This window comes from Excalfactoria chinensis, chromosome 21 (assembly GCF_039878825.1).
Source record: "Excalfactoria chinensis isolate bCotChi1 chromosome 21, bCotChi1.hap2, whole genome shotgun sequence".
In the NCBI taxonomy this organism is placed as follows: Eukaryota; Metazoa; Chordata; class Aves; order Galliformes; family Phasianidae; genus Excalfactoria; species Excalfactoria chinensis.
The window spans coordinates 4,948,198-5,052,409 of record NC_092845.1 but is presented as its reverse complement, the minus strand read 5'-3'; the positions used below and the strand labels follow the sequence as shown (position 1 = coordinate 5,052,409).

General features: G+C 44.7%; 2 protein-coding genes across 5 annotated transcripts; one reads left to right on the top strand and one right to left on the bottom strand.

Moving 5' to 3' along the window:
- The first annotated feature begins 15,802 nt into the window (after positions 1–15,802).
- On the top strand, positions 15,803–90,491 carry FLI1 (Fli-1 proto-oncogene, ETS transcription factor). 3 transcript variants are annotated; one of them, XM_072354840.1, is made up of 9 exons: positions 15,803–16,149; positions 17,833–17,914; positions 58,013–58,224; positions 65,725–65,879; positions 68,544–68,747; positions 74,090–74,158; positions 85,744–85,806; positions 87,075–87,122; positions 87,880–90,491. In XM_072354840.1, the coding sequence occupies exons 2-9, from the start codon at positions 17,876–17,878 to the stop codon at positions 88,407–88,409; spliced, it is 1,320 nt and encodes a 439-aa protein (XP_072210941.1). In that variant the 5' UTR covers positions 15,803–16,149; positions 17,833–17,875; the 3' UTR covers positions 88,410–90,491. The 3 variants fall into 3 exon arrangements, with proteins under 3 accessions (XP_072210941.1, XP_072210944.1, XP_072210942.1); XM_072354843.1 differs by lacking the exons at positions 15,803–16,149; positions 17,833–17,914 and adding an exon at positions 26,391–26,424; XM_072354841.1 differs by lacking the exons at positions 15,803–16,149; positions 17,833–17,914 and adding an exon at positions 27,856–28,105.
- A 5,006-nt stretch (positions 90,492–95,497) lies between these two features.
- On the bottom strand, positions 95,498–103,380 carry KCNJ1 (potassium inwardly rectifying channel subfamily J member 1). Of its 2 annotated transcripts, none has more exons than XM_072354995.1 (2): positions 103,224–103,380; positions 95,498–96,632 (listed from the first exon to the last, which is right to left on the bottom strand). In XM_072354995.1, exon 2 carries the CDS (start codon positions 96,611–96,613, stop codon positions 95,498–95,500), a length of 1,116 nt encoding a protein of 371 aa, XP_072211096.1. In that variant the 5' UTR covers positions 96,614–96,632; positions 103,224–103,380. The 2 variants fall into 2 exon arrangements, 1 of the variants encoding a protein (XP_072211096.1); XR_011905715.1 differs by lacking the exon at positions 95,498–96,632 and adding an exon at positions 102,131–102,218.
- Between the last annotated feature and the right edge of the window lie 832 nt (positions 103,381–104,212).

Below are 104,212 nucleotides of genomic sequence, written 5' to 3'. Positions count from 1 at the left end.
ATCCATTTTCTAGCTCTAAATTTCTCCCCCGGTGCCATCAGACTGTGCAGGAGTGTGCAAAACCAGATGTCTTTGTAAACCCTTTTACTGAGTTATGTGGAGCATCTCAGGCAGCATCGCAGCATGGGGAAAAGTGGTGCTGGGAGAGCAGCAGAGGAGCAGGAGGGAGGGAGGGAACTGCTCTGCAGCTCTTGACAATTTAATGCACTGAGATAAAACCTTATGCTTCTATAGGAGGGCTGTGAAGCCGCTTAGTGAAGAGATTTGGCACCCACTGAGCATCCGTATGAATCAACCTTAAACTGCACCAGTGGGAACTCGCTTGTTCTTACGGCTGAAATAACCCTTCCTTTGCCAGACTACGTTTCCCAGTGTCGCAATTGAGCTCAGCTGGTGCTCCACGTGGCAAAAAGAGTTCAAGCAGACCTGAGCCAAACCCACAGATATTTTACTCACACAATTTATCTGTGCTATACCTGCTGGCTAGTGTGGACAGAGCTGTCATCAAATCCCAGGCCTTCGATCTTCCAGAGTCACATGAGAGAGATCCCTGGGATGAGGGGAAACATCTCATATCACAGAATCACATAAATGTCCACAGATGAGCCCAATTTCTCTCTCTTCTTATCAGAATTTCCTCTCCAACCGCCGGACCTGGAGGAGTAGAGAATTGTCGGCACAGAGAGGCTGTGCTATTTCCCAGGCAGCCAGCAGGTGCCAGCAGCTCAGAGCGTTACAGCCGCGCTGTGGGCGCACCGTAGGGGCTGAGTGTCCAACAAGGAGTTGTGTGATGGAGGGGGAGGACGGGGAGGGAGGAAGAACGCAACTTCGTGGGGAGAGAGAGATCGCTGCTGCTTTCTGAGGTTTCTCCTCCAGCTTTGGAGCAGCTTTCAGTGATGAATCCGCTGATAGCGAGCGCTGGTGTGCATTGGTGCAAGAGGGGCACCTGCTCCCTCCAGCAGCTCCAGCTGGACAGACGATGCCCATTTTTGCCCTTAAAGAAGACACCATTTTTCTCCAGGGCCATGCAAACGCTGCTGCTGGAGCTCTTCATCAGCACCTGCAGCACCGTGCAGGAGGAGATTTCCTTCTCACTTCCCCAAAATGGCAGAGAGAAAGACAGAGGCACTTCTCCATTTTCTGTATCAGTTAGCAGGGGACGTTCCTCAGCCAGCCCTGGGGAGCTCACAGCCCTTTCAGTTCTGTTGGTGCCCATGTGAGCACTGCCTTCATTCCAGCACCAGGAAAACAACTGTTGGGACCCAAACCCACCTGGACCATGCAGGGAAGATGGCTGTACCACAAAGAAGGAGCAGCTCTTGGGGCTTCTCCAGCTCAGCTGTGTTTTTCCCTCTCTTGAAAAGACAGACAAGAAATACAGCTTCTCCATCATGCTGATAACCTTCTGACCCCTTGCTAGCTCACCAGCAAGCTTTTGGTAATTCCCTAATCCCCGGTACATCCCGACCTCCAGGTAGGCACTAGCATTGCCTGTCCTATGGGCTGGCACTCCCAGGACATGGGACCCGGCAGCCAACGATTCAGACCTTCTTCCCTATGCTGAGAGGTGAAGATCATTTATGTTGATGGGTAATATGGTAAAAACACAAAACCCCTTTTGAAGCCGGGTAGGACAAGGTGGCCAGTGCTTTGGATCTTTATCATTAAGACCAAAACACATGAGAATTTGCCTCTGCAGTCACAAAATTCCTCACCTCACTGCTGCAAATCTGTGTTGATGTCAGCAGAGCAACCCCAATTTTCACCAAGCAAAGCCCAGGCCAAAGACTTCTGTACCTTGAAATAACGTTTTACACTCTCAGGTCTCCCAGCACGTTGCTCTCTGCGGCTCCACAGAGGTGTTGGACAAATTTCCTGTCTCACTTGTAGAGCAATGAGCCACAGCTTTATCAGCAAGTGCTCCTCGAGACAGACCCCACTCCCAGACAATGCTGTCTCCATAAAAAGAGAGCTGTGAAAACGACGCTATAGAGTAATTACTTTCCTGCTCACCGCAGGCCGGCAGTTCAAAACCACAGCTGGAGAGCTGACAGACGGGGGATGCTCATAAATGCAGCTTGTCCAGAATGCATGCAAGGCTTTTCTCCCCCCACACACATATCAAATGAGCTTCTCTGTTAAATGTTTCTTCTTAGGACCGCAGTATTATATTTTCTTTGGTAAAAAAAAAAAAGTATCTTTTCTTGAAATGACCAAAAAGTATTGATTTTCCTACTAGTATTTCTGTTCTATAGTTGAGGAAAGCCCGTGAACTTTTCACTTAGAAGATGAAATAGTGTTTTATCATTAACTTTCCTCAAGGAAAACTCGCAGCCAGAGCATCCCCATGACGTGTTACCTGGCACCTGAAGCATGTTAGAAAGGCACTTTCCCCAGGCCATAAAGCAAAGCCAGACCTCAGACCCAGCCCTGCAGGTTGTTCATCTCCTCCTGGAGCACACCTTGACATTGGGTTTCCTGACACTGGGAAGTGCTGGAAGTTGCCCGTTTTATCTGGGAACACAGGAGGAGAGCCAGGGGACAGCACACAGCCAGCAGTGCTCCAGCACAGGGTGCCACTGGGACCAGCAGCAAAGACATTGAAACCTCTGAGCTGTGCAGCAAAAAGATGTGACAGAGACATCCCCGCTCCTTTTGTTGCTGCTTTGTCACTAACATGTTGCAGAAGAGCCAAGAAAAGAAACATGCTGCCACCAGATGTTTAGAACATCTGGTCAGACCAATAAAGCAAAAATAACAACAAAAAATAACTGTGGGGGGAAAAAAAAGAAAGAAAAGGGAAAGGAGTTGCATCCATGGAGCCCGAAGGATACAGCTTTCTTTTTGATATGACAAGGTGGAACTTAGCATGATGTGAGCAGCATCTCCAAGGAGAGCACTCACATCCCTTCTCACCAAGAATGTGGGATTTGGATCCCCACCTCCCATAGGCAGCCCCATGCAGATCTGTTGCCGTCCTGCTGTCTGGGTGTCTCGAATGGACGTTTATGGCCTGTTTCATCTGCACATGACATAATCTGTATTGTATTTATAGCATCCCTGGGTGGTAAGGAAGTGTTCTCATCCCCATTCTGCGTACTCATCCCAAAGTGCAAACAAGCAGCGCAGCGAGCTGTGGTCGGGATCCATGGAGGTGAAATTAGGGAAGTGCCAGCAGAAGCAGAAGTGTGCTGGGTTACAGCAGGGCCCTGGGCTGGTGCAATCCTGCATGGGGACATCCTCCCCTCAGCTCGGAGCCATTTGCTTTCTGCTCCTGTTGACCCTGAAGCTGGGCTTACAGGCAGTGCCCCTGTCCAACTGCAGCACTGCTGCCACATCTCTGCTTTAAACTCAAACATCAGCTCCCCATCAGTTCAAAAACCTCCAAGCCTTCCTCTGCCTGACTTTGCAACTTGATGCAAGGAGACCAGAGCCCAACCTGACTGGTGCACAGGTGCTCACTGCAGCACTGGCCACCCAAAGGGCCCAACAGTGTTCACAGATTTCATGCCAATGGACACAGCTGCTTAAATAAAGTCCAGTGATCACAGCCTGAAGGTGGTGACTGGGTCTGGATTGTTTTGTGTGACATCTGTACCTCGGTTGAGCTTCCAGATCTTCTCATCTGCACACAGAGCTGTGATGCTGGGGTAGTACGGCTGCATTGCTGTGAGCTTTGGTTCTCACCTGATAATCCTGCTCAGATCATCTGGCCTTGCTCTGTCCCAACAAGCATATGATGTCGGTCTCAGTCCCAGTGAGGGACAGGGATCCCTGCGAGCAGGGGACAGTGTGCCACCAGAGGGCACCTCCTCCTCCCAGACACTCTGCGGTAGGTTGCACATCTATAAATACATACATGTATGTATATATATATGTTTTTATATATAATGTCTGAAGGCAGGAAGAATGAATCACTTGGCAGAGGTGGAGCTCTGCATTGGTGACAGGCGCTGACTTGCGAGCAGCTCTCCTGGTGAGTCCAGGAACTGGCTGTGCAAAGGCAAACACTGCTGGCGGTGGCTGGCTGGTGGATGGATGAAGCCACGGGCTGAGTGCTGACCTCAGTAGGCAACAGAAAGGCAAAGCAGTGTGGCTTCCAAACTAAATAAAGAGAGAGATTCCACTCTGCCTTCAAACACCCTCTGCTTATGCTCATTTCTCCGCAGCCATTTATAAAAGGCTGTACAGCAGAAAAACTGATATACTCGACAGTCAACCCAGGGTTTGAGCTCTAGATTTTGCATCACATCATTGACCTGGAGTAATGGATTAAACAAAATGCATGAAGAAAGTGAGAGCTTTAAAGCTCAGAGTGCAAAACCTGTTTTCCATCCACAAACAATACCTCTCTCTTTGGGTGGTGCTGTTCTGCCTCCAGTCAGCACAGGAAACTTCAGCATCTTTCTCCTTTCTGTCAAGGTTGTTTGCCTCAAACTGGTCCATCCCATGTTGCCCAGTGGAAAATACCATGATGCACATCTTTCCTTGGCAATTTTGAGATGCATCAGGGCAGTGCATAATCTAAAGCCTTGAAAAGTGAACGTCTTTCTGTGTCTTGTGATACTACCATGAATGAAAGAATGATTCTTACTAAAGCAGTGAACAACAAGGTCTTGCCTGATTCAAACTCTTTGCTTGCCCTTCCACTTGCTGCTCAGTAAAGCAGCTCTTGCTGGGTGACTTTGTGTTTTCTTCAATACAAAGAAAAATGCTACTAATTACAACTGGTGCATGGACAGGAGCCCAAGCAGGTTATTGTAGCAGAGAAAAAGTGTGTGACACAATCATCACACAGCAGTCAACACAACCCATGACTCCACCTGCACCCAGGCTCTCCAGAGTGTCCCAGCACCAGTGGTCTGGCTGTTACTTTAGCAGTACATTAAGTAATAGGAATAATTTGCCCTCCTCCAGCTACTCAGCTTGTGACGTGGCCGCCTGCCCAGAGACAACGTTCCTGCTGGATGAGGAGGTGTTTTGGATGGCGAGCTTTCTAGGGCAAGGCTCGTCTTTCTCAGGTGTTTAGGAGACACACAGAGAGCGCTGGAAACTTTAATAAGCACCACAGTAAATCCACAGAGGATTTGATCTTCTTCCAGGACAAAATCTGGGGCACGGCTTTGGAGAGGAATGGAAAGAATTCTCCCCCTCAGAGGCAAAACCACGGCATTCACAGTGTCACCTTTTCCTGAGGAGAAACAGCAGCTTTCCACTTGCCGGAGAGGTGTGGGGCGGAAGGCAGGAGGGTGATGGTTTCCTTCACAGACCCATTAATCTGCACGTGTGCTGGAGAGGGACGACCGCCACGTTGCTTTGCAGCCTGCTCATGCGAAATTTCATGCTGGTGAATGTAAATCTCCACCCTGGCTGACATCACAGCTGTCTCTATAATTCCCAGGCATCTGGGCAGGAAACATCCATGCTCCACTCAATGCCCAGGCACAGCCTGTGAATCTCAGCTTCATCCTTCATTCCAGTGCTTGCAGAGTGCTCTGATACTGAAGATGCATTAACAACAAGCATGCATTTGGCAAACTGTTTATATACAGTAGCACTTCCTAGCTTCCAGATGTAAAAATAGACCAAGTTTCCTATTGCATCTCTCCTCTGACAGCTGTGTCTTAGTCCTCTGGAAGTCAACAGCAATGTCACAGTGAGTGGGATGAGGAGCAGCGATGAGATGGATAAGGGGAGAGAGAAATGTGTCTGAGTCCATATCACCTCTAAGGAGCTGTTATCTGGGCTTTTCAGACACATGGCAATGCCCAGAGGTTTTGCAATTCAAAATCCTTGATGAATAAGGATGGGGAAACTGAGGCATGAGGTCTTTTGAGGTACCTCTGGCAGGGATAGATGTCCTGATTGCCAGGAAACATCTGCATAGTGTAGAGGAGAACCAGTCAAAGAAGAGACATGGAGTAAAGAAAGGTTCTTTCAGATGTGTTTGCCCTGAAATCTGGGTCTCAGCCCTATTGAAGACAGTGGCTGCCATGCCATCCATCCTGGTATGATCACACTTGTGAGAATTGGCCAGTGAAAAATGGATTCTGGCTTAAATGAAGCGATCTTATCTTTGGCCTCTCTTCCTCTCCCTGAGGGGAAAATGAATGAGCATGGCTGCCTGGTTTACCTTCCATTTCCCTGAGTGGTTACGGGTGGTTGGTCCCTATGAATCAAAGTGTCGCAGCAGGAGCCAGGAAATAGGCCAGGATGGAGAACAGGAGCTGAAACCACTCTACCACGAAGGGTGTAGGCAAGTGAGGGACCCGAAAGTCCTTTCCTGCCTTCAGCCAAAGACGTGGGTGGTGTTTTGGCAGCTTCCTGAGATTTAAGATTTTTGCCACGTATTTTCTATTTTTTGAGAGATTAACCATAAACGCTGGGTGTTTACAGCTGATATCTGCTTTCATTGCATCTTTGTTGGCAGCATGTAAACGTGCAGGAGATTAAGGATTTGACTGAGGTCAAAGACAGCAGCGTGTGGACTTGAGATGGTGTGATGGAATGAAGAACCTGCATGAGTTTGTTCAACAAACAGGAGAAAAGCTTCCACTTTCTTCCCCCCTAAAATAAACTCATGTGATCCTTCAGACAACCCCTACATGTCAAACCCATGCGTGGTTTCTGTGGGAAAGGACCAACGGAGTTTGGCTCTGCTGAATTGCTTCAGCCTTTTCCAGCAGAAGGCCAGGCTTGACACAAGCCAGCTCTCTGCCTTCATGTCCTTCTCTATCTTCAATATTACACAACCCTTGTTGCCATAGCATCTGAGCATACTTATCTCCACAATGACTCTATGTAATGGAGCACTGCTATTATCTCTATTTTGCAGATGGGGAACCAAAACACAGCAAAAATGAAGAACGGGACTGCAAAGTACGTGGACTCTTAAACAGCTTATGACAGAGCACATTAGTACTTAATTCTGATGCCTTTCCTGGGGAAAAAGAGTTTTGTAAGCCCTTCTAGAACCCATTTATGTCAATAGGTACAGACACTGTTTTACATTTGACTTGAGGAAAGTCAAGCAGCTGCCTTCATGGAGCAATTTGTCACCAGGTGAATCAGCAGCTCATCCTCCTCCCTTGGATCCTAATGCTTCATTAGAGCCCCTCTGATCACAGGAAATGAGTTGAGTTTTCCAACTGAGGCATGCTTGGGCCACTGATAAAGAAGGCATCAATGGGCAGCTCAGCCTCTTTCCTTCATATGCCTGGCAATTTCTCCCTGCTCCTGGTTGTTCCCAAATACGACTTTCTTCTGTAAGATGCTGTAAAAATGTGGGTGTTCCCTGCACATACAACTTCCAGCTGTGTGCAGGGTGCAGCATCAGCCCCTCACATTGCCCTGCATCAGTTGTACCCCCTGCTGCACCCCAGGTCCTTGAGGAATGTGTGCCAGAGACTCCTACTTTATCACACACAAAAAAAGGCTCTGAATCTTGCACCCAGCAGAGTCAGCAGCAGGTTTTATTGACTTCAGCAGCATCATAAATTTACATAGTGCTTTCCATGCAGGGATCACAACTCTTTATCATTCCCTTCAGGCCCTGGCTGCCGCAGACCCGCAGTCATTATCTGATCCATGGAAGTCGGGATATCTTTGGTACCTCAAAGATCAAAAGGAAATTTTGCACGGTTCAGAGAGAAGCATTGTGGGGCTGCTGGATGTGCTTACTGCGAGCAGATTTCTCTTCCTGTAGGAGCCAGTGGGAGTTTTGTCACCAGGATCAAAACCCATGCAAGAAAGCTTTGTGCGCTAACCGCAATGATCCAGCCAAAGGGAACATCCCTGCCTCCTACAGAAACAGTTATAAAAGTGATTATAGCCACTTGTCTCCAGAGTTTTCCTTCACCCCAAGCATTTTACCAGTGCAGGTGTATCCAGCCAACCCCCAGCGCCCCCAGCACAGAGCTGCTCCCGCTATGCAGTGTAGCTGTGCAATACAAGCACAACATGAGCAAAGTCAGCTGCACCTGTAAATGTTCATATTTTTCCCTATAATCATCACAGAAATGTAATTCTGTCAGCTGAGCTCTGCTGGGCAGGATTCACACTGCTTCACAGGTATCAGCAGCACTGTGCTTAGCAACATCTGCCATTAGACCCTGCCTCCTCTTGATCTGGGAGGTGAAACAAGTTAGATCTGCTGATGTGAGCAGTGGCTCCTATAGACAAGTGACCATATGTCATCTGGAGCTGCTGGGATATATGTGACACTTTTCATGCATGAAGGAGAGGGAAAATAAAGATTTCCTACCATTTTGCTGTTCCATTTTGAGCACTGAGTATGACTGAGATCATTACCACTTTGGTGAATAAGTCACACCAGCATCAAGGTAGCTCAGCAGAGTTTCCCTTGTGTGAACAAAACCTGCAGCCTTTCCTCGTGGCTTTGGCAAATTCCCCCTGGGTGTCACTCCAGCAAAACTTGGCCTCAGAATGATGGTCCTCCAAGCACTCTGCTGTGGAAACACCACCTTCCCTTTGGGAATGGTTCAGTGTTTAGGAACAGGCAGGATAACAGGAGCACATGGTTTACAAGTGCCTGTTGCACTGGGACCTCCACTGAACTTCCTTCATCAATCTCCATCAATCCTCCCTCTCATACAACCCAATTTGGTCTCCAAAACAGCTCCCTTCCTCTTTTTCCCTCCCCTTTCTCACTGCCCCCAGCACACACATGCACATTTCCTTTTCCTTAAGCAAACAATTTTCAGATTTAAAAGTGAATTCGCAGTGCAGGCTGGAAAAAGACAATGCGGCCTCACTCCTTATCTCCTGCTATCTGCTGCTGCTTGTACTCACAACAAGCTGTGAGTCTAGATTGGGTTTATAGTAGATTTCAAGTGTTTATGAGCCACAGGAGGGAGAGAGAGGAGGGAAATCTGGTCAGTGAGATAAGTCCAGGAAATAGTGCTGGTGACTGGAGCAGAATCAACAAGTTGAGTGAGCAACAGGACACCTCTAAAGACCCAAGGATGCGTGACTCAGTGTCACGATTTCAGTTCCCGCAGCAAACAGGAGCACTTAGAGGGGATTCATTTGTAATTGCTTGGGGGGGGTTCATGCCTGGGATGGAGAAGGGAGACAACTTGATCTCTTTATAGACTCAGAATATTTTCCAATTGGGAGCCCAAATTTAAGCTCCTCCATCCATAGCTTGGCTCCCAAAATAACCGCTTGATTTTCATGGATTGCAGAGCACATGCTGGTTTCAACAGCAGCTCATGGGTCTCTCTATCACACTACAATGCTTTATAACGTGTTGGGTAAATCTAGAAGCTCTCTGGACCCAGAGCATCATCTGGTCTTTGTTCATATGCCACCAAGAGCAATGTGGCCTGATACCAACAGGACGAGGCAGTAGCTGTTCACATGGTCAATAGGATATATTTATAATCACCTTTCATCCCCATGTGGATGAGGTTTGCAATAGTAACTGGAAAAGTGTGTAGGCTTCATCTGCAATGTATTTCAAAGACAAAAATATCTGGGTTAGTTTTATCAGAGAACAGTAATTCACATCGTTCTAGACAGCTCAATAAACTGTCTCTAAGTATGGCTGTTAAGTAAAGAAGAAAAGAAATAAAGTGAAGTTATTTGCTCTTCCCCTCAAAGTCTGACTAGAAGACGTCTCCATGCTCCAAAGGTTATTTCTAAGCTGGAAAAGTACTGCAAATCGTGTCCCCTTTAGGAGAGATGGATTTTTTTCATGTGTTAGCTACTGAGTGGGAAACACGACCTGATGTTTCTATAGAACAGAAGAAAACACTCAGGAAATGTTTCTCCCTGTTGTCACAATGCACATCTAAGTAACACACCAACTGCCCAACACAGGAAACACGTCGAACCATCACTGCCCCCTGCAATGGTCAGGCCAGGTCTGAGTGTCACGGCTTCTACTCTTTGATAAGCTGCATAAACAAGAAGTTGGTGCCAGGACACCGGCACAGGATGTGGCACAAAGAAAACCCTTGTCAGAGTAGTGCAGAAGGCCATTTCTGTAATTATTTACTCTGTATTTCCTCTAAAATCTGCCTGATTCTGATCTCAGGGACACCAGTGTACACCTAAAGTTATTCCAGTGAACTGGCTTTGGATTCAGAAGACTGTAGCTGAGACTAATCTCAACTATATAAGAGTTGCGAGTTCTTTAGCAAGAATTAATCTCCTTTGACTTCTGGAGACCACAGTGACATGGATTTCTGACAGTCACCATGTGAGGAAAAACCTGGATCATCACAGATTTTGTACAGGCCTAGCTCTTATATTTGTTTGTTCTTATCATGTACCAGTGCAGCCCTTCATTTAGGCCTATTATCCTGTAGTTAAGCAACTCAGCATCCTCAGTTTTCCTCCCCTTGTTATCACTGTACCAGTGCACATCTGACTGCAGCAGTGAGCTGACATCTCCAGAGGTTCACGTGCTCAAGATATCGGAGACTAACCAATGCTCCAGGCAGTGTCCCCATGCTCTTAACCATTCATACAAAAGCAGTCCAGTCCTCCCCTTCTCCTTCATACAGATTCCTTTTTCACCTGCACACCTTTCCCTGTGAATCTCCTTCGAATCCCTGTTCCATCCCTTCCACACTATTGTAATCTGGGGCAAATTTTCTTTCCTTCCATCTCCTTTCCTTGAACAGGGAAGAATTTTACTTTCTTCTTGTCTGAGACAATCTCTGTCCCAGAAATCTCAGATCAAACCAAAGCCTGTTGAGCTCAGCACTTTCCATTTTCTTTGTTCTGGTAGGGATGTCGTGGAACCCCCCAAGCAAATGGGGATATGCACTGACAACGAGCCATTTCACGACCCAGCTAATGCTCACAGCAAGTACTTCATAATATTAACCAGAGATTTCCCAAATCATCACTCCTTTCCATATGGGAATAGTTATGTTCACATGAAGCACCTTTATACCGAAAGAGCAGCAGGAGAGCTCAGGAGGAGCAGGCACTGAAATGCTTTAATTTGACTGGTGTACTCCAAGCTGTCTGATGATAGTGCGTAGACAAGGCCCAAGGTATAAGAGCTCTTCAAGGGAAAGCTTTTTGTGGAAAGGGCTGTAAAACACCATTTTACTGTGTTGTTCTAAATTTCCTTTTTATTTTATGGTTCATCTAATTCGAAGAGAAACCTTCTCTGTAGAGAAGTGGAATGGGAAACATGCCTCCATGTCAAAACGTTTGGAATCACGTCAAGCTCCTGTTTTAGCCATTTATTTTTCTTTAATTCCCTTTTCTTCTTCTTTCTTTTTCAGGCATCCAGCTCTTTGCACTGCGTTTTGGTGGAGCTGATTGCTCCTTGCTCTCTTCCCTCCTGCTCCCCTCTTTTACCATCCCCATTGGCCCAAATACGAGGCAAGATGTTTTAAGATGGCGGCCATGTCCTGAGAGGAGCGAGGAGCCTTGTGTTTCCCATTGGCTGCTTGTGGCCTGGACCCGCCCTCTGGTGGAGAACAGCCAATCACATGCGCTACCGCCAAGGGCGGGAAAGTTTCCCGCCTCTCTGCCGCCATTTTGTGTGGAGTAGTGATGGCCACAGCAACTCTTGCCATGATCCCACTCACTCTCCTCGCACTCTCAAAGCACAGATTGCTCTCCTCTGGACACAGCTCTTCCCAGCAGGTCTCCTTGTCCTCCAGCAACCTTGAAGACATCCCAGCTGTGTGAAAAAAAAGAGGCTCCAGTGTCATGGTTTTGCAACGTTGTAATTTTGCTATCAGTATTCCACATCATAACATCATGTTAAACACAGATAATTTTGACGAATCTGCTGCTCACAGAAAGAAGACTGAATGTCCCAGGGAGCACCACGGTCAGTCATATGACCAGGACTATATAATTTCACTTCAGTGCTGGACTTGCTCTCTTGGATCCTGCCAGCCATGGGGGAGCCGTGTGGGAGCGTCCCAGCCATTTCACCTAGAGTTACGGTAGGCCTCTCGGTTTCGGGACTCACTCTCTCTTATTTTACTTGATTCGTTAGCTTTAATTCCAATTATATTGCATTATATTGTGTTATTCTGTATTCCGATATAGTATTTAGTAAATAAGTGTGCCTCCTTAGGTCGTTGCCGCTGTATTTATTTCCTTTTCCCTGTTTTTTTCTTTTCCTTCTGGGCCAGCGGCCTGCGGGCCGACTGCCCCCTGTCATGGGTGCAGGTAGATTTTAGGGTAACCTGTGACATCCAGGCACCACCAGACGCTGAGGCCTTCACCCCAGGTATACCTGCAGCATTCGCATCAGGTGTTCCTGCCTCAAAAGCAACCTTAGTATAGCCAGTCTGTATTTAAGGACCTTGTGTTTGCTCTAGGATAGATGGTAGCCCATCACAGGTTGCTCAGGTATGCCTCTGCAGAGACAGCTTTGTCCAGCTGGTGTTTGCTCACTGCATGAACCCAGAAGGACCAGGAGGATCGGAGCCTGCATGGCATAACAAATTAGCAAAGATCTCTGTCCCACTTTCTGTCACCAAGATGCTTTCCTGTGCCTAAAGGTCATACCACCTAGTTCTTAAACTTTCCTTCCTGTCCTTTTGTCTATTAAACTGTATTGAGGTCAGGAAACGTCTTTTGTTCGAATGTTTATATACCCCTTAACCTACCTGCAGGAAAGTAGCTCTAAGGCCTAGGAAGAAAATCAAAATAAAACCGTACACATTAACTGAGAAACATACAAGTCCATTCATAAACCGAGCACGGTTAACAGGAGTGTTACATCATATCCAACAGGTTTATAAATGATGGGTGAAAATTCAAATGGTTTTGTAAAGGATCATGCTTTTCAAATCAAAAAGCAAGACCACACTTTCTTCTGGCTTCCTAATGAACATCAGTCACACAGCCCAACAAGTAACACCGCTCAAACCAAGACAGCTCAGCAAGAATGAGAGGCTCTTGTTCCCACTAAGCAGAATGTTTAACTCCTGGGAGACATGTGAACTTTCACCCAACATTCCTTTTTCCAGTAAAATACGTAATCTGACAATTATGCCGATTCCTTCTTCCCTATCCCCTAGTTGGCCTATCTGGATACCTTGGATCCATGCTAATGGCCTTCAGGTTCTGATACGAGACCATGAGAAAAATAAAGGGAAAAAAACAGTTGTTGCCCATAGCATGTGGAAATGATGATGGCCAGTTAAAAATCACCACATTTTCCTCTTAGGAAAGAGAAACTGAAGCACAGAAGTGTGTGTGTGGTTCTATGTCAAGCACTGGAACTCCTTTTGCCTTCACATACTTTCCCCTTATTTCTAATTAACGTGTTGAGGAATTTTAAAATGTAATAAACATTATTTCTAAACAACCAGAAAGTAAAGCTTGCTTCTTTCTGGTTTGATGTAAACATTTATAGCACAGCTCCATCCTTAAACAGTTAATCTTATAGTGACCTATTAAAATAAAATGAATTGTGTTATAATTCATCCTAAAGCAACCTCAGGGTTAGTGTATCAGGTAACTCCTGCTTTTGCAGTCCTCATGACGTTTTTAATCAAATTCAGCTGTAATTGCTGGAGCATACACATGCCTCTTTTAATACTCTGCCTACATTTGGGACTCATATGAGTCTGTTTTCTCTTAACATATCTAATAAATAGAAAACATGAAAAGAGCACATTTTGCAGGGCTCTGAGCTTTTCCACCGTTTCATTTGTTCTAGCAATTGTCCAACAGGCTTATGAGAATCGAGCACTTGTCAGCTTTCCCCCCCCCTTGGATAAAATTCTTTGTGGGTTTCAAGTCACTGTTTGTGTTGCTAGCACCCCGTTAAAGGGGCATAGGCACAGGCAAGGAGCAGCTGCCACAGAAGTGAGGTGGAAGCTCGGATGTGCGAGAGGGAGAGATTTCATAGGCGTCTTTAAACATCACTGCCGGTGATGAATGCTGAAATGTTGCTTACATACAAGTCACCTAGGGTTTGTTGATGAAAACTTGAGATGTCATGTCTGCATTGAAGCTATTGGAGTAAACAAAACTGCTGCAACTTTCTCTGCTCGGGGGTGAAGGGGGGGGGGTTTGCTGTCCCATGATGCATCTGTTTCCAATTTGCCAGCAATTTTCTTTTGGGCTAGTAAAGCTCCCAAGATGACTACAACTGGCCACATGGGTTTCCTCTGCTGGGCTGCGGGGTTTGATTACAAGGAGCAGCAAAAGCAGCTCGGGGTTCAGGGGACGCATTTCCCCTCAACTTGTAGGTTCTTTACATCCCAACTTTTTGTTAACACCGGCCTTTAAAGTTTATTTCACTGCAGTTTAATAGGTGCTGCGCCCAGTGGTTCCGTGTATATCTCTCTGCTGGAAGCTGGCTGCGATTTTGAGCTCTTCTGCTTAAAATAAGGGAAATTGGAGGGGAATTTGAGGGATACGGGCGCCCATTAACTGCCCCTCGACTAAAGCACTGGGAAGAGGGGTTTGTTAGCACAGCAGTACGCCCTCGGGGTTCCTCTTCAGCGACGTGGTTTTTGTAATTCACACGTGGAAACGTGAGAAAAGACTGAAAAATGACTTTGAAATGTGATCTGATTCGGTCGCTAGCTGGCTCGCTTGTGATGGTGTACAAAGAGGTGTTCGCGTCCCCGCCGAATAATGAGATTAAGGCTCGTTTTTAACCCGATGCGTGTGGGTTTTTTTTTTAAAGCCACGACAAAAAAAATGACAACGCCGATTTTGTGTGGATCCCCGCAGGAGCTGCCCCGTCCCTTCCCCCCCATCCCCACACACACACCTCGCCGGTCCCCCCGCAGCGCTGATTTTCCTTTCCCTCTGATATTTTCTTCCCTCTATCTTCCTCCTAAAATCCCAGGTGCTTACCTTACCGTGCCTAGGAAACTCTCTCGCGTAACAAAAACAACAACAACAATAATAACAAAGAATCCGAAGAATTTCTATATTAAAAAGTGGCTCTGGCGAGGTCCCTGGCCATTAGGTACAGGTCTGAGTCTGTTTTCCTTGGAAATTGGGAGGAATGCTAAACGGCTCGTCTAGCAGAGAGTAAATTGTGTGCGGAGCTCTAGGCACGGCTCCCAAGTTGCCCTTTCACCCCTTCACTTTATATGTTCCTCTTATTAAGGAGAAAAATGTTTCAATATGTTGGAATTTGGGGCAAAGTCGGGAAGGAGAGAAAGAGAATAGAGATTGGAAGGACATTTTCCAAATAGTTTTGGTAACCATTCGGGGGTTGCACTGAACACTGATGTACGAAAATCCTGGGAAGTTTATCCCCCAGGTTAGTGCAAAATATTGCACACCAGCCCTTCCATGATAACAGTGTGCAACAGGAGCGTGACACTGCTGGGAAAACACATCCCTGACTTGAGGTTTTTTCTATTCCCTATTAGTGTTTCTGTTTGATAGGGATTATTAAGTAGCTCTAAGGGTCTGGAGGTTTTGGCTTGCAGAGGGAGATTATTGATCTGGTGCAGAATAGGCTGGAGATGGTTCCTTCTCGCTCCTCCAGCCGTGTGGGTCTGCACAGCCCTCTGAATGCAGCCCTTGCTATTTGCAGTTCTGCTTCAGAGGGAAACGGGTTAACTGTTTTCAAGGTAAGAGTCCGGGGGAAAAAGCGCAAAGTAAGGAACGATGATTTTAAAACGGATATTTGAAACTTCCTTATTTAAAAGGGGGATTTAAAGTAGCACTTGAGCTCCACTCAGCGTCTCTTTTCGGCTTGACTCCTCAGCAATATTTTTTTTTTTTAAGAAAGTTGTGATTTTTTTCTTTTCTTTTTTTTTTTTTTCTTCCTCCTTCTTTAAAGTCGCGAGTAGCGCCAGACGGGCTCAGCGGGCGAAGATGTCACATAGCAATGATTAATCTAGGGGAGCAGCTGAAATATTGATAAGGGGAAAACGGAAATCAAATGAAAAGTCGAGGGCACAGAAGAGAGGGAAAAGAAAGCGCGTATTGGAGCTGCGAGCGCTGCAGAAGCCCCCTGAGGAAATGCCTGGTTGATGCAGCCTGTCTGGATGGGCTGGGAATACTAACTCCAGCGCTGCTTTGGATCTAACAAGTTTAATCTCTCCTTTGCAAAACTGCAGCGGCAGGGTAGTAACCCACAGCTGGTGGGGAGTTTTGGTTTTGGTCTCAACCTGGATCTTTACAAACTGGTCTGCCACTGGTTGAGGGGAAAGGGTATCAAAGGTGAGTCATTTAAATAATAGTAATAAGACTAAGCAAGAGGTGAATCTAAAAGTAGTTTAAGAGGCCCTTTTATGTTTCTACCGATGCTGGCAGGGTAACGCGATTGATAAATAATCCACAGCAGACTTCTTAAGGCTGGTTCCAAATATGCAGATGTATTTATTTATTCGAACACGCGTAATTGTACGAGGTGAGCGGGGGTGGGGGAGGGCTGACGAGGGGTAAAAGAGGGGAGCAGGGGAAACTGAGACGAGAATCCTTGACCCTAGAAAATTTACTGGCAAAGGAAAATTGCCCTCCGCTCTGTCTACCCCCACCCCCCGTTGCAAGTTCAGAAGCAAAAGAAACTGGAATGTGTTAGGAGGGAGGACGACAGGGAAAAAAAAAAAAAAGAATTGTACTTATCAGAAACACATTGCCGATTTTATAATCAGTTGCCCTTCTGTGCCAGCTGGCCGCGTAATAAATGCTTTAAAAATCAATAAAAGGGGGGCGGCGTGCAGATAGAGAACTGTTATTTTCCAGAGTCGTTGGGCTGTTTTGCCTTTTTCCGCCTTCCTCTGCTTCTCCCAAAGCAGCAGCCTCTCCGCAGCGCTGCGCAGGGAGCGCCGGCACCGAGAAGGGCGCACCGCACTGCGCGCACATCAGCAACGCTCTGCGCCTGTTTCTCATTCCGTAGTTTTCCGCGGTAAATCCTGGAAGCACCGACCCACCCCCTGGAAAATAGCGGCACTTAGAGCTGCACGCTAAAAGGGGGGTTCGTGCTTTTAACGACCCACTAATTACAGCAAGCTAATCGTTCTCCGGCGCGTTCAAAGGGAACTGCAGATCCTGAGTGGAACGGGTAGAAAAAGTTGTCAGACCTTGCAGTGATTACAGATTCATTTTCCCACATAGCTTTACGTTTACCACGGTTGTAGTCAATGTCTGCGACGATGACTTGGGGGGTAAGGGGGAGAGGCAAAAACCTGTTCGTCGGGAGATCATCAAGTCTTAGAAATACAGCAAAACAGATGCACTGCACTGATGCAAGGCAGAGATAAAGCAGTGCTGTGTTTGAGAAACGGCGCTCTCCGAAATGGAAGGACTGAGATTGACATCTCTGGGTTTTTAGTGCTATGTGCAATGATATTTCTGTTCGCTATGTTTAAAATTTATTGTTTAATTATTATTGGTGAGAAAAGTTCTTTAAATCAATAGAGGCCGGCAGGCTAATGGCTCGGCATGGTTTCAATGAGCCACGAAAGGCAACTGCCCCTCGTTCAGCCAAGAGAAACCCTTGGATACAAGTCAATAGGGTTAACTAGTCTCGACATGAAAACATGAGTATTTCAGATGGCTTTTAATTGTTGGCTAAGAAATTCAGTTAATCAAATGTCAGACGTTTCCCTCTGCTCTCGCCAGAAGTGAAGAAGGCACTTTTCCTGAGGGGGCAAAAAATCCACACGCAAAAACAAACAAACTGTTGTTAAACATAGAAACAAAGCCCAGCTTTGTGAAGTCCCGTCTAATACTTGACATTTAGTTACTGGGGTGGACGTTTATCTGTGTCCTTTCTTTCAAGAATACACTTAAATGCCTGATGACTTCTCTTTAAGTAGTACTATTAGCCTTACTTTGTAAACAACGCTCTGTTTCTTTACAGATAGATAGATAAGACTTTATTTTCTATTTTAATTTCAGAGCTATTTTAGGACCTTTAAAAATATCTGCTAAACACGTAAGGATGTTTCAGACTGTACCAGACACTTCGTCTTACGTCAAGGTAAGACATGACAGCATCTTTAAACAGGTAATGTCAAAAATTACAATCCTTCAAAAAGAATTGCAATTGTTTGTGTTGATTGAAAGTCTCTTTCCCATTCCCACTGAACTTAGTTGGGAAGAAAACAAAACCTTCATTGGGAGAGGGGTTGCTATAACAGTGATAGTTCTGGAAGTAGGCAGTGCTGAGTCTGAAACTGAATCATAAGAAAGTAACGGTGTGTTAAGATGCTCTTGTCTTCTATAATGCACTGATGCTTGGCTTTGTGGATTATACTGTAACCACTGTTATTGTGAGGTGTCCTTAATCACCAGATAGTAGTGGCTTATTCCTCTGGAACCGTGATAGCGGTGGTGTGCTGCTGATATCGTATCAGAGCAGTTTCTCCAATTGGCTTCCAATTTTCTGATTTCCCATTAAACACTGAACTAAAGCTAAACTTCATTTAGTATCACTCTACTTCCCCTGCCACATCAACCATTGAATTCAATATGAAGACGATATGAAAAGTTCGGGTTTTGAATTGTATGTTTCTAAACAGATTCAGAAGGGAAAAAGCATGTAATGTGTTAAAACAAAACATCTCTTTCAGTTACTGAAGAAACGGATTGTCACACCAGGCAATGCTTTGTAAAAGTGCCATTTCTTTCATAGTGTCACTTGCAGTTTTCTTCAATCAATTCTTCCATACAGTTCTGTAGGAAAATTGACTTCAATTGGTATTTTTGGAAATGGATACTGCCACAGACTACTAGAACTTGCATTTATACATTAATAATGTATGTACTTTTTAAAAATTAAAATGTGAATCTAAGAATGTATTTCAATGTGCCACTTCTAGCTCTTTCATAAGATTAAAACAAATTCCAAAGAAGAGCTGGCACAGCCTTGTCCCTTTATAACTCAATTGAGCACTATATTATATTTGACATCATATAGTTTTTTTACCACAACAGTTCCCAAGAATGTAAATAAACCAAGCCTGGGACATCTGGGTTACATGTTTAAGTCAAACCCTGCATGCAACAGCACTTAGGGAAAATCTAAAACACAAATGTCTTCTCTCCCAGGCTGAAGAACTGCAGAAGGGTGTTAACTAGAGCTGGGTGGATAATTTGTAATGAATAATTTATTACAGGAATTTTCTCTGTCTCTTTCTTTTCTTTTCCCTTAGTCGGTGATCCATGTGTCGATTTTGATTTTCATGTGCATGTACTTTATTGGAAGTGATTCACTAAATGATTTCTGAGTAGAATCCCAAGGCTACAGATCATTTTGCCAGCAGTTTTTCAGAGGTATTAGTATAGGAAATGCAAGCTTGGTGGGAAGGATCCCAGGTCACAAAGAATTACTTGCATTCCTTGGTTGGATGAACTTGTGCATCTTTCTGGATGAGGTTTCTAGAGGGAATTGTACCAGGAATGGTCAAGATTTCAGATTGGGCTAATATCCCCCTATGATTGTGCTCATAAATCCGTGTTTCAGGGAACACTGATGATTTAATTTTGCTTATTAGATTCATATTACTTTGGACCAGATTCTGGAAGAATATAAACTCCATGCATAACAAATGAAATTAAAGTCTCAAGAAAGCAGATTCGGTAAACTTTCAAGTAAAGAAATAAATGATGTAGTTGTGCCCAGCCTTAGGACTTGACTTCTCTTTGGTGTTCCTATGTATGGGAAATGATCTTAGATGTGTTCTGTTTACAATGAAGAGATGAAGGCCCTTTGACATCCTATATTATGGTATCATTGCCTTTTATTGTGAGGCAAGATCCAGCTGCTGCTGCTGCAGTTAGTAGCAAGATTCCTTTTGAATTAAATGCAACCAAGATCCAGGTCTAAATAACTTAATATTCCAACAGGATTGAGTGAGTCAATCCTTAACTTTGTCAACATAGCCCTCCCACTATGTATAATCCTGCAAGCAACATGCTTGGACAAAGCTCTCTTCAGATAACTATGTGTGTTATCCTCCAGGAAGAACGCCTACAGCTGGACATCCACTCAGTGTCTCAGCAGTGGTGGGATGAGTGGGCTGGGCTATGTGATGCTGAACTCTGCCTCTTCTTACAGCCCTTCAGTATCAGCTGCCATCATTTTGGGCAGGGCCTTGTCTTTGGTATTTTGTCTGTAAAACTTCATTCACACCAATGTCACTAGGGAAATAATTTGTTCCTGTGTTTAAAAACTCAGCAGAGTTTTGAAAGAAAGCTCTTAGGGCCGATCTGAAGTCCTTTAGAAGGCAAAGGAGATATCTGCTATGGAACTGTAAAGTTTTCAGTTGAACAATTCAGTACCAGTGATGGAAAAAAGTACTTGTGTAGCTTCTTTAGGCCAACAAAATTGCTCTTAGAAGTAAGAATATGCTTAAATGCTGGAGAATCTGAGCCTTGAACACACAGGTTATGTCAGTCTCTGGCATCTCTGCGTTTGATGACAGTTTCCACTGATTTCAGTGCACTCAGGGCCCACAAAGTGATGCTACTGAGACTGACTTATTTGTAGAAATGGCACTGACTCACAATCCGGGATAGTCTGGAAGCTTGTGTAATGACCCAGTCCCTTCATGGAATCCCAGCTGATGACTGGCACAGTGCATCCATCACACAGAAGAAAAGCAGGACTGGGATCAAACATCAAAGTTCAGAAAGTTCTCTTCAACGAATGTGTGGTACATATAAGCATTGCATTTATCCTTTGCCTTGTTCAGAAGTGCAGCTCATCAAGTTCAGTGCCGTACCCCTGAGGTACAAAACAGCCAGTGATCACCCTCAGGTCACACAGCTTCGTAACCATGCTTTTCAAAATGCAAAAGTGTGGGGTAGGACACTGGAGAGGGAGGAAGTAGAGGTTTTGAATTTTAAAATGGTTTGTTTTAACAGAGGTGGTTTATGTTGAGTCACACTTACTTGCCAGTGTTGTAACCTTGATTTACATCATAGGACATACAGATCTGCACCTAAAGCACTGTTAAAAGATCCTATTTAACCTCATGACAGCACACATTCTCTCTTGTGCATCCTTGCCTGAGCCTTAATGCAGCAGTGCAGTAGAAATTCCTAAGTATTACAAAACATTTATGATCCTTACTCATTTATTCCATGTTCTTGATAAATTATTTCTATTCTCTATTATGATACTTACTGATATGCAAGTAGTTCATAGTAGTTAACAATTTACTGTATGTCAGAGGGTGCTAATCTCATCTAAACATGAGTACTTGACTTTGAGAATGAAACATGTAATATAATTGGGAAATTAAATTTTAAAAGACAGCACTGGAATCCAGACTGCAAGGATACGGAAAGCATTAGGACTATAAACAGAGCAACATGACCTTTGCATGCTGAATTTTTAATTATTACCATTGCCACAAACTGCTCCTCACTCCTTTTCTGTATCTCAAGCCTGTACTCTGATATGTGTGTAAATGCAATACAGGAGTAATTTCGAGGTGCTGCAGTCTACTGTAGCAGGACTGCTTTAGCGGAGTTTTGGACTGGATGGTCTCCAGAGGTCCCTTTCAAGCCCTATGAGTACGCGATTCTCTTATCCAGAGTTTTTCTTCAGCCCTCCGGCAACATCCAGCCGAGATGCGCTCCTTAGGCCGCTTCGGGTACCAGCAGTGGAGGAGAGAGTTTGAAAGCGAAGTGCAAGAAGAGGGCGTTAATGGTCTCTTCCAGTCTTAAGTATCCGTGAAGTGTTGCTGCAGTGGGGGGATCGCACTTCTCGCCCTTTTAGCCTGAGAAGACGCCCTTGTTTAGAGAGCCACAACACCACAGCATCTCTGGGTCGTGTTCTGCTTTCCAGTTGCGCAGAGGACTCCTGCCTTCTCCTTCCAAGGAGAACCTCGTTGCGGATGATTTTCCCTGGGGTGCCCAACCTTAAGACACGGGAATCCCCTGGGCTGACTTGTGCAGGAAATGTTCTCCAGGCCAGACCTCTGAACGGACACGAAGACAGACTTTCACTCAGCTCCCTGAGATGGGAAGAAGGATCCATCGTGCGAGCAGGACTACTCGCTTTAAAAATGGATTTCATGCAGCCATAATGTTTGTGGTACCGTACAAAGAAGCATATTCATGGAGGCAAAATAGTCTGGGTGGCTGGAAACAATATTTGGTTTGTTCTTGCTTTCCCTCTGCCTGGAAAGTTTACAGAAGCCCTGAAGAGATTTTTTTTATTATTATTATTTTTTTTTTCTCTTGAAGGACAAAACAGTGGGATTTTCTTTGGAGAGGGCAATGCGAAGGCTACTGATAAACCTGGCACAGACATTTTCTCTCCCACTGAAACAACAGCAACCAGAGGCTGCTCCGGGCACAGATTGTGTGGAAAGAATATCTTAGTATTTATTATTATGGTTGTTATTTTTCAACAGAAATCTTGCGGCAGAGAGGATACCTAAGGAGCTCATCGAGGGATTATTAGCCTGGCTGCATCCCACAGGCGCTCAAAGACACACGGATGCTGGAAACGCGGCGGCAGAGAACCTGCAGCAGGCACTTAAGGACAGCTAGAGAGGCTGTGCCCCGCAGTCAAGGGGAAAATCAGACTTCATGGACTTTTTTTTCTTAGAGTTCAAGTAAAGTTGTTCCTACTGAGGCCACCCTTACTCAGTCATGTCTTTCTTCTTTCCTTTTCTTTTTTTCCTCCTCTGCAATTCACGGCGTCCCGCAGAATTTCTGGTCCTCGCACCTGGGCTCGGGAGGACACCATCAGGACCCCCAGAGAACGGGGGCTTTGCCGAGGGCAGAGTGGGCAGTTGTGGGTATGGGCTTCCATCATTTCCGACTTCAGTGTCACACAGAGTGATAGTTGATCTGTGTATGCACCGAATCATTCTCATTTTGAGGAAGAAACGCCGTTGTTAGACTTCAACAGTGCATCCCGACAACTTGCTGCTTAAGGATTTAGCTCCTGTTTGCAGCCACTTCTCTGTTTCAAGGAAACAAAATCCCCTTCCATTTCCTGGTGCCCAACAAATCCTGCCTGATTTTTACCCGTGCTTAAGTCAAGCACTGCGTGAGGAAGGGCTGGCATTGCTTCTCCCCCGCTTTACTTTCAAGATACTGTTTGGATTTCAGTAGAAATTGTAGAAGAAACGTTGTTTCTCCTGGAAACGTGGCATGCTGAGGCTTTCTAAAATGAACCACACTCGGGCACAGGGGACAAGATTTTGCACTGGGTGACTCCGTCCCCTCCGGATACCAGCATTTAAGCAGCTGAATCCTCCTCAGCTCTGAGACCCTCTAATGGCTCCGTTCTTTTTCCACGATTTACAGAAAAACGACCCCCACCAATATGCTGGAACCAGCAGATTTTGTATTCCAGCCTTCCATATTTCCAACCCAACGTGGCAAGAAAAGGGAGCAAAACGGGAAGAGAAAGTGAATGCTGAAGGGGAAAAATGCTTAAAATCTTTCCTGCAAATCTCCAAATATATGAAGTCTGAGGAACAAATTCAAAGCAGGCACAGATGCCTGAAGAGAAGTTAGAGAGAAATATTCTGTTCCATTCAAGCGCATCAAGGGTCTAGCTGAAGTCTTGTTTGGCTAAGGTCAGACGAGACTGGGTTCTCCAATAAAAATAAATCTCAAATTAATTATGGCCTCAAGCGAGGGGCCAGACCTTTGGAGCTAGTGCACTGCCGTCTGTTTTCTTGGCCTTCGGTATTTTTGTTTTTTTGCTCAGCTTTTCAATAATTGCGGGATGGGGGAGGGAGGGGGGGGGTGGGGGCTGTTTTATTGGGACATGGAGCTCAAATAAAACCAGCCAGGACGTTGCTTGCCCACTCTCCGCGTAATTGCAATGCAGTTTGAAAGCTGCTGCATCTTCTCCACGCTGCTTTTAAGACATTATGTTTTACTTAGCGCTGATTAGCAGTGAGTAACTTTCCGGGTTCAAGTTCCCAAATCCCATGGGTTGTTCCTGTGGACCAGGAGGGACCGATCCTCCTGCTGTAGGGCTAGAAAACTACTGCACCCTCTCTGTTGCTTTGCCCAATTAGTTTAAAGTGGGATTCGTTTTGGGGGATCAAATCCCAGGGCTGTAGCTGGGTCTTTTTGCTTGTAAGAATGTGGGTTTAGAAAACAAATAAAACACGTTGCATTTTTCATTCTGTGATGAAGTCGATGCCAGAGAAAACTCAGAGCAGGAAATTTCAAGCATTGGCTGAAGCTGGTGGAGCCTTTCTCTCTGGTAAAGGCTGAGGCAGAACAGGAGCTGGCCTTCTGCGAAAACAGCCCCGAGCAAAGGAGGGTGGTAAACATCGTAAATGCTTTTCTAGAGGACGGTATATTTAGAAAGTTTTATATGTATTCAATATATCCAGCGCAAGGAACGTGTACAGAGAAAGTTAGTTATAAAATAGGAGATGGTCACTGGCTGCTTTGTGGTGATGGGGCCCGAACGGTGGTCGCTCCCAGCCCAGGGCTGCAGGATGGCGACAGCTCAGCTGATGCTGTTGGGACACGAGGGGCTAAAAGGAACCAATCCCCTTTCGTCATCCGAAAAGAGTGTTTCCAACCTGCAGCTGAGGCCTGAGAAGACTTTCATTGTGCTTATTCCTCCTGCGGAATAACTGGACGGTTTTAATTATTAAATGATGACTCTCTAATCTCGCGTGAATCAGTGAGCCATATCTTTGAGAATACGTTCTCCCGTGAAGGACTGGCATCGGACTGCACGCAGGAGTTACTCCTTTCATACTGGATGTGAGATAGTCTCGGACTGCCCCCAGTGTGTCCTCCTCCACCAAACCAGCATTTTTATCCCTATGTGCGGCTTCAGTCTATGTAGCTCAATTGTAAGGACGAACGGAGGAGGTGGGGACACGCCAAGCACTTGAGATCGATATTGAAACAATTAAAAACATCGGACGAGAATTTCGTTTCATTCATAAATGCAGTTAAAAAATAATAATGGAGGAGCAACTGATTTCTACCAGCCTGCCCCAATGCAAGCAGTTGAAATCTTCCATGGTTGCCAAGATCAAATGATTTCCCAGATGTCTGGTCGTAACCACATTAAACGGACCGTAATTCCTTTACTGGATATACATACGCATCCAAGAGCGGAGCAGACCCAGCGCACCGCTCGCTGCCCGCCCCGTGCCCACCCGGCCCCGCACCGCGAGGCGCTGCTTCTCACTTCGGGTGATGCAAAGCCTGGAGCACGGAGCCGGTGGATATTCCAGCCTGGTCCTAAAGTCTGAGATAACTTCGAGGGATTCTTACGTTTATTTATTTATTTTTTAAATGTTGTTTGGGTGGAAAAGAGTAGATTGTTCAGCTTGACTGTTACAATGGTTAGCAACTTCGCTCGTTATCTTATCTGATGGGTCCAACCTGGGTGACCCGAACGTGCTGCATTTTGAATCGCCCTCAGACATGCAAAATAAGCCCCTGAGTGTCACGGTGCCCTTCTGGCAATAAAATGCAGAGTCGTGCTCCTAAATTATCTCTAGGTGGGAGAAGGGGGATGCTTGACATCTGCCTGTCTTTGGGAGCACTGGGGAGCTACTGAGAGGGCTGGGCTGGTTTACCTCAGCAGCCTGGCGTTTTGGACATGTAGGACTCCTCTTCAACCCTCTCACCGCGTTTTCAGGTGATTTCTCGGTGAAACCTTGAGCTCCGTGGGGTCCGTGGATGAAAGAGGCTCCTTCCACGGTATTTTCCCCCTTCCTTTCGCTGTCAAGATCTCTCCCGCACCCCCCAGCTCTGTTGTTTTTCGGAGCTGGTGGAGAGTGTTGTCTAGAGAGGAAACCATTTGGGTTTTGAAAGGATGCGTTTCACTCTTCCCTTTAACCTCTGGCTTTTCTGGTTGCAGCAACCATACGGTAAGGCTAAAGGGGGAGTGGAGAAGAGTGTAGCTGGAGGGATGGAAGGGAGGGAGGGAAAGACAAAAAGAGTAATGAGGCAAGCAAAGGGTTAACCGCGATTTCTTTTAATTGAACTCCAGTTCTTGTGGCCCTAGGCAAGGGGGGACCTGACCCCGCTAGCAGCATCCAGATGTGCTGCTCTCCGGGGACCCCAGCGCAGCCCCCTGGATTGTAAAGCAGACAGGGGAGGACGGGGGTGGGGGGCGGCCGGGCTGTCCCCTCTGCCCCTCCGCCTTCACCTCCTGCTTGCAGGCGGCCTCAGTCGCCGGCAAGCGGCGAGGCAAAGCTTCAGGTCTGGTCACGTTCAGTCCCGTGTCTGCATCTGAACTCCCAAATTGTAGCTGAATTGATGAGACTAATTTCAGAGGAGGGGGGAAGGGGGGAGGGAGGGGCAAGAGGAATCTACAGCTCACTCCTGCCAGCTTCGGGCTTGGAGAAATAAAGTATTAATAAGGCATCTCTGCAGCAGGCGAGTAGAAACACTAGTGGCTTTATTGCATTTCCCTTTTGGAAGGGGCGGGTGCAGAATAACGTTGGATATATTTTGATCCCCCCCTGCCCCCCGTGGTTGGACTAAAGACAGGGGAAACAAAAAGACTGGACACAGCTGGCACTGGACAAGGTAATGCCCTCCACTGAGAGATCTGACGTTCAGGAGAGTCCTCCTGCCTCGACACTTTCTTTCTTGGCTCTTCTCCTCGGGCTGCAGCAGTTTGCAGAAGTGGGGAATACAGGACGCCCAAATCGTTGCACGATGTGTTCCGCTGGTGGTTGCCTGTTATTTTTGTAAGGGGAGGGGGTGGGAAGTGGAGCTGGACAGGCGCGTATTGTCTCCTTTCCTCGGCTCCTTCGGAGGCTTTCAGCCTTGCCCGGAAAAAGGAAAGCGCGTTTCTTTCGGAGCGATCGCTCCCGTTTGAATGAAAGACAGAGTTGCAAGTCAGGGACTCAACAGGTCGAAAAGCGGGATTTAAAGGCTGGCGTTTGATTTGGTTTTACTGCAGTGCCTGCACTGACACAAAACTTCAGCTGATCTGTCAATTACTGCTAATTTTTGCCTTTTTTAAAGTTTGTATTGTATATTTTTTTTCCGTCGGAATGGGATTTTAGCAGCTTAGCAAGAAGGTTGAGCGGAGAGAGGAGGCTGGGAAAGGTGCTCCCAGCCCCCGGAGTGCAATGGATGTGTCGCCATTGGTCTTAGGACCTTTGCTTGGGAGCCTGTTATCTCAGCTCTTGAGACGACTGGAAGTGAAGGAGGTAGGGGTGACAGTGGAAAAGAGCTTCCACTTTCCAGCAGCCCCACTTCCAGAGCGTTTAATTACTGGAGCCGTTTGTCTGCCCTGCATTATTGCACTCAGTGCTCCCTCCTGGCTGGGACCGGACCCGTCTCACACTCCTTGTTGGGAGCTCTGCCTGGGACAGGCGTGAAGCGGGGCCACAGCACGTTTTAAATACATTTTGATCATCAGACTTCACTTCTTCTTTCTTCCTTTGTTTCTCTCTTTCTTTCTCTCTTGTTCTCTTTCTTTTTCTTTCTCTCCCTCTCTCTCTTTTTCTACCTTTCTCCCTCTCCGTCTTTCCCTCTTGCTTTTTTTTTTTTCTCTCTCTCCCTCCATGCTCCAACTGCGTCGTATTTACGGTTTTCTACCCTTACTTTTTTTTTGCCTATGACTGGAAAACGCATTAATAAAAAAATCTGTGGGAAGAGGCGGAAATTCAGTGAGTCAGGCTAGGGCTGCTCCAGCCAAAAGGGGAAAAAAAAAAAGAAATGAAGCAAAAAACATGTTAAACTAAACTGTGGGATGACACACAGGGCTCGCTAATACGGTCTGGGGTGCAAGGCAAGGTCTCCGTTGGACTGGCTGCACTACGACAAACAAGAGCTGACAGAGGTAGCTATTGTTCTGCCCCTTCTTATCTAAATGGAGCAAATATCCTGTATGTAAAATATATATATTTTGATCAAGAAGGCAGGACCAGTGGAGAGACGAAAGTTTCCTCCTCGAGTGACTTCACTTCCCAAAATTAGCAGAAAAAAACGTTTCATCCGGTTAACTGTCTCTTTTTCGCTCTGCTGCAACAACCAAAGTTAAAAAAAGAGCGACAGAGAGAGCGAGGGAGGGAGAGGGAGAGAGAAGGCGAGGGGATAAGCAGAGGAAAGTAAAATCCCTGGAAAGACAGAAAGAAAAGTGAAAGAGAGACGGATAAAAACTTCGGGAGGCTCCAGCTGCAGGCTAAACCGGGTCAATGTGTGGAATATTGCTGGTACCGGCTGGAAGTTATTCTAGATGGACGGCACTATTAAGGTAAGGGGCGGGAGGGGACGGGGACCCCCGGCAGAGTGGCGCGGTACGGGGGGCTCCATGACCGGGCTGACCCGCTCCTCCGCTGCCTCCGGGGCTCCCTCGCCGCCTCCCGGGGCTCGGGGCTCCGCAGGCAGGGGCGGTGCGGGGCCAGCAGCCCCCAAGGCGGGACGGAGGGGGCCGAGGAGAGCCCCGGGGATGTGCCCGGCTCGGGGCAGCTCGGAAAAGCAGTGACAGCTGCCGGACCGTCGCTCCGCACCGCTCGGGGCCGCAGGGAAGGGGGGTGGTTGGGGACCGCGGGGCTCCGGGCTGGCCCCAGATGTGTGCCGCTGGCGTCTAGGTGTCAGCCGGCTCTGATTTCCTCTCCTGATCCTGTCTGAAATGCATTGCTGGTTCTGCTGGTCGTACAGGCGTTTCCTCTAGTAATTCTGGTGGGAGCAAGGAACTGGGTGGCTTGGAGGAGAAACATCACCCTAACTTGGGGCGAGGCAAGGGGAAGGGGAAGCAAAGAGTGTGGCAAAAAAACCACGAACATAACCAACCTCTGGTGGCCTTGAGCAAGCGAGGACGCTGCTGGGGCTTAGAGAATGGTTCCCCCTCCTTTCACCCTCATCAAAACTCCAGCTTCTGCAAAGATAAACCAAGCCTTCTCGGAGTCCCTTGAGGTGTCTTATGCTGTTTCTCCAGGGCCAGGCAGCAGCGGGTTTGCTTTCATGCTTTGGGTTATGCTTACGGGCTCTTCTTGAGGGAGCACTACAGCACAGAAGTAGCTCAAACAGCAACCTTGAAGCGAGAGACGCTGTGGGTGTGTTTGAGTTGGAGGATTTCGAAAGATGCCTATCGCCTGGGTGGGGTGTTGATCTCTTCTTAAAAGCCTTTTTTTTTCTTTCTTTTTTTTCTCTCTCTCTTTTTTTTTTTTTTTTTTTTTTTTTTTTTCTGCTGACCTGGGGAGAAAGAAGCTGCAAACTGGCAGGAACTGAAACTTTCTCCCTCACGTTGCAGCTTGTGACAAGTGCACTGTTTGGAAGGGTCTCAAGAGAAGTGAGGAGGGAAGGAGATGGGCAGGAAGAGAAAATGGAAAGAGGAAAGACAGAGGGAGCAAAAGGGGAAATGTCAGAAAGGAAGAGAAAAAACAGGAGCGTTGAAAGCACAACATTTGGGAGGTATGGAAGGAATAATACACATCTTCCCTACCACCTCTTCAGGTCTGTAGCAAAAGTAACCTGGACCTCATTCAGGATATGTTTAGTGCACCACAACCTTCTTTGATTTGCAGAGCCCTAAAACACTGTACAGTGAAAGTGCAGAAATTTCCCATCTGTACCTTTGCTGCAGTGCACACATGGACTTGCTTTTCTTCACAGACCGTGACCCTCAGCACCATGCTCTGAAAGGTGCTGAATTATTCCCCTGGCCCACACAGCCCATGGTGCCTCCTGGGATCTCCTCCTCTGCCCACTCCCTCTATGCTGCAATCCAGTTGCTGTCACCCCCTGCCCCGGCTTTGGGGATGAGGAACTGTAACTCTTAGCAGCTAGGCCCGCGGTCACGCTGGGGAGGCTGTGGCAAAAGGAGGAACTCAGGCACGTCCCGGGTCACTGCCCCAGCTCCTGGATCTGCTTTGCAGCCTTGTGTTATATTTTCCTGCTTCACTTGTAGTCCAGAAAGAATTTGGCTGAGCTGAGAGACATGGGATACTGGTACACCAGAGCCTCAGCTGGGGTCCTCTCACTGAGCAATTCTACGATCATCAGCAGCTTGCTGCAGATCCATGTCTCCTGTTGACTTCCTCCTATAACTGACCCCTTCTTTGTACCGGACACCTGCACAAGTGATTGAGAGCTCCTGTAGTGTTCTCAGGGTTATAGGAGATTTCTTGCAAATTTTCTTGCTGTGGAGAATTGAGTGGGTTCTCAAGGAGCATCAGAGCCATGCACTGGCAGATTTACTGCAGTTTACCACTGAAAGGAAGGGGTTAGGCCACCCTGCATGACTTGTCTCAGGTGAAGGGCAATGAGAGAGGATGTGGCTTGAGATGCTTAAATGTTTTTAATATGCTGAGCTCTATATATAACCTGTGCTTCAGGGTAGATCTTCTAAATTCTAGGACATAGTAAAGCAAACCTGTGCTGTACCCAGGAAAAAGCACTCTAAAAAGCAACAGTATCCTTAGGTTTGCCATCCTGAAGGATGCATGCATTGCTTTCTCCCAAATCAGTGCACTTGATTTGGGAAGTGGTATGTCAGAAAAGAAGCAGATGGATGACTGGCAAGAAAAACAGAGGAAAAAGTTTTTTCATTATTTAGAGCACAATGAGGGACTAGATGAAATTTGTGGTTAAGAAGCGTAGTTAAGAAGCACTTTGCTCCGTAAACACTGAATGATTCCTGCCTGTGTAGCAGGCAATGCTATGCAGCTCAGATTAGAAATGTTAGAGGGGTGCATGTTCCTGGTGTATTCTTGAGCACTGTAAACAAGACAAGTGACAATGCTTTTTCAAGTCTGTGTAAAACTATTCCACAGGATAATTGCTTTAATTGGGTCAAAGACTGCACACTTGACCAGTGTAGCCCAGTACTACAAATCCTATCCCTTCGCCCTGCAGCCTCAGTGTTGGGCCTGTACTTTCCTCTTAATCTTTAAACAGAGCGCACCTTTATTTCTTCAAAAATACTGATTTATTGTGAGGGGATTTATAGACATCAGTTGGAGTGGCTGGATTGAAGGGTGACTTCTACAGTGATGCTTTGAGGCTTTCTATGCATAAAGAAGTACAGCAAACCTTAATCTTTATTAACGCGTCTTCATAATCATATTGCTCCACATTCTGTGAAGCAGTTGCAGAAGATGATTAGGAGCCAAAGAGACCGATGACAGTCTATGTAAGGATTAATTTTAAATAATCTATTAAATTTTTCTTGAATGCCTCCAGATATTACAAACCACATCTTCTTGGGGTTAACATCTCGCTTTGGCTTAACTTACATCATGTTTTGGGGATTTTGGTTTTATTGCCTCAAATTAAATCAAAAAGGGTACAACTAATGTCAACAAGATGCCCACTCGTGGACTTCCTCACAATAACAAATAGTGTGGTTTCAAGCTGGTTTAATCATTCCAGTTCCAATTTACATGTGGACTATTAAAGTAACTACACTTGCCAAAGCCTGACTGTTAATTAAGAAAAGCACAGTTTATGTAACCATGTGAGAGACATTCAATGAAGATGTTGCATTACCAAGTAGATGACAACCATACTTGTCTCTTTTTCTTTCCATGAGAAGACAACTTGTACGCTGGTGTTGCTATAGCAAAGGGCGGGGTAGGATTTCTTATTGCAATCACTGTTTCTTGTCATTTGTGAACTGTAGGCGTTCGCTCATTCACCCTCATCCTGAAACTTGGCCATCAAGATCTCAAACTAAGAACATGTTTCTTTTTTTGAGCTAGTTTAAGTGTCTGTTTTGCCATTTTTAAATTGCCCTTACTTTGGCCTTTTAGAGATGGCCTTTCCTGGCAAGAAGGCATTGACTCGTAGGACAAGAATCTTACTCTCCAGTACGAAGGACAAGAATCTTACTCTCCTTTCCATGCTCTGTAAACGGAGCAGTTCAGCTGTATTAGAATTATTCCTGCACTGGGAAGGAAGATAAGCCAGAAACAAACCTAATACACACCAAAACAGCACAACTGCTTAGATTTTAGGCACTTGGGGTTTCACTCTGAGGCTTTAAAGAGGTGCTGAGAGCATTGTATAGTTTCTCTGCACCACTGTGGATTTCACCCTAACAGGATGTGGTCACTTTGAGTAGTAGCATGCGTGTCTTGAGGATTTCATGCTTTTATTTTAGTTATTTATTTTAATTTTATGATAATCTTGCTGTAAGATGGGGGAAGGCCCAGATGCAGCATTCTTCCAAGCAGAATTTTGCTGTTGTCAGGGTGTAAGAGTAGAACTCCTCATTAGAATGTTATGAGAAAAGGACAGAAATTAAAAGGAGCAGTGAGTAAGGTCACGCTTCACACCTCACTAAAGTAAGGCCTGAGATGACATGCTGATAAAGTGAGGCATGCTGGGGGAAGGAAATTTATAGCAATTTTTGCAGAAATGTTCTCTTTGGGTCTCTTCTGCCTTTCCAGAATGCTTTCCTCTTAATTTCAGTTCACATCTCAGAAAGATCAGGCCTAGAATTTATGAACATATAACCCCATGATGTGGAACATCTTCCATACTTTTTCTCATTATAAAACATCAGTACATGATATTCTTACACAGCACCCCATGTTTATTTTTATTTTTTTGTCTTTGAAAAATGAAAGTTTCTTGTTCTGCTTGAGTCAGGAAAATTAAAGGAGCCAAGAGAGCATTAACTTCAGATTTGCAGATATCTGTGGGTTTGCTAGACACCTCCAGTCACAGAAGCGTGGTATCAATACTAGAGCAAGCATGAATGTGTGCGTGGCTTGCCTGGAAGACATGGGTCTAACATCTTAAGCTTAGATCTACAACTTAGTCTGAAACCAGCTTTTCACCTCAAATGTAAAATTCTCTTTCATATCTTTCATTCTGAATGGGACATCAGATCTCTTTCCAGTGTCTATGCCTCTCCTGCCTTCATGCACACCTGAACACGAGAGTATAATGCATTGGTGTGCAATCTCTGGATGCACTTCTTGGCTTATAGAGTCCTATCAGTTCCATGAGTGGTGCCTCAGACCAACTTCTGAATGAACAAATGGGTTTTTTTGTAAGGCTTTGAGTGCATATTTGTAGCTGTTTATGAAAATAAGAACTAAAGCATCCTGATACAAATGGGGTTTTCAGCCTCTTTTAGGGAATGATTTGCTTGCTAACATGCTTGCTGCACAATCACAGACACCAGACACCAGCACCAACCTAAATTTTGCTGGTAGAAACAGCAATGTATGGTACAGGACAATCTATTCCACTGACTTCCAAATATCAAAGTCTTCAAACTGTGAATGTACCTACTGCTTATTTCCTCTCTTTCTCTCATTACCCAGGCCTTATTATTACTGATGCATATCTACACAGCTAGTAATATCGATCTAGAAACCCGTCTCCTGTAGTAAAGCCACAAACGTTACCTCCCTCCTCCCCCAACTCCAATACCAAATGATTTTCCTTTTGCTGTAAGACCTAAACAAAAGTACCTACGTTACTGAAGACATTTATGTATGTCCCAATAAGCTTTCTGTTTATCGAGGGACAATAGTGCCAGAGGTAAAACTTGAAAATAATGATGTGATAGGGGCTATCAGTATGTGACATCAGAAAAACTTTAATGCATCTAATTCTGTTTTGCTTCTCTGCTTTGAAGTCAGAGTCCTAAAAGGAGACACGCGAGAGCATATTTCTTTAACTGAGCACCCAGTTTGATTTCTAAAGGTATTGACAGTCTGCAGTTCTCATTAGCTTGTGAAGGCAGCTGTTCTCCTGAAAACAAGGCTGCTTTCGGGGTGATTAATGAAGTATTTTGATTCTACATGTAAACATGTTGTTGATTAAAATTCACAGAACCAGTTCAGTAGCACTGAACACACAACTCTCTCTGGAACTAGATGGGAAAAGTAAGGCTAAATCCCACAAGCATCTTGCCTTTGCTTCTCAGTGTTGGTAAGATGCTGTGACAAGACAATGACCTTGGATCTTCATTTGTAGCTCAGTAGAGGCTCCTGTAGTGAATGCCATGGATATAGAAAAATTTACTAAGGTGCTCTTCCAGCATAGATTAACTCAGAGTAACCTGGATGGACAACAGTGCTGCAAAGGAGCAAGAGGCAATTAGAAGCAAAAAAGGATAACATCTCCCTCTGCAAGGTGACAAAGCTGCACATCCAGGAACTGAACGTTAGCGCCTTGGCTCGTGCTTGTCAGTCTTGCAGGGGGGCCGAAAATAACAAGAAGGAAAGCATTTAATTAGTCATTTGCTGATTTCTCACTCAGCAAAAAAACCTGCCCTTCTTAACTAATGCTGGTTTAGATCTGAGCGAAGGAGACAAATCAGCAAGAATACAGTTTTTTAAGTTGACCGATGAGTGAAAAAAAGAAACCGGAGTAAAGTATGGTGGGGTCACTGGAGGGTGTGGTGAGTTCAGGAAACCCAGTTCTGTGTGATGAGAAAATTCTTATTTCAACATTTTTATAGCAGCTCTCTTTTAAAAAAAGAAGATAAGGAAGAGATTAGAAGAGGTTAAAACACCATTTCTACGGCTAAATGCAGAGTTTGGCTCTCTGGTTTCTTCTGAATAGCTCTTCTTGTTGTTCCAACTTGATTGACTTATAACTGCATCTGAACCAACCTCACATCAGTTCCTTTTTATCAGCCAAAGTGAGACTTCCTGTGCTCCACAGTCTGGTTTCCTGATGTGTTTCCTTTTTCCTCTTAACAGAACAAAGGAAACTGTAACTCCTCTGCTGCTCCTGTTCCAAATCTCCTTGGGACTTCATACAGTGTTAGTACCAAACATTTGCCTTTTGGTTTTTTTTTCTGCCCAGTCTCTGAGTCAGGCTGCTTAGAGTAATAGTGCCCTCTTCATCTCTAATTGAGTTCTGCATTGCCAACTGCAGGGGGGCAAGAACTGTATTGTGGCCAAAATTAAGCCACATCCAGAGCAGTGGGCAGCAGCCATGCCCCAGCCTAACAAACATGAAAAGAAGGAAAAACTTAGCCAAAAATCTTGCATTGTACAAGAGATACAGGATTGATAATATTCTCAGAAAGCAAATAATCAGGTGTTGAGATCTCATTGAGCTACACGGGCTTCTATGTATGAATGTATTTGTTCTTTGAACTTGGGATTGGAATTTTGTGTCCTGAAGTACATGCACCACTGACAGAAATGCTTCCCAAAATGGATACAAGTGTACAGTACAAATGGTATTTCCCTAGTATGTACTGGAACAGGCAACACTATGTATTGTAACAGGAATTATTACTTTAAACAGCTACACTGGTAGATAGTTACTCTCTATGTACAATACTTCTCCCTTTCAGTGTTGCAGGGCTGCATTTATCTTTTAATCCTGCCAATTATATCAGGAATATTCTATTGATATGAAGAATTCAAAGCAAAATCCCAATTATTTCATGCAATAAAGAGTCTGTGCCTTGGGAAAGTGCTACTTTTCCACATCTACTGCACCCCACCCAGATAACAATTGTGCTGCTCTGCTGAGATGCACTTTGCCTTCATAATCTTCTCATGTCAGAGCTGATGCTCATTTGTTATAAGAATCACAAGTTCATGGTGATTGAAATCTTAGGCGTTAGTAGAGGCACCCAGTCTCGTGCCTGTTGTACAGTAACTCATCTTGCTCAGAAGAGTAATGTTATCTCAGATCAGGGCTGAGCAGATGCCTATAAAAATGCAAGGAAAAGAATAAACATCATTGCCTTCCCACAGAATTGGCTTTCTGCAGCTTTCAGAGTATAGACTTGGGATTTTCTTCTGTGATAACAAAATCCTACACATTTACATTGCAAAATGTCATTTTTCATCAAACAGTTTAGGATTATATGGGGAAAGGTAACCGAAAATTACATCCCTTCTGTAAAATCCAGGGGGAAACCAAGGAAGTTTAGCCCTTTCTGCTGTATTCTGTTTATGGAACGATTTCTATACAGTCTAATTCAATTTCTATAAAAACTCCACTGATTTAATCCCTATTAAATTCTGAGGATTTGTCCATGAGGGTCGTGTTGCAGATCAGCCTCTAGGACAGACTCCTGATTAGAACCAGAAGTCATGACTCGTATGATTAATTCCTGGTATTATGGAAACTGTCCCTAGAGGATCCTTCCAAGGCGAAGCACGGCACATAGGTGGAATAAGAGCCCATAATCTAAACAGGCAAAGAAAAAAAACCTAAATGGAGGAAAAAACCCGGTCAATCAGCAAGTCAGCATCGGGGATGCCATTCACATCCCTGGCTTTAGAACTGCTGTGTGATTTGTAGAAGAGAGTGCATCTTGAGTGCTCTCATTCAAACTTTGAAAGGTCAGTCAGTCTTACCACCGAGACCCAAAAAAGTTGCTGGAGCCAGAACTTATTGATACAGCACAGGCTCAAAAGCCAGACAGATCACCACTTATCAGCTGATTCCAAAAGTGCCAAAGGTACTGCAAGTAGTTACTAGTGTTGCTGTGGGTGTTTTTGAGGCATACTGAGAATGCAGAGCACAGGCTGTGTGACTGCTGGTCCTCCAGAGGTGGTGTGATGCAGCAAGAGTGGATTTTTCTAATAATGACACTCTCAGAATGAAGTTGCTGGCAAAACTCATCTGACATGTACAGCAATGTCCTCCATTAGATCTCCTGTAGACACATCTGTCCTCCAACAGCACAAACATAATATTTAAATGGTATTTCTGAAAGCCATCATCTTGTCTTCATTAAAACGAACCAGGCTTTAAAATAAACATGAGCTGGAGAGATTTGCTAGCTGAAGGCAGGAATTCTCAGCACCATTCAGCAAACATTATCAATGCTGACTGTAAAGACTCTACTCTGACAAGAGAAAGAATAATCTTACATTAAGTGTGCAACTGACACAAAGAAAAAAAACACTGTATTTCCCAGGATCTGAGGTGGTTTAAATTGAGCCTGTTTCTTTGGAACCTTCCAGACAAATGTGCGGGCAGATTTTGTGTGCTACACTTTATCTGAGTGATGATGAATCCCCCAGTGACACTAAGACTGTACTTGAAATCTGAGATGTCTCTAAGTAAGCCGAAGGGAAACTGCTACCACTCCAATGGCACACGGCCCAAACTGCAGCTCCTCACAGTCCTGCTGCACTTAAAGCGTCAGTGCGGAATCTCACAGCGCACTGCTTCTATGCTGCAAACTTCCCTCTGCAATGCATGAAATGGAAGAAGGAGCACAGCCAGATCCAGACTAAAAAGTGTTACTTTTTTACCTACCCAGAAAATTCACATAGGAAGGTATAGAGCAGAGCTTTGCCAGGATCCCCTCCAGACCTGATCTTCCAAAAAGCAGCTCTCTCTTCCTGTCCTGCTCTGGACAGTGGTATTGGGCCCTCTGGACTTTGAGTACTGCTGTAGGGAAGGCTGTATAGAAACATATCCAAGATGCATCATGTATGGGAGATTGGTAATCACAGCCTGAACCTCTGATTAATCAGCTGAGGCAAGTATGGGGTCAGCTGTGGGAGCACAGGTGAGAGTGATGTAGCTGTGCTCCCGGGAGGGGTGGAGCTCGACTCCATCCCCTCTGAGACCTCATTTAAGGGCTGACTCCCACTGGAGCAGTATCTCTTGGAGATTGCTCACCAGGGAGGACTGCCCCAGCTTCTTCAGCCAAGGCACCACCATTGGTGAGTTTTTCCTTTACTTATTCATTTATACCTTCTGTACATTTTGTTACCATCTGTACATTAAAAACCAATACACATCACAGCATGACACATTTTGGTAGAAAAAGGTTATATCCACTTTCACTCTGAATGTCAATGAATTCCTGCCCAGGACACAGGATTTCTGTGTGTTGCTGTTGAAGATGAGGTTGGTGTCTGCCCACTTTGCTGGCTTTTGCAGGGCTTCCCAAACCCAGCTTTATAGGAAAGTGCCTTTACAGCACTTCCAGGGTTGTGGCCAAAGTCTTTAACAAACAGATTGAGTTCAACTCCTTTAGAAAAAGAAAGCATGCCACTGAAGTTCAAGCTTGCTTGCAATGATATGTTTTGAATTCCTCTGGATTTACACCGCAGTATCTGAGAGCAGACATTTTCTCATTCTCTTAGAATATGGGGAGGTCATGAGTGGCTGAAATAAGCTTGCAGCTAGTTCCCTGCTTTTCATTTTTGGTTTTCTCATGTGTCATCTCTGCTTCAGGAAGGATGTAATTATGGTTGATCATTAGCGTTATGAATTATTTGCACTACCATAGTGCCTGGAGACCAGAGCTGTGTTAAGCACTGTATGTAACAAGAGATTATTCTTCTTATTTCCTTAGAAGTGAAGGAAAGCTGAGGCACTTAGTTTGAACTCCATAGTGGAAGCAATTCTGGAGCTGAGTCTGCTCTGCCCGTGCTCTGCAGTTACTCTCACAAGTTCCTCCATGTTTCTAGGTATATATTCTTTCCACTGCCACCAATCCCCAGCTGGAGAGGACTTCTTTACCTTCCACATTCTGATGCTTAAAAACTTTCTTCTGAGTCTGAACTGGTATTTGCTCATGACTGACTTGTACCTGTTGTCTCCCAAGGCAGCACTGTGTGCTAGCTTAACCAGCACGTTTTCTTCCCTGACATTCTGCCCCTAGTGTGATTATAGCTCACTGATACAGCTCTATTGTGATAAACAAAAAAAAATCTTCTAATCTTTTACATCACCTCCCCTTTGTCCTGGCTGTTGGTGCCCTCAGCTGCACCTGTTCCCATTTGAATTTGTCTTTTTTCAGCATTACTCACAGAAGCAGCACACACTGTTCCTTGTGCCTGGCATTAGCACGCTCTGGAAGAACCCTGCCTGATGCAATACTGGCTTTTTGTAATACTTGTATTTTTTTTCCTCCTGGTGAGTCAGAAAAGTCTGTGAGCTGTTAATTCACTCCAGTCTTTGTCCTCAGCAGCGCCCAACCTGCTTCAGTTAGTTGCTCTGCCACAGGTTTCCTGTATGGGTTGAAGCTTTCACTTCATCTCCTGTACCTCAGTTTTTCATCTGCAGAAATAAGCGAATGCTTCCTTCTCTCTACCTTGTCTGGTTGTTTTGGGGTAGATGCTCTCAGAAGGTGGGACAGACTTCAGCTCTATTCATGTGTGTTGCAGTGTAGTGAACGGAAAGAAACCACACGGTTCATGCAATGTTCCTGAGATATGCATCACTAACTATTTTTTGGGTCGTGCACCAATTTGTAATGAGGGTTTGTAGCATTACAGCAGTGGCAAGCAGGCATGTTTTCCCTTAGATCAAAGACCATCACGAGCTGTCCAAAAGGAGTAAGAAGGGTGTGAAGCCCAATAGGTTTTCCAGACTTTTTCAGCAAGTGCCCTGCCCTGCTTGGTGAAGGAGTCCAGCAGAGTACGTGCACACAGCTGTGAAGCTGCTCCACTGGTACTCACACAGAGTGCACACACAGCCAAAATTTCAACGAAGCCTAAATACCAGATGGTTTCTTGCATAAGCCAAACTTTTATGGCTTTCAAAATATAGCAGCCACTCCATGGTCAGGACCCTGCTCCAATTGTCTATTTCTTCCATTGATTTCTTATCCTCTCTTTCATACTTTTGCAGCTTTAGGATTGGTTGTTTCAAAACTAGCAGCTGCAGACTTACAAAAAAAAAATTTAAAAAAAAAATAATTAATTAATCAAAATAGCCCTAAACCACAGAAACCTTATTTTGCGAGCAGCACTTTTCTCAGCAAACACTGTTCTGTGCCAGCCTGAAAAACAAGGAGGGGCAGGAGGTTAGCTGACATGCCATACAAACACGTTTGGAAATGGGTAACGTGGCAGGTTTGTGTACCAGCAGAGAGGAGACGTGCATGGCTGAGGTCTGTGCAGCAAGGACCAGGCTGCAAAGAGGAATCCCTCTGACTCCTGACTTACTGTCTCAATTGCTGCCCATGTCTTTCTTTACCCAGGACTTCATTATTGATGTGCTTATTGATGCAAGGCTCAGTGAATGTATAATATATAAAGTAAACAAAATTCTTCTAGGTATTATCAGCTGCAGTGGATAAAAGGATTATAATTCTGCTCTTTCTCCAGTTAAGTTGCACATTAAACTGGTAGAGCAAACAACTGAAAGATGGATTAAACAACATTAAATGTATAAGTATGTCCATGTCAATATATATATCTTTTACACCCTTGCTATTCCATTGACCCCATCAAAACTGACCCAGATTCAAACTAGGGTCAGTGGGGCAAGCAGGTATAGATGACTATCACTGTTGATTTCCGTAGCACTGCCCACATAAAATGCTTTGAAAGTCATTTTGCAGAAGTCCTTGATTCTAATCTTTCATTTGAATCCCTCCGTTACTAAACCCAGTACTATAGCATGGATTCATGCAGCTACCTACCTGCTTATGTACAGGTTCCTCTGTCTGGAGCTGGTAAAGCATTGAAGGGGGCAGGACAGTCAGCTCCCATACACTGTGGGAATCCTACAGAGGAACTCTGAAGGTTGGTTTTGGTTTGGTGTTAGAAAAAAGCCCCTGTGTGCTTACAACATGAGATTCTCCTTAAGGACACTTAAATTGCTGGCTCTGCCAGGCACTTTCTGTACAGGCACAGCAAGGCACTGAGCTGTCAGGCAGGGCTCATCGTTCCCTGTCGCTTTCCTGCCTGCCAGAACATGAGCTCTCTGTAGTACAATCCATCCTCTGGGGTGTGTTTTCCCAGTGCTAGCACAGTGGCAGCTTGAGGTTTACTCATTCTGAGTCAGGCAGTGGGATATTTCAACAGGAGCTGTGTCCAAGATGTGCATTTGGTTATTTGCTCTTCGTTATAACTAGCTTAATGGGTTATGTAAATAAGAATACCTCTGAAGAGAAACATGTTCAGAAATCTGACGTTATTTGTAACCAACTTTTCTTAGCATCTCAGATGTTTATCAGTCATCTATTCTTTAGTAAAAAGATAAAGAGGATGGATCTCTCATTGGGTATCTACTCTACCCAGCAGATAACAGTCACACTCACATGCCCCTTCTTTCCAAAAAGATAGACTTTATGCAGAATGCTGTTCAGTTATTAGAGAAGAAGCCTGCAAGTGGAGTTTACTGGGATTTATTCCTCTTTCTTAACCAGAGACCCTGAGCAAATCATCAGAGCTTTCTGTTCCTTAATTTTCCTAACTGTAAAATAATAATAGCTTATGCTCTTCAGAGAGAAGAAAACTGACAAATCACCACAAAGAGCTTTGTAAGCCCAGGATAAAGAATGCTAAAGCTGCCCAGCATGTCAGCAGAAAAACCTCTCTGAAATAAAGCTCAGAGTATCTGGATACATGAGATAGCTTGCTTGCAGCTAGGAAAGGAAAGACACTATTTATAGGACCTAAAAAGTTCTTGTCACTTCTGAAACACAGAAACAGTCTCATCTCAGAGTAGCACTAACAGAAACCCCATGCAGTGAGCTGGAAGCTGGAATGGCTGCACCCCCTCAGCTCCAGGGGTAGTTGCTGCACCCAGCCCTGTGTTCCTGAAGGCCCATAGGAGAGCAGCAGCCATCGTGTGTTCAGTACTACTTGCTCTCAGGGATACTTTTTTCATTCTAGCCCTGATAATCAAAGATGAAAAGGTCACATTGAGCACGGGTTGCTTTTCTTGAGCAGAAGGGTATGTGGTGTGTGCCCATCAAACACAGAAGGTCCTTGCTCTGATGATCTGATGAAAAGAATCTGATGAGAAGCACAGAAGTGGGGGCTCAGCCGCATGCCCAGCCTGTGCTGCTCGCTATCCGGCAGCTCTCAGTGCTGTTATTGTTTCGTTTTGGCCTGCTGAGACAGGTGCAAATCTGCTTCCAGATCACACTTGGATACGTGGCAGGCAAATTTTCATTAGCGGCTGTGACAACAAGAAACAGCTCTTGTCTCTCAATGCTCTATAGAACCGGGAGCCTCTTCTAGGTGCACCTGACCGTGCCTGTGTGCGAGGCACAGCGCCTGGGCTGCTAAGGACAAGTGCTTTCCAGTTGGCAGGGGGAAAGCGGGAGCTCTGCACCATTTTGTCTTGTTAGACAGTCATTCAGCAAGTGCCATTTGTTGCAAGCTGATTCTTAAACAACAAAGAGGAGAAAACATGCAGTTAAAATGAGTTTTGTCTTTTGAGCAGCCTACCCTCGTTTCATGGAACTCACAAATGTGGCTGAACAAGCGAGAAATTCAGATGTATGTCTGAATATAAACATCTGGATCTTCAATTGTTTTAAATGCACCTTACTGGAGGTAATGAAGAAAGCCAGCTTTCTGCTTCCTTCTGGACAGATATGTTACATTGCAGAATAGATAAGCAACGGTGAGCAGAGCTTCAAGGTAAACTAGACGCAGGGATAGAGTTATTATGTGTCTTGAGTAACACAGAGAAACAAGTGAGATACCCCTGCAGAAAGTGAGAGGGGGAAGCTTTAGTGCTCACCCAGTGGCTAAAAGGTCAGTGCTGGGATTGCGCTTAAATGCATTTCCTCTTTGTCAACAAAGACCTGAGCAATGTGAGGTGCAATTCAGAAGAGAAGATCATGCAGGTGAGAACAACACAAAAGGGCAGCGCAGCTGTGAGCCGCCTCCACATTCGTACCTCATGTTACCAAGCTGGGCTCCTAATAAACACTCTGTGTGATACAAGTGCTCAACTCAGAAGACGTTCAGCTCTGGATGCCACATGGCCAGAGGAGCTTTGAGGAATAATAGTGTACAAGAGAAGCAAGAAGCAGGGCAGCGTGGGGCAAACTGACTTCTGTAGGAGGACTGAAAGAAGTGTTAGATGACACGGCAATGCTATTGCCAGCTCTTGTGGTATTTGATTTTCATTTGGAAAGCCCAAATTGCATTCTATTAGAATTTCTGTATTTGTTTATTAGAAATGAATTTCTTAATGCTGCTGAAGCTGCTAAGCTGGGACGGCATGACTGTGGATAACGTGGCTGCAAACCAAAGCTCATCGCTGCTTGCTGTATTCAGGCTCCTAATGGTCATCATCTAAAAGAGAAAAACAAACGTAGTGTGCATTAGTGTCAGGGATCCAGTTTTAAGAAAGGTCTTACTGGGAGGTGAAGTCAGATAAGTTGGCGTGCCCCTCAGCCCCATTTCATTTCTATTATTCCTTCTATCACACAAATGAGAAAAGGAGGGGGGGGAGGCTGAGTTTTGTTTATTAATTCATGCTTCAGAATGACAATAGGACACCTGGACTAGCACCTGTCAGAATATGATGCAAATTAGCCCAGCAAATCTAGTCTTCATCAGCACAACCATAATGAAGCACTAATAGAACTGATAATGATTTGAATAGTATTCATAGGAACAAGCTTCGCTCGGATATTGTCTCAATTGCATTAATTAATATGGTACATACAGAAATGCAGCATTGCTCCCATTCATAGGGACTTCCTGATGCTTTTCTGTTGCTGCTTGTTTTTCAAACAGACAGTGCCAGGACTTATTATATTTGCAAACAATGGATCGTGAAGATGTTCTGATGTAGTCCAGAGATAGAGAGGTGATGATGGTTGGAAGCTTAAATTAAAGCAGAATTTCCTTCAGTTTTCTTAGCAGATAGGTCAGCATTTGCTAATAACTCTCACTGGCTGTAAATGGTCTAAATGTCATCTGATGGATTTTTCTCTTATTCTGTACCTCTCACTGCGATAATGGTCTTCATAGATGACTGTATTTTTGCATAGGTTTGTGAGTGGGTGGGAGTCTTGTTACCATACAGAATGATCATGTTGGCTATTTCATCTCACGTTCATTTGTTTATTTGTTTCTACTGAACTTCAAATTTCGAAGATAAGAATGAATTTGAACAAAAATATCTCTTTACAATGTTCAGATACAGATAAAAGGCAGCAAAGCAGAGGCTCGGTATGCATTGATGGCTTCTGCATGAAATGTAGTAGTTTGTGTTGGATGCTTCCCCAAGAAAAAACAGGTAAATGGGAAAGTATTTTGTTATCCCAACTGAAAAGAAAAAGAGAAGGGAAGAGCTCTGGGTTCTGATCTAAGGGTTTTGGTGCCGTCAGTTTCTTTGTTAACAGAACCCAACCTCACAGACTGGGTGTAGCACGGACTGTATTTTTCAGCAATTCAATACCACTGACATGTGAGTTGTTGTTTTCATGACATCTCACTGTGGATTTGTAAATCTGGTGAAGCACAGAGGTTTAGGCATAATGTGCTGGTTACCAGGGTTCCTGTTTGCACTGCGGGGGTGGGGGGACCTCGTAGAGTCAGCTGCAGAGAAGCCCTCATGTACAGCAAGCCTCTACAAAGCAAAGAAAGGTGGGGGGGACAGTATGCAAGTTCAGCACAGAGCATACTGGGTGAAGTGCATGCAAATATCCAGCTGACACAAGCTGTATCTTCTCCCATGAAAAACTTCATAATAATCTGTGCAGAACATCACTTCAGGATAAACACAATAATGCTATAAATACCCCCGGCCATTTCCTGTTGTTCTTACTGCAGCTTGCACAGGGTTTGCGTCTGGGTGAGGGTGTGCCTATAATCCACATAGTAGCACATACATTAACCTTCTTCTCTGCTTCTGCCATCGTTTGTCTCGTGGGGTTGAATAAAAATGTGCGTTTCTTTCTAAACAAATGCATTATTTGTCAGTTAACCTGTGCCTTGTCCCACTGAGAGTAGCATTCATCACCGAGGAACTGAGCAGCATTCTTTCCTTTACATAAAACATTTATGGCAGCAAAATGATCAGCTCCTGTGCTAGAGAACACGAGGGTTGAGCAGAATGTAATTAATGCACTTTTCTCACCCTGAGTTATTTCAGTTCATCCATACTCTTAATTTTGGCCCTGATACTTCAAGGAGATTAAACACACCTTAAAACGTGAATTGAGATGATCAGAAATGCAGGCTGTTTCCTGAATGTTTTATGCTTGCTGTCAGCAGGATTGTGTATTTTGTTCAAGTGGATCAGTTATTTTAATAAGAACAGAAGTAAAATTTACATCTGCATCTGCTTGTCAATTGCAGAAGTACAATAAGAAAAAGGTGAAGGAGGGAGGAGTAAAGGAAAGAGGGAGGGCTCAGTAGTGTGAAGTATGAATTAAGTCTTTAGAGGATCAGACCAAAAGTTCCTGTAACTAAATCACTGTCAACCGAGCAATTTCATTTAAACTGGTGATTTTTTAAATGGTGTTGGCAGCGTGCTCTGTACGATACAGCACAAACTAAAAGCTGGGATTGGGAATACTTGCTGAAAGGCTTAGATTTTCCATCTAAATTAAGCCAAAAAAACTTGCATACAAAAACTAACCGGAGCATCTCCAAAGGATGGAAACAGCAGGCAGTGTAGAGGGGGAGATGAGCCTGATGAATGAAACAGACAGGATGCTGTTCCTGCTCCTGTGTATCAAGGTTTTACCCCCATACAATTTTCATATGAACTGAGTTAAGGCAATGAGTGACATTTTCAAAAGCTTTAAATGAAGGTGCAGAATATTTTGCTTGCCTAATTCATATTTATGCCTTTGAAGAAACCATCTTCCTTATGTATCCCATTGTGGCTCAGCATCTAAGTGGATGTCATGAGAATCCAAATAATTAGGCTCAGTCTGATTTTACTGCCACAAATGATTTTCTTTGTGTCTTTATTTGATTGCATGTCAGAATCTTTCACAGACAAGAAAAATGGGGTGAAATGAATCCCTAAGCACGGCCTTTGTGGGATAAATGAGATGAAGCAAGGCAATATTTTGACATGTTTAATGATATCCACCGAATATTTTTGGGGGATGATACTGAAGAATATTCTTCCCTGGTGATTAACCCTGATGTCCTTGGCCACTCCAAAACATGTTACATCTGCTCTGACATGAAGAGCAAAGCACGTGTAATGTTATCATCATCAATTTATATTGCTTTGATTTCCAACCCAGAGCCCTATGGCAGGGGACTATGGGGCTTGTTCCATTCTTGCAGGGAAGTGTAACAGACCATTTGGGCATGCACCACATTCTGGGGATAGAACAGCTAGTGAGGGAGACAAAACCACCGGCATATCATGTTCTTTGTCTGCTTCCCCTGCAGTTTATTATTTTCCTAGGTTCAGAGACATTGTCTCACCCCATCTGCAGCCCTCAGAACTGCTGTTACCCAGCTCTTCTGTGAAAGCAGAACAGAGGTGTTTCACCATCTCTGCTTCCCACACATTTATCTGTATCATTGGCACGTTACCACATACAAGCTTTTGCCCTTCTAGCTGTTGTTGGGAGATGACTCATATTTCCAGGTAGGCCAATCTATTCTCACACCCGCTGGTAAGGGTCAGGCAACATTTATACTTATTTTGGTCCCTCATAGGCTGCATCAATAGCTGTGTGCTGGGCTTCCCATCATGCTGTCTTCTAGGGATTATTAAGAGGTATCTGAAAAGCAAATGCTTTTCTGTCAGCATTTATGGTGCAGCCAAGCAGTGGGTGCCCATGGCTTCAGCCAGTGAATGCTGGCTCCATGTTTTCTGTCTCTGCTACCTGCTCATTCCCAACCAAATGGAGTGAGTTGGGGGATAATATCTCTCAGAATCACTTCATGTGTCAGCCTAGTCCGTAGCAGGCATCCCAAAAGCAGGCTGCAGCTTTTTGTTGGTGCTTATATGTGTCTTGGACACCCCACTTCCGTTTAGGGCAGGAATTTGGCATTGTTTTAGGTCTCATGATATCAAAATGCCAAATCTTAACACTGTTGATGGTCTTAAAATACTTGCTTCTTAGTATCTGATTGCTTCTTCATGTGTCTGTCTAACATCTTAGAAAACTCATCAAGTCTATAGGTTATAACATTTTAGATACTGACATTTTGCCAGGGCAGATAGTACCTACTTGGTGCAGTTGTGTGGGAGTCATTCATACATTCACGTTTAAGTGCACAAATAAGCAAACACCCACACAGAAGATTCAAACATACATCAGCCCAAAGACAAACCTTCTGTCAGCTTTGCTAGCAAGCCTAAGAAGGCTTAATTTGTCTCTGCCTCCAAAAACTATAATAGGAAACCCCTTGTGTTTTTATCAGGGAAGTATAGATGAAGGATCACGAGGATCACGCTAGATATGCTCTGATCTTCTTCAGCTAATGTCTCTTCATCAGAAACATGCAAATTTATCACAGCCCTACCTATTCACTGGAAATGCTGCTTTCTGGCAGTTTCCTCATTTTGAAAAAAGATTTCAGCTGCCAGAAGTCCTACTTGATGCTTTCTCAATTTTTCCAAGCTTTGTTTTGAAGCGACTCTTCATTTAGAACTGTGCACCGACCGCAGTATTCAAAGAAAACTGAAAAGGCACAAACTGCAGTGAGACAGAATATCTGAAATAAAATACTCCAGTTCAGCTGAGATGGAATTCTCTGGATAATCATTTGAACGTTTTGTCCATGATCAGAGTTGGAAAACTCCTCAAAACCTTGATGAGGTTCTCAGGATATGAAACAGCCCTTTACCACATCCTAGGTCTGCCTTCCTGTCACCTTGTGGCCTTGGCAGCCACTTTTGCCCTCATTTTGCACAGAGAACTTTCACTTGAGTTTAATAAATCAATTGCCCAAGCAGCTTATCAGAGAGATGCAGCCTTAGGGTGTATCTGTGCACTGACTGTAATTGCATCAGTGTATTTGCAGGGATTTGCTTGGAATTTGCTTTTAATTTCTTCATTTTATTTTTGTCAGATAAGGAACTCAGGTCTGATTTGGTCAGAGACACTGAGAACATGCTGCTACCCTTAGCATCAAAGAGCTTCAAGAGGCTTTATGATGGAGAAAGAGTAAAGGAAGTCTTTTTCTGGTTGTGAAACTGCTTGCAATCTGAACATTGAAAATATCCTTCTCTTTATTCTTATTTTCACATCTAAGAGAGTAGAACTTCCCATGCTTACCTTCACAAAACCTTGGTGAGGTACCAAAATGCAATCATGGTGTTACAGGTTTAGCACCGGAGATCCAGAAAGCCTCAGAACAAACAGGACGTATGCTACCTAAAGAGTAGATGAGCCCACACCTCCCAAGTATCACTCTAGTATTGAAACCACAAGATCATCTTTTTTTGTGCTTCGTGTACACTTCCTGCTCTGTTGAGAGCTGAGGAAACAAGGTATGCTGAGGTGTGAATGCTGTTGGTATACTTGTTGGTACTGTGAAAGCTCCAGGACAACAGAGATGCCCAAATATGGACCAGTGTGCCAGCGTGCTGGGCTCAGAAAAGAGCCCATTCTCATTCCCTCTGTTCATTTACAATCAAAGCACTAATCTAGCAGCAATATTCCTTGCACTGCCCTTCTACATCTGGATACACATGAAGGTATTGCCTGAAACTCTTGGGGCGAAACGCAATGTTGATATTGATTTGGGACTACGCCAATGAGTGCCTCACTTTGTTTTCTTTTTTAAGCCCTCAGTTTCAGCAACAAATCAGAAATGAGACTTTGAAGTTTTGTTGTGTTTGGTTTTTTTTTGTTTGGTTGTTTTGTTTTTGTTCTTTTTTTCCTGCAATGCTTCCATTTACTCCTGAAAAGAAAAACTGAACAACTACCACAGCAGGACCATGCCTGTCCCTGAGCCAGATAGCCACAGCAGGGAAATGAGCACCCACAGCTTAATGTAGCTGAGCCCACAGAGAAGGCACCCACATTTCGAGGATAACTGCTCACTTCAGCTGCTTTAAGCATTCCAGCCAAGTGGATACCTTCTTTTTTCTATCCTTGTAGGAGTTTGAATAGCAAACTAGCATAGCTTCTCACTTTCACAAACGCACAGAAACCCTAGTTGCCTCTCTGTAGGGTGGCTGTCTGGTTAGCACAGTCAGAATTAGGTAGGGGGGTTATTTTATTAGCCGGTAAAGCTGATTGATTTATTAGAGCAGAAATCTCTTGCTAGCTCCAGCACAGGTTATTCTCCAAATGCAAACTCTATTTCATTTCACACACACAAAATAGCCAAAGTGCCTGTGTTATGAATAGGCCCCTTTGTTACCCTGCGAATCGACAAGACAGACTGTTTAGTTCATGTCTGTACATTAGCAAAGGAGGACGGGGTCTGTGAGACAGATGTGGCCTTTAATTGCATGGAAATATTAGAAGATCGTTAAGCCAATTTTGACAGGGTTTTCCTCTTATGGAGGGAGCAGAACGTTGTTTCAGGGAAGGTGCAGGGAGCAGCCCTGTCTTGCTGGCCCCACAAATAGGACCTTGTCCTACTCCCTCACACCAATGCTAAACAAAACCAGAAGAGATTTAGTCAGAAGCCCCACTTTCCTGCCAGGGCTGCAGAGCTACATCTCAGAAAGAGCTTACTTTAAATTGCATCTGATAAAAGGCTTTTCAACGCAGCTCAGGGGACTTGCCCTGCAAGAGATAAGACGAACCGTATCAGCTCTGCTGAGAACATGGAGATGTGCCGAGAGGCCTGCTTCTTATTTGTGTTAGCATGTTAGAGTGTAAGAAACACTTCAGCAAGAGGAGAACAAACTGCAGTCATCTCAGAAAACATTTCAGGGTTGCAAATAAAGGCCACCCTCTCCTCTGTATAAAGGCTAGCTTTTGGTTTGATGGCCTGGGTTTTGTTCTTAGTTCAGTTACACTCTACCAAATGACTCTGAGCAGAGTGTTTGGTTGCTTTATGCAGGTTCCTTTGCTGTGAAGTTGAAGTAACAACCTCAAGTCTGTTTGCACGGCACCACTGAGATGCTGACTTTGTCTGTTACTCACTTTGCTATGGGAGGATGTTACTGGCAGCTCGGTATTGCACAGCTATCAAGCCAGAGCTAATGACTGTCATTAGAAACCAAACATGAAATTAATTGTTACAAGTGGAGTCTTGCAGATGAGTTGCAGGAAAGCAGAGCTGACTCTGCATGGACCATGTGGAAATCTGCATGATGGTCCTAGAGATGACAGAAACCTGATCAGAACCAGCCCCAAAGATGCTCTTGTGTTCCTTTATGTGTTTCAAGCATCATCACCTGCAGAGGAGAACACTGAGATGCCAAGTGACCCTACCTAAAGCTGGATACTGAACTGGTCTCAGTGCTGGGATCTGACTGCTGCCAGCCTTGGCTGCCAGCCCCTTCCCTCCCCAGCATACTGTGAGCCTGGGCTCCACTTCTTGCCTGCTTGCGCTGCAGCAAAACATTTGAAACTCCCTGCCATGATCTCCTTTGAGGCCTCTACCTCCCTGGCCTGCTTTGCTGGGGCCAAATTCAGCTGGGAAGAAGCAGCCATCTGTTCTCACAGGGGTGGAAAACTAGTCATGAGGGCAGACTTCGGGAGGTGGCAGGAGCAAACGACCTCATTTATCAAAGCAAGGCTCAGAGCCCTTCTCAGCACCGTGCTGATAAAATCAACAGACTTTCTGTTAATGGTTACTGGTAAGAGATTTTTGTAACTTTTCTGCTCAGCCTCCTAGGAGAATAGATTTTGCTTTTGTCTGGCAGTTCTAGCCTTAGGATAACACTTGTCACTTCTCTGACCTGTTTCTTCCCTTGACATTGCAACACTCCGCAAAATCTGAGAATTTCTATGGTTGTGCATTGTATAGATATAGAAACTGAGACATGTGGACATCAATACAGCTGCAAACAAAGCCCTTTTAAATTCTTACTCTCACATCTTCTGCTGTTTATTTAGGAAAGAGGCAGCATTTGCCAGCTGATTCTTGTAGGTGGACACCAGAGATGGGGTTTGATGGATATATTTAAATCCACGCATTCCTGAAATAGGTTGTTTGTTCTTAGTGGTAATCTTACTGTCATGTTAGGCATCAGAAGCTGTTTTGCTATTGCAGTTGTTTGGAACATGAGTGCTGGTAGGATAGTCTGTTCTCAGTGACTGTTGGCATCACTAGGAACAATATCACTTTGTCAGTTCCTTTTCGTATTGTAAGGTTAGCTTTGTGTTTCAACCCAGGTGCCAGGATGGAATTGTTGTCCAAGAGGTGAGAGTGCTGGCTATGACTGAGTCCTTCCAGGACTCCTTTCTCCTGCACCAAGATTAGAACTTCAATGTTTCTTTGTAAAGAAATGAAAAGCCCCTGGGAACTTCCAGTGCAGTAAACTGGGTTTTCCTGTTCAAATATCTTGATTGAGATTGACAAAGAAAATATCTCAGTGTAATCCTGCCGAGCTGTTTTCCTTGGAATGCCACAAGTAGGCTTGTTCACAAAATCTCTGCTTTTCCTATAGGCGTATGCAGAAACAATCTCGTCACTGGAGCCACAGGGGCTGGGCTCAGTGCACAAGAAAAACAGAGATCCATGCCATCCCAGCAGGGTGGCAGCCTTCAGTTCCACAGCCAAGTGGAGGAGATCAGTTGGGGACTGGATGAGAAGCCAGCAGATGCTGGGTATTCTGCACAAGGCATCAATGCACAGCTTTATTAAGTGCCATTCTGGAGAGAGAGGGGCAAAGAACAGTTTCACAACACTCTATCAAGTGTATGCATATGATGAGACTTGAATGACTTTTGCAAGGAGCTGTGCAGTGTGTGGGTCAGATGTGGGGAATAAATAGGCTCCTGTGAGTCCTGAGTCACCACTTGCTCTTCTCTCTGTACTTCATGTGATGCACACTTGACAGCAAACCTAAGTAACCAGCTCTGGGCTGAAACACTGGATTTACACTCTGAGTATCGTGAGCACTGAGATCCTGAACACAGATTTAATCCAAACATAGCTCAGACCTGGAATGCAAGTAGACTCAAGCACTATGCTTGTAATGTCAAGTTACATCTGGTTTAGGATTCAGGACTTAGGGACTGTGTTGTACTTATATTTGCTTCTCTGATACAGTGTCCAGACATTGCAATATGCACTATAGATGTCATTGATGGATTATGCTTTCTATTTCCTTTTGGCTGAACCTTTCCATCACGGACCATTTCCTGGGTAAAAGGCATTCAGCTTTGCTCAAGATCCCTACCTCTATCTTATGCAAGAAGCACATACTGCATTCTCTTCTGGAGACTCCACTGTGATTCTTTCATGCTGTTGTTTTTCCTTAGTCTGGAATAAAGTCATCTTGGGCTGAAAGTGCATGTTTTGTTCTCTGTGGATGGAAACATAACAGCACCCGGTGAATGTTTCCTGATGGGCTTCCTGCAATTGTGAAGGGAATGGTGTCAGAGAACAAAACAGGATACGGTTACGGTGTTTGTGAATGCAGCCAGGACAATGGTATCAAAGTGAAATGAAAAATAATGAATGGGTCTTGGTGCAGCGGTGAGTCAGCGCTCAGAGGAACCTGAAATATTTGTGCCTCTCTAAACTGCCACCTCCCAGATCTTGCATTCCTGGGAGAACACCCTGCTTACAGTTTCCAGTGCTTTAGCATCAGGAACCATCCTGATATGATGAGGTGGTGCAGTCTGCACCTATTCCTTCATGTTATAGAGTCCACCAGATATCCTTTTCCAAGGCAGCCTGTTAAAGGGGAGGCTCATGGATGTGACCTCTCTCATGACAAGGTCCCCTAATACTTATGGATTTTGCTCTTTGCTGTTTCCCTTTCTATGTTGATTTCTTTATATCAATAAGATTTCTATGTGGAAAATAAAAAAAATCCAAAGTTGTTACATTGCCTCAGCTTCTGGTAGGAATAAAAGTACCACTGATGGTATTGGTGGAAATCCTGATCACAGTTTTGCCACTAAAAGCCATTCTCTGGCACAGCATCAAGGAGAGCAGCCGGGCAGTGGGTGCTCTGAGACACATTTGAGGTCAGCATAGAATTCTGCATAGCAGAGGACTGTTCTAATTCTTCCAGATACAGTTTTGGTTTGTCAGGAAGCCAGATTCTGAAACCATCTTGCAATTTTCCCTCCATGTGTCTTCAGCAGAAAGGACCATAAAAATGCTACAATAATATTTACTGAAGTGTGTATGTTCACAGTTATATCCATGTGTCTCTGTTTACAAACGCATCTGCTCAGAGCAAGTCAATTATTTTCCAAGGGAAGGGAAAAAATTAAAAGGGACGTGAACTACAGTGAGGTGGATTTGACTGCTGAGCTCTGGAAAGCAGAGCAACATCAAGTCAATCGTAGTGAGCGTGGTCAGCTCTGGAGTGGAGAAGATGTGGGCAGAGATCAGTGGTGATCTAAGCATAGTAAGCTGGCCAAGGGCAGTGCTAATTCATGGGAAAGGCTGATTGGTTTTCTGGAAACATGATGTGGCTTGGAAAAGATCCATAGAGATGATTTAGTCCTCCCACCTCAGCAGACAGTGCTAACTCCAGAGTTATGCTGATCTGTTCATGGAGGCAAATCCTTTTGTAGTAAAATTCACTGCCAGAAATGAAACCTGTCTCGTCCAATGCCAATGGCAAAGCTTCCAGCACTTTTAACAGGCTTGAAGTTTTACCCCCAAGGTTTAGTACTCACCCTAAATCACCTCATGTGTTTTGGTTGGCAGACCTGAGACCTGAGAAGGAATTCTCCCAAACTTTCTGGTACCAGAAGCCAGAGGCTGTGATTTGTCCCTTGTCTGTTAATGGGCAGACACCTCATCCACTCCTCCGCTACTCCCAGTGTGTATCATATAGGCAGGGTGCAAAGCACCGCAGAACGGTAGGCTGGAGATGTGATAATCTCTCAGACATGTCCAGCTTTCTTGCTTCTTATTCACCATGTTACTCTTTAGAGGTCAAAGGGCCACAGCAGCAATTTGAGCAGGTTCTTTTTTTCACTTCCTTTCCTGGTCCTGCGCTCAGCCCACACAAAACCATCTCCTGGAGATTGCTCACATGTCTGAAGCTGCTCCTAAGCCTCCCTATCATCAGCCCTAATGCAGGAACTTGTTAGGGACGAGTGCTTGGGACCCACTTATTCCCACCTGATGGTTAGCTGATTGGAAATGAATCAGTATGAGCTCTAAGCTGTATTGATGCAATGCAGCCTTCTGTTTTCACTATAGCATTATGTTGGTTCTCTGTGCTAGCTGCAGTCTGCAAATCCTCTGCTTCTGAGGCAGGCCTTAAATTGATTGTGAAGGGCACAAGATTGGATTGTGGTTGTTAGCAATAAAACTCCTATGCTTATAATTTTCCAGGGGGAGTTACGGGAGTCCCCTGCACCAGTCACATAATATGCTGCAACGATGGTGGAATGGCAAGAGCAAACCTCAAAAAAGTACACTGTAAAGACGTGGAATTCAATATTTAACAGCCCTGGATGAGGCTCAGAGCCACTGGGGCTTCCTGCATGTGTAGTGTGGGGCAAAAGAGGATGTAGGGAGAAAAAGGGAGAGGTGGGGGAATGTCTTGCTAATGGTTATGCCCAAGATCATGGGCAGAAATAAGAATAATTCTCTACCTTCCTGTCTCCTAATTCCATGCTCAATCCATTTGAATGTGCTGCCCCAAGATCAACCCAGACTCTGTTCCTCTGTATGTTTTATACTTGACTCATTTTCTTGTAAGTCTGATGTTATCTCCTTTCTGCTTGTATGAGATGTTGGCAAAAGAAGTGCTGACTTGTAAAACTGCAGTGCCAAAGTCATTTCTATTTGAGGAGCAGAACCTCTGTGCTAACCTCAAACCCTGTGTAAGACTTGTTGCTGTTGGTACCTAATATTGCGGTGCTCTGCATTGCACATCTGGGCTCTGGCAGATGGTGGGTCTGAATTGGTAGCATTTACTTAACAAAAATATTTCAGGAGTGATTTTCCTGCAGGACTAAGAGTGGTGAATCTATATTATTGGGGAAAAAAAAACCAAAGAAGTAACAAAGTCACCCCTCTAGAGGTAGAGGTTCTTTCCATGCACAGCATTTGCTTCTGTGCCAGACTTTGTGGAGGAGGATGAATCTTTGATCTTTAGCTATGCCTTTTAAATGTGGTTATGGCCAGAAAAGTGAACGCAAAGAGCTCAAAGTCAACATTCAATGTAAATGCATTGCAAACACCTGGAAAGAGCTGTTATTGCAGGCACTGTATCGTATCTGGGGTGAAAACACTGCCAAGTACCCTAAGAAAACAAAAAAATCTGCAAATTCATCCTTTGCGACTATGAGCCACTATTACCAATAGTCATTTCACATCTTCATGTCGAAGGGATCCACAAGTGTGTGCTAGCTCTATACAAAGTTGTCTCAGTGCTCACAGCAGTGGGAGCTCATCGTGGTGGGTTGCCTTGAGTAGGCTGAGGCTGTGCTCTGCAGGGGCTGAACTTGTCTATGGCTGTGCTGCGAGCAGCCTAGACGGGGCTTGCCACATTTATGCCAGGAATGTGATTAAAAACTGGAAAAACTGAAGCCGGCCTATTCCCAGAGGCAATATAATGTAACATATATGCCAGAGTAATACACACAAGACCCCTGTCTCAGACACAGTCTGGCCAGCTCAAGGACACAGCCCAAGAGGCGACAGCGTGGGGGGAGCTCTGCTAGCGATGCCCTGTCTGGTTAGGTTATGTTAGCACCTTTCACGCCTCGCCTTGCTCTCCCAGTTGCCCGTCACCAAATGCTAAGTAACTCTAGATTCCAGTGGGACAGACATTTGCCCTCTGGTATGCAGTTTAACTCTTGATCCCTTCCTCAGCAAGAGCTGAAGTCAAACACTTCCTGATCAGATTAGGTCCTTCAAAATGGAATCTAGACAAGTAGAGCCTCTGATAGTGACTACAAGGCAGGTTGTGTGCTTTCCCCGTCCTGGCAGGGTCAGCTGAGCCTTGTCCTCTTCCAGTAGAATGAATTCCACATGGTCCTCTTTTAGGGTGTCAGCTGAGTGGCCCCGTTCTCTGATCCCACAAGTTAAAGCCTACCTGTTGCCTACCACCCCTTTGCCTTTCTCCCAGGTTGTAATGTCCAGACCACAGAAAGGCTGTTTGCAGCAGGGCTGGCAGCATGCCACTCGACTTCCCTCGCATGCAATCAGCAATACTTGCTCACTATTTGCTTGCACGACCGTGAGCAGGTGTTACAAGCCACTATCTCTCATCTGCAGAAGCTCTGTGTGTCATCGGTTCCCTCAGAGCCATGAGTCTGTAGTGTTTGTGGCTGTAACTAACTCAAGGCTTTAGCTCAGATGATCCCTGGTTCAGTAACTTCTTGGGCCTGCCACGATGGCAGTCATCACATTTGAATTTCTTTTCCTGTGTGCAGTGAAGTCTTAAAGTCTGTGCATTCTGCAGACTGCATACACTCAAGCAGCAAAACCCAGAACTGCTCCATGCAACTGCTGCCTGCCTGCTGGCTGTCACTGCTGTGCTAAAGCCAGGCACTGTGCAGGCAGGGCCCGGCCGCTTGTCTGTCAGGGAAGGTCCTTATCTGAGGAGGCAGACTTTCCATCTGATACCAGACAACTGTGTACTTGCCTTTTCTTAGCTCTGTGTATTGTAAAGATACTGGCTTAATAACTGATCTTGGTCTGGGGCTGCTCTTTGCTTCTTGGTGTTTTCTTTTCTGATATATATATATATATTTCCATCGGAATCTCTCTTCAGAAGAAAAATGGCTTTAGGTAGAAATAACATTTTCCCAGATATTCTCCATCTCTTTAAGGACAGAAGGCTGAGATCATGCAGGAGGACGCAGCATTAGGCAGCATGGGGCAAAAGCTCTCACTCTTGTTTAAGGACTGTCGCCATCACAGCTGCTCAGTGTGAGAGTTTGCTTGCAAAATACTTGTAGCAAACCCTGCTACTTCAACAGGGCTTACACGTATATGATGAGGGCCGTCCTGAATTCAGGCTTAGTCAGGCCCACTGAAACTCTAGGCTACTGTTTGGTTTTGTTACGTGATCTGAGGTCTGAGATAGAATAGTGCTGATATTTGTAGATGCAGAGCACTGACATGACTCTTTCTAAGTGGGTTAATTTCAAGCTGAGAGAGATTCTAACATTTAGCCACTAGACTACAACCATTGAGCTTTTGGTGATGATATCACGAGCCCCTTAATATCTGATTTCCTCTTAGGTTCTTGTGTGATCAGAGAATTCCAGCAGCTGTACATTTCTAAGTTTTCAGAGTGTCTGTTTCCCTCCTCGGTTGTGGAAAAAGTTTGCAAAACCAACCTCAGAAATGGCTGTTGTGGGGAAGAAGGCAGAGAACAATAATTCATTATTTTTAAAAGCTCGTAATTTGGATCCTGTCCTGTGAATCTGGAACATCAGAGGTTTAGCAACAAGTCAGCTTTGAAAGCAAAGGCAGCGTCTGCATGCTCATGGTCACCCCACTGCTGCATGTATCTTACAAGTCTTCTCAGTGCTCAGTCCACAGAGGAGGCAACTTTGTTGCTGCCTTTGCTTTGGAGGTCTGCTCCATTAACTTACATTAAAGTAATGTGTACTTTTAGTCTGGGAGGTTCCTCGTTCAGTTTCTGGCTTGCCAGCAATAATGGCAGCTGTGCTCTGTGCGGTAAGCTGAGCTCCATCAAGAACATGCAGACTCTGTCAGTTGCACTTGGAATAAGGAAGGACTGTGCCAAAGCCTTTATGAGCCTGGCATGCTTCATTTAGAAAACCTAAGCTCATCAATGCAAGGAAATTGATAGTCAAAACTTTTTGTCAACATTTTGAGTTTCAGAAGGAAAATAATAATAATTAAAAAAAAGGATAAAAATTTCCTGTTTTTTAAGCATTTCTAGAAATGCACATTTGGTAACTCACCAGTCCTACATTTCCCACAAAATAAACAAAAAGGGTAAAGTAATGCATTTTTTATCCCACCACTAACACCCATAACTCCGACCCGCACTGACTGCTTCTGCTTCACGGGTAACCTCAAAATACAGACACCACACAAAGCACTTTGGAAGAAGATGCTCAGAAATAATATGCACCTTCAAATGACACTCCAGACATTTTACACACCACGCATCTCTTTCTGGTTTTGGACCAGCAAGTGCAGACAGCAGGGCAGGTCACTACATAAAACACAGGAGAAGCTGCTTCTCAGTCTGTTTTCAGTGACCCCTGAACTTGGTGTAGCACCCAGCTGCCACCTTTGCTGTTTGCAGAAGTCAGATAACCTTAATTCTTGCCCCACCCAACAGCTAGCAAAGGAACCCACTGGTTTTGCATACGGGTTGATGGACCCCAAAGCATCTGATTCAATCTGCAATCCTGACAGGTGGCAATTTCAGACAGAGCTGGGCAGCTGGGGGGCCCTCACAGGTGCTCACCAGCTCAAAGAGAGAATGAGAGTGGGGTTACTGGTTTAGTCACAGCCCTGAGCGCTTGTTTTTCTCTCCTCAGGAGGCCCTGTCGGTGGTGAGCGACGACCAGTCCCTCTTTGACTCCACGTACGGCGCTGCCACTCACCTCCCCAAGGCAGACATGACAGCCTCAGGGAACCCCGACTATGGCCAGCCGCACAAAATCAACCCTTTGCCTCCTCAGCAGGAGTGGATTAATCAGCCAGTCCGGGTCAATGTTAAAAGAGAATATGACCACATGAATGGATCAAGGTAAGGAAAGACCCTTTTCACCTCTGTCGAATCCTAAATAAAAGTAAAGTACATGTTGTCCGTTTGTGCTCTGCAGTTCAACGAACTCAGTGTTCATGTAGTCACACCTCACTACCCCTGGAACCAGAGTTTCTCATTGCTCATGGCTTGCAGATCCTTAGCACACAACTCTACCAGTCTCCCTGAACGTTGTACAGACTGGGATGTGAGACTGCCAGGGCAGAGTTCATCCTGCTAACACTGGTTTGATTTACACATTTCATTGCATAGTTCAGCATCTCACATATATGCCACGGTTCAAGGGGCTCCCAAAGACTGAGTTTAGACTATTAGTGAAGCTAGTGAAAGCTGCACTAATGTATGAACTTCACTGGAGGGAGTTCTCATTGCATCTGCAACTAGATTTGTGCTTTGCTGGGGCAGAAAGAACACTAGGAAACTGGAAAGCTATTTGGTGAACACAAGAAGAGACTGAGGTATCTCATGGCAGCCTAATAGGTGGGACAAAGCATGTGTCACATGTGCATATCTTCTGGGTGTGTATATGTGACCACTTGTGAAAATGAGAATTTAGGATTAGGTTTGAACAGAGAAGTTAACCATCAATAATACTTGGATTTATATGTATATTTAGCGATAGAAATGGGAAGCCTGCCCCACGCCACTAGTAGGTAGAGCTGGGGAAGGTGGATCATTTCCCCATTGAGTAAAGGAAACATTTTCTTACCAGCTCAGACTGTTTCTTTAAAGAACATTTATAGCAGTAAAAACGCTAGGAAAAAAAATGGCACCCCCTTGGAGAAAGTCGTGAAGAGTAAAAATTCCAAGTTATTTCAGTTTAAAATATACACGATTTAAGACCAATTCATTTTTAGACTTAGATTTTAGAGTACATTCATTTCTTATTAAATTTCAATTGCAAAATCACAAAGATCTGTAACATTTATATTATGTTAATATAGTTAAACAATTGAGGGCTTTTCTTCTGATCAACTTGGGACTTCTTTAACAGCCCACTTTCCTGCTTTCTGAGAACCTAGCAAACTATAGCTTGAAACAGAAAGCAGCCTCACAGTTTCAAACTTCTGTAGTGAGATGATGGTGTTAAAAACTTCAAGCAGCAGCATGTTGTTTTTCCTCATCAGTATACAGATACTGATTTTACTATGAGATAAAGGTTTATATGTTAGTTGGTGTTTGATGGTGATCATCTGTAGATTCAATTTGATCCTGTCCCAGTTGTACCTTGGTGTCACATCTGGACCTTGGAAGATCTACTGGGATTTTTGCTCAGATCACAAGCTGAAATATAGGAAAATTGGCTTTTTTTTTTTCTTTTTTTTTTCTTTTTTCCTGAAAAAATCCATCCCTGGAGTGCACAGGAATTGGGATGGATCCTGACCTCTCCATCCTGTGCAGAGTTGAATCAGTCATGATAACGGAGGTGGCAGAATCAGTCTCACGTGTGGCACAGGCAGCACAATCCCACGATGATGTGAGGAAACCCTTTATAGGACTGCATCAGTTGCTCACACCAGCAGTAGGAGACTGACTCTCAAAGAGGGTTTCCTCCCTTTATTCTGCTGCTGTCTCACTCTAGCAGATTTTGGAGGGCCTAGCAAGGAAGTAGCCCTGTCACATTTGCTGAGCAGTGAATATTTCTGTTTTCCAAAGCTTGCAAAAGCCTGCTCTGCATAGATTTGCATGTTGGTGTATTTATATATGTCCAGAAGTCTATGTAACGTTTTCCTTGTGTATGTATTACATGTACTTAGCAGTTACAGAAACATAGAATCAGTCAGATGTATTGGGCTGCCCTTCCATAGTGGTCTTTGTGTTGCAATTTCCTCTTCTGTTCAGAAAAAAAAGAGAAATAATAGTGCTTTGACAGGCTGATTCATTAGCAACTGTAAGTGCTCTGATACCCCTAGAGAAAGTCTCTCCAGAAGTGTGTTTATTCTGGGCAAAAAGGAAATCCTTTTTTATGGATTTACTTGAACCTACAAGATTTTTAGGCAGAAACTCAGTGTCCTCAGCCACTCTAAGAAGGGGGCAACAACTTCCCAGCCTGTTAGAAAAAAAGAAAGGACTGTTTTGCATGTCAGAAGTCAGCACTGAAATAACTTCCATCCTTGCCTTTTGGTAACTGGTTAGCACAGGAGCTCCAACCAATCCAAGCAATGAGAACGTTCATCTGATGTATCCATCCTCTCCCACTATTCATGACTAAAAGTTTGCCCTTTCCTCTCGTGTCCATCACAGTTCATTGTTTCAGGTCAGGCTGCACCAGTCGCTTGTTCCTCTGCCCATCAGCTGCCTGGCAAAACTGACACACCATCTGAGCAGCAAATACTGATCTCAATGCCGATTAACTCAAACAGTGGTCTGAATAACAAAGCCTCTTCCCCCTCCCTCCCTCCCTCTCTCTCTCCCTCTGTTTTTCTCTCCCTTGTTTTTCAAATACAGTCTCTCACCGAGTTCCAGCTGCCTCATTAGAGAGTAGCCTTTATTGTGTTTCACCTGTACTTGAAGCACAAGCATTTTCTCCTTGTTGAGAGAATGGTTTGTGTACTCTAGGGAGTGATAGAGCTGCAGGAAACCTGACAGTGGAGAGAGCTGGGTGACGGTAAGGGGCAGCATCCAGCTTTTCTTCTTTCTCTTAGTGCCCAGAAGCAGGTCTGGTAGCTGTGAGGTAAGGTGTGATGGGCTGCTTTGGTTTCTGGCATAGCGGGAGAAGGGCTCTTTGAAGAACCTCTTCCAGTCCATTGTGCAGAGCCATCCCTCCTGATGCTAAACAACATGGCAGCCCTGCCCAGGTCTCTACTCAACATCAGGTGTAGAAAGAATTTCCCAGATAGCTGCATACTTGTGTAAATGGGATGTTAGGGTGGTTGAAGGAATCTGTGCTTTAGATGAGATGATGGGACTGGTGCATTATTATTATTATGCATTATTATAGCCCACCTGAGGAAAGCTCTGTCTTCTATGATGTGCATTGACAGCACCAAATGTACCACACCTGGGTTGCTGTTAGGGCTTTTGGTTGCCTTTTCAATATGAAAGCAAAGAGTGAACCAAACAACAGTCGTTACAAATTCTGACTGCATTCACTAAGCCACTGCATGTCTGCATTTTGTCAGATGTTACCAAATGTGTATGATCTGCCCATACAAAATAATATTCAAATGTTCTGGATGCCTGTGTAGATGCAGATGAACTCCCCTGTGTAATTGCATCTGATGTCAATTTTTTGAATTTTGTCAAGCTAAAATGCTGTAGTCTGTGCTTTGAAATTGCTTTGAATGCACTCTCTTGCTTCAGAGTATTAAAATATTGTTAAGGTTCAGGGATCTCAGAACATTTTTATGCCACTATAATTTTCTCAAAGCAAAACAAAGGCTATCAGTGATGTCTGTAGGAATAAAACTGCCCTGTAAATAGCATGTGAGCCCTCTAGTGGGATTCCTGATGCTGTTCTAGTCCCCAGCCAGAGCAGCAGACTGAGCAAATACCTTCTGCTTCACTTTACCTGTGAGTTGTAAATACAGATACGTTAGATCTGCATGAGTCTCTGCATTTTCCCCACACATCATGAGTTCTATAAATCATGCATCTTTTTCCATTATTTTTACAGCCGTCTCTTCTTTCTGCAGGCTTATAGAGCCTCTCTTCCAATGTGAGCTTCCTCTTCAGGAATTCTTTACTTTGGGTATGTAAATGTGAGGCAGCGTTAAAGCTGAGGTTCAGGAAACTTTGCTTCTGCCCTGAGAGCTCTGCTCCATGCCTGTAAGAGGAATCAGAAGCAGAATCATGATGTATCCGTTCCTACTTCCTTCACTGACCAAAAATAAAATGTAATTTCACATTTGAAGTTGAGATGACCAAGTGAGGACTTACATAAGTTGCATGCTTAATTAAGAGAAAATAAAAGATATGAAGAGGGGAGGAATGGGAGGATAGGAATAAAAGGATAGAGAGAAAAAGAAAATATCCCTTTGATCAAGCTGAGTCAGTTTCAGAAATCACTGAAACCCCTGATTTTGCTCCTTCAAAGGAAAGCCAAAGGTGATTCCTAGACAGAGGCACTGGGACAGTAATTGCTTTATTTCCAAGTATCTGGAACACAAACTGAAGCAGTACAGAGCAGTTATTAGTCAATGCCAGGCTGGCTGCGTGTCCATTTTGGCCAGTCTAGCACACACTTTCCCAAAACACCAAGCTCTTGGCATCCCCAGAGACTGCTACTGGAGCTGCTGAAATGAAGAGTCTTTGGGCTGCCGGTGGGAATAAGAACTGCTTCATATTCCTTGGACTCTGTCACTGCCCCAGTGAATGCACTTAAGAGATTTAGTGAAAGCGGCCTATATTCCTTCACATTAGTAGATTACGACATTTTCTGCTCCAAACTTGAGCAACTACAGCTTGTGTAGCCACTTGAAAGCCTGGAGTAGGGATAATCTGTGAGCAGTTGAGGATTAATCAGGCATCTGAAATCTCACAAACCATTTCAAATAATGAGGAAATTTTTCTATAAATCTAAGTCTGCTTGTGAGTAATGCATGAAGTAAGAAAGGAGTGTATTCCAATGAATACCCTATTCATGGCTCACGGCTGCCTGTTCTCATTTGATACTGTAGTTATTCCCATGCTGAATTCTTCTTTGTGCTGCCCACAGTTACACATACCCTCTGCTGGGGCACTGCTGACTGCCTCCTGGTAGGGCAGGCTGGGCTGTGCAGTGAGGCAGCTCCAGGAGCTGTGGGCACTGGTCAGACTGGTAGCTTTCATTTCCCAGTGAAATCTCATTTGGATTTGGTAGGAGATGCTGCACTGCAAAGGACATGGGAGTAAGGATATTCCTGCTTGTGGTTGTTAAAGATTTCAGTGTTTTTCTTAAGAGAAGGGCAGCTTGATCTCCTGCCTCATTAAGTTTTGGTAATGCCATCCCTACCTTCCATCTGGTTAGTTGGACCCAGCCATCCTGAAAACATGTTCTAAAGGAAGGGAGGCATCTGTACATCCACACAGACACAGCCCTGAAGGTGCACGGGTGCATTTAACATTTCCCATGGGATGAGTGGAGTGGTCTATTCCTGCTTTGTGCTGCTGGAGTAAGCCAAGTGTTGGTGAGGACCCCTCAGTCCTTATAACTTCTTTTGAGCTCTCAGCCCTGGATGCTTGGTTGTCTGGTTTTGGCTGCTGAGACATACAGAGCAAGCAAAGGATCCGCAGGGCCCCAGCTGCCAAGCCAAGAGAGATGGCAGCATCTGTAAAGTGCAAAATGATCACAGAACTGCTGAGTATCTTACAGTGCTGGTGTTATTTTTACTCCTTTGCTGTTGGTCATGTGAATGTGCACAATATGCAGCAGAGAGAGAGAGGAGACAGCCCAGGTCCCTGCAGTCTGTTCATGTGTGTCATTTGGTGCCACCAGAAAACATGTGCGCTCCTACACAGATAAGCCTTCTGGAAGATGTACTTATCTGACAGACTGGATGTATCCTGTCGCTTTGTATGGGTATGATATACATAACCATCCTAGCATAAATATTGCATATGTAAACCAAAGGGGTTATTTCTGGGGAAAGTCAGCTAGAGGTGGTAGGGGGAGTGTGAGCCCCCTGGAAGGATGGCGGGCAGCAGGGAGCTGTGCCAGCACTGTTAGCACATGGCAGAGATGCTCACCGAGTCTTCTCAGGACAGCCTGTACCTCTGGAAAGAATAAGAGTCTTTGTACTGCTTCAGGGCTTTTTCTCTGCCAGTACAGGCAGCATTTAACACCTGACACAGGGAATTTCAGCAGAAAGTTAGGAACGACTGCATTCCCTGTGAAAACCCCGGTGTCCCTGCAGTTGCTCAGAGTCTCCTCTGACTGCCACGGGGACATTAAACCTTCAGCAGTTTGCCTCTCTGAAGGCGGATTTTGGTTCCCTGCCTGGAAAAACAGTAGGCGAAATAGTAAAGCCTTAAATTCGAACATGTGTAAGTTATACATCTTATTTCCATTTTGAAGCAACATTCCCTCAGCAAGACATGAGGAAAAAATTACCATCTGCCTTAGAATATCTCGGTGGAGCATTTATCTCCCAGCCATGATAACTGAATTTCAGTAATTTCTTTCCCCAGCCCCCCCGTCATCCAGATTAAGAAACAAATTTGTTTAGTGTCCAAACTTGGAAGTCTTGCCAACTGAACTCAGAGGGTGGGATTTGGTGCACTGTCGTAGTTCTTACCCTTCAGCAAACGGTTTCCTCCCAAGCCTCTTTCCTCCTGGCAGGGAGGAAGGATGGCGGTGCAATGAAAGCAGTGGGCTGAGCTGCACTGGATACAGGCTCTGTGCTTGCTTTGTGTAGAGCTTGCACACTAAGGCACTCTTGTAAAGGTGAGGGCAATAGTCCTGTCCTTCCCTGGTATGTTCTTTAGGGCTGGGATGTTCTGCGTGCATGTGGTTGGCTGCAGACTGGCATTTTAAGTGACCTCCAGAGCTAAAAGTGTGAGTTACAGCTGCAGCTGGAGAAAAACAAAGTCTGTGCTCCCTATATGTGGCTTGTAGGCCATAATTCTCCCAAAGCAGGACAGAGAAAGCCTGCTGCTTGCCAAGGGTTTGCGTGTAGTCCCAGCCTTAGTAGAGTGCCACCTGAGTTGCTTAATGTTCCCTCCTCAATGCTCCATCACCTCAGAAGTGATACTGAGGCCAGAGCCTTTTTGACACACCGTTTCTGTGGTCTGAAGCCCTTGACTCATGCCTAAAGAACCTAAGATTTCTAGATTTCCTATCCAAGCAGGAGACAAGCCTGGGACTGTTTAGCTGCTGAGAGCAGACAAGATCAGTTACATACAGCTGCACATAAACACGACTCTTTAGATACCACATCTCAGTATTCTCCTGCTACTACCCTGTCATTTTGGGATGGGTATTTTGTGCCCCTTCTTAAGAGAATGGAGGGGGGTGTTTCTGTATTTTGGATTTGCTCTGCAGCAAAGCCTTAGGTCATGAGGTGAAGCCTGTTGTTTGTCGATTCATAGGCTCACCTCTAGCAGAAACACAGTGTGCAGGGCTGTTTTTAACACAGTACCAGAGCAAACAGTCCAACAAGGGCTCCTAGGGGCACAGAGCTGTAGCTGGAGGACTGCTAAAATGCAGAGAGAGTGCAAGGAATGGCTAGAACTAGGACCTGTGTTGTAGTCACTTACACATACTTGTTTTTATCTTGTTCATGAACTTTGGTATTTCAGAGGTTTTACATGTGATCTTACAGCTGCCATTGCCTTTGTCTGAAAGTCACTCTTTCTTGCACTCATTTCCTTATCAAAGATCCGTGAGGCTTGTGATTCACAGAGCACCTTCTGACATTTATGCCTCTCCCACATCTGCAGAAACACCCCTCGCTTTTCCCTTCCAGGATACTTGCCATTTCTCTAATTCAAATCTCTTTCTGCTACAGCAGGGATGAAAGGTGCATAATAATGACAAGTCATCTGTTTCCTTTCACGTTTCAGGGAGTCCCCTGTAGACTGTAGTGTGAACAAATGCAGCAAGCTCGTCGGAACAGGCACAGAGTCCAACCCAATGAGTTACAGCACCTACATGGATGAGAAGAACGGGCCTCCTCCCAACATGACCACCAATGAGAGGAGAGTCATTGTCCCAGCAGGTACCACCACCATCAAACCCCTCGGGTGATATCACTTTGGACTGTTGAATACCCATCTGAACAGATAAGGCTTGTTTATTCTTTGAGGAGTTCTCTTGCTTATGAACTGTGTGAAAAATAAGGAAAAAGAAGTCTGATTATGTCTGTGAGATTTCCTGTGTCCCGGTGCACATTTTACCTTGAATCACAATGAGAAATGGGTTATTAGTGCTACTTTTTTTCCTTTTATTTGTTTATTTATTTACTTATCTCCCCCCCGGGAATGAAGTGTTGTTTTGGTGTGCTGAACCAAATCCATGTCTTGCAGTGTGCTGGAGCAGAACCTGCAGTGTTTCTAGGGATATGCATGGTGCAGTATACAAGCAAGAATAGGCACAAAGTGCACCACAATTATAACTCCCATGGTGCTCTACAGGATCCAGATGCGCTGTCATGTCATGTTGATTCAAAGTGAGCTATTATGTTTTCATTCTTTTGTTGTTAATAGAAAACTGGAAAAGTTGTATTTTCAGAAACTACATTAACCTTCCAAAAACCAGTACAGGAGAACATTCCTGTCCAGCTCTGTTTGTATTTGACACCCACATCTGCTGTCTGAAATTGGCAGCCTACATTAAATGCATTTGGATAGTCAAGGATGAGAGCTGCTGTGGCAGGCAACCTGTGAAGTCTGAACCTGAAAGAAGAGAGAGTCCTTCCCCCGTGAAGTTTATGAACAGAATAGATATAAACAAGTTAGCTGGGGAATTTTACAGCAAGGGAAATATTGCAAGTCAAGCTATAGCCTGATTTACATCCCAGAACTTCCAGATTTCATGGGCAGGGTCTGGCTTTTCATATGGCGCGTCAAGGGTTGTAGAATCACAGGATCGTTGTGTCTGATTCAAGCAGTTCAATTGCTGGCAAAAAGAAATGTACTCGTGGAATTTAGCTCTGTTTTCTGATCATGGCTTCACCACAAACAGATGACAATTCCCAAGCATTTGTTTGCCATTTAGGATGAAAAGAAAAAGCTTGAACTGAATGTAGTGAAGGGAAGCCAATAAAAGATTGACAGCAAGTCTCAAAGTACCGTTTAAGCCCTGGTTAGGATCTGCTTAGGCAGGCTGGCTAACGTAACTGGTGTCAGGATCAGATGCTTTCAGCACCAGCATTGCCCAGAGGGGCTTCAGCTGATACCATCTAAGGCATTATTAGGGATGATAAAGCTGTTCAAGATGGAACTTTTAGCCTGATCTCTACCATACTATCCTTGCCTATGGAAAAAAGACCCAATGTGACCCAAGGTTTAGTACTGTTGAAATGTGGGAATTGACTGTTAGTTGCCTTGGAGGAAGGGGAAAAATTCTCTTCATTGAAGGAAAGTGTAAAAAGATTTTTTCCCCCTTCTGACCATCCACAAATCAAAATCTTGAGGTGCTTGTGAAATAGCAGTGATTTACCAGACTTTGGAAGACAGTAATGACCATCATTCCTCACCGGCCCACAGTCTGGGACCAAGGCATTTTTCTGCCACTGAAGTGTGGCAGACTCTTCTTGCCTCTCCATGAAGCTTAAGTCACCAACTATGTGACACCTACGTATTTCTGACCCATTTTTCTCTACTACTTTGGGACCTGGGGCATTTGGCCTTTACAGTAGAGGAGGGTACCAGCTTTGACAGCCAGATCAAACTTCTCCAAAATTTGGGCTTGATTTCACAATCCTCTGCAGCTGCAATGGAACATGAATTTGTGGCTTAGGTTTTCAAATGGCATATATGGGGAGAAACAGCACAGGAAACATCTGAAATTGTAGATATGCTCTGAAAATGACTCTGTAAAAGTGGTATCATGGCACAAACTCATGGTAGGACTTTCTGATCTACTGCTCCTTTCAAAATTCAAAGGATGATTTCTTTTTTTAACTACTGATGCAGCAAACCATCACCATGGGGTCTGAAACTCCAGCCGGGTTCAATCTCTCTCTTACGTCATCGCCAGCAATAAAGATTCCACAGCTGGAGCTTTGCTGACAGTTGATAATGATGCATGAGGCAGTATGAAATCCACATTTCCATCCAATAGCTGTGTTGGTTTTACAGGGCTAGTGGAGGTAGAACTGTGTTCTTGTCAGCGGGGTGAACAAATGTGACTCAGAGATGCATGGAAAGCTGTTCTGTTTAAGCAATAATCTTTTTTTCAAGAGTCTCATTGCTGACCAGAAATACCACTGTCTTCACACTTTAAAATGCCATCTGTTGAGACTTTACAATGCACTTGCAAAGGATGGTGTGACTTAAATTAGATAGTATTGCAGAACTGAAGCTGTGACGAGCAGGCACTTTCAAAGGGACAAGCTTGCTTTTGGAACACTTTTTTCCAGAGAGAGAAAGACCAGAGTCAAATTCCACTAAGATTGTTCCCAAGCAGTATGTATAAGATTAAGGCAGGTGGAAAACCATCAAGTGAACTCACCCTGCCATGGAGCCAGTGTGGTCAGTCTGTGGGGCTTGTGCCCTTCTTACAGCACCATGCTCGCTCATCCTGGCAAAATGCACTGATATCAATAAATTAAATCCATTTGGTTGTAGAAACAATCATTAATGCTTTGACTGGCTTACACTAAGTGCTGGGGGCTTGAGGTTCCCATATAACATTACCCTCCTTTGTGCTTTTCTGCCAGATCCCACCCTATGGACCCAGGAACACGTGCGCCAGTGGCTGGAATGGGCCATAAAGGAGTATGGATTAATGGAGATTGACACCACCTTCTTCCAGAATATGGATGGCAAAGAGCTCTGCAAAATGAACAAGGATGATTTCCTCCGAACCACCTCCCTCTACAACACAGAAGTTCTGTTGTCTCACCTCAGTTACCTCAGGGAAAGTAAGTACTGTCCTGACTCATCCCAGCCCCGGTGTGATATGCTGATAAAGCTACACATGAGCATTGAAGTTCTAATGCTCTTCTTGCAGACAGATAGCTACAAGGATAAGGGAAAAAAGAATAGAGAAAGTCAAGCAGAAAAAGCAAACAAGGAAGAGAGGAATAAAAATTGGCTTGGAAAGCTTATTATAACCTAGATGGAGTTAGTGGAGCTACAAGATATCAGGGAGGTGAAGAACTGAGCAGAACACTTAAGATTAGATAATCTTACAGATAATAAAAACATCTGTGGCTATATGATAAAAACTCATACGTTTGCTTAGGAGATTAAACCAAACATGAGCTGATGTGTCACCAGCAAGTTATTCTGTAACTTGTGCAGTTTCTGGAAGTCTCCTCTTCATCTACAGAGTGGAAACATTCCCTTTCTTCACAAAGATGTGCTGAAGATAATTGTGTTATGACGAGACCAGAGAACTGAGCTCATGCTCCAGTATTTTCTCAAGCAGCAGTTTTCATGGGGTTTAGTTATTTGAGGACTCAAAAATCAAAGGGAAGTGTCATAAAGCAAGGTGGGAGGGCAGGCAGAGAAAATAAAAATCGTCTTTTCTCCACTGGGAAATCAAATTGTGATGTAAAGGCAGCTGAAGATCTCTCTCCATCCGGCCATTTCAGTAAAGCTCTGAGTCAGCATCTATTTAGGGTGTTTTCTTCAAGCTCTTCGTCACTGGTGTCTCCCAGATGACAGTGGGACAGGAGTCAGATCACAGACGGGTGCCTCTGTAAGCCCCACCTTTATTTTGCCTGATGAGCTGAGCCAACAAAATGATTCACAACAAATAATGTTGGATTTGAGCAGTTTTTGTCCCTTGTGACTTCACAATAAAACATATTTCCCATCCAAATTTCATCCTGTTTCATCAGCAAACAGCTTCCAGTTCATGGAACACTTCAAGATTACTGCAGAGGCAAATAGCTTTCTAACTAAGGTTTGCATTCAGAATTGCACATTCCTATGGGAAATCTTAAGGCTGCTTTGTGAAGGCAGCATTGCTCTGAACAAACCCGCTGACTTCGGCTGGGCAAAGCAGACACTTTGGAACCGGAAATGTTTTTAAATTCCCACAAGATAAATACTGAAGTGAGACCCTTACTTTGAATTGTCTGATTGATAAGACTTGAGAATGCACAGAAAGAGACAAAGCAAGATTTGTATGGTTTTTGAATCAGAGAGAGATGTGGAATTTGAAAAGGTTGGCCAAAGAATTGAATTATTTGGTTGCATTAGCTCCAGAGAGCATCTTCAGTGATAGCCATCACCTGGGATGTTGGCGACATCAGTATTAGAGGAACTGCATCCTTGTTCTCATGGCATAGGTCTGAAGACATGGATTGAATTGTTGCCTTTTCCATTTGCTGCATTCCCTCTGTTTCAGAGCAAATTCCTGACTCAGCCTAACTTTAGATACCTGAAGTACCTAAACTGGAAGTCTGGTCACACTGACCTCTGCAGAATGGAGACTGTACCTCTTACTTATCAAGACCCAGCATGATGAAGTCCTACTACAGTTGGAACATGCAACTGCTGCTGTAATACGTCTGAATAATAATCATAAAAATATAATGTTCTGCTAAGGGAATGTCTATAATGATTTCCATGCTATTAAGCTAGTGTAAAACCCCAGGAACTTTGCTGGATTCGGACAAATTAGTTACTTTATTTTTACCAGGATGCATACAAGAACAGAATTCAATTCCAGACCATCCCTAGCTTTTATGATTATAGATTTCTTGCTGTTCAGCCCCTTGGGCTGTTCTAAGACGTCACACAAATGCTGTCCTTATTAAAGCAAGCTCCTGTCTGAGTGGAGGTCAGGCAGTCTCTGAAGAGCATTCCTTTCCATGCAGCTGTTGCTAGTGCTGCCTAATGACAGTCTGGTTTCTGGATTGCTGGTTAACTCCCTCACGGAGTAACGCCTTCGAAAGGAGCTTATTGTTTTTCCAGACTGATTTCCAGCGGATGTTTAGTGCCGAGCCTCTGAGCTCAGTGCCATGGGGAGATGGGCTTTTTTTCTTGTATTTTCTTCTCTCGTAAGGCTGTTTGTTCCAGAGAAATCCAGCTAAGTAACTGCGTAGGGTGGAGAAGGTGTGATGGCAAGAAAACACAGGAGAACTTTGTGAAATCAGGGGTCTATCGGCTACACTGCATCTGCACAGCCTCTTTTTGAGAGACATCTGTACCTGTCAGGATCTCAAGCTGTATTTGTGATGACAAGAGAACCCTCAGCTTTCGTGTTTATTTTCCAAAAACGAAACCGATCCAAACTTTCTGAGCCTGTTCACTTGACAGAGACCCACAGAGAATGAGCTTCCTCATTTTCATCACTTTACACTATAGGCCAGGGTAAAAGCGTGATGAAGTGAGTCATCTTGGGTTGAAAAAATTAACTGGTAACATCTGCAAGACCTCAACAAAAGCTCCGTCTTAGTTCTGGAGATAGAAGGTTCGGGTGAGCTATTTCACATAGATGAGAACCAAACTCACATTGCAGTACCTTCAGGGAGATTAGAATGTCTTCACGCTATGCTTGGGATGAACATCAAAAGAAACCGGAACTGTCACCTCCTGTCCTTTTCCTCTCCAGTTATGGGGGGTCAGTCTGTGCGGTGTGTATAAATAAAAAGAGCATGAAGGGGAAAGAGTGAGACTGTGGCTGGGAGCAGAAGCAGAAAACTGCTTTGTGGTTTTGATCCATGTATTAATGCCAAAGAAAACTATACAGCTAAACGCAGCCGACCCCTGATTCTACCAGGAGATGAGGAGGGAACCCCCACATGGCCTTCAGAAGGTCAGGATAAAAAAACACTTCCCGTTTAAGTAGATTTCAGGAATGTGAAACCAAGATGTTCCTGAATCTCAGAAGATGAGCTGCCTTGTGGAAAGGAAGGCTGTATGGAGAAAGAAAGCTACTTCCCTGCTTCTACTCCTTTTCTGTCTTACTATTTAATGAATACAGGAGAAATGAAAGAAAGGAGAACTATAAGATAACGTGTCTGATACTAATTACAGGAGAACAGCGCTGCATTTAAAGCAGTGTTTGCAGAAAGGGCAGATTTTATCTAAGCTGTCACTGACCCAGTGAGGGGTAGAGGGACTAACAGCAAAGTAAAAACTCATCACAGCCAAAATTTTGCCCAAAAATGAGTAAGGGAGGGAGCAGCCTGGCCTCTGTCTGTCTGTCTGCTTCTCTCTGCCTTGATCTGTGTCTCTGGCTTTCTCCCTTTTCCTCCTTCATTGAAACCCCTTAATAGGAAACACATTTCCTTTTCTGTGGTGTTCCCACCAGAAACCTCAGACTGTCGGGCAAAGGTGAGAACTTTTAGCAATTAAACTGGGGGAGGTGCCGTCCCTTTCCAGTGGCTTGGGCTGCATTTTTTAGCATAAAGTAGCTATAGGTTGGTCCTACAAGCTTGTTCAGCGCTATTCATCACCCCACCCCCACCTCAGTACAACCAGGCATTTGCAGCCTATTTAGTCATAGAAAGCTGTTTCTGAATTCCCCAGCACTTCCCTGTCTGGCCGGGGCAAGCCAGGCTGGTTGTTGCATTTAAGATCTCTTTCAAGTAACCTAAAAAGAGGAGAGTGGTGGGCAGCAGCTTCCCCACAGAAAGAACATCTGATGAAAACGTGACAATGCTGTGGACAAAGCTGCTGCAATTCCTCCAGCAGCAGTCAACCTCTAAATACTTACACCAGCCACTTTAGCTATCTGTAACCTGCACATTCAAGGTACACTAGGGATCCTTCTGAACTCTTTCCCTCCTAATTTACCATGTTATCCACCCTGGTCTTTCAAAACACCCCCTGACTTGAAGCATTTGGTAGCATCCGTCCACCACTCTGTATGAGTAGGCTTTGTTCTCCCAGTTTGAACACCCTGTTTTGCAGTGCCTTCTACCTCTGTGTACTTACTCTCTTGTGCATGTCTTTGGCTTTGTTTGCATTTGGGCAAGAAAAGGAATCCACAGGACTAATAAGGTCCAACACCTGCAATGGCTGTTACTTCTGGCAGGGAGCTGCCTAATCCTCCACTCTCTGAGGAAAGTAAGACACACTGTGAATGCTATTGAGGGGCAAGTGAGGTCAATGTTATTTGGGATCATGTGGATTAGAGGAACTGGGGGCTGCTTGGCTTAGTCACAAGATCTTATTCACGTAGTATTAGCATACCTGCAAAAGAGGTATTCTCAGTCCTGCAAATGAATCTAGGGCAGTGTATCATATATAGAGACCTGTAGTTTGTTATGCACTGCCTAGGACCAAGAGTATGAAGAACCTTAGCTGGGACTTACACAGGTTATTTAGATGAGAAGAGCAGAACAAGTCTCTAGGAGTGCTTCTCACCCACACTCACCCACTGCAGGATTGCTGCCCTGCTCCAGCATTGCTCCATACCAAGCAAGGCTCTTGCTAAGAGCGTCATTGCCTGATGCAGTGGAAACATTTCCAAAGAGCTGTAGGAAAAGTGAGCCTGGAAGATTATGCAGGGTAAACACATCTAACGAGACAACCATGAAATGTCCATTACATGCTGGCTTCCAAGAGCTCACAGATCCTCTTCCTCCCCTTCCAGAGGAGTTTGCAGGAGAATCAAAATGTAATGTTTAGAAAGGAATATTTGTACCACAGACAGTGCAAAACATAAAACCTTCCAATGAATTCATCTTTGTGCTCCTCTTGGATGTTTTTTGTTTCGGGTTGGACTTGATGGAAAGGCCACTTTGAACCAAGAAATCTCCCCTCCAGAAATGATGGCAAATGCTGGGATACCAATCAGATTGTGCAGCATGTGACAACCCAAGCATGTGACACTCTAAAAATGTTCAAATCCTGACAGTGCAATTCATCTCACTTCTACTGTATGTTCCTCAAATGGGAATTTTCTCTATCACAGATAGAAAAAGAGGAAAGCTTCCTCCTTACCCTGTAATATAATCCGTGCCACAGCCATTTCTAGAATCTCTGCAGTGCTACATGTAGCACCTGCATAAGGGCACTGTACAACCTCCTCTTTTTGTATCAGTTTTCAGCACAGGACCTCCAGATGTTCTGTGTAGGAGGCAAACTGCTTTGCCCCATTCCTGAGTGGAGAAACAGTAGCACTTGTGACATACAGTGATGGCACTGTGAAAGAACTTTGTATCTCTAACAGAAATTGTGTCTACTTGCCTGAAAAAACAGGCTTTTAAATCCCAGTGACAGCGTTCTCTACCAGCCTGAACTGTTCTCCCACTGGCAGAGTATATTCATACTACAATAACTCCTTTTCTTTTCACTATAGGTAGCTCACTGCTGGCCTACAACACTCCATCCCACACAGAAGCTTCCTCACGTCTTGCTACCAAAGAAGGTCAGTCTTTTGCATATAAAAACCCTGTCTTCCTGTGCTCATGGAATGGTTTTGGTTGGATTAAAAGTAGGCCTTTTTATTACAATGTACTTGGCATGAACACATTGTCATCTGTGCATACACTATCTGTTTAGATTGGAATAATTCAGTTTGGAAGCTCCACCCATGCTGAAAATCTCATCTCTGTTCTTCTGGCCGACAACGTGGCATAAAATTGCTATCTGTCACTTTCACACTTGGGTACTACTGGGTTGATGAGCTGATGGTGTGTTTTCTGTTCTTTATGTGAAACACTTTTAAATCTCAGGTACACAGCAAGGACTAATACAATGTTTATCTCTGAGTAAATTTGTAGTTGAAAGCATCAGATCTTAGAATCATAGAATGGCCTGGGTTGAAAGGGGCCTTCATGACCATTTCGTTTCAGCCCCTTGCTGTGTGCAGGCAAATCTTCTCGCAATAAATTCCATTACTGAATAAAGGCCACTCAGGTGTTCCAAAGCTACTCATGAGAACCATGTAGATCAATCATTAATGACATACTTTGGGCCCTGTCTGGCTTTTGAGCCACTTCAATGTCCTTCAGGCAGTTTTTCTGGGCATTCTTTTGCAGGCACAGCCCTCTTCCTTTTTCCCACTTTTAATGAAAACCTGGTTTCTCAGGGACAATGACATAATGATGGTTGGTGTGAATAGTGTGACACACGTCCCTTATCTAGATGAGATAGTAAGTCACAGTCAGACAGCTGACTTGCTAAAGGCCAAGAAGGGCATCAGAGTCCAAAAGTCTGGCTCTGTGCTCAGTAACAGGCCATGCAGGGCTGCTAGCCTGGAGTCTGGTCTTTCTTTCCCTTAGCACTAAGTGCAGGAACATTTTCTTTGTTCAGTTACCAGTGATCAGTGCCTCCATTTGAAAAAATAACTTGAGTGGAAAGTGTGAAATTTCACATCTGCCCTATGAGATAACCCACCCTGGAGTGCTGTGCTCTCATTCTGAGACAGTTTCCTCACCCAGTGTATGAACATTTCGGTGCTTTTCAGGAGAACATGGTTTCATTGACAAACCACAAGTTTGTATTTCAGAGTAGAGGGAAAAGGCAGAAAGCCTTTTATGTAAGCAGCTGGAGAGGGAGACAAAAACCCCATTTCACTGCAAGGCTGCAGCAAACTGACATCACACATTTAACAAGCTTCTGCATGGTGTGTCTGGCTGCTCCACCGACTAGCACTGCTCTCACAGCCAGCACTTCTCTCATTGTGCCACACTGCATTCCATTCCAACATCTGTCTTGAACCCTGGGCACAATATCAGTGCTGCTTTTTGCAGCAGCTTCTTTTGTCCAGCACATAACCATCCACTTGAGCTTTCTGTTCCCTAGCATGCTGTTCTCTCTTTACGAGACAGGCATCAGTTGATAAAATGTGGCATGTTATGAAGGTAAAGCCATTCAGGCCCTTCAGTGACTGACTGCTCTGACCCTAACAGCCATCCATTTAAAAATAATACAAGCTTGGCTAGCTCCTATTTGAATAAAGCAGATACACGTGCGTGTGCTCCCCCACAGCTTCCCCCATAAAACATACATGCACATCCAAGACTGTTCTTGCTGTCTCAGGCCAGGTGATTGATTAACACAAAGGGAAGAAAGCAGTGGCTTTTCTTATTAAAGAGCAATGCTCCATGTAAAATTACCCTCCTCTGAATGTTTTGTACCCTTTATCTTTCCGAGTTGGTTTTAGAGCAGCTTGGGCAGAAAGAAATTAGAGAGGAAAAACATTCCTCCCCCTCCCTCCATTTTTACTACCCTCAAGTGTGTTTCTTTAGTGCAGCTGACAGAACTTTGCATTTGATTTCTGTCAGCCAGGCATTTGTACTTTACATGGTACTTTCATCATATGTCAATAAAGGACTAAACACACCCATGGGATGCTCAAATAAAAATCAGGAACTAGCATAGAAATGCTGAAATCCCATCTTTTAAACTTACATTTCTTCCTAGGCGCATACATTTCCTTTACATTCATTTAATGTTTGAATATCATTCTGGAAGAAACCAACTCATTTCAGTTTAACCAATTCAGTGTAACTGATTCATGCTCCAAATATTATCAGTGAGATAAGATGACAGGATAAGAGATGTGAACACGACCGGCTGACAGATAAGGAGCTGGGAGAGCGGAGTCAAGTGTCTTGTCCAATATCCCAGAGGAAACTTGTGATGGACATAGAACTGGACATGGAATTCCTCAGCCTCTGTTGAGTCCATCAGACAAAAAGATTTTCTTTGCTTCCTTTTAAGGCTTTTTAATGGGTTGTGTTCAAGATGGTGGTGAAAAGGAACTTCAAGTTCGAAATGATAATTCTCCCCTGAGGATTCAAATGCAGAGCAGGAGGAGGTGATGGAATTGTAAAAAGCTTGTCAAGAAGAAAATACTCTTCTTTTTACTTCTCTTGTAATTTTTCTTGCACATTCTCTAAACGCACATAGTTAATGCACGTAACCTGCCTGTGCAAATTCCAGGGAGAAATTCATGTTCTTTGCATCTGCCTCTATGCTCTGTGCAACGTATGCCATCCACACAATGTGAAAACCAACCTTCATGGCAAAGAAGGTATGGCTGCAGCACAGGCAGATGCAGATGGTCCATCAGCTGGGGTGGAAGCTGCATATGGCTCTGCTCTTCCCCAGCTTGCTATGGACATGGCAGAGCATCCCTGCATGCAAGCACAACCTGTGTTGTGCAGGAGCACAGGACACCACTTGAGCTGGGACACACCAGGCAGCACTGCTCTCACAGCTCTGGGCTTCATGCTGCAGCTCTGCAGACACCACTGCTCTGCCACGTTGCAGCTGCAGGCTTTGCTCCCCTTTTGCTTTCAGCCTTCTGCCCACTTACTTCTCTTCTGTGCCAGCAGAACCTGTGGCAATGCTTTCTAAGGGTTAAACTGCTTTCATGGCAGAAACAGGCACTGTAAATTTAGACAGCTTTTGTGCAAAGCATGTTCCTTTTGTTCTCAGATCATATAGGTAGAATTGCGGTTGTGTTCGAAGGAGCCTTGTTGTTGCCCAAGTTCCTCAGTCTCATAAACACTCAAAAGTACGGTATTTAGCGTCATTGGTACAAATTGTCTTCAGCTGCCTTCGAGAAAGAAATTGCTCTAATGAAAATCACCAGTATTTTTTGGCCAGAGAACCATTTTCTGGAAAATGAAACGAGGTTGCTCTCATTGCTGAATGGAAAGATTTGTGTCCCACTCCAAGCACTCTGCTAGAGAGATGGTCTGTTTCATTTTCCGTGGCTGCTTGGAGTAATGACTGACCTACTGTAGGTACTGGAGACACTGGAGAAGAATCTGAGACTGCATTATCTGCCTCAGTCTGTGAAGACTTTAAATTGCTCACCTTCAGAATGCTGTCATTTAAGCAGGGAAATGGGAAGCTTATTCACATACAGCAACATTTAGAAGGCCAAAGAACTGTGTCTTGTATGGTTGTGACTGTTCTGGCCTCAGGCCAGTACATCTTTAAGGCTTGTACTTAGTTTTAAGCATGTTGGGGTCTGCATAACTCACATGCTTCATACACAAGCCGAAGTGCTGTAGAAGGTTTGAACCAGGTGCCAGTCTCTTAGGAGGAGTGCTGGCAGATTCCAGAGAGGAAGAACCATTATGTTAAAATTACACTCAGGAGAAGATATAGGAGCAGTTCTGTGTGGGTGTTTGCTTCCAGCTTACAGGTTAGGAAGGGTCTCATTCAAGGCTGGGCTCAGCATAGGTCTTCATCCCAGCTCAGCCTATGGCAATGCAGTCAGCTGGAATAGCAGCCCAATGTCTTATAAACCCAACCTCAACTCAGGCAACTGTCTGCCTCTGCAGAAGGGTACAGGAAAAGCTGATGCCCTACTTTGAATTTCAGAGACAGATTTGTACATGAATACATGAATGTAAGAGACAAATTTTAAGGAGTTAGTCTGCAGCTGTTACATGCTTATGTTTGCATTACCAAAGTGCTTGTGGGAACACTGAATATTTCTGTTTGGATATAAGTTGTATTTGCGTATCTGTTTTGTTTAGTTGTTGGCAGATTTAAAAAGATAATCAAACCAGTGAGCTCTGAACACACAGCGCGAGTTTGGACCCACATTTGTTATGAGCTCCTAAGAAAAAGTCTAATAACTCCCTCGAGTTATTCATGTCAGAGAGAATACTTGCAGCTCCGTGTCCCCTCAGCTGTCTGTGCATACATTCGACAGTGATACTTGTGTGTTTGGTGGTAAAACACCCCTCACCCATTTTTAGCTCGTGGCAGAAGAAGGGGAGGCTTTTTGGTGCTTCTTTTAATGCGACTGTGTGGCCGAAGTGGGGATTTACGATTTCAGGAGAGACAGTAGCAAGCACTCTTGGATTTTTCTTTTTTCTTACTTTTTTTTTTTAATTGTTTTCCTTTGAAATTCCAGAGTTAGTGTTTTGTCTGCTTTCTCCCTGACCCTCTTCGGAGGCAGGCGTGTGTTTTTTCACCAGAAAAACTGGAAACAAAGAATCGTTGTCTTTAAGCTGTAGCAGGCAGGAAACCCAACTCACAAGGGATCACCCTGAGCCAGCGCTGTCCCAGAGTAGACTCCAGTTCTCTGAATTCAACCTGACAGCTTGTCTGGAGCACTTTCTAAGTAACCATTATCCTTCCTTTTCTCCCAGCAAAAGAGCTATTATTTTTTTGCCTAGGGTGCACTGCAAGCACTGTTTTTGCACATGTGTGGGGGGGTTGCATGTTTGCTGGGGTGCAGTCCGTCCCATGGAAAGCTCTTGGAGGCACTAAGGCTGTTTCCTAATGCAAGAGTAAATGTATCTCCTGGTCCGAGTTAAATGCTGTAAATGGATGAATGCTGTAGAAATGCTTAATGCAAAGTTTGTGCATGTCTGCCTTCTCCCTTCTCTTCCCTTCCTTTCCCTTCCCTTCCCTTCCCTTCCCCTTCTTCTTTTTCTCCTATGTGTGTACTGCTGTGTCGAGCTTTTTTCTCTGTGAACACACATTTCTTCTTCTTTACTTCTCCATTTGTGTTTGTGCATTTTCAATACATGTATGCTTCAACCATTCCCTTCCCCCCCATCAGATTAGCTCTGCGCCTGTGCAGTGCTGTTTGCTAATGATGCACATTAGTCTGTGTGTTTTGGATGAAGACGTGTGTAGACATGCAAAGGGCATTCACTACCATGCAATGGAGTGTCTGCATTACTGCTCTACAGCGTGCCTGTCTGCACGTGGCTCTTCACATCTGCAGCCCCACATGGCTCTGTAGTGTGTGTGTGTGTGACTGAGTGTTGGCTGAAAAGTGTCTGCTTTTCAGCGCTGGCTCAGGGAGGGATTCTTAGGACACAACCTTCATCATGGGCTGCACACTGGGACTTGTGCTGCCGTTATTAAAAAAGAAAGCAACAACAACAGAAAAATTCTCACTGCTTCCTCCTTTTCTTTGTAACTTGTCTTTGTAAGCATTGTGCGGGGTAACTCAGACATGAATCAGGAAGTTGCACTGCTGCACAGCTCAGGGATGTTTTTCTAGCCACTCTCGCACAACTGGGGGCTGTCGCCTATATGACTCAAAGCAAACAGGGAACGACTCCACAGTTTGGAGGCCAGAGCCCTCCAGAGTGGGGGAGCAGAGCTGCAGGCTCCAGAGCAGGAGCTCCTTTGGTCACCCTTTGGAAATCCTGAACCCTCATTTTGTGCATGCATTCTGCCAAGCTCCAGGTCCTGGCTGACACTGGGAAGAAGCAGGTTAATAGCAATGTAGAGTTGTTTGATAATAAAAGATGTGTTTCTCTGGTTTTTGCATTGTGAAATAACCAAGTAGGCTGGTAATGGGACTGTACAGGAGTTGTTTTGGATTTCTTTTGCACTCAGCTTGTTGCCTCCCCTTACTGGAGAGACCTGGAATTACTAAATTCCACAATGGATCCCTATGCTAGTGAATGTGTAGCAGAAGGAGCAGAGTATTGTGCTCTTGAAGTAGAAAGAAATGAGTTTTGTGCTCAAAGGCACTGGGGTGTCTTACATAATCATGAGAACAGTCATAGTAATGTTGGCTGTGAGTGACACGGTGTGACATATGGCATACATGCTAACTAATTATTTTAATTAGCAGAAATAGCAAATTGAAAGCAATTCAGTGCAATTCATACTGTGGGTGAGGTTCCAAGGTCTCCCTCATAGCTCATGCCTGAGTGTGTGCTACAGGGCTAAACACTGCAGGTAGGCAACCACTGATTTGCACACACTGATTTAATAGGCCTCAGGATTCCTCACACTCTGGCTCTGCTTTCCACTTCAGCTCCACCATCTCTGCCACACAGTGCTAAGCCTCCTGCAGATGGAGCCTTACAGCTTCGTCCTGAGAAAATCTTTGTCTAAGAAAATCTCATGCTGCTGACATTGTAAGGTTTTGTAGCACTCATACTTTGAGCCAGAGTGGGCCTGGGAAGACCCTTGCCGCCTCTACAACCCTTACTTTTGCTGCCACAATTTGTAACAGTCTGTCTAATGTTCCTAGGAGGAGCTGGAGGTATTTTTGGCTTCTTTGCCCCTCTAGAAACCCACAGTCTAGGTTTCTTCTCTCCAACTGGCTTTAAACACAACTCCACCTCTTCAATGTGATCTCCAGGAGGTTAAATGATGGGAGTGTGAGGGTTGGGCGCTCAGCAGCTTGGCAGGACTCGCTTACAAGTTTGGTTTGCAGCAGTTGTGGTTTTGTTCCCATGCTCCTACATTGGGATTTTTCTGAAACACTAAAACAGTGCCAGTCCCAGCCACCACACACCACCTCACCTGGGGAGGAAAAGCAGTGCTGTCTTATGTTCTCCTTTCTCTCTCTCTATTAACTAGTTGCCACAAAATAGACCCCAAGTGGCCACTTAGATTAATCACGAGTCTGGATCCCCAAGGACACCTGGGTCTGCTTTCCCCATTTAGAGATGCTAATTTAAATTCCAGCCACTAAGCCAGGCTCTTTCTTCTTAGTGAAGCATAAGGACTCATTGCAGGGAACAGAATGTATTCTGTATGGAGAATCCCATGGATCCCATAGACCTCTTCAGATTTGCAGTTTACTTTACTGAAATTTGTAAGACCAAATTCTGTCTGGAAATACATTGCCCTTGTTTGAGGTTTTGCTCTTTAATATGTCATATCTTATGCAGCAGTTCCCTAACTGCTTCATTTGAGCTTAAAGGTCAGCTCAGCCTCTGAGACTGTCTTATGGTGTGGAAGTCTGCTTGGGGATTTTAAGCCTTGTTTCTTAGGGAAGAGAGCCTGTGGGTGTCTGCCCATCCCTTCTAGCCCAGAGCTATGTATGAGCCTATTATTCCATTTAGGCTAAATATCATCCAGAGGTCTGTGAAGGTGGGTTGGTGTGCAGCGCCTTGTCTTCCCTACTGCAATACCATGCCTCCTACAGATACACTGCACAATGTGCAGCTACTCTCCTCCTCTTTGTCCCACAGGCTCACTCAGGGGATGTCTGGGACACACTCCTCATCTTCTTCCCCAGGCCAAGTCCCTCCTTTGTTGCACCAGATAGTCTGGCTAGAAGAAGCTGCAGAGATAAGGATAGTTTAGCTCATCACTTGAACTTTGCATGACAGCCTGCCTAATGGCCAGGCTTGACCTCCCTAATTTTGACATGTGCTAAACCTTTTCCCAGCAGACTGTTTCACCACTGCATCACTTCTCATTGACAACTAATTCCAGTGAATGAATCAATAGACTTTGAAAGGGGACTTACGCAGTTGAGGGTGAGAACTTCCAAATGGTGTGGAGGGTGGTGAGGAGAGATCTGGGGTGAGAAGTAAACAAATGGAGTTAGGAAAGGACCAATGCTGTGTGGTATGTTTCATACAGTGATTTCTGGGAAAGAAACTTTGGTAACGGGCAGCTGAAGCCAAGGAAAGTGCGTTTATGCATGCAAATAAATAACATGGTATTTAACCTCCTTCCCAGGCACACTGTGAGTGTGAATGTTTGCAAAGCTGTGAGATCCTTAGTTGAAAGGTGCTGTGAAAGTGCAAAGCATTATTAATATCCTTTACCTTGCTCATAATAGAGTATGCATTCATTCTAGGGAATTTCTGGACATAAACCAGACAGCTGCAGAATGACATTTCTTGAAAGCATCTATGATTTATTTTGTGCTCTTTAATTCCATTTCGTATTGAACACACATTTGTCATAGGACTGTTGCTCTACTGGGTCTTTCGAGTCTAAAACAGACAGAGGGACCTGATCCCTTGCTGGGATAAATTGCCCCTGAGCTTCACTGCACCTATTTGCTGATTTTCACCAGAAAAGAACCTCAGTCCAAATCTGTTAATTGAATTTCCATAGCTCGGCAAGTTTTGGTGTAAAATCCAAGTGGTTTTAATGACAGATAAGGCTCTGCCTGTAACTAACTGTCTGGCTGGAGTTCTGTAGAAGCTCTTCAAGCCACTGGGCGTCAGGTCCTGGGAACGATATTATTTTTGCAGAAACTCAAGTCTCTGGATAGGTTCCCTGGCTCTGCCTTTTCCATTTTGCTTTAAACACATTCAGCTTTAGAGTCTGGGCCTGGAAGCAGGGAGGGCTGATGTGGTTCTTTCACGTTGCACCGATTTTTGAGAAAACAAAACAAAAATAGCTTAGAGGATTTGGATTTTTATTTTATTTTTCTTTTTTTTTAAGTGAGAAAAAGAGTTGGAAAGCTGCAAGAGCTGAGTGAATGCATTGTTTCAATAGCAGTGCCTGTATTGCTATTACATTTAACCCTCCTCACTTTTAGGAAGTCACAGTCACAACTCAGTTCTAGCCTAACATCCCAACTGTTGCTTCCTCTGCCTACACACGACTGAACGATCCAATCTGTATGTGGGAAACTGAGGCAAAGGGACTCATCCAAGGGACACTAAATCTGGTTTAACCTCAGCTCAGTCAAATGCATGCCACCCTTCCAAGCCAACATGTAAGGACTAAAATGTACGTGCAGGGAAACCCATTCAGGAGGATTTGAGTGATAATTTAGACAGGCTTATCCAAATTTACCCAGAGGACCAAGCCTTGATCCTTTGCAGCATAAGCAGCCATAACAACATGTACCTGGTCTGCATGTCTGATTGTGATACCGTCACTTAACATCAGAAAATCCTCAGGAGATGCATTCCATTTTCTTTCCATGACACTCTGAGCAAAGCAGCCTCCTCCGCAGTGACAGAATTTCTCCATCTGGAGGATGAGGAGGAGGAGGAAGAGGATCATCCATCCAGATGATGGCCTATTTGTTTACTGGAAACACGCTGATGTGAGTGAATTGACCAACCCACCCATGGCCCCTTCAGGAACATTTCTGACCCAAAAGAATCAGAGAAAATTGGGAATTTACATTCCGTTACTTTTCAGAAAGGACAGTTTTCCCAACTTATAAATTATTTCTTCGTTGAAAAATTGCTATCTTTCTTTTTGACAGGCTTGCCGTGTAAGTGATGTTTCCATTATAGTTACATAATAGCAAAGCTTTTTGATTGAGCAAACCAAAAAGTACATTAGCATCTCAATCTGGAAATTTCTGAGGTTTTGCCTTTCTCAACTCAGAACTGCTGTGTTTCTTTTAGAATATTTCCCAAAACATTTCTCTAATAGCTCTAGTTGTAATACTTATGAAGAACATCCCAGGGGAGAAATGAAAGTCAGACACTGGCTGCAAAGAGGACATGGGAAAAGCCAGTGGTTGCTTCAGACCTCATCTCTGCTCTCCTGATTTCAGCCACTGATAGAGCAACAGCCTGAGCTCTGGGCACACTCAGGGTCTGCGTGATGGCTTTCCAGCAAGGAAAATCATACCAATAGCAGCTTAATTACAACAGTGACAGCTGCCAAGGGCTGAACTGGGGATGAAGGTCCCTGGCAGTGCCCGGCTGGAAGCCAGTTTCCAGCCCTGGGAGCAGGCAGAGGGCTGGGGCAGCACGGCTGGGGTGCTGCCTCCCTCTTGCAGAGATGTCCTGTCTCTCTTTGTACCAGGCTGAAACCGTAGCAGTTTGTTTTTCAGTCTGATCTATTTGTAGTAGGGTTTGCGGTTTCTAGTAAAAAGAGGGGGGAAAAAAGCAAATAAAGAAAATGAAAAGAAAAACAGGCACATTAAATGAGTTCTCTTCCCCCTACTTCCCTCTCTTCCCTCCTCCTGTTTCTCTCCCTCACTCCCCCTCCTCTCTCCCGTCCCCTCTCTGTTTTCCTTTTCATGCCAATAACTAGAAGGCTGTAATTTCAAAGCTGCAGCAGCTTTCCCAGCGCCCTGAGGAATGTGTGAGTGCCTGTGCTGTGCCTGCAGGGAGCTGTGCAGCGTGGCATGGCGGGACATGGGGCAGTGCCAGCTGTGTGCTCAGAGGGACGTTCTGAATTTCACCCAAGTGTGGGCCATTTATCTTTTTCCTTCTGAAAATAGTTCCTTTGTTGTGTGTGTTGAGTCCATGGCCTCCCCGGGTTCTCAAGCTGCCATTTGATGACAAAATGAGACTGTGGGAAAGGTGGACATGGTTGGTTAGTGTTATGAGCATCAGAATGGTGGAGAACTTGGGAACAGCAAGACAAGAGCCAGAATTCTGATACGACAAGAAAATTCCGGTGTCATTCTTTCAGGGAGTGATACAGAGAGCTTGGGCAGGATCTCAGAGGTTCTTAGTACTTTGCAGAACATGATCAAGCATGCAGCCAGGGCTGCTTCTGCATGAGCTGCAGCTCACACCATTGCTTTTTTTTCTTACTGATTTTGTGATATCCCTGAGTTCACAACACTCCTGGGTCATGGGCTGACATCTCACTGGAAATATCAGTTCCCTGTTCCTAAAGACTACATCCAGGTTAACATAACCAGCTGATGCCAAGCCACACATTTCCCTGCTCCCTCTGCTCGGGCATATCCTCATACAGCAGTGCAAGATGGACTCATCTGACTCTCAGTGAGATCAGAGAAGCAGAACCCAGCTGTCAGATCACACTTCTTTGCTTTGCAGCTTTGTCAACTGCGTGCATTCTAAACGTGAAGAGCACTCTTGGAGTTGCAGTTATCTGTTAAGGGAAGCGATACGAAGAGGAGGAACAGATGTTAATGTCAAATTAATTCATAGAAATTGCCGTGATATTTTCAACAGAACATCTGATTTGGTATAACCAACCAATTTTGCCTTAAAAGGTTATTTAAAAAGGAGGTTGGTTTTCCAAAAATTACTGAAAAAAGAAGTTCTTACATAAAAAATGTCAAAATTAATACATTTAAAATAATTCAGTTCTTTTCCTCAAAACATGGGTGTGAATGAGAATGGAAGTTATAATAAAAGACAGAAAATGAATGGGGTATCTACATGGTGTTTTCCTTTCCTAGTCTGCGCATTTTTATCTTAGAGTGACGTTTATAATTTCCAGTGAAACCTCATATTTTTTATAGGCTCAGGAAATGTTTCCCATCTCAGTCACTACTATTTCCATTGTATCTTGCTCTTGCCTTGTTCCCTGTTCATTCTTTCCTCTCTGTTCTAGTAAATAATGCCAGATCTTCCCCTGGTTTTACAGGCCCTCCTGTTGCAGGGACACAAAATGTGAACAAGACAACAGAACAGCAACGGCCCCAACCAGGTAATCACTGACTGTGCCACCGCTGCATTTGCTATGTAACTGCATTTTGTACTGGGCTGGGAAAATAAACGTGCCAAGCAGCAACAACCACAGACACAGGACAAGCTTGCAAAGCCCTACAGGGAAGTCTTAGAACAGTGAGTCAGCTGTGACCCAGCATTGACAGCAACCGTCCCAAACTGTTTCTGTTTTACTGCACTGTTCTTCCCCATTCAAAAGAAACATCCTTGTTTCATCCGAGTCACGTGCAGTGCCTAGCAATTGCATCTTCTTTGAAGCACCATGATATGTAATGCAGTTAGAAGCATGCAGCTGTTCCTGCTGCAGCAGTGCAGTGTCTGCTCACTGCCTCCTCACCTCTGCTACAGCGATGTCCAATGGAAGCACCTCTGAACAGAATCAACAGGGCTTCCCAGGAGTCAAAGGAAACCAAATAAGAAAAGCAAACCCGGCTGGACAGCAAGCAGTAGTGTTTCCTGCTTGTTTCCCAAGAGGCCTTTGAAAAGCTAAATACCACCTTCTCTGCTTTGCACAGCTGCTTTCTATCCTTTTTCTTTTTTGGGGGGGGGTTGGTTCTTTTGGCATCAGTTCAATCCACGAGCAAATGCTGTAGATCGAAATCACCAAAACCAGAGAGAAGCAAAGGAGAAGTGTAGACATTAGGGCTGAGGAGGCCCCACAAAAAGGGAAGGAATTCATTCCTAATAAATGCATTGTGGAGTTTTCAAGAAACACTCAGCCTCATTGGAGCCAGTGATAAAACTCCTGTTACTCTCATTTGTCTAACATTCTTGTTTGCCTCAGTAAGGGAGAGCTGGGTGAACATTTCATTGATCTCAGAGGGAAGTAAGCTGGTCTGTGAGCAAGTGAATTTGAAAATCTTATCTTCTGACCAGTTATTTCTATTAGAAGAAATGTACTTGCTTCTGATCTGTTTCTTCTTTACTCCCCCACACTTGTTTTTCTCATGCAGCTGAGTGTTGTAGTTGACATATAAGTGCAGGTTATGGCCAAAAGATGATGAACTTTGAAAGCTGGCAGGACTGAACCAAGTCAGAACCATGGTGCCATTTTGGATTCCATGAGTAACTGGTGATTGATTGCTTAAAAAGAATTAATGTCAGGTCTGTCCCACGGCCTAGGAGAAAAGGCAGCACGAGTGAAGAAAATCAAAATGTGAACTGGTTTCCAGAATGAAAAGTAATGAATTGTTGTTTCTTTTAGATGAAACTTTCATTCAGATAGCGTTTGTTATTGGTTTTTTATAGATCCATATCAAATCCTGGGGCCCACCAGTAGTCGTCTTGCCAATCCTGGTGAGTTCCTCTTTGAATTCTGCACCTCTGCTGTCATTTCCTTGTGATGTTCTGCTGCTGTGTGTACTGGATGAGTAGGTGTTGTCAGCTTATGGAGTGGGCTATGAGGACCACGAATTATAGCAGTTGATGTCTCACAAGTACTGGATGTTCCTGAAGTTGGACTGAATTACTGGGGAGTGATGACTATAAGAACTTTGGATTGGTACTATTTGTTTACTGAAGGGATGTCTGAAGGAAATAAAAAGGGAAACATCCTCATAAGGTTCTTTACCTTTACTGTTAGTGTAGCTACACATAATAAAAGTGAGAGTCATCTCATCCGAGAGAGAAATAATCTCAATTAACTCTGAAGAAGTCTTTCTGTAACTGAAGAGAAAACTGTAGGTATCCAGAACATTACCCATGGTAAAGAGTAAGCAATTAAAAGTTGCAATAAGCTATGTCAACCATTCAGTGAAAAGTTTTGCAGAACAGTACGCTCAGAAAGAGACCTGTTTATGAATAGCTGCAAGACTTTAAGGCCAAAGGCGACCATTATGAAATTTAGTCTGACCTCAAACTCATAAACAGAACAAAGGGTTGACTAATTTGTTTGCTGGGAATCGTTTATCCATTCCTACATAAGACTTTCTAAGGCTTGAAAGAGCAGTTCCCAGTAAAGATCGAGATAGTCCTTCTGTTTCCTGCCTTTGTCTTTGCTTTTAAGCAGGAAACACAATGTCATTTCCCTTCCTCTTTGGCTTGCTTCTTGCAGGGAGTGGGCAGATACAACTGTGGCAGTTCCTCCTCGAGTTGCTGTCGGACAGTTCCAATGCCAGCTGTATCACATGGGAGGGGACCAATGGGGAATTCAAGATGACAGACCCAGATGAAGTGGCACGGCGCTGGGGAGAACGCAAAAGCAAACCCAACATGAATTATGACAAGCTGAGCCGAGCCCTTCGATACTACTATGATAAGAACATTATGACCAAAGTGCATGGCAAAAGATATGCCTACAAATTTGACTTTCATGGCATTGCCCAGGCCCTCCAGCCTCATCCCACTGAATCGTCGATGTACAAGTATCCATCAGATCTCTCCTACATGCCTTCTTACCATGCCCACCAGCAGAAGGTGAACTTTGTACCCCCACACCCTTCTTCTATGCCTGTCACATCATCCAGTTTCTTTGGAGCAGCCTCACCTTATTGGACCTCCCCTGCTGGAAGCATTTATCCAAACCCCAACGTTCCTCGCCATCCCAACGCCCACGTATCACCACACTTGGGCAGCTATTACTAGATGCTTCTATCTTCAAGTGGCCTTAATCAGTCTTGTTGGACCTTTTTTGTTTGTTTGTTTGTTTTAAATCTGGGATTTTGTTTTGTTTCGTTTTTCTGGGGACCCTTGACGGATAATTGTGGCCTTTCTGGGACAGGAGTAAAACTGGATATTGGCTATTCCTGGATCGAACCTTCTACTTGTGTAATTCTGCCTCTTGTGTCTTGAACTGAGAGATGGATGCTTCTTTGGGCCAGTACTCTGCATTTTTCTTTGGTTTTTAATGCTTAAATCCTCTGTAGGAGTTGACTATGAAGATTGTTCATCGTTACCTGGAATGACTATTAGCTTTTTGATGAGAGAAGTTTTTAAGAACTCAAAGCTGGTTGACAAGACATGGATCCAACTGTGGGTCTTAGGAAAACACGACTACAGGTTGTTTTTTTCTCACTTTGGAGAGGCAATTTGACTACAAAGTCAGGAGGACCTTGGGCTACAGGGGACTACAACTGGAATCTTATCTTTAAGGCAGATGAGGATTTTCACCCAACTGGAAATAAAAAAAAGTATATATATTCATATATATATATATATATATGTTCATGCATATTTTAAGAAGTAAAGGGCATTGAAGGAAATTTCTAGGCTGTACAACTACCGTAGACTGTGTATTAACTCCAGAAACGTCAGAAACCAGAACAAAAAAGTAACTTAATGTCATGTGCATACATTCTCTGAAGGCAAAGGTGAAGTAAGGTAAATGACAGCAGGTCCTCGAGCTCTGCCAGAGCCTGGGGTCGCCAACCGCTTCCGATTCGCGAACGCTGTGCGTTTGTCAGACCGCCATCCAAAGGGTCAACAAATCAGAAGGCAAATTACTGTATAAATTATGCAGAGTTATTTTTTTTTTTCCCTATATCTCACAGTTTTTAAGAGAAAGATGAACTAAAACGAGTTGACCTCGGTCACAAATGCAGGTTTTTTGTTTGTTTGGTTTTTGTTTTGTTTTTTTTTTACTGTCAGCTCAGTTGTTTGTGGGTTGTTTTTGTTTGTCGTTTTTTAATGTAATTTGTACATCTTTCCAATCTGTACATTTGGGCTGTAGCTTTGTACTTTTTTGCTAAAGAAAAAAATAAATAAGACGTGAGTAATGTATCAGCTGGAGACAGCTCGGGTCCTGCAATGGAATTCATCATGGCCCCCAAACTAGCCAAAAACCTCCCAGATTTCCCGAGTCTGTCTAGAGTAGATGTTTTTCTTTCATTAGCTTGTCGTAGTTGTTTGCAAATTAACTCCATTTAGCTAACATCTTCCTCTTGAAGCTGATTGAAAACATTCGTTGCCATTTCAAAGCAACCGTGTCACTATTTTGCCATTATTTCTCACCAAAACCTTGAAGTTTGGATACATTTCAACCACTTTCACAGAGCAAATTCTCAGCACATCTTTTGGCACGGCGTTCCGTTTCCATTTGGATTCTCTACCACCTCTAATTTTGCACGTGCTAATTTGATGATCCACAAATGGTGGTTTGGTGCCATAAACAGAAGGGTAAACCACGAGCAGTTCTGTTTTAGAACAGATGTCTATAGGAGGATCAGACCTACATGTACAGCCCATTAGCTAACTTGTATTAATTGGCAAACAATTAACAGGGTCAGCAATATCTCGTCTAGACAAAACCTCCGGGACTCTGTGGGTGCAAGATTTGGTCCATGTGCATCCGATTGCAGGATGAGAGCTTGAATCCAGAACATTATAGTCTGCTCATAACTTTAACCAGAAGCACTGATGCCATTATTTAACAAAAAGGAGAATGAAGATGGAGCCGATCCATTCAGGTCTGAGTGCTTTTGGGATGTTTATAAGCAACGTTACCGCAATAACCGCAAACTTTAATGATGAAGAAATTACCCGTGGAAACGGGGCTTTTGCTACTATATATATGCAATGTACTTTTTGGATATTAAAATATATATAATTTTGCAAGTAATCTTGGTGTTTTTTTAATAAAAAATATGTATGAAGTGTTACGATGGATTAGTTGTATGAAGAGGATGATGTAAAAAATGTGGCAAAATAAATGGTGGTTTTCCTCTTGAAGGCATCATCTTGTCCCACGCTCTCTCCCTCCTTTCTCACAGCTGCTGGTAGAGCATGAATATGCATCTAAATTACATCCAGCTAAAAGGAAAACAAGAGATGTCCATAGTAGCAGCAATCACCATCCTCATCTCTATAAAATAACATTGGCCTCTTATTCCAGAAAAACAGTGTATCTGCATCCAGGATTCATTGGAGCTAATTTAGTTAAGTTTTTAACATCATCTCCTGCTCTTCACTCCTCAGGGTACCCAGCCAGTCATGGCAGAATGCACATGTCAACACTGTGTGCACCACCAGCCTGCTGGGCTGCTCATGGTTCTCACCTGTCCCCAAGCCCAGGGAAATCCAGTGCTCCGAAGCATTCCTGAGGTGTTGCAGGAGGCTGCAAAAACAAGCGCTGCCAAGGAATCATCTGACTGTGCATAAAGGTCAGGCAAAGGCACTTCCTGTATTTTTTCAGACACACGGTGGTCCTCAGAGATAGCTTGATCTTTCTGCAGATTTGATAAAGCCTTGGAAATGCATAACTGCACAAGCACACCATTTCCTTCCTCCACACACAACCTTTTGTTGCTAAGTTTCTGGTACAATGGCTTTCACCAGCTTGATTAGCAGCAGCTCTGAAAAAGAGCCGTGTTAAGCGGTGTGTTCGGCCACCACGGGGCTGTTCCTTTGTGTATTGAGCCATAGTTGCTCAATTTAGTCATGAGAGTGAATGTTTTGTTGCTTATCTCTATTGTTTTTTCACTTCAACTCAACCCACATTTATCTGTAGGAAGAATCAACACACCTGCCCAGCTGAAAGCTGAAAGCTGAAAGCAATGGGAAAAATGAAGACAGAGATTGCACCAAAAAACACCTGGAGACAGAATCTGGAGTTTATCAGAGTATAACAATGTCTTTGACAGCAGCGTTTGGCCAGCAGCATCCTTAGAAAGAAGGAAAAGGCTTTTGGAAACAACCATTGCAGCAGCATCTTTCCGGCTGCCCAACTTGCAGCACCTTGAAGGAGCTCAGCTTGAGATGGAAGGCGACCTGCGGTGCCCACAGCTCAGGTCCTTTTGGTCTCTTTTCATCCCTCTCTTCAGAGCTGTGGCTGATACCAACCTTTGCTGGTATTTGCTCATATTTAGCATCAGGCAGAGTTTGCTGCCCACTGCAGGCTGCGTTCTCATTTAAAATAAAGAAATAAAAGGAGATCTTACAAAGAGATCTTGGAGCACAAAGGCAGTCAGGACAGCAGAAACTCTGCATGCAACTTCAAAACCCAGACCCAGGCAGGAAGCATTGCTCCCAGGGAACTCAGGGGTCATCTGGCTGTTATTTTCTGCTCACCTGGATGTTCACCCAGTACTTGTTTCCTGTTCAAAGGAACCCAGGAAGGGAGAGCAAAAGGGAATTCTTGCTGCAGCCCAGGGCTGACCTGCCTGGCCGCTGTTTGTACTTAGCAAGGAACAGCCCCCAGGTTCCCCCCCAATCTCTGCTCTCATAGCAGGGAATGAGGTTTCCCGACGCCCTTGCGAAGCGGCTAAATACGTCCCGCTCTCAGAGCTCGTGCCAAAATAAGTCACAACGTGCGCAGCGCAAAGGACGAACGCTTCCAATCAGTTCTTGCTCCGCGCTTTTAAGAGCTGATCCCGGCAGCCGGCATCAGTCGCGGGGCAGTGGCGCCCCCCAGCGGCCGCGATGCAGAATGCAGCAGCCGTCCCGTATTGGGAGTTGCGGTGCGTCAAGCAGAGCGCGAGGGCTTCAGTGCTTTCTAGCAGCACGCGGGTGGAGATGCAATGAGATTTTCCCCTTTCCAACCTCCCTTTGCTCACCCGGCTCCCTGGAGCGGGGAGGGTTTCTGTCTTGCTCTCGCAGCCGTTTGTGCAAGTCGTAAGCTTTGCCAGGCAGATGCTTCTACCGCAGGAATGTCCGCTTGGCCTCAGGAAACGCATTGTGTGCTCTCACAGCTGTGCGGAGAGCGCTTTGGCTTCCTCGCTGCGATTGCAGGGCTGTATTTGACTCGTGGTCCGTGTCAGTGCTGTCACAGCGGCTCCACAGCATCAAGCCGTAGGCACAGATTCACCGAAGGGTTGGGAACTCACCCCGTTTCCCCCATCTCCGTGCTGGCAGGCACTGCTCATGGGCTGTGGTTTCCCTCTGCTTGTGGGGAGCAAGAACCACACCAACACTGCGACGGTTCCAGGCAGGGCTGAATCAAAGGGGGCAAAGAACGAGAGAGGGAAATAAAAGCTCTTCCCAGCGGAATTCACATGTGTGTAACCACATCGGCTTGCTGCCTGCGGAGAGGAAGGAGGCTGCGACACCTCAGCCACCCTCATTTGTGCTGGGGCTGTGCATGCTGCTGACTTGTTTATAGGGGAGTAGCTGGGTTTACAAGGCAGTGCACACACAGGGGTTACACTGTGGGTTGGTTTAGCCGCACTGTGCCGCATCACCGCAGTGAGCATCAGTCTGTGTATCCAAACGGTTTGGCAAGCTTTGCTTTATTGTTGTTGTTTAGGAGTTTCTTCTCACCCGTTCCTACCAAAGGGTGTGTGCAGACAGCTCATGAGCACATGTCGCTTTACTGAAAGCAGATACTTTAATTCATGGCCCTTTCTCCGGCAGCCAGCAGGATGCCTTATTCATTTGCCAGCAGGAGGGTGAATCTATTTCAAAATGATTGAAATATTATGCACAGCTTGAACGAATGTTTAAAATAAATACAGTAGAAGGAACATGTTGTTTGCGAAACAAGAAGATAAATTAAGTTTAGTGCAGACACATTATTCCCAAGCTTTGCTGCTTGGCTAATGCTTTCACAGCTAAACCCTCCCGGCCTTCACGTTCACTGGAACAGGTTGCCCGAGGAGGCTGTGGATGCCCCATCCCTGCAGGCATTCAAGGCCAGGCTGGATGTGGTTCTGGGCAGCCTGGGCTGCTGGTTGGCGACCCTGCATACAGCAGGGGGTGGAACTGGATGAGCACTGTGGGCCTTTGCAACCCAGGCTGATTCATCCAGCAGTATGTGCTTCTTCCCCTGAGGATGGGGATCTGAGAGATGGCTTTGCTCTGTACCAGTGAGGTTGGTGGCCTCTGCATTGTATTCTGCAGTTGTTTCTGCCACTGTTTGGACGGACTGCAGGCTGGATGGAGGGAGAAGAGAACCACGAGGGTTTAGAAAAGAGTGCTATGGAGATGTGACAATGAAGTGCTGTCACAGGCAAAGAAACCCTCCTTTGTTTCCAGTATCAGGGCAGTGGTTCCCTCCAGAACCACTTCTGCTCAGCAAGATTACATTTATTTTCATCCTCTTAACTGAACTTTCTTTTAATGGAAGTAGAGGTGACAGCCCCCAAAATAGATTTCCTATGGAGTCGGTCCTGAGCAGCACTGCACGCAGGGCGTCTCCCGATAACCTTTTTTCCCTACCCTGGGCCTTTATCTCTCAAGTGACACACAGCCCTCTCTGGACATGAAGAGGAAATCCCCCACTGCTGCCAGGCTCTGTGCTCCCTGGGTGGCAGCCAGAGGGAGGACGGCTCCTTTCCCGGGTCCCCATTTTGGTTGCCTATGATCCCTGTCCATGTGAGCTTGGCTCAGCCATGGCCCTGCCAACCTGGGGTCTGACCCACTTCATGCTGTGCCCAGTTCCCCTCTGTCATGCTAAAATGAAAGAATGTTCTGTTCAAGCTGTGGTAGCACTTAAATACTTTGTAGACATCTGTAGCAGAAATGCTGAGTCCTGGCCTGAAGCAGTGATGGAGCACCTGGTGGGAAGGCAGGGCCAGCCCAGGGCAGCTCAGGTGCATGCAGTGTACTGAGTGATGGAAGGGCTGGAGCCAGGATGCACCCCTTGAACCCCTTCCCAACCCTCATTTAAGGGCAGGCAGTAGAACTGAGAGTGTTTCTTGTTGGAGATCCCTGTGTATCTGAGGCCTTCCAAGAATGAGCAGCTTCTTTATTTCTGTGCCCACAGCTGCTGCATTGAGCATATCCTCCCTTGCTGCAGCCCAGGGCTTTGCTACTATCCTGTCATTGCTGCAGTATCCATTGCGTTGCAGAGCTTCATGGTGCTTTTGCTGCACCTTCAAAGAAAGGTGTGGTTGGTGTTTGTGTTGTGGCTCGCTCTCTGCCAGGTGTGCTGCAGTCTGTGTGTTCTTCACCTCCCCATCATGTGTGTTCTTCACTTCCCCACCATGCCTGCTTTCCCAATGGCCCATTGCTTTCTGAGGTTTCTCAGTATTACAGCAGCTCTGTGGACAGAGGGGTATCTGCAGGTGAGGTCATTAAGATCAAGCCGCAAAATTCCTCTTCTCTCATGGCAGGTGTCTCTGCTTGTATTTGTTTTCACTTTCCATTTGGTGTTTTCCCTCAAGGAATCAAAGGCTTTCACAGAAGAGAACTGTTTATGATGTTGGCGGTGCAGGAGGATGGCGTGGGCTCTGTCCTTACAACCCCCTCCTAAGCACGTACCATCCCTTATTTCTATAAATACATCAGCTCAAAATAAGAAGGAATTGTTTCAAAAGGTTCAAAAGTGCTCAAGGGGTCTGGAGCCAAATAGTCTGCTTCCTCAGAGGGCTTTGGCAATGAGGGACGTGTGTTTATGGTGAGGTTTTGGCTTCTAAGTCCCTTTGGTCCATGTGGAGAAGTTTGGCCTTCTGTCTGTCCTTCTCTGACAGCTTTGCTCCTTAAGAATGACTTAAAGTTTCTCTTTTCAGGCTTTGTAAAGCTGCTGCTCCTCTGGGAGCTGAAGTGAATGGAAGGCTCCAAATTAGCAGCATCATCAAACGTCCCACAGATATAAAAATAGAAATCCTATGCAATACGTAACATCGTTAAGTAGTGTTCTGGTGATCAATGGCATGCTGGTCCTCTCTGATTTGAGGCTGTTGAGAAGATAGGTGCTGTTGTAGAGTTAAAACAAACCTGTTATTTGTTTTGCTAAGTTATGAATCCTCTCACGATTGAATTAATTATGCAGAAAGGTGCAGTCTGATAAAGGTTTGGAGCTACATCTTTGTGTCACTGGCTTCGCTGGCTTCTGCCAAGACAAAGCCAGGGTTGTCAAAGCCTTTCTTCTCTTTGGCTTTGGCTTCTTTCTCATTGTAGAGGCAGAAGGCACAGTGGGGCATCTCCACTGCCACTGTCTTGCTGAAGTTCTGGAAGTCTACTCTGTATTTCCCTTCTTTGGTCTTGGACACAATGGGAGCAAAGCGATAACCCCAGAGCACCTCTTCTGGGATGTAAGATGTCCTCACTTGACAGGTAGCGCTGGTGGCTTCAACAGTGCCGTCTAAAAACACAACCAGCTCAAAATCCTGCTGCAGAATTGTTTCTGCTGCCATGTGGAAGAAAGGGCTGTTCTTGTCTATGATATGGTAGATAGTCAATGGGGAAATGAAGAAGAGATTTTCATTGCCAGCGTCAACGATAAATTCGATGTTGACCTGGTCCAGAATGATCGTCTCTCCTTCTGGGGTGATGGTGGTCTTCAGGAGTTTGCCATAGATGTGACTCCCAATGAGAAGACTCTTCCTGAGGTTTGCCACCCTGATGAGGAGGCAGAGCTTCCCACCACGTTTGCTGATGACTGCGTTCCTGCTGAAGGTGATGGTCTTGGCTCTGTTTTTGGACCTTGATATCTTGGCCAAGATGGCACCACACATGAAAGAATTGATGATTACCCCCAAGATAGACTGGAAGATGAGCAGGAAAATGGCAGTGACACATTGTTCTGTGACACACCTGAAGCCGTAGCCGATAGTGACCTGTGTCTCCAAGGAAAACAGGAAAGCTGAAGTCAGACCGTTGATATTCTCAACACAGGGGGTGTGATTGATGGAGGGGTTGAATTCTGGAAGGTCTTTGTGTATGTAGGCCACAACGTACCAGAGGAGACCAAACAGAAACCAGCTGCCTAAGAACGCTGAAATGAAGATGGTCATTTTGTACCTCCACCTCAAATCCAGGATGGTTGTCCATATATCGATCAAAAAGACAAACCTTGACTGTTCCACATTGCCAAACTCTATGTTGCACCTTCCATCTTTAGAAACAAGCCTTGCTTTTCTCCGGCTTCGTTCTGTGACGTGGCTGGCAAAGCGTTTCCGGAGGTAGTTGAACATTCCCTCTGCTGCTGGTGCTCTGGAGAAGAAGAAATAATAAACATTATGGGTAACGTGGGTCTCATTTGTACCTGCAGGCAAGGAGTAAAGGCTGCCAAGGTCTCCAGGCTCCTGCTAAGGAAAAAGTTGTCCCATTTGCATATTTTCCCTCTGCTACTGGAGAACAATTCCAGTAAGTATATGAGGAAACGAGCAGATTCTTGCCTAAGGAGCATTCCAGCAAAAGAAAAAGGAGCATTTTGGCTTGCTTAGTAAACTTGTGAAGCTAAGAATCACTCAGCTGCTCATATTGTTCCCTACTCCTTGTCACTGTGCCGTGCTGCTCTTTGGTAAAGGCTTTCTTCCATTCACACTGGAGCAGAAGCTGCCTTGTGTTTTAGCTAGCTGAAACAGATCTTCCCATTAGACACAGTAGTCACAGGGGCGACAAATTACCTTTTGATACAGCAATCAGTAGCAAAGGGAAAAGATTCTTGATAAGCATGAATTGCATTTTGCAAAGCCAGAAGTAAAGTACAGGTTTGTTGCCTTGTGTCAGTCTGTGCTCCCACTGAAACCTCTGCTCAGAGAAGTGAGGATGAAGAGATGAAGGTCACCGTGCCGCAGCTTTTCCCTGTGTTTAACTTTGGCTGCTGAACTCATTGGTTGTGAATGCAGCCAACAAAGTTAAAGTTTAAGCGAGAACCTGAGGAAAGGAGTGGGGTCACCCTCCAAACAATCCTCAAGTCTGCTTTTTCTTGACACCCTTTTAATGTGTTCATGTTAATGCATAGTTTGAGCAAAAGGAAAACATTGCTGCACCATGCACCGTTCCCAGCAGTTCTGCAGTATTTAACCTTTAATTTCCCTGTGTGTGGATTCAGCTGTTGTTGGTATCCATTGTGCTGTGTTTTTCCTGCACTGTGAGTGCTGTCAGTGCTGGAGCTGAGCAGACTGACTCCATTCAACTGCCTGCACACCCTGAGCTGCACATATGCGCCTTTGGAGCAGTGAGCTCCAGCAGAGCTGCTCAGAACCCCCTGGGAAGGTTTGAAGGGGAGAAGTGGAAGAGGTTCTCTGATCTGGCTGGTTTTTCCTGCTGGGGTTGTCATAGATGTTACCACGATTTTGGTTCGACCTGATTCAGGCTCCACTAGGAATCTTTGGATTAATCCAGACATACAAATCAGCAGATAATTATCACAGAGATGATGAGAGGAAGCCAATCAATGCAGTCTGGGCTGCAACCTTGGAAACATTCCCAAGTTTGCTGTTCCTTTCTTTCCTCTTTAAGTCTTCCCTCCTGTCTTCAGGCTGCTTTACAAGCCCTGTTTAAGCTACCCCAGGTAGATCAAACTCTGAAGAATTACACCCTTCTTGAGCCAGGGTGGCAAAGCAATCCTACCCTCAGCAAATCTTCCTTGTTCCAAATTACAGCTGGAATGTGTTGATTCTCTTTAGCAAGAGAAGCATTCCCTCCTGTACCAACACAGAGGAGGTTATAGAAAGCAAGTTATGTAATACAGCCCTTAGTCCTTTCCATTTAAATCACTGAAGGTAACTGACCCGGCTGTGCTGTAGCTAATATTTAGCAGGATGTTTCCTGTCAGCCCAAACAAACACAGCGTTGCAGGCTGTACTGCGTGAGAAACGCCTTTAGGAGGAGCTGGCAGAGCTCTGCTGTCCCCAGCGGTGCTTTGCTCATCACAGGGGAGATGCACTGCTTGTGCTGAGTGATGGGATGGTGAGCAGCAGAGCCTCCTTGGGCACTGATGGCATGTTGATGTTGGCTGCAGAGATGTGCAGCTTCCACTGGGCTGTTCCACTCTCATATTTCATAGATCACTGCAGTTCAATTCCTGACCTTTCCTAACTAACCTGCATCACTCCCCATACCCAGAATAGCTTATAAACGCCCCAAGAGTTAGATCTTTAGAGATGCACTTCTGCAAGTAGGTAAGAGCAGTGCTTAGAGATTCCATGTGCTACGTACCGGCTGGGGCTCCTCTGCTCACCTGGGATGTAACTGAGTGGTCCTCTTTGCTCCTACTCGCTCTCAGATGGTTTGCTGTGAGCACTTCTGAATGTGGGGTAATGCCCAGGAGCATTAATGGTTCTCTGGGTAAGTCCTGTGTGCGGAGCACATTAATCCATGGAAATGGCTTTAATCTCAGTCACGTGCAGTGCTGGGGAGCAGCGGGTGTAGGAAGGGGAAGGTGGTTGAGGTTTGATGGGGGTCAGACAAGAACAACATCTTTTAACACGCTTAACTGTCGTTTTGATACCTGTGGCTTCAAATGTATTTCTTCTCCCACAGCAAAGGAGGTACAAACAAAGCTGGCAGAGCCTCATTGGTACGGGGGGGAAAGCAAAAATACAAGGCAGCCCTCTGAACTCGCAGCTCTTGGTAGAAATGCATCTTTGTTAGGGATTCAGATGAAGTTCTAAGGAGCTTAGGTAGAAGAAAGGGGGATACAGAGTTAAAGGATTATTTCTTTTTCAGTCCCTTTCAGCTCTTTTTAAAAATCAGATCTCTTTCAGTCCCTTCTGTTCTTTCTTTTTGTTGAACTTCCTCTGAACGAAGTATGTGAAGTATCCCTTATGAAATCCTTTCCTATTAGAAAAGCAATCGACAGCGTTTAGTCTTCTTGTGTGTTATCTGCCGGCTGCTTTTCACTGAGACCTTTGCAGAATGCAGCTCATTTGCTTTTCAGTCGGTGCCAGAGCAGGGATCTCCCAAACCTGTTGTCATATCAGAACTGTAACAGGATCAAGGACTGCCAAACAGAGCTGACCTTGTATTGAATCAATTCGAAGTACAGCAGGAGCGTAACCTTGCCTGAGTCCACTTAGGTGCCTCGTTTGTCTCCTGTCATCAGAGGAGGACCCGTCGCTTCTATTTAAACTGGGTGAATCAGGATTATTCCAGCTACCCTTGGCATATAGCACAAGGCTGTGCCAAACCCTCCCTTGATTCTCCCACATCCTGAACATGTATATCAACTGAGATGCATGAGGTGTGCAGGTTCTGTGGAGCTATTGGTCATGTAAGAGACTGAGGCACTCCAGGAAGACTGCTGGACTGGGGTCCTCAAGGGTTGCAAGTAAAGATTTACAGCAGTAAAGCCATTACTGTCATCATTCATTAGCCATTAATATTATGATAGTTAGCACTGCATATAGAATTAATCCTTTAGTTCATTGACTGAGGGAGAGAGCCTGAAGTGCTCAGCTTAGGTGAGAGCTGGGAAGGCAGTGCAGCACAAACCCCATCTAGAAAGGTCATCATGGGGAGAACAGGCAGAGTCATGTGAGCCACTTCTGTACGTTCTCATTTTGTTATTCTTCGCTGAATTATTAAAGGCATTGAATCATTAACTCGCAGTTTGTTTCTACAGATTGGCAATGTCAAGACTCAGTCATCAGGACGGTGCACTGGAAAAGCTTTGTGCAAAAGCCCCGAGGGCTGAGTGGCAGCTGAGAGCCATTACCCAAGGCCGAGACCACCTGGGAACGCCATGATGGTTCTGACCCCATTTGGACATCTGATCTGGAGGTATCTCAACACTCACCATTCCAAACTGTTGGTGTATTTAAATACACAGTGGCTCCGTGCCACCCCAAACAGAGTTCAACACTGGGGGTGATTCTTCTACTGTGCTTTTATAATGAAGGCTGAGTGCTGCTTATCAGTGCTGCAATTAAATGTTTGTAACTCGTGTGCTGCTCACTGCAGTACCACTGTTCTGCTGCAGTTCTTCACCTGCATTCAGCACTGGGATAAGCCCTGGGACCTGGTTGTCCTGGGCAGCATTTTGGTCACACTTCCATGCAGAATTCAGAGCAATGTCCTGCTGCAGTCCTTACCCAGGATATTTGATTCAAGAAGTGTAAGGAACTGATTTAATACTCGTAACACATCATTGCTACCTGCTGATCTGCCACACTCCTTTTTTTTTGCTGCTCGCTGTGCCTGCAAGTCTGTCACATAGCAGCTGCAAGCTGGATTGGCACTTGCTGGCTGATGCTGCGTGTTGAATCAGTTGAGGTTCACCAGTAAAAGTATCAGACATCAGTAGTTCGGGAGATTTCCTTTCATCATTCAATGCTCTGATCACAAATGCTGGCAGCACTGCAGACTTTGACTGACAGATTTTGTTCTACCTCTGGTTCCTGATATCTGATTTCTCCTATGCTCAGCCAAGCTGTCTAGGAACATCTTGTCCCATTACAGTCTTATCTCAATAGTTTCTATCCCTCATCTCTGCTTGGCTGCTGCATCACAAGGTGGGTGACAGCAGTTGTTCCAGTGCCCTTTGAAGGTGTGTATGACAGCCTACAGCTCCTGCCCCAGCATTTAAAGTGAGTTTGTGGTCACATGTTCTGGACTGGGGAAAAAAATCTGGCTTTTCAGCTGGTTTTCAGGTGAAGGTAGAGGTATGAAGGATGTTCTATGCTCCTTCATACAAGGTTTGCTGAAGCGAGTGTCATCCATCTGAATTAGAGAGCCAGGGTCCACCTGTGCCTGGGAGATTGATTAGGGTGTTCCTTACAAATAAATGCCACAGAAGTGAAGCATTTCAGGAGCAAATCTTGAGAATCAAATCTCATTGGCAGCTGTTTGCCTCGTCTCCTGCAGAAAGCAAATAGCTTTCACTTACAGGACAAACCCGATTATTCCCTGGAATACTGCAGCTCAGGACTGCCCCTTTTAAGGGTCCTTTCTGGGGCACACAAGGCACCTTTTGGAAGTATTGGGGACCACCAGCTGCAAATCTAAGGGCGTAAGCAGCCTCCTGTCCCTGGGTGTGCACTGTTTCACCTGCTGAGCTCTTCCTGTTCCAATCCTTCAGTTACTTTTGGGCTCCTAATTATTTATATAAGTGTAATTGACTTGCAAGACATTCCTGGCTTTCAGTGTACGCAGAGTGAATTATTGACCCATCACAAGGGTCACCGATGTGAAGAGACACGCGAACAAACTGAGTACAAAATAGCTGCTTTGCATTCTTAATAGCAAATGTACACCATTAATAACTTTGCCTGACGCACTCAGAGCCTGCACAATTTTAGTTTAACATGCATATGGCTGAGTTCATCCTCGGAGTAATTTGAAACTCATTGGGCATGGATTTCATCTCCTTATGCTGCTTTAAAACCCTCTCCCATGTTGAGATGTGAAATGCTAATTCCGGAGTTTATGGCTGACTTGAGATGCTACGTTTGAAAAATCAAATCCAATTAAATCAACTTATTACCAAGGCCAGATAATGGAATTCAGCACATCTTTGTTACTTCACAACGAGGACTAAACCTAACGAGAAGGTTGCCTTATCTCTTGATATTACTAAATGCTCTCACACAAGGTAGCTGCTCAGATCGCAGCAGCTCTGTGTTGTGAAGGTCTCTTGTTTAATCCTGTTTTCCTCATTGGGACAGAAAGTCCCAGGGCTTCAAACAGGCGTTGTTTTGTTGTTTGTTATCTTTGTGATTACTCTGTGTGCACACTTCTCTTGACAGCACAGGCTGCATCTGAGGGAGTTTATTAAGGTATGAACCAACTTAAATTACCTTGCATTTATTGTGGGATGCTGCTGCAGAGGAGGCACATTTGCATATCAAAACTCTGTGATGTGAAACCAAGAAACAAATAAAATCATCTTATCTCTGTGAGCTCTGTGTACGGAAGGTGCAAGCTTATCAGCCACCCACAGCCTCTCTGTGGCCTGTTACCTGTTGTGTAGCAAAGATTTAAGATATTCAGGCTGAGCTAACAAGGCTCTGAATCTTAGCTATAAAGCTCCTGCTCTGGTATGCAGGCTGATGCACAGCAGACTAGAAATGGAGCCTTGGGCTATATCATGCTAGTACATCTTTTGAGCTGTGTTGGTGAAGGAAGAGACACCTAGCTCCGCTGTAGCAATTTTGCATTGTCTCATGGTTATATGTAAAGGAAGGTAAAACCACATTCCTGTGCCAAACTGCCCCCCTTCCCAATGTAGTCCAGACACTTACAGATGCTCCTTAGTGTTTAGGTGAGCTGCTGAGTACAGAACTAATGCAGAAGCCATTGGTAGCCTTCAGGTATAGGATGCTTAGAACTGCATGGCTGAAAAAGAGCTTTCCACTGTCACACCCCAGAATATCACTGCTTACCTATCAGCTCCTGGGGGGCCCACGGAGCTGCCACCAAGAAAAGAAAAGTTTCCCGACATGAAATCGAGCTATTCAGTCACTACTGTACCTATGTATGATCCTTATTAACAACAGCTGAGAACCAGCACTTACATCTTACTGGCTGTTTTTTGTCAGAATTGAAGGAAATGGTGGTACATACACATTACTGCTCCAAACAAGCGCAGTGAAGTCAAAGTCTAGCAGTAAAATCCATTAGTTATTTCTTGCTCCCAGTCTGTGTGCACAGGTTTGGCCTTGTAGTAACTGGGAGGCAATGACAGATTGCCCAGTGCTAACACAGGGTTAGAACAGCAGTCATGGCAGTTTACCAGCTTGGTGCAATCCTGCTTCACTTCATCCCACTGCAGTTCATTGCATTGCTGCACCTCAATATCCTTCCAGCCCTGTGTCACTGCTACCTTACAAGAAAATAATATGGCAGGGAGCCTCTTACCTTGGATGTTAAGCAGCAAAGGTGACTGCAGCAGGGAGGTGGGAGGGAAAGCTTCCTGTACCCCTACAGCATGTAATTCCCAACAGCTTCTCCACCAAAGGGAGCATGGCCAGGGCCCTCCTTGGCTTTTATGTGTGCCTGAGTCAGCTCAGACTGGTTGCCAGCTCATCTATATGCAGTGGGTCATTAACATAATGGCTCAGTTTATATACCCTATGTGAAAGGCAGAGGAGTGACTGCTTGATTAAAAAATAAGGCACAGGTGTTGAGCTGTTGAGGGTTTCCTCAATTCCTTCCCTAGGGTTTCCTTCCTAGATCTGAGCTGAAAGCCCAATTCCATCCTAAACCTCTGCAAAGGGACTGCAGAATTCATTTAATTCACTGCTGTCATCTTGGAGTCTGAAGAAGTGAACATCTCTTGTATTTCTCAATCCTTTAGCAGTGTCTCTGCATCTCACTGATAAGGGATTGTGTGATTTAAGCCTGAAATTAATTTACCTATATGCACATAATTAAGTTAATACTTCTGGTTTGCTCAAAGGAGGAAGGCATTTCTTCTCACTCTAAGAGAAGTATCTCAGGATGCCTTGCCTTCCAGAGATGCTCATCCATCTCCATTTACAGAGAGAGGACTTGAGAGGCTGAAGCAGTTTATATCCTTATCTTTTTGATGCCTACTGTAAACAGATGAGTTCTAAAATCCCCAGATGGGAGGTTGATCTGTGTTTCCAGTCACTGACCATAGGCAGGTGGAGGCCATCGTGAGGGCAGGATCTTCTTTGTCTCTAAGAGTCTTGAAAGAAATGGGGGATACAATTTGTACATCAAAACCTTATTTAATGTTTGGGCAAAATAAGATCTGTTCACACAGTTGAAACCAACATGAGATCAGCGATTCAGTATCAGAACTGCTTGCCCTGCCATGATTCAAGGAATCAAGCTCAGGTTTTAGCCATTCCCTTGTTTCAATAGCTCAGTCATTGACGATC

Excerpts from the sequence above, each read along its gene's own strand:
- FLI1 (XM_072354840.1), top strand. The coding sequence starts at position 17,876 with ATGTTTCAGACTGTACCAGACACTTCGTCTTACGTCAAG. Across the intron at positions 74,159-85,743 it reads ACGTCTTGCTACCAAAGAAG|GCCCTCCTGTTGCAGGGACA; the intron begins GTCAGTCTTTTG and ends CTGGTTTTACAG. Across the intron at positions 85,807-87,074 it reads ACAGCAACGGCCCCAACCAG|ATCCATATCAAATCCTGGGG; the intron begins GTAATCACTGAC and ends GGTTTTTTATAG.
- KCNJ1 (XM_072354995.1), bottom strand. The coding sequence starts at position 96,613 with ATGTTCAACTACCTCCGGAAACGCTTTGCCAGCCACGTCACAGAACGA.